Raw genomic sequence first — 144,179 nt, forward strand, 5'->3', positions numbered from 1 at the left:
TGGCAAAGAGCATCATGATGAACCACATGTGTATCATACAGTGTGTATATATGTGTGCACATATTATAGGCATTATTAACTGGGAGTCAGCTCTCAGTCAACCTTTAACTGAGTGCAGAAAGACCCCAGACCAGCAGTGACTCGACTGATCCTCTACCAACATGTACATGTAGTCTATGCCATTTCAAAAAAAGTTCCTATTTGTAAGAGTAGGCCTGTGAGCGTGGTGGGTAAAAGGACTGTTGACTGAAAATTGGACCTGTTAGTTAAAGACTGAAATAAAGGAATTTTGAGTATGAGTGGCAGTATAGAGGTGACATGGTTTGGTATGTTCTTGATGGTGTGGCTATTGAAGAGAGGAGACATACACACTGGTAGGTATGGAAGGCAGTTAGAGGATTACTAATTTTAAGCAAAGTTACATCAGACTGGACATGGATTGAACTGACCACCATAATAGTAAAAGGACAGGACTCCTCTTAATGTTATTGTAGTATGTATGTGTGCTCCAACTGCTTTTATGTATATACTCCTCCAAGAATACAATCAAAGTATAGGTGCTAATAGAGCAGTCACCCTGAAGAGAATTCAAGAGATCAGCTACAAACAAATCACCCTGTAGAGAGTTCAGCTACAAATAATTCACCCTGTAGAGAGATCAGCTAGAAGAAGTTACCTTGTAGGGAGTTCAACTATGGAAAGAGATAGTTCAGCTAGAAGAAATCACCTTGTAGAGTTCAGCTACAAAGAAACCACCATGTAGAGAGTTCAGCTACAAACAAATCGCCTTGTAGAGAGATCAGCTAGAAGAAGTTACCTTGTAGAGAGTTCAGCTACAAAGAAACCATCATGTAGAGAATTCAGCCGCAAACAAATCACCTGTAGATAGTTCAGCTACAAATAAAAATCTCCCTGTAGAGAGATCAGCTACAAGAAGTTTCCTTGTAGAGAGTTCAGCTACAAACAGATCACCCTGTAGAAAAATCAGCTAGAAGAAATCACCTTGTAGAGAGTTCAGCTTCAAAGAAACCATTATGTGAGAGTTCAGCTACAAACAAATCACCCTGTAGAGATCAGCTAGAAGAAGTTACCTTGTAAAGAGTTCAGCTACAAAGAAACCATCATGTGAGAGTTCAGCTACAAACAAATCACCCTGTAGAGAGATCAGCTAAAAGAAGTTACCTTGTAGAGAGTTCAGCTACAAAGTAACCATCATGTAGAGAGTTCAGCTGCAAACAAATCACCTGTAGAGAGTTCAGCTACAAACAAATCTCCCTGTAAAGAGATCAGCTAGAAGAAGTCACCTTGTAGAGAGTTCGGTTACAAAGAAACCACCATGTAGAAAGATCAGCTAGAAGAAGCCACCTTGTAGACAGTTCAGTTACAACGAAACCACCATGTAGAAAGATCAGCTAGAAGAAGCCACCTTGTAGAGAGTTCAGTTACAAAGAAACCACCATGTAGAGAATTCAGCTACAAACTAGTGACACTGTAGATACATCAGCTAGAAGAAGTTACATTGTAGAGAGTTCAGCTACAAAGAAACCATTCTGTAAAGAGCTCAGCTGCAAACAAATCACCAATACAGAATTCAGCTACAAACAAATCACCCTGTAGAGAGATCAGCTAGAAGAAGTTACCTTGTAGATAGTTCAGCTACAAACAAATCATCCTGTAGAGAGATTAGCTAGAAGAAGTTACCTTGTAGATAGTTCAGCTACAAACAACTCACCTGTACAGAGCTCAGTTAGAAGAGGTTTCCTTGTAGAGAGTTCAATTACAAACAAATCACCCTGTGGAAAGATCAACTATAGAAGAAATCACCTTGTAGAGAGTTCAGCTACAAAGAAACCATCATGTAGAGAGTTCAGCTACAAACAAATCGCCCTGTAGAGAGATCAGTTGCAAACAAATTACCTGTAGAGAGTTCAGCTACAAACAAATCTCCCTGTAGAGAGATCAGCTAGAAGACGTCACCTTGTAGGGAGTTCAGTTACAAAGAAACCACAATGTAGAGAGTTCAGCTACAATCTAGTGACCTTGTAGAGACATCAGCTGGAAGAAGTTACGTTGTAGAGAGTTCAGCTACAAACAATTCACCCTGTTCAGAGATCAGTTAGAAGAAGTTTTCTTGTAGAGAGTTCAGTTACAAACAAATCACCCTGTAGAAAGATCAGCTAGAAGAAGTCACCTTGTAGATAGTTCAGTTACAAAGAAACCACCATGTAGAGAATTCAGCTACAAACTAGTGACCCTGTAGATACATCAGCTAGAAGAAGTTACCTTGTAGAGAGCTCAGCTATGTACAAAGAAACCATTCTGTAAAGAGCTCAGCTGCAAACAAATCACCTATACTGACAGAATTCAGCTACAAACAAATCACCTTGTAGAGAGATCAGCTAGAAGAAGTTACCTTGTAGATAGTTCAGCTACAAACAATCATCCTGTAGAGAGATCAGCTAGAAGAAGTTACCTTGTGGATCGTTCAGCTACAAACAATTCACCCTGTAGAGAGATCAGCTAGAAGAAGTTACCTTGTAGAGTGATCAGTTACAAAGAAATCACCATGGAGAGTTCTGTAATAAATATATGTATTACATATATAAAATGTACATTTACTGATAAAATCAGAAATATTTAAAGTATTCAACATTTGTTTCATCTTTTCTTCTTCCTGTGGTAAAGAAAAAAAGATAGGTTAAAAAAACCTCAAAGCCGGCCATAGGCCGGCTATACAAATACAAAAAGAAGTGAAATCTAATCCAAAACAGCAAAGCTGTAAAAAAAGAGTGCGGCCCCCAAAAAGGCTATGGTGAAAAAAGATGTGAAATCCAAGGTGGTGGCCAAGAAATTGCTGTTATGGTAGGTTAATGGTAAAATTTTACTAACGATAATTCAGGTGAATTTTTGTGCCAAGACCCAGCGGCACAAAAATTCACCTGAATTGTCATTATTAAAATTTTTACCATTAACCTACCATCACAGCCATTTCTTGGCCGCCACCTTGGATTTCACATCTTTTTTCACCATAGCCTTTTTGGGGGCCGCTCACTTTTTTTTAGCAGCTTGGCTGTTTTGGATTAGGTATTATTAACAGGGATGTTTATGTGAAATGTTTGGAAGATCATCATCTGTATTATCCATGTGAAAATAATTGTCAGGAATACAATCCATGTAAAAACAGCCAAGCTGTATAAAAAGGGTGCGGCCTTCAAATAACCTGCCATGGGTTTAAAAATTTGTAAAACCAATGGTGGTTGCAATGATATTAATGTTATTAATGCACAAAGCCATTTTTAAGATTTATTATCATCAACATCATTGCAGCCATTTCATGGCCGCCACCTACTATAATATATTGTACAAGCTACTAAAGGGTCTAGTAGTGTTGGGAAGCAAAGTCACCCTGAATTGAACCAAGTATGTAGTCATGACAGATAGCTAGGTTCCAACTCATACAGCGGAGGGTGATAAGGCAGTCAATAGAGCAAAGAGGAATTGGATTTTAAGCATAGCTAGGGAAGAAAAGGAGAGAGTTATAAATGGAAAGACTGATTACCCTAAGAGTGTATCAGATGGTTGCAGCAGACTCGTGCACCATATAGGTTAGTAAGGAAGAGAGATGGAGAATTGACAGATGTTGTTGCAATGATGACAGCAATGCAATTTTGATGAGAAAGTGATCCAATGCTGTTATTTTCTTTCCGTGAGCCTCCATCGATAGAAGTTAGAGATGGCACTGTCACAACATCACACCAGTGGATTCATTGTTGTGTATAGAGGTCCCATGTTATGGGGCAGCTGCTACAGTTGATGAGAGACATTTGGGGTGATGTGGGGGCAGACTGAAAGGATGCTGAGATGGCACCAGTGCCTACACAACTGTGGTAATTGGTGCAACATGGTAAATTGTTTGCTTGAGTTTTCCAAGAAAGATTTCAATACATCTCTGAAATCACAGTATGGTTTTCAAAAAAAGGTAGGGATTGTTGTGACATGATATTAATTTTGTAACTTGATACCTATTGCAAAAAACACCAGAACATCAAGATTATTATTTGTTGATTTATGAAAGGCTTATGAATTAATGCCAAGAAACTCCTTCTAGCAAGTCATGGAGAGGTCCGGTATTCCTCTTTGAATGTTAAAGATTACTAGATCCTTTCATGAAGGTATGCAAGCTGAAATTAGGGTTGGTAGTGCATTTTTTAAGTTATAGCATGGGTCTGGGTGCACCCTGGTGCTCAAATTGTTCAACATTTATTTCAGAGCTGTAGTGTCTATACTTGTTATATAGTGTTGATGTAATATGTCTCATCCCAGGAGGAAGTTGGTTGGTGATCAGAGAGCCGAATCTAGTCTGAGTTCAATTGCAAGTAATAGCTCAGTCTGTTGACACGGCATAATTCATATACTCTATATATCTATATTTTGTTGGCTCTACCAGTTCAAAAACTTTACCTAGGCTCAAACAAAAACAGATCACAAGCCCCAATACTGATTAGCATTGACACCATGATCAGTTATAGAATTGTGGTTCATTTTGTCTCAGTATAGGGAGTTTTTTGAATTAGTTGTTTCAATATTTTTGCTGTGTAATGACCTACTGTAACACAAAATTCTTTCAACTGTGTCAAGTTAACTATACAGGATTTGTAAGGCAGACTAGTAGATGGAGTGTGAATACTATTTCTCCTACAACTAAAGGGATAGCTTCTGGTGATGGTTTCAATGTTGCTGATTCAACAGACTGATGATGTGGAGACTGATATACGGAGCGGCTTCTGCTCAGTTCCTTACTCAGATGCTCTAATATATATGTCAGTATACAGTGGTATTAGCTTATACTACCACCAACTTTTATTAAAACTAGTGATTAACATTTCCCCTTTTAGGCCACTCCATAACACTGCTTTAAAACATTTTATGGTACGATTTGCCACAGTACATGTGTTTGACAATGGAAAGTTGAATTAAATGCGAATATGTGGCCAAAATTACAATCATAAATTGGCTAATAATTGTCTATTTTGTTGGAGTGTTTTAATGTTTCCTGACTGCTGTAGCTAATAACAACAAAACTTTATCTAAGTGTTTGGGTGCATCCAATTAGAATGACAACCTGAATTAAGTGAGAAACACTACATACATACTTTTAGGTATCAGCAGTAGGTTTGAAATACCTTGCAATTTTACTACAGATATCCTGCCATTTGTGGGTTTGTATACAGCTGTTTATGGGTTTGAATCCATAGATCCATTCAGCTATGTATATACAAATCCATCATTGTGCTTCCAAATTATGCTTTGAAATACAGTAGCTATTATGCTCAAAATGCCAATAGCTGATTGTTTTATTAGAGTGTCTCAGTATTATCCTAACTGCTGTATTAGAGTGAGTTAATGAGAATAACTGTATCATTTGCAAAGTTTGAATACCCAGCCAAGACAGCAGAGTCAATTATTTTTTTCAGAGAACAGTTCAAATTAACACTGTTACTTCATAGGTACATTAGAACACTTTTAACTGGTAAACTACCACGCTGTCATTTGTGTAGTAAAATTTAATATCACTGCTGTTGTAATGAAGTCTTAAGATCAAGACACGTGGTAATATGTTGCGCAGGCCACAAAACCAGCACACTACACCTTACAGGAAGGAAGAAAATGGGAATGGGGGTGTTTTTGACACATTCATAGTTCCGTGCCCCTTTATCCAAATGGAAACATTTTTACACAGAATATTTAAGTTGTCCATCAGGGCAATCCACTCCCCAATTGGTCCCAAGGTATTAGCAACCAAAGTTTCAGTTTTTTTTGCTTTTTCTATATATATTATTATTTCTTTTATTTTTACTTCTTTTTGCATGCAAAATCGCTGTTAACCAGTCCTGCTGTTAACTAGTCCTGCTGTTAACCAGTCATGCTGTTAACCAGTCCTGCTGTTAACCAGTCCTGCTGTTAACCAGTCCTGCTGTTAACACAAACGCATAGTCCAGTTGAGTTGAAATTTGTGTGCCAAATTTAGTGTAAATCCAATTAATGTTCACAGAGTTATGATTAATTGTTCTTGTAATAATAGATTGAGCCTCATCACACCTACAGCCAGGGCAACTGCTTCATGAGTTAAAAATTGGTTTGTGAATAGATAGCGATCGTAAAAGTACCGTTTTGTTCCAGTTTTTGGCAGTTTGAAAGGAATCAAGATAAGACCACAAAGATGTAAATTAATGCAAAAAACAAATATGTGTAACAATTGCATAATTAAATTTCATAAAATAAAAAAATCCAATAGTTTTCACACCAATATTACTGGGCAGACAGCACAGCTGGTGTGCTCAGGAAAAAAGACATAATTAGACAACTAATATTATGACATAATTACCTACCAGCAAACCACACTTAGGGAGTGAGTTGAAAATCAATGTATAGATGGAATACACCATAGAAAGAAGAACCAGAATGAAAGTCACTGAGTTATAAAGCAAAACTTAACTACATATATATATATATGCATATATATGTGTGTGTGTGTGTGTGTGTGTGTGTGTGTGTGTGTGTGTGTGTGTGTGTGTGTGTGTGTGTGTGTGTGTGTGTGTGTGTGTGTGTGTGTGTGTGTAGCTAGCAAGTGTACGATCATGATAGTGTAATAATACAGTCACCCTAGCATTCAGCTACATTGACAAGATATTCTATTTGAGCAGTAAGCATTCGACTACATTACAAGTCACCCTAAAGAGAGCTCAGCTACATAACAAGTAGACCTGTAGATATTTCAGTTACAAACACGACACCATGCACCCTTTAGCTACAGACATTTCACCCTGTAGAGAGTTCAGCTACAAGCAAGTCGCAGTGTCAAGTACAGCTACAAGCAATTCATCCTGTAGAGCAACTAAGTATGTTACAAGTCACATGCACCCAGTAGAGAGTTCAGTAACAAGTCTCAGCAAGTCACCTTGTAAAGCATTCAACTACATAAGATAGCTACCATGTTGTTGAATACTCCACAGGGGATATGTACAATAGCTGAACTCTCTATTAGGTGACTTGTCCATAGCCAAACTCTGTAACAAGGTGATCTGGTCTTTTAGGGAGTATTGATTTATTTTCAAGGAATAAAGTTCCATAGAAATATTCAAATAATATGCCAGCATAGCACTCCAGCCTATTTTGCTATAATCATTATTATTATTATCATTTATCACAGTATACAATTACTGGTACATTACAGCTGTTATTATTATCTAATCAAGCTGTAAAAAAAGGAGTGCGACCAAATTCACCTGAATTGTCGTTATTAAAATTTTACCATTAACCTACCATCACATCCATTTCTTGGCCGCCACCTTGGATTTCACATCTTTTTTCACCATAGCTTTTTCAAGGGCCGCACTCCTTTTTTTACAGCTTGGTTGTTTTTGATTAGATTTAACTTCTTTTTGTATTTGTATACCCCAAATAGGCCAGCTTTGGGGCTTTTTAACCTATAATTTTTTTTTACCACTGGAAAAAGAAAAAGATGAATCAGATTTTATAAATACTTTAACTCATTCTGATTTTATCAGTAAATGTACATATTATATATATAATGCATATATTTATTACATGTCAATTAATCCCCCCCACAGCATAATTTGCAGCTGATCTCTCTACTGGGTGACTTGAAATGTAGCTGAACTCTCTACAGGGTGATTTGCTTGTACGTATATGAAATCTTTACAGGATTCTCTCTACAGGGTTCTCTATACAGGGTTATCTTGACTCTAGCTGAACTCTCTGCAGGGTTATCTGTTTGTGGTTGAATTCTCTACAGGGTGATTTGTTTGCAGCTGAACTCTCTACCAGGTAACTTCTTATAGCTGATCTGTCTACAGGGTGACTTGTTTCTAGCTGGTCTCTCTACAAGGCGATTTGTTTGTAGCTGAATTCTCTACAGGGCGATTTGTTTGCAGCTGAACTCTCTACATGGTGGTTGCTTTGTAGCTGAACTCTCTAAAAGGTGGCTTCTTCTAGCTGAACTCTCTACAGGGTGATCTTTTCATAGCTGAACTCTCTACAGGATGATTTGTTTGCAGCTGAACTCTCTACATGATGATTTCTTTGTAGCTGAACTCTCTACAGGGTGATTTGTTTGTAGCTGAACTCCCTATAAGGTAACTTCTTCTAGCTGATCTTTCTACAGGGCGATTTGTTTGTAGCTGATCTTTCTACAGGGTGTTTGTTTGCAGCTGAACTCTCTACATGGTGACTTCTTCTAGCTGAACTCTCTACAGGGTGATCTTTTCATAGCTGAACTCTCTACAGGATGATTTGTTTGCAGCTGAACTCTCTACAGGGTGATTTGTTTGTAGCTGAACTCCCTATAAGGTAACTTCTTCTAGCTGAACTCCCTATAAGGTAACTTCTTCTAGCTGATCTTTCTACAGGGTGTTTGTTTGTAGCTGAACTCTCTACAATGTGACTTCTTCTAGCTGAACTCTCTGTGTTTCTAGCTGATCTCTCTACAGGGTGACTTGTTTCTAGCTGAACTCTCTACAGGTGATTTGTTTGCAGCTGAACTCTCTACATGGTGGTTTCTTTGTAGCTGAACTCTCTACAAGGTAACTTCTTCTAGCTGATCTTTTTACAGGGCATATTTGTTTGTAGCTGAGTTCTCAACAGGGTGATTTGTTTGTAGCTGAACTCTCTACAATGTGACTTCTTCTAGCTGAACTCTCTGCAGGGTGACTTGTTTCTAGCTGATCTCTCCACAGGGTGATTTGTTTCTAGCTGAACTCTCTACAGGTGATTTGTTTGCAGTTGAACTCTCTACATGGTGGTTTCTTTGTAGCTGAACTCTCTACAAGGTAACTTCTTCTAGCTGATCTTTCTACAGGGTGATTTGTTTGTAGCTGAATTCTCTACAGGGTGATTTATTTGCAGCAGAACTCTCTACAAGGTGACTTCTTCTAGCTGAACTCTCTACAGGTGATTTGTTTGCAGCTGAACTCTCTACATGGTGGTTTCTTTGTAGCTGAACTCTCTACAAGGTAACTTCTTCTAGCTGATCTTTTTACAGGGCATATTTGTTTGTAGCTAAGTTCTCAACAGGGTGATTTGTTTGCAGCTGAACTCTCTACATGGTAGTTTCTTTGTAGCTGAAATCTCTACAATGTGTCTTCTTCTAGCTGAACTCTCTGCAGGGTGACTTGTTTCTAGCTGATCTCTCCACAGGGTGATTTGTTTCTAGCTGAACTCTCTACAGGTGATTTGTTTGCAGTTGAACTCTCTACATGGTGGTTTCTTTGTAGCTGAACTCTCTACAAGGTAACTTCTTCTAGCTGATCTTTCTACAGGGTGATTTGTTTGCAGCTGAATTCTCTACAGGGTGATTTATTTGCAGCAGAACTCTCTACAAGGTGACTTCTTCTAGCTGAACTCTCTACAGAGTGGTTGATTTTTTTGCAGCTGAACTCTCTACATGGTGGTTTCTTTGTAGCTGAACTCTCTACAAGGTAACTTCTTCTAGCTGATCTTTTTACAGGGCATATTTGTTTGTAGCTGAATTCTCAACAGGGTGATTTGTTTGCAGCTGAACTCTCTACATGGTAGTTTCTTTGTAGCTGAACTCTCTACAATGTGTCTTCTTCTAGCTGAACTCTCTGCAGGGTGACTTGTTTCTAGCTGATCTCTCCACAGGGTGATTTGTTTCTAGCTGAACTCTCTACAGGTGATTTGTTTGCAGTTGAACTCTCTACATGGTGGTTTCTTTGTAGCTGAACTCTCTACAAGATAGCTTCTTCTAGCTGATCTTTTTACAGGGCATATTTGTTTGTAGCTGAGTTCTCAACAGGGTGATTTGTTTGCAGCTGAACTCTCTACATGGTAGTTTCTTTGTAGCTGAACTCTCTACAATGTAACTTCTTCTAGCTGAACTCTCTACAGGGTGACTTGTTTCTAGCTGAACTCTCTACAAGCGATTTGTTTGCAGCTGAACTCTCTACATGGTGGTTTCGTTATAGCTGAACTCTCTACAGGTGACTTCTTCTAGCTGATCTCTCTACAGGATGATTTGTTTGTAGCTGAACTCTCTACAGGTGATTTGTTTGTAGCTGAACTCTCTACAAGGTGATGCTTCTAGCTGATCTCTCCACAGGATGACTTGTTTCTAACTGAACTCTCTACAGAGTGATCTGTTCATAGCTGAACTTTCTACTGGGTGATTTGTTTGCAGCTGAACTCTCTACATGGTGGTTTCTTTGTAGCTGAACTCTCTACAAGGTACCTTCTTCTAGCTGATCTATTACAGGACATATTTGTTTGTAGCTGAGTTCTCTACAGGGTGATTTGTTTGTAACTGAACTCTCTACATGGTAGTTTCTTTGTAGCTGAACTCTCTACAATGTGACTTCTTCTAGCTGAACTCTCTACAGGCTGACTTGTTTCTAGCTGATCTCTCTACAGGGTGACTTGTTTCTAGCTTAACTCTCTACAGGTGATTTGTTTGCAGCTGAACTGTCTACATGGTGGTTTCTTTGTAGCTGAACTCTCTACAAGATAGCTTCTTCTAGCTGATCTTTCTACAGGGTGATTTGTTTGTAGCTGAGTTCTCTACAGGGTGATTTATTTGCAGCAGAACTCTCTACAAGGTGACTTCTTCTAGCTGAACTCTCTACAGAGTGATTGATTTTTTTTTGCAGCTGAACTCTACATGGTGGTTGCTTTGTAGCTGAACTCTCTACAATGTGACTTCGTCTACCTGAACTCTCCACAGGGTGACTTGTTTCTAGCTGATCTCTCTACAGGGTGACTTGTTTCTAGCTGAACTCTCTACAAGTGATTTGTTTGCAGCTGAACTCTCTACATAGTAGTTTCTTTATAGCTGAACTCTCTACAAGGTGACTTCTTCTAGCTGATCTTTCTACAGGGTGATTTGTTTGTAGCTGAGTTCTCAACAGGGTGATTTGTTTGCAGCTGAACACTCTACAAGGTGATGTTTATTGCTGATCTCTCTACAGGGTGACTTGTTTCTAGCTGATCTCTCTACAGGGTGACTTGTTTCTAGCTTAACTCTCTACAGGTGATTTGTTTGCAGCTGAACTCTCTACATGGTGGTTTCTTTGTAGCTGAACTCTCTACAAGGTAACTTCTTCTAGCTGATCTTTCTACAGGGTGATTTGTTTGTAGCTGAGTTCTCTACAGGGTGATTTGTTTGCAGCTGAACTCTCTACATGGTAGTTTCTTTGCAGCTGAACTCTCTACGGTTTGACTTCTTCTAGCTGATCTCTCTACAAGGTAACTTCTTCTAGCTGATCTTTCTACAGGGTGATTTAGTTGTAGCTGAATTCTCTACAGGGTGATTTAATTGCAGCTGAACTCTCTATAAGGTGACTTCTTCTAGCTGAAATCTCTACAGAGTGATTGATTTTTTTGCAGCTGAACTCTCTACATGATGGTTTCTTTGTAGCCGAACTCTCTACAAGGTGATTTCTTCTAGCTGATCTTCACTACAGGGTGATTTGTTTGCAGCTGAACTCTCTACATGGTAGTTTCTTTGTAACTGAACTCTCTACAGGGTGATTTGTTTGTAGCTGAACTCTCTACAGGGTGATCTGTTCGTAGCTGAACTCTCTATAGGGTGATTTGTTTGCAGCTGAACTCTCTACATGATGGTTTCTTTGTAGCTGAACTCTCTACAAGGTGACTTCTTCTAGCTGATACAGGGTGACTTGTTTCTAGATGAACTCTCTTCAGGATGACTTGCATGTAGCTGAATTGTGTATCAGATTAACTGTTTGTAGCTGAATTCCGTACAGAATATCTTGCAATGTAATAGTTACAAACGTAGCTGAATGCTCTATTAGGGTGACTATTCTATTAGAGTATCTCGATCTCGCATTTGCTACACGTAGTTGCCTTTCGAATCATAACTCAGTGCTTTGTAATCCGATTCTTCTGTACTACTGCAAGGACTTTCTATGATGATTATTCCAGCTACATACTGATTTTCAGCTCATTGCTCTAAGCGGTATGCCTGGTAGATGTGAAAACTAATAGTTTTTTTATTCATAAAAATTGATCGCGTGATTTTGACACAGGTTGGGTTTTGTGTCATATCTCCATGATCTTTATCTCAATTCCTTTCAAACCACAAACAGGCACTCCTACGATGGTTACTCCATCTACATATCAATTTTCAACTCATTCCTCCAAGAGGTTTACCCTGTAGGCGTGACAGGCCTTCAACCTTATTTTAATTATTAAATTTTTAATTTTTAATAATTGCTTTACAGAATTGGAATTACATACAGTAGAGGCTATAGTGATTACACAGACATACAATTCTGAAGGACTACCAGTGTCCTGCACTGGTAGCCTAGAGCACTAACTACTTAACTACAAAAACTATACATGCATACATTTATATAATAGTTACAAATAATTATAATTGGTTGGTGCAGGAGTCTGGGTACAAGGACACAGGTAATGAAACGTACAGGGGGTATTATCAAAGTTAGCTAAAAATGATTCCATAAAAATGCTTTCAACTTTGGTTTGATTACATCTAGTGATTGAGATAGGTCAATTATTGGTAAATAGTTCCATAATCTTGGTTTACGCGCATAATCGGTCATAACTCCGTGAATGTTCATCGAATTCTTACCAAAGTTGGTACTAAGATCCGCCTTAATCAGCCCTTCAAGTGTGCCACAGTTCAGCCCTATCCTAGTACGCATTCGTGTTTTATGGTAGATTTTGCGAAGTGTGCGAAATGAAGAAGATGAAGAAGAAAAAAACGAAGAAATTAAAACGAACATTTGTTCGCTCGTATCTCGGAAATGGCTGGACCGATTTTCTTCAAATTTGGTATGTAGACTCCCATAACTGGCCGGCACGTATGTAGCAAATTTGGTTCCTATCGGATTAGGGATCACTGAGCTACATAGGTGTGTATATTGCGTTTTCTTTCTTCCTGTTAATATACTCACGGTGTGGCGCGCCGGCTTCTTGGGCCTCACGACACACTATCGTGTGTCTTGATTATTATTAGTAGTAGTAGTAGTAGTAGTAGTATTCTTATGACTTGGTTATATAATTATTATTTGATGCAGGCCTAGCTGGCCAAGTTGCAGGTGTAGTGGTGTACTGCAGGCAGCGGCGGAGCAAGTAGTTGATATGAGGGGGGGCTGGGCTGACCCAGACTTATTTCTATAGTTTGGTAAGGTGAGACCAAAAAAAAAAAAAGGTCACAACCAACTGACAAGAGCTTTCCACCTCACCAACTACCATTTCTAGCTGATAAACTACATAAAAATCCTTACATAGCTCGCTACACACTGAATACTTTATTAGAGTGACTGCTCTATTAGAGCATCTCAATCTTTATCACGGTTTTCAGCCCCACTCCAAGAAAGATAATTTCGGTGTGATATCATTCTGAGGGGGGCTAAGCCCCCTAGCCCCCCCCCCCCCCCCCCCTTTCCGCCGCCTATGACTGCAGGACTTTAACAATACTCATGCACAACTCAACAAGTAGATTGTCTTTAGACAGTCAGTATCTTTAGTAGCACTGGTGTGGAGTTTGGTGTATGGCTACTTGTATGCAGCCACTAGCTAGAAAACCTCTAAATGTGACCGGGCCTGCGAAAATAGGGCATGTGGGCACACAAAATTTGACCACTTTCTCAAACTTTTGTGCATCATAACTTTCTAGTTAGCTAGGCCTAATGTATTTCGCGAACTGGACTCGCGGACTGGACTCACGGACTGGACTCGCGGACTGGACTCACGCACAGAGCTTTTAAACAATATTATTTATTATTATTGATGGACAAAAAATTGCTTGGCAGTACAAGACTGTCAAGCTAGGCCGTAGGCCTTTGAGAGTGCCCATATCTTGTTGTTCTCCATAAATCATCAAGGTTCTTCTTAAACAATGCCACGGTTGGTGCAGAAATAACATCTGCTGGAAGAGAATCAGTTCTACAAATGAACTACTCTGTTGGTGAAAAAATTATGCCTCACTAGCAGCCGAGATCGAAATTTAAAGAGTTTACGGTGGTGACCTCTGGTGGTATCCATATTACTCAAAGTGAAAAATGAGGAATGAGGTAGGGTTGATGTCATAGTAACCATTCAATATCTTGTAGTTCTCAATTAGATCTCGGCATTATCCATATCTTGCAACACTGGAGACACCACTATCGAGCTACAACTGCTGAATCTCATAGGCGGCGGAAAGGGGGGGGCTAGGGGGCTAAAGCCCCCCCTCGGTCTGCTGAGGGGGGGGGGCTTAGCCCCCCCTCAGAATGATATCACACCGAAATTATCTTTCTTGGAGTGGGGCTGAAAACCGTGATAAAGATCGAGATACTCTAATAGAGCAGTCACTCTAATAAAGTAGTCAGTGTGTAGCGAGCTATGTAAGGATTTTTATGTAGTTTATCAGCTAGAAATGGTAGCTGGTGAGGTGGAAAGCTCTTGTCAGTTGGTTGTGACCTTTTTTTTTTTTTTTTTTTTTGGTCTCACCTTACCAAACTATAGAAATAAGTCTGGGTCAGCTCAGCGGAGCCCCCCCTCATATCAACTACTTCCTCCGCCGCTGCTGCTGATACTGCTCTTCCTTACAAGTAAGCAAACTAGCGGTGCACTAATTAATTAGAATACACTTACGATACACGAGCACTAGCAGTGATAAAGAGTGGTAGACGCTATTGTTGTAACTTAGATGTTTTTCCTTTATTGCTTTAGCACTAGTGCTAGGGTTGTAGAGATGACCCAGTAATAATTCTTAGCAGGGTAGCTATAGGTGGCAACGCCCAGCGAGAGATGATGGGGCTCTGCAAATAAACTGACTCATCACTACAGTCCTAACACTAGTGCTAAGTACTGGAGCAACAAAGGAAAAACATCTAAGCTACAACAATAGCCTCTATCACACTTTATCACTGCTAGCACTAGTGTATCGTAAGTGTATTCTAATAAATTAGTTCACGCGCTAGTTTGTTAACTTGTAAGGAAGAGCAGTATCAGCAGTTGTAACTCGATAGTGGTGTCTCCAGTGTTGCAAGAGATGGATAATGCCTGGATTATTGTTTAAAAGTAGTTTCCAGCTCAGTGCGTGAGTCCAGTCCGCGGAATACACTAGGCCAGTTAGCTATGCTATTATACATGCAATTTTCAGCACATATTAAACATTTACTTGGTATTATAATAATGCAAATTACAGAATGCAGATATTCTATCCCAGTACTGAGATATAATCTGTAATGTGATGGGATGTAGTTTGTGCCCACATGCCCTGTTTTCGCAGGCCCGGTCACAAACGTGGATTTTGCAGAGGAACACATAAAATGAGCAGAAACATGAGGACATAACAATATGGAAGTTGTACATATTAAATTTCTACGCTTTTAAGAATTATACTTTTATCAATGAAATGAGCTACCAGCTGGTAACATGCCAACAGACCAAGATAAATCTTACATGATTACAATCAATTCATGATCAGTGATTAGAATTGCAATACTTCAAACTGCTTAGCAAGAAAAATTTATCATAATAGAATGCCAACTGTGGTATGAAATAGTACAATATACTCTAATAGAGCAGTCATCAATTCTTCTGCAGCTAATTTACACAGAAATTAATACTGAAATTTCAAGTTTTCATTATATAGTTACCTGTAGAAAGAAAATGTAATAGTTATTGAAAACATCAGCAAAGTCCAGTGAAAATTTTTTTCATTGGCAAAAATGGATGAAAATAATACTTTCTTATGCATGATGTTTTCAATGGTTAATTCACAACCACTAAAAATGAATTTCAGAATTATTTCATTACATTTTAATAAACGGCTTGAAATAAAATTGATTTTCATTATGTTTTCACTCTGCAGGTAATGAAAACTTTAAATTTCAGTACCCTGTTCATTACATTTTAAAACATTGTGTTCCAGTAGTGCTAGTTTGACAGTCTTTAGCTATTAGCAATACAACAGCAATAAATATCACAGTTACAGGGTACAATACATCTGTATTACTACAACATGATGAATAGCATACAGATACACAAGTTAGTAAGAATAACTTACAATAATAGATTACCATTACAACCCAGTGATGTATATACACTGTAAACAGTGCGTGTTGTAGGTTTCTATAAGTGTGTGCGTTATGTTACAATTCTTGTTCATCAGTAGCTGGAAGACCATCTTGAGTGTTTTCCGAGGGGTCACCGACTGCTTCGAAATCTCGTACACCTTCAGTAAAATCCTGTCTGAAATACGAAATCTTCTGTTGTTATCGTGATTCTGATTCTATACTCGTTCTGGTACCGTAGCTTACACTCAACTGCTCCTGCACAAAAGTAAGAATGAAATCCGATGTTCCACTTTGCTTCGGATTTGTATAATCAAGTTGTGGAAGCCGCACAAAAGCAGGAGCTGTGGGAAAGAAGTCGACAAAACCAGGAGAGAATGAAATCCGATGTTCCACTCCGTTTCGGATTTATATTAAGCGAGTTGTGGAAGCCAAACAAAACTAGGAGTTGTGGGAAAGAAGCCACACAAACCAGGAGAGAATCCATGCAAACTGTTCAAAAGTATATCGATGTTCCGCTCCGTTTCGAATTTGTATTAAGCGAGTTGTGGAAGCCAGACAAAAACAGGAGCTGTGGGAAAGAAGCCATACAAAACCAGGAGAATCCATGCAGACTGCTCCTGCACAAACGTAAGAATGAAATCCGATGTTCCACTCCGCCTCGGATTTGTATTAAGCGAGTTGTGGAAGCCAAACAAAACCAGGAGCTGTGGGAAAGAAGCCATACAAAACCAGGAGAGAATCAAATTAAGAATGAAATCCGATATTCCGCTTCGTTTCGGATTTGTATTAAACGAGTTGTGGAAAACCAGCAGTTGTGGGAAAGGAGCCAACAAACCAGGAGAGAATCCATGCAAACTGTTCAAAAGTAAGAATAAAATCCGATGTTCCGCTCCATTTCGGATTTATATTAAGTGAGTTGTGGAAGCCAAACAAAACCAGGAGCTGTAGGAAAGAATCCAAACAAAACCAGGGGAATCCATGCAAACTGCTCCTGCACAAAAGTGAGAATGAAATCCGATGTTCCGCTCCGCTTCGGATTTACTTAGCAAACTACAAACTTAGCAACACACCAACTACAAAGCAACTTAAGCATACACTGAGATGCTCCTGGTTTTGTGGGGTTCCACACCAGATAGAACTTTGACAGTTGCTCCTGATTTTGAGGCGTTTCGCACAGGATTTCCCCTGAATGATTGGCCTTGTTTCCTGGTTTATATAGGGCTTCAGCTGCAAGTTGCTCCTGGTTTTGCAAGGTTTCATTTAATAGTTATACCTAAGCTTTACTCCTGGTTTTATATGGCTTCGCAATTCCTCTCAATTTCGTGAGGCTTTGTTCTTACATGCCTGCTGAACTTCTGTTTCTTTCTCCCCGGCACTATTTTTGGTGATTCAGAACTTATCACTCTACACCAACCTGTAATTTAAAATCAGATTTTGTAGCTTTCGTTCGATTTTGTGAAATCTTTTGAAATCCGTGAAATCTTGAGAAATTTGTTCAAAATTTTGAAATCCGTACCCCTTTTTCGTTTGGTGACCCCTCGGTGTTTTCACTGTGTTCAGGTAAGTTTTGTAGATCAATAACTTCAGATGAGTTTTGTTGGCCAGTGTCTTCAGCTGAGTTTTGTAGACCATTTTTCATTGTTTAGCCATTGAGCACAAAGTAAGAAAACATGGCTACTATAAATTGTGACTCTATTTTGGAAAACCATACATCTGGGCACATGCAAAATTTGTGGGAATTCTCAATTTAAAATTTCAGTGATTTTTTTAAAATTAATTTTTTTTCATATTCTGATAAAGCAACTATTAAGCCTTCTTGCTGTGAAATTTCACACCCATAGCTTCTGTTATCTAGGAGATATACTGAATTATATCAGACCATGTAGTAGTTTCACAATGCGTGGGTCAACAATTAACTTACAAATTTGGTGATTTGTTCATTCCTAAAACCAAACATTTTCTTGTCTTTACACAATAATACAAGTGATTTAATTGAGAAAAAGCACAAAGAACACATGATTAAACTCTCAAGAATCTCTTTTCATTCATTTTAGATTGTAAGAATGGTGATCTTTGTCAACAAAGTGATTTGTCATCAATTTGTCATATCTGGTCACTATTCAGTTCTATAAACTGATAATGAAAAGTTAGTTTGTAATGTATTAGACAATAAATGGCCATATCTTTGGAATGCTTCAACGTATCGTCACAAAATTTTCACACAAGGTAGATAACCACTCAGTGCTTCATTGTAGCTATAACAATACAAAATTGGACAATGTGAACTTGTTTATTGCCACCTTCACTCAATAAGCAGGTAGCAGTGTATAAGTTCGTAATTTGGAATTGGCTTTTCAAAAGAGGTTGTCTTTCTATACTGGTGGCCATTAAGACAGGTTGTACTGATGGAGTGTACATACTAGAGATGCAACAATATCCTCCACTTAGTGTCGTTTGATAGTGATACAATGGAGACTATGTATTGTTGTATTTAAATACTACACTATTATATTGCAACTCTAGCACATATTTATGACAGGAATGTTGTTAACTGTTTAGACATACTGGAGCCACACCCACTCATCTGGATTCTACAAATGGAGTCATACCAACTTGTGACTGCACTTACTCGTTATACTCCTATTGTGTTCGGATGAATATACATGCCGACATGTGAGACTTGTTACCAATGGAGAAGATTTCATAGAAGTTATATGACAGTCATTGTTGTACAATTCTTACATTATTGTTGTGAAAACTATTTGGTATTCATGTGTCCTCTGTATGTTGTGATTACATTTGTAATTTTGCGTGGGGGTGCTATAAAATGCTAGTAAAATGCATGGTGACAATTGTAAAATTTTCAGGTGGTTTTGTACGCTTCCTTTTAGGCTAGCTACATGTGCTAATTACTCACAGCCTGTGTCAACAACTGGTAACCGCAGTTGTGCTCTGTATCATTCTTTAAGCCGCGCCCTTAGAAAGCAAATTACGTGGGGGTGACTAAATTCAAATCAAACGATGGTATGCAGCACCACCATAGATTATAAACCCAGTGGCGGATCTAGGAATTTATAAAGGGGGTTTCCAGTTCAGAAGGTGGAGGTATACACTGACATGAGATACGCAAAAGTTTGCACTACATTGTCTGGTTTGGTAAGGTGAGATCAAAAAAAAAGTCACAGCTTATTGATAGTACATAAAATAACTTGCTACACACTGCTTTAATAGCTACTGTGACTGCTCTATTAGAGTATCTCGATCGAGGTGCACGCCGCAATAATTAAAACATTTAATTGTTACGCAATCATTTTTCAAAGGAGGTTTCCGTGGAAACCTTGAACCCCCCCCCCCCCTAAATCTGCTACTGAAACCATAGATTATAAACTATGATCTATGGCAGCACACTAGTTTTTTGTGGCTACATGCATTGATTAACTACACACAGCGCCAGTTCATCAATAACCAGTGACCGCAGTTGTGCTCTGCGTCATTCTTTAAATTCTGAGTTAAATTCTTTAGAGAGCAAATTACGTGGGGGCCACTAAATTCAAATTTTGAACTAGCCATTCTCGAAAACATATGTTTCAATCTCAACGAAATTTTTAGAACAGCTTAAAGCCACATTTCCCTACATGCCAAGCGAGTATTGCGGAAAACAACAATATGGGGTTTGTATTTGGCCTCTAGGTCGACTGAGGACGACTGAAACTTCGTTTGGTGCTGAAATTACGACTGTAGGGTAATGATGTATGGTGAAATCAATGATGTGAATTTTGAAGCGATCGAGATAGTACTGAAGCGATAGCAGGGCAATCAATGTTCGGAATGCACAAAGGAGCGCAAGGCATGCACCTGCGGTTGCGTCTAACCGTATGCGAAAAAGACTAAACATCCCCTTTCATGTCGGCAATCTCGATCACCAAAGCAATCGGCATGGATTATTATATTATAATCAAATATAATAACGTTCGTTCCTGTAAAATCAAAATTGACAACGTTCGTTCCTGTAAAATCCTCACGTGTAGTGGTCGCGTAATTTATTGTCTGCGGCGTGTTTCTGCTTTACTGGCCGTGCGACTCACCTGAGTCTTGATTTTCACCATTTTTATTATTATTACTGAGCAGTCAGCCCTGCTGGTGTGCTCAGATTTGCCCAAATACATGCAACACAATTACAATAATGATTGTAGTCCAGTTCTAAAAATGTCAGCATCTGCAACTTCAATAAGATCTACTGGTAAAGAGTTCCAATCATTAATTGTTTTTGAAAAATAACTGTTTTGGTGTGCTGTGGTAGATACATGTGGTAAGATGTAGACCATAATCGGTGTTTGTCAGGGTTGTGGATCAGGCTTCTTGTTCGTGCGCTACTGCATTATAATATTCTTCATTCTCGAAAATTTGAATGTTTTCTCCTTGGTTTGCATCCCGGCCACGACCACATTTGACTTTGATGTACAGCAATAAAAAGATGATAACTGCAATTAATATGACTACTATGGGACTTAGCACTTTTAACAGCATTAGCGAAGTAGCTGATAAATTGTCTCCATTTGAATTCTCTGGCTGTATTGGAAACATAAGTGGGCATCTCGGCGTTTTTTTACAATCGGCTGAGATAGCCATTTTGTCCAATTCCACGTTATCCGTTGCAATAGCCATTACGCATATTCTGTATTTTCCAGGTACAAGGGTGTTTTCACCAATATGATTAGAGCTTGTAAATGTATTCCAATTCCAACCATTACAATGAGTAAACGAAGTATTAAATTCGCCAATTTCAATAGTGTCCGTAATCTCATCATCCGAATCTAACTGATATATTATAACTCCTATTTCATCTTCTGATCCATCATTGGCATACACAATGCTTGTTACCCGGAGTAAACACTGATCAGATAATGTCATTTCGTAGAATACAAACTGTTCTGCCCTTTTAAGCCGGACTACAAGTTGTTTACTAGCTGCGCTTCGCGCTTGGACGCACGGGTTTTGATCTGAAGTGCAATCACTGTATGTAGATTTCACTGAAAATAATCCGTTCTCCATTTCCAAGATATAATTACATATTTTTCCGCAACATATACCCAAATATAAAATCAAGAGGATAACACACTGCTGCTCTGCATGGCTGCACTGCATCCTGAAACAAGCGCTCGTATAGCTTTACAGTGGCTAACTGCATATAGCTAGATTTATCTATAATTATCCAAAGCAGGAAGGGATTTTATACAAATCGAGTGTTTACCACGAGTCCCCCTCAAAAATACTGATGCGGAAAATGGGTTTTGCGCGTCCTTATTATTACGTACATGGCATAACGTTGATTTCATATAGTGTTGACTAGTCTAGCGTAGCTTACTCGCGTGGGGGAGTGGGAATGTTTGGTGACAGCCGCATTACTGAGGTTTTCACCAGTGTTTGAATCTGCATAACGCCATGCGTGAGTGCGTAGCAGTAAGCGTGATTGCACACTCAGCCTTTTTTCCATCATGATAACCTATGCGCTCTCACGCACGGCGTCACGCAGATTCGAACGCTGGTGAAAACCTCTGTAAATACTTGCGCAAATGGAATTCCGGCAATAATAATAATTAATTTTCAAGAGGCGCGCGTAAACGGCACAACAATTTCTGATCACAGTATGATGCATGGTCATGCTTGAAGCTTGAATGGCGGCAAACTCCTCGATATATGACAAAGCTAGCTGTTGCTGTTGCATGGTATGTGCGAATTAATTAGAGGTTGGTTATATAGCAGGAATTACGTCATAGAACGTAAATTATGTAGCCATTTGATAGCAAACTAGCCACGCTTTTGAGAAGCACTCATTATAACTTTCAGTATAGCTATTATAGCAGCATACATGCAACACTGATTAAACTCACAAAAGACTCTTGCTACATGTAAACATTTTCAAGTTATCTTCTAACTTTTATGACACATACAACACATGTGAGAATAGTTGCTATTACAAGAAGTACTATTATTACTAGTCCATAAGCTATTCCAATTATCAATTCATCTGACCAACCATCATCATCATCACTACCATTATCACTAATTGCTGGGTGTGCTGCAGACACTTTTGGGCATTGGCCATGACAATTATAAAATGAGACTTCAACTTTATCAAGCTCTACACCTTTTTTATCCATTTCAGAGATTTTGATTTTCAGCCAATGTACTCGGGGATAAATGGTCCTTGCGTTACCTATTGGACCAGAACTGTTAAATACATTCCACAGATTACCATTTCCACTATCGTCATGCGTAGTAAATCCGCCAACAACTTCATTGTCCAGTAATACAGTTATGTTACCTGGTCCGTCTTCATCTTTGGAATACACAACGTCTGTAATACGGAACTCACACTGTGAGGCGGGTGAGGTGATTTTATACGAAATGTATTGTCCAATATCGGTAAAGTAAACTGTCAATTTTAGCTTCCCAGAGGCTTTGCTTCTGTGCTGGAAACACGGAGTTTGAAAGTATCCTACGTTGCATTCTATCAATGGATTTGAAAACATTCCTTCTTCCGCTTGCAATATTTCTGTATTATTGCAAAACTTATCGATGGAGCGAACGAAAGACAAGTGCAGCAACGAAAGCGCTGCATAGAGCAAGAAATTCTGTGAAATTTGCTGGGTAACTTTAAAAGTAATCATGGTCTGTTACCATACACCCCACCATACATAGTTAAATAGCTAAGTATACTGTAGATTTGGTTGCACGACGAAAGGAAACTGATTCTAATCACACCACCGTCACCAACTTTAAAGCACTGTAGTGATAACAAAACCTTATTCCACTATGCAACTGAAGAATAATAAAAATGTGGCTGAGTCGACATTACGTCGTAGTAATTTGCACAATTTTCTCTACATGGCGCTTACTGTATCAATTGAAAACTATAAGCGCCAGTTTCGAAACAGAAGCTTATAATTTCTGATTGATAGTGATTTGCGGCGTATACAAAGAAAAGTTAGAGAGACCGGGATATACTTACCGGGGATATATGATCGCCGAAGAACGAAGGGCAAACGTATAGAAAAGATTATGACGCGTGCGTTTTGTTCGTGACTAGATCACACCCAACGCAAATTATATAGTGCCCCTGATCATGGAGTAGTATAGCTATAATAGAACTGATCAATGTATGACACTATAAGATAGTTGCAAGCCATTGCATTTTTTGTTGTTTTTTTAAATATACAAAACAATTGCTTACCAAGCCCATGCATGCATGCTTACCTTTACTGGTTAGTTATATATTTTATTATTTGTTTTACACATGCTTTTTAGAGTCAGGTGCACGGAACGAGGTACGTATCTAAACCGTTGAGATCCTGTAGCTATATCTGGCAGTCATCTCCAAATTTTCATCCTTGACCACTTTACCAGCAAGTAAGCATGTTTAATGTTTATAGTATTCTTTGCCAGCTGCCCAGCGTGGCTGTAGCTATCGACCAGCATACATAATTTCTGTGGTTACCAGTTATACGATAGGTATAATATTATTTGCATGTAGGCTACAGCCCTCTACCCTATCTTGCCGGCTAATGATAGAGAATAAAAGTTTCTTTAATACCCTGGCTAGCTAGCTGGTACATCATACAAGGTAAGGAATGACTAAACATCGTGGTACACACAAATCAGTAAAATCATGGGAAAGTTAGGTCCTTGGAGATCCTGTTTCCCAGCCCAATGTATACCCTTTAAATGCCGAACAACTTGAAATGGTTGCACAGGCTATTCATTTACATCTTCTGTAATGATGGTAGGTGAGTTTTACTCTCACCCATGCAAAGGTTGGTCTTAGTGTGATTCCCAATCATATAATACCTAATACATATTTTGACATTGCAACTATTTAAATTATTTTGAAACCATACACCTAAATCTATGACTATATAAAATCTTCATTACAGCACTAATTTCAAATTATTGGCACTGTTACAAACAACTGCTAATGTACTTTTATACTTTATTATCTAAGTAGTTTTAGTCCATGCACTTCAGGTAATGGTTCTCCTTAGTATGCATCTACAGTAGTATTGTAATAATGTAGATGTGTATTAAGACTTAGAGATTATCACTGTCTTGATAGGAAAGTACAAACAGTACATGAACTCAGAACACTGGTCTACTGGAGTAGACTACAGGAGCGGACTCCTGGATAGGTCATTTTGGTTTTTGATTTCATTTTTATCTTGCAGGACACAGAGTTGTGTTAATGAACATTTATCCATCAAAAACAGCTATACTTGCTCCACTAAAGCATCTTAATGAAGACTATGCTGGCACAGTATGACCTGTTTCAAAGTTGAATGTGTATACTGTATAATAATGTTTAACACCTGCATGCAAGATGTAACCAGTATATAATGAAGAGAGGTATTGTAGATCAACTGCTGCAGTGGACTTCTCAGGAGTTTGTACATCTTTCCCTCCCCTGTCGTGTCACTGTTCTGTCAATTGTTGACAATATGATTGCATGCAGACAAAAAGTCTACTGAATGCTGTGAACACTTTATTGACATCATAGAAACCACAAGGTAATTTTATAGAACTTATACAGTTTATTTTGTGGTTGTTTATCAAGCCAGCATGCCGCACATTATAAAGTATGTAAACATATTACTTGTAAAGTTGTGGTTGAACCTGCTGTGATAGACAAATACCACACTGTATAGTTGATATTCATGTACACTGTGTATGCTATGGACATGTAGTTTAAAAATATAGTTTGTGATGACCAACCTTTAGCATGTACACTGACTCATTTCATTGGTTGACTTTCTAGATAGATCACTTCTCACAGAAGTGACCATATCATTACATGTAAAACCAAAATGTATTATATGAATACATGACTACTGAATTGTCCAAAGTACATGTGTGGCTCTTTCACTAGTACCACATGACTTTTACTGTATTCATCATAAAGCATAGACTACATATAATACTACTACTGTATATCCTCAAATCAATTTTGCACTCTGGCTATAGCTATATACAGTGATAATCATTTATATATTTCATAGTATGGAAACCATTGCAATAAAAATTGTGATTAAACAAGCTAGGAGATTATTGCTAGAAGTGCAATTTTAACTTTTCTATATAGTCAATGTGCTGCAAGTAATGATCCCCCTTATACGCATCTGTCATTGTAAATTTCCTTACTAGCTTGCAAAATTTCAAATATTTATGCCTTATACTTTTGCTATGGTGTTGGATGTATAAGGCTATAAATTGTATAATTTGTGGCAAAACATGTCACCATATATGTACTAATAAACAATGTAACAATTCCCTTAGTTCTTGATTACGGATGTTCTAACCATTACAAAGCACATCAAGCCACTGATGTGTTATACCTCTAGTGACATCTTTTCATTGCAAACAAAATTTAAAAAATGAAACATTTTTATTGTACTAGGTTGTTTTTTACTTTACCTTGTGTCAGAAATCTGGGCCTCTGTGATGTCAAGGGTTGACAGTCAAGTGTTTACAGTATTCAGCAGTCAAGTGTTGACAACATTCAGTAGACTTTGTGTCTGTAACCATGTCAGCTATTGATAAACAGTGGAACTTTTACAACTATTGATAAACAGTGTAACTTTTGCAGGTATTCCCCTGCAATAAAATAGTCAAATCACACTTTAATAAACCATATAAACATTATAGTAGAAGAGCTAAGCAAAAATCATTCACTTTTTGATGTATAAAAGTGCCATTCCTGGTAAAACACTTCATACTGATTCATAATATGTGCTAAACATGCACAATTACCAACCAAGAATCTAGCTGATGAATAAAACTAATATAAATATGTGTGGAAATGTTAGACATATTGGTATACAAACTAAAACTTCGCATCTTAAAGGATGACATCAGAAGGTAATCAAGGAAGGTGTATATAGATCAAGAAGGTAATCAAGGAAGAATAAGGTAATCAAGGAAGAATAAGGTAATCAAGGGAGCCATGTCAGTAAGTCCTTAAGTAGCATACTTAAGGAACTGCTCTTTGAAAACCATAGATGCACTTTACTGCTTTGTTGGATTAAGCCTGACTTTTCAACCAAAGCTAGTCTTCTATAATTATAACTAAAGCATTCTGTATCATAACCAACTGAAGGTTTTATTTTTATCATAACCAAAGTCTTCTATGTCATAACCAAAGCCAAATAAGATGTGTGGATTCACTGAAAGAAATCCACACATCGTGAACCTAGCTAAAAACCTTAAAATTTCTCACTGCACAAGGAACTTGCCTCCCTAAAAGTTAGTCAACTGCAGCTACTATACCAGTCGAAGAGACTTCAAAATACATGTTGTATGTCTTGTCTAGAATTTTATAGTCTCTGATTTTATATACACAATGAACACAAGGTAGTTATATGATTGGACATTGAGAAGACTTCTTTCTTGTGCGTAATTAAAGGAGTACTATGACTACACTAACTGTATGTACTGTACAAACAAAGTTTGTGGCTACACAGGTACTGTAACATCCCACTAATAATTTCATAACATCCTTTTAAAAGGTACACTGCAGCTGTATTTGGTGAAATTCGTTGACCATTCATACTGAACATGCTATTTTGTATACCTACAGGGTGTGAAATGCTGAAGAAATAATGAAGAAATTTTTATGCACTAACCAACTTTAGAACCCAAGTGAACTTCTACCCAGCCTCAGATAAACCTTCCACCTGACAGTGAAGAATCTGTTAAGAATCTGATCTTGGCTGATCGTGAAGCCTCTGTAAATTACTCTGGAACAGCAGTCACAACTAGATGATATCCACAAGTAAGAGTACAATCTTCCTCAGCCATCTGAGTAATTACACGATTTCTTTTAAGTGTAGAAATTCTGTTAGCTGGAATATGAAGATGGTATGCAGAGCCCTGGAAGATGCTAAAGAAGTGTAAATAGACTACAAAAGTGTAAAAATACCTTGATACATAGGGACATATACCACTTTAGCATAGGCGTTCAAAGGCGCCATTTGGGTTTGACTCACATATTACCCGGACAGTATCAAGATATTGCCCAATGGGAAAGTGGTTTGCCAATGATTTTGATACTAAAGAAACAATGTGCTTTGACTCGTTATATTGAGCAACATAAAGCTTTATATTGTGGGTCTCATTTTTGTAGTGGTTGCTGAGCTGAGTATATTTGCTAAGATATACTAGTTGTTTGCTAGTAAAGGATAATGAAAGCACAAAATAATTGTTAGGGTGATCGTGGATGCATATTTCTACCCACAGCATATCAGCCTTTGAACTTGACCACGGAACAGCAAAGCTACTACTGCAACGTTGAAATAGGTTAGTAACTTACAGTCCTAAGTACTTAACATGATATAATAACTTACTGTTCCAATAGCGAAGTTAGTTGGCTTAACTTAGTACAAAAATGATAAACATTGCGTGTTGAAGCATATATAGTAACATATTAATGATGTTTTAACGTATGGACAGTGTTTTGATGGCTACTAGCCCACTCTATTAAAGCCACTATCGATCTTCAGATGCTACTGTATAAAACAGACAGGATGAGTTCTCGTTAGTTATTTCACCTTTTAGGTGAGTGCGCCCCAAGTGATATATATATCACTTATACCACAGCTGCTTGGGATTTTGCTGACATACATCCGCAGCCCTCGGGCTTTGGGTGTATATATCCCTCACAGCAGTGGTATAGTTATTAAATGTATGCCAGGTAAAGACAGCAAGGTTTCACTACAATTGAAGAAGCCTCATAGATGTACATATATGGCTGCATCCCTAGTAATAACAAGAAGCAGTCAAAACAACGAAAAACTACATCTTTTAAAAGTATTTATTACTACTGACCTGGGTATATAGCTGCCATTATACTGCACATGTATAATTTATTTTAATTCCAAGAAATGTAATTATTGAAAAGAATCCCCCTCGTCATTGTGCAGCCATAGCTATTCCTATAGCACTTATGTACCACATGAAACTTTTACTGATTGGTGAAACTATCTAGCCAACTGTACTAATAAAACATCACACTTGTATGCTACATGTATATGGTATGCAAAATTAATGATGATGAAAATACTTATATACGTAGATTCCGAAATTGATTGTGGGATCGAATAATGCTCACGTGATTAGGATGCACCACTTGGATTCCGCCATGAAAACCGCACTGACGGAGAGCGTTTTGTTATCCTCGCCATCCTACGAGTTGAAAAACGTTGGGCTAAGGTGAAAACTAGTGCTATGGCTTATTCATTCAATCGTTTCCGCAAGCTTTCGAATACGGACACACACCCATCATGAAGCTACCACTCTGCACGGAATAACCACTCTACAAGCAACACTTAAGCAACACTGCTCAAGTAACACTTATATGTATGCATGCATACATAAGTACCATAAGTTATAGTGTATACTGGAAACATTTTACACATGAGTGAGCAGTTATCAGATGACAAAAAAATTGTAAGAGTACATACATAGTTCGGACTAATTAAAGAAATTTTTATTTTTCCAGTTAGCTACATACTGCACTGTCTTCAGTATTGGTGTAATGAGATAAGGAAACTAACAGCTACAGCCTTGCAACCATATCTCACCCAACTTCAGTGTTTTGAGTTCTTCATAATAGTATAATATTATTATATCAAGAATAATGACACTAGTGGGTTGTACACCTGCCACTTGGTGGTTATGTGGTTTAGAAATTGTGTTTGTTGAAGTGTGAATACATGTGAGCATGCATTGCATGGTGATGAGGGAAAAGAAGTCTTACTCTGCTAAAAATTACTGAACCAGTTCAATCAGAATGGATATTATGACTGTTCCATTTGGTCATGATCACATAGAAAAGAACAATTTTAACACATATTTCTGACTCATTGTCAGCTAATCATGTAATTATGCTTGTTATCACACTACTTGGGCTGCTTCTCCTTTGACCCAAAACAGGTCGTCACCATACTACTGGGTACATCGCTGCCACCCAAAAATTGTATACATGTATATATAGCTATACTAGTGTTAACCCTAATTCCAAGGAATTATGATATCCCCCACATTACTGAGGCTTGCTATTTTAGCATTGAGCAGCTGCACACTCAAGCATCACATGAAATTTGACAAAAATATTTGTATCCAAACTGTAAGCATCATATACATAACAGTATATGCATGCTGCACAATATTTTAATGATCTCTCAGCTAAAGTACAGTAGCACATAATACATACAAAGTATCATAAGTCACATTGTACTGAAAACATTGTATACACACAATGATACAGCAGAGCAGTTATCAGTATCAGTACCATAAATGGAAAAAATGTGGAAGTAAGTCTGGCAAGTTAAAAAGTAATTTAATTGTCATAGATTATTTTCCAGTTGGCTACATACTGCATTGTATTCAGTTATTGGTAGGCTAATGGTAGCATTTGAAAAGAAATAAGAAAACTAGCTGTCTCAGCCTAGCCCTTGCAGCTGTTTACTCAGGTTTCTCACTAAACTTTACCAAAATTAATATTTTTGTGTTCTCCTTAGTATGAAGGATAATGAAATCAATATACTTGCTGGACACTTAGTGGGAAGTAAATATTATTAGTTAAAATTTTATGCTTGCAAATACGTGTGTGTGTGCTTGTGTGTGTGCTTGTGTGTGCGTGCATGCATGCGTGCATGCATAAAATGCTAGCTCTTCTACTGGGTGTATGTGTAACCCACAGAAATACACCCTTCCAAGTAATTGTACATGGATTCCAAGAAATGTGATTAACTTATGTAGAACAAAATCTTCCACATTACTAAGGAATTTTTGTTCATCATTATGTATAGCTAGCCACAGCTATACCTGGTTATCACTTACATATGTACCACATAAAATTTTTACTGATTATTGTATCTGCACTCATAATAACTACATGTATGGTGTGCAGGTTGACATATCATTGTCACAACATGTACTAGCAGTGTGTTAAATGATATCAAAATGTCTCTGCTTAAATAACACACATACAGTATTATGTACAATAAGCTACAGTGTCCTGAAAACATTATTATTATGGTGAAGTGGTTATCAGTACCAAGGATGACAAAAATTTGGCTAGAGTAAGTAAACTGTATTTTGTGAATTAGCTATATTATGGCATGTTGTTTAGTAGTGCATCACTGGACTTATATCTTCCAAATTACTTGACAATCTGATTTGCAAATTAGCTTTCTTTTTCTACATTATATGTAAGGAATTGCAATCTGGCAGTATGTAGCTATATGGAAGTGAAACTCACTTCACTGAAGGCCAGTTTAAGATTAAAATATTGCATATAGGCACCATGAAAGTCAGTCTGGTAGTTAACCATACATATTCTGCTCTGTAATACTAGCTTCTTATAATCAGTCTATCAGGACATTAGGACCCTAACACTATAGCTAATCTAGTAGTAGCTACATATCCCTTCCATGCCCTCAGGCAGACATCACAACAGGTGGCATGGATCATGAGAATGATAAACAACGTCAAGAAAATTCAGCCTTGTTTATCCACTTTGTAACAGAAAAACCCCTTCCATAGTGTCTGTACTTGATATGGGTATCACACATAGTTAAGTACACTTCCAAGAAATGTGATAAGTAACTGTAACTACACACACACAATTCTTGGAAATGGATTAACTTTTATGGTTTCACAGGGTATTTTTTGTAGTTTAATGTGCATCAACTACCTGTCAATTGAAATTGTTAGGAATTAAAACTAAAAAGATGACCACTTGATAACTATTGCATTTCTCTAACTTAATAAAATCTTATGGTACAAAAGTGGAAAAGAGCATCATGATGAACCACATGTGTATCATACAGTGTGTATATATGTGTACACATATTATAGGCCTTATTAACTGGGAGTCAGCTCTCAGTCAACCTTTAACTGAGTGCAGAAAGACCCCAGACCAGCAGTGACTCGACTGATCCTCTACCAAAATGTACATGTAGTCTATGCCATTTCAAAAAAAGTTTCCTATTTGTAAGAGTAGGCCTGTGAGCGTGGTGGGTAAAAGGACTGTTGACTGAAAATTGTATCTGTTAGTTAAAGACTGAAATAAAGGAATTTTGAGTATGAGTGGCAGTAGAGGTGACATGGTTTGGTATGTCCTTGATAGTGTGGCTATACTGAAGAATCGAATGGAGACATACATGCTGGTGAGGTTAGGAGATTACTAATTTTCAGCAAACTGATTAAGCTACATTGGATTGGACGTGGAAGTGACCACCATAATAGTGACATTTCTTAATGCTATTGTAGTGTGTATGTATGCTCTACTCCTCCAGGAATACAATCAAAGTATAGGTGTAACCTCCAAGATACTATTGATACTAGTTCCCTGTAATAATTTTTGGAGCTGCTTAAAACCTTCATCCTTGGGTTGGTCCTGATAAAGAATCATGGAGGGTTATAGTGGGGAGACATGGGTTGAATAACAGGAATGATGCAGGGGATACAGTGTTGCAGTTTTGTGCAATAAATCAGCTGATAGGAAAAAAATCCGAGTACTGTATGCATTAATTTTTTAGGATTTAGTGATGGTACGGATGAATCGGCTGATGTACTATGTACAAAAATGTTCATATTATGAGAGGGGCAAATTGTTGAGCAGATCATCAGTTAGTCAGAGCTAAACTGAGGCTCAGGCTTCCACATGCACATTCTGGTATCTGGTTGGGCTTGAAGGAATTTTTTTTGTTAACAATTTTTTACTGCCTATTATTAACAGGGATGCTTTAGTGAAGTGTTTGGAGGATCTATATTACCTATGTAATAAAGATGATTGGCAGGAAATACAATAATAGTACAAGCTGCTAAAGTGTCTATTAATTATGTTGGGAAGTAAAGTCACCCTGAATTGAAACCAAGAATGCGGTCATGACAGAAAGCTAGGTTCCAACTCAGCTGGGGCAAAAAGGGTTTTTAGGCAGGCAGAGTGGAGGGTGATAAGGCAGTTAATAGAGCAAAGAGGAATTTTATCTTAAGCATAGCTAGGCTGTTTACTCTCTTTGTTCATTTTATGAATTAATGCCTAGATATGCCTTCTAGCAAGTCATGGAGAGGTTTGGTATTCCTTTTTGAATGTTTAAGATTGTTAGATCCTTTACTTGATTGTTCAATCTTATTTTAGTGCTGTAGTGTCTGTCTACGTATCCTGTACTTGTAGGGATTGAAGTGAGTGTTGATGTAATGCCTCATCCCAGGAGGAAGTTGGTTGGTGAAAGGACAGCCAAATCTAGTTTGTAAGGAAATAGAACCTCAGTTTGCTGACACAGCATAACATGTGACAGGGCCTGTGAAAATAGGGCATGTGTGCACAAAATACACCCCGTCACATAACATCTCATATCTCAGTAATGGGAAAGAATATTTCCATTCTGTGACTATTATTTAATAATTGTACAGCCAACTAAATGGTTAAATAAGTGCTGAAATTTCATAGCTACAGTGTCATGGAATACAAAGTTATGACATAACAAAGTTTTTAAAAGTATGCAATTTTTATGTGCCCGCATGCCCTATTTTCGCAGGCCCGGTCACATACTATTCCATCTATGTTTTGTGTTGGAACAGACAGTACCTGGTAGAAAGCAAATAAAATTCAAACTGGAGGTGTTGACCAATGAAGACGTGGTGTTTTGTCACAGTGGGCAGAAACACTGGGTAAAGTCAAAAAACTACTATAGAGATACACCTGGCTGTGACGAGATAACTATACAGGATTTGTAAGGCGGACTAGTAGATGGAGTGTGAATAATATTTCTCCTAAAGCAAAGGGATGGCTGGTTTCAACACTGCTGATTAAACAGACTGATGATGTGGAAACTGAAATACTGAACAGCTTCTGCTCAGTTTCTTCCTCAGATGTTCTATTTTATACATCAGAATACAGCTTATACTACCACCAAAACTGTGTGATTAACACTTCCCCGTTTAAGCTACTCCACAACTCTGCTTTAAAAACATTGTATGGTAAGATTTGCTACAGTATGTATGTGTTTGAATCCCATAGCAATGGAAACTTGGGAAACTTGAAATATACGTGAATAATACAGTATTTAAAATTATAATCATGGGTTGACTGAGTTGTTGGAATGTTTTAATATTTCCCGACTGCTAGTAGCTAATAAGAACAAAACTTTTGTCATGTGTTTGGGTACATCCAATTAAAATAACAACCTGAATTAAGTGTGAATCACTACATAGTATGTATCAACAGTAGGTTTGAAATACCTTGCAATTTTACTACAGATATCCTGCCATTTGTGGGTTTGTATTCAGCTGTTTATGGGTTTAAATCCATAATAGAGCCCTTTAAGCTATGCACATACAAATCCATCATTGTGCTTTACTGCATTGTATATATTATGGAAATATGTAGACTTAAATTGAGCCAAAGTATGCTTTAAAAGACAGTAGCTATTATGCTCAAAATGCCAATGGTTGATTGTTTTATTAGAGTGTTTCAGTACTACCCTGACTACTGTATTAGAGTGAGTTAATGAGAATACTTATCTCATTTGCAAAGTTTGAATACCCAGTCAAGGCAATTTAGAAAACAGTCCAATTTGTCTTTGTTACTTCACAGGTGCAGTAGAACAATTTTAAGTGGTAAACTGTCACTGCTGTGGTTTGCAGTGTATTAAATATCACTGATGTTGTAATAAGTCTTGAGGTCAAGACAAAAGGGAATAATATTATGTTGTGCTGGCAAAGAAGCCAGCATACCAAACCTTACAGGAAGAAAGAAAATGTGATTTTTACGCATTCATAGTTCCGTGATCCAAATGGAAAAATCTTTATTCTGAATTAAGTTGTTGGTCCATCAAGGCAATCCACTCCACAGTTGATCCCAAGATATTAGCAACTAACGTTTCAGTGTTTTGTTGCTTTTTTCTATTTCTTTTACATATTTTTTACTTCTTTTTGCACACTTTGCAAAATCACTGTTAACACAAACATGTAGTCCAATAGGGTTGAAATTTGGGTACCAAATTTAGTGCAAATCCAAAGAACATTCACGGAGTTGTGACAAATTATTCATCTGTCACACCTACAGCCAGGGCAACCGTTCATGTAATGAGTTGAAAATTGGTTTGTGGATAGAAAAACCATTGTAAAGACTACCTTTTTAATTGAGTTTTTGGTGGTTTGAAAAGAATCAAGATAAAACCACAGAGATATAGCGCAAACTAACTATTGCATGATCAAGTTTCACAAAATATAAAATCCAATAGTTGTCACACCTATTTATTTACTGGGCAGACAGCACATCTGGTGTGTTCAGGAAAAAGATAGAATTAGACAATTAATATTATGACATAATTACCTACTAGGAAAGCCACACTTAGGAGTGAGTTGAAAATCAATGTGTAGATGGAATAATCATCATAGACAGTACTTTTAGAAGAACCAGTTTAAAAGCCACTGAGTTATAAAGCAAAAATTAACTATATAGCTAGAAAGTGCTCGATCATGATAGTGTAACAGTACAGTCACCCTATATAGCATTCAGCTACATTGGCAAGATATTTCTATTTGAGCAGCAAGCACTCATGAACTACATAACAAGTCACCCTATAGAGAGTTCAGCTACATAACAGGTAAATCTGTAGACAGTTCAGTTACAAACAAGTCAGCCTGTCATTATATTCACTCTTTAGCAACAGATAATTCACGTTATAAAGACTTCAACTACTTGCATTGTCAAGAGTTCAGCTACAAACAATTCTCAGTGAGTCACCCTGTAAAGCATTCAACAACATAAGATACCATGTTGTTGAATGCTCTACTGGGTAGCTTGATACGTACAGTAGATGAACTCTCTATATGTTATAGTGACGTGTTACATAATTGTATAGCCAAACTCTTAACCAGGTGATTTGCTTTGTTAGGAGGTATTGATTTGTTTTCAAGGAATTAAGTTCCATAGAAATGTTCACCTAATGCATCAACATAGCACTCCAGCCTATTATGCTATATTATTACAGTATTTGATACGGGCCTAGCAAAGTTACAGGTGTACTGCAGGACTCTAACAGTACTCACAACTCAACAAGTAGATTGTCTATAGATAGTCAACATATTTATATAGTAGCACTGATATGGAGTTTATTGTATTCAACCTCCAAATTTGGATTTTGCAGAGGAACAGCAGAAACATGAGGATGTAACAATATGGGAGTTGTACATATTAAATTTCAATGCTTTTTAAGAATTATACGTTTATAAATGAAATGAGCCATCAACTGGTAACATGCTAACAGACCAAGATAGATCTTGCAAAATTCAGTGTGCAGAATCAAAAATCAGAGGTATGCTTAACAAGAAAAGTTTATCATAATAGAATACTAACTGTTGTATGAAGTAGTACAATATTCTCTAATAGAGCAGTCATCAATTTTTCTACAGCTAATTTTTTATACACAGAAATCAATACTGAAATTCAAAAGTTTCATTATATAGCTACCTGCAGAAAGAAAATGCAATGAAAATGTAAGATATCACTCAATATATATAGTAATATTGTGTCTATAGTGAAATTTTTTTTATTGGAAAAAATGGATGAAATGTTTCTCTTCTTAGATCAACTGTGGCCTGCACCTTGCATAATAAGTACAATATAGCAGGGTGGACTGGTTAACCTTACCTGCTGATCAGGGATAGATAATGATAAATCAAAAAAAAATGGTTCTTCAAATGTGACCCAGTCTGGGAAAACCGGTCTTATCGTCTATTTAAAAGTATCAAGAAATTCCGGTTTTAAGTATTTAGTGTGTTGTAGCTCGCCAATGGTTGAAGCTATGTGTACCAAATTTTCACACATTTTACACCAATTCCTTACCTACCAGAGCATCCACTGCATACCTCTCAACTGTCACATCTCCGGCGTGATTCTCACGATTTGAGGTGCAATCTCATGCTCACACACCCAAGGTATTGAATCTCACGCCTACAAGCAATGTAGCTTAACTTCCACAAAAACGTTCAGTATTAGAACCAAAAAAGTCCTGTAAAACTTTGGATCCGGCCTGATATGTGTGTGGGATTAATAATCTATGGATTAGAGCACTGGATTACAGGGCTGGGGACAACAGAGTGAGTTGTAAATAAAAGAGTAAAAGAATGTTTGACTGCCTGGCACCTACAAGTGTCATTTGAGTTGTACTGGGCAATCATAAAATGATCACGTGATGCCATAGATACACTGCAAGATGAAAATAGAGAACAAGCGACTAAGTGTGGCTGAACACTAAAAAAAATAGTGACATTCCAGTGCCTTCAAAGGATAAAAGTGCACTACCAAAATTCAATGGATACATCAGTGTGCTCAACTAATAAATAAATAATATCCATTTGGTTCCACATGGGGTACTTTGAGATAATAAGTCACTCTCTAGAGTTCCTATGGATACATATACATGAAATTGACTAGGAGACAACATCCTGACTGCCTGGCAGACTCCTGTAAGCATTCGAGCGTTAATCAGATGGCTGCAGGTTCGAGGCTGCCCAGGTACTCCGGTCCAGTTGTGGATTTTTTTTCTCCTTTCTTCACCTTTTCAAACATACTTTCTGTAACAACTTTAAACAGGCTGTAGGACCAGGTGTCCTACAGACCTTCAGCACTTGTGCTGTAAAGCCTTAATAAAATAAAAAATTCTAGTGTGTGGCATAGCAAATGGTGGCAGAATGTATTGTGTACAGATACAATTAATAGCAGCTAAGCCTACATAAACAGGTGGATAGATAGAAGGCATAGGTACACAACACATTATCAGCCTAAGAGCACATTTTATGTATGTTGTGCTTGTTCTCTCCATCAGGTTGATGGCAGTTTGTTGATCTCACTCCTGGCAAAGGCTACAGGTTGAGAGCTCTGCCACTGTGCAAGTAGCCAACAACTAAGTTTCCTGCCATTTTAGATAGTTTTTAAACCGAGGTTGACTGTATCAGGCGAGCTGCAAAAGGGTGTGAGGCCTGGAAGGTAGGCAAGGTGGTGTCCAAAATTGAAATGGAAGGCGTAGGGATGAATCATGCCAAGTTTTGGGCCATTGAGGTCTCAAAATTGGCTAAAATGAAAGGAAATTCACAGCAGAGGTACTTATTCAACACTACAGAGTTGTACAGCCACATACAGTTATCCCCAGGCTGGCCAGAGCTCCACCAAAGCCCCACATTACACGTACAGATTGCCACTGGGCTTGGGAAAAGCAGCCAGCAAAACCAGACCACTAAAGTCTAGCTGATTTTGATTGTGGAATTAGATAGTTAGCTTTGTGTCCTGGGTGAAAATACGAATCTGCTGACATGGGCAATAAGACCGGTTTTCTCAGACCGGGTCACAAATTGTGAAGGCTTAAAGATTATCAACAGTATTGAGTATGTGTTATATGTCTAAAAGTCCACCTTTAGGCATTGTCAACATATAATGGTACTAGCATATGTTCCATCGATCTCTCTTTCTGGTGGAGTGGCACCTTTATTAGCTGCCAGATGGTACATTCTGGTCAATGAGTAAATAACCCATTCACTGATGAACTCTATGCACATTTAGATATACATTCATGCAATATTTATTTATTAATACTTAACAGTACAAGTAACTGAAGGTCTGCAGGACTCCTAGTCTTACAAGTTGTTACAGAAAGTATGTTTGAAAAGGTGGAGAAAGGAGAAAAAATCCATGACTGGACCTGGGCTACTATAAATATGTTTTGGCAAAATCATTGAATATTGTTGAGACTGACAAAAAAGTGGTTTTCAGTAGGAATACCCAGCAAAATACAAGTATGTATAATAACAAGTACAGTCACTAAGCCATTTTTACAGAGTGCACTTTAATGGGGATGTAATACCATAAGAAACACTGAAATGTGAATATAAAAATCTAACTGCTACTTCTACAGTATGTACAAACAACTATCAATATCATATCATTGTACTGTATATACCACTTTAACACCTCAGATCAAAGGAAACCACAGAGTTATATATATCACATATTTCCCTGACCTGTACAGGGCGATATCTAGATATAGCCCTGACCACAACTGCCTTTGATGCTAAGGCAGCTACAAAGCATTAGTTCCCTTTGATTGTTTATATAGAGATGCTTAAAGTTTTGTATTGTGGGTTTCTGCTTAAAGTTTTGTATTGTGGGTTTGAGTTAAACATGTTGGTTTAGTTAGGTGTGAAGCAAAAAGAATTGACTGAGTCAGCATTGCATAGTTCAGTTACTAAGCATCACTAAATAATCATTTTTGTAATGTAGGGATTGTTTTTCTATAGCCAAGTACATTTTAACTGCATGAAAAGATGCCTCAAACATTCACAACCTATATGCCCAAGTGTTTATTTTAGCACCTTAGGCTACTTTATTCATCCACAATGTGGTTATTTGGTTTAAAATGGTATCACTACAACCAGTGAAACCCACAATCATTCATTTTTGTGCCCACAATTTAAACACACAATCAATGTTTGCAAGCCTCTGTATAAAAGTAATGTGATGAATACAGGTTTGTCTTCCTTCACCTATTAGGTGAGCATACCAGAGAGGTATATATTACTTATACCATGGCCACTCGGGATTTTCCTGATATTTATGCCCGTGCCCTCGGGCTTGGGCATATATATCAGGCAAATCCCTCGTGGCCATGGTATAACTATTAAATATTATTTCAGTATAGAATACCAACTATATATGTTACACCTCTGACCTAGTGCATTACGGTACATATTACGGGTTGGGTATACACTTATTATTTTGAGGGTATTAGATTATTACATTACATACATGTAGTGAATTCACCAAACACAAGTTCACTCCATGCATTAAGTCATACCTGATTTCAGTTCAGTCAGCTCAGAAGCACTACAGTTCTCAATCTCATTTGAGTGAAGTGCATACAGTACAATAATACTGTATAGTAGAAATCATGAAGGTTTGCACTTTTGAACAAAATATATTAACCAGAAACCCTCACAATGCCTTCACAGCATCCTGTGCAGTGTGACTGGAGTACTTTCAGATAATTGCTATAAGTTTTTTATTTAGTAAATGGCTTGTCTATGGAGCCTGCATTTACTAACAGATATACTTTGGGATCAACTTATTTTGATGAAATTTTACTGTTATAAGAACGTTGTCTTTTTTCAGAAGTAAAATTCAGGGCTGTACTGAACTAAGTGGGATCAGATGAACCTCCTATGGGTTTGCAAATTTTAAAACATCATTTGGAAGTCTGGCAGATGAAGGCACACCCATTTGCAGAAAAGAGAAGGACCATAGTGCCCAGAAGGCCTTTCTTAACACCATTAAGGTAGAAAGAGCCATAAGTATGGCTCAATTCTTTTTGCTCTTACGCTGTCAGTGAAAAGAACTTGGAGGACAAAGTGAAGTCTGTGATATGTCATTGCAGTTACATGTACAGCCAGATGTTGGCAAAAAGGCACATCTTAGGACAAAGCAACGTTGAACAGTGAAAAATCAAGCCCGTACCCTTATCCACTGTCGCGCTATGCTTGGCTGAAGGCACCAGTTTAGTACATGTTCATATATAGGTAGGCCTGAGTCAAATATGCTCAAAATTTTACCCAAATCCTTTCAGGAATTTCCCAAAATTTCCACCTATTATGCTGTTTCAGTGTTCCCATGATGCTTACATTATGCTCCTAGGTTAGAACATTTCTAACTATTATCTTGTAACAGACTAACAGTTCAATCAGTGAATGCTGTATTTCACTACAGTATGACTGTTCTATTAGAGAATATCAATCCTAGGAGCTATGTATTTACACTGCAGCTGAGTGCTCTATTGCAATTTGCAGTATCTACTGACTGCTCTATTAGGGAGTATCCTATTTTCATGGAATTAAATTCCATAGTTTGAAATATCCATCTATTATGCTAGCACCATGCTGGCATAGCACTCCAGCCTATTATGCTTTTTATTATGCTGACATACTTGATGCAGGCCTCTATATAGGCCTCGTATTTATCACATCCAATACATCCACTATGACATTATTTTTGTTGCATTCATAGTAGTAGTTGTCAAGCTAAGAATATACAACTATTAGCATAAGTCGCCAATTATCGGCACCTGTAAAATGTACAGACTACAGAGTATATAGAAGCTACCTGGTAACACTGTGGGCTGTTGTGCTCTCTAAAACATTTTTTTTTACAATTATTATAGTTTTCATTCAGTAATTCTTGTTCCTACAAGCTATGCTGGCTAACCATGAAATTGCATTAAAATAATTTTGTATTGGAAACCAGTATGCTTTTGCATCAAACCTGAAAATCTCTGGGATGGCAGGCCTCATCTTGGTAAAATTTCTGTGAAATGGAGTTATTGAAAGACTGTATACAGTGGCAGATCTAGCAATTTTCAGACGGGGTTTCAGATTCCACTCAACTTCAGCCTAGCTGTAAGTCGAAGACCAAAAAAAAAAAAAAAGGCACAATCTGCTGTACAACGTTATAATTGTGATTTCAAAGGCTAAAAACTATGAAGTTTTTTGCCAGTAGAGAATCCTTCTATAACACATGTGGCGATTTTATCACTGACACGACAACTCGTCAATAAATTTGGGGCGCGCGCTATTTTCAGAGGGGGTTTCAGCTGAAACCATTGCAACCCCGGCCCCCTGTATCCACGACTGCTATATATTTCACAAAGAATCAACAAGGTGCCAGAGAGGTAATTATTCACAGTCTGTCGATAATTTATCAATCACTGAAGTACAGGGTACCAATAAGAGGTACCTCATGCCAATAATTGACACACGATACACTTTGTGACTTCACTTTTAACACAATGCTCACTCATGTGCATGCATTGCCTAGGTTACAGGCAAGTATAATTGTTGTGCTTTGTATTACCTCAAAATGTGGTCCCAATATAAGACATCGCATAAAGCATGGCACTATGAGATTTAGAGACCACGTTTTCAGCTAATCAAATTCCTGTATAAAACTGCAGTAGCAGATGTCTAAATTTACAAGTAGAAAGAAAAATTAAGACTATTAGGGATTAAGTAGTTGGAAACGAGATAATAGCAGGTTGCCTATACATGCAGATATATTAATGGACATTTAATTCCTGTACTTCAGTCTGTAACCAAACATGTCCATAGAGCTTGGTACTTTCAAGTACAAATTGTCGAAAAAGATCCAAGAGAACAGTCAACTTCTCTAATATAGCAGTCACCTACAAACAGTAATATTTTAGTATTTAGTATTGTCCAAGCTTTCAGTAATGGTGAGGCTGGTTTTCTGAAGCCACTGCAGCATTGACAATGATTTAATTTATAACAGTTAATATAACCACACTTGTATGTTTACAATGCTTGCAAAAGAACAGTTTAATAGCTTAAATAATTGTTTTTCAGTGCAAACCACATTCTTGTAGTGGGCATTAAACACAAATTTTAAGCAAGCGATTTCTAGTACAACTCTAGTTAACTACTGTGTCACAGTAGGAAACAGTGCACAATCCAACTTTCAACCTGGCATGCATTTCAATTTGTTCCATTCCAAGCTGGCTTTTAGCACTACTCTGCATACAACACAAGTATAGTAATAAGAGCTCATAGCTATTGTAGTGACTGTGTTGTATTAAAGAACTGTTTGGTGATGAAAATCCAAGCATCTAGAGCAGTCAGTAATTCCTTTGCTAATCGATTGGTACAGCGCTGATCTCAATGTGAGTATGCATACTCTGTGTGTGCATGCATTTCTGTGTTAGTGAATATAATGGGCAAATGTTCAGGTGGTACTTTCGGTGCACACACCTTCACCTGGGAGATCTGGTACAGCCTCCTGGGACTACTAGTCCTGTCCCAGGATGATGTTTCTGCACTGACTCATAACATATTACACTTGAGTAATACAACAGTGTCTCAGTGTTGATTTATTGGGTAAGTGCAACTGTGCCAGTGACAGCTAAAGGTTTTGTCTTTGTTTGTGTGGAGAGTAGGGGTAGACAGTATACAGTAGTTAGATGACTGCTTAATTTAATTAGAGTATCTCAAGAATTAATACTCTGTCTGTATTCATGCTGGTCAAGAATATGTCCTAATAATATATGCACCATTGTATCACTGAGTACTGTGTAAGCGGATAGGAGGACCAACTGATGCAACATTGTATGGTATGGCCGGACCATTTTATGTGATGGCAGGACCATCTATGGTGTGAAAATTTATTTGTCTGTCTCGCTGTACACTTGTATATAATTATGTTGGATCAGGATGTAGCACATTTACACATGTGATTGTATGTAGTGTGTGTATGCTGATGGGTAGAAAATGTGGCAGGAGGAAAGTTTGACGAATTTAATGAATGTGCAGAGTTTCGCCAAACTAAATCCACCAAATTGTTTATCCAGTACAAATCTGTAGTATACATAGCTACTAAAAAAATTCTAACTTTTAATTCTACACAGCAAATTCACCAAAGTTTCCTCCCCCATTCCCTCCTTCTCCTTCCCTTTGTGGAGACATATACCTTTTTTTTGAATTCCTAAACTTTGTCGGGCCAAAACTGATCAAGTGAATGCTTAAGAAGCTTAAGTATATTATCACCACTTCAATGAAACCAGCAAACTAACTGCGAAGGTGTCACCCAGCACCTTCAAGCATACTAAGCACCTCTAGAAATCGTATCGTGTAGCTGGTATTTAAGTCAGTAATAGCTTTTGTAACAGCGTTTAAGACTTCATAACTTTGTGTAAAGATCTGAGACACTAACTGAGAGGTGATAATTTGTTGCTACTTAACAGTAAAACAACTAATAAAAGAATCTGTGCTACCCAACCACCTACAACTTAGCCCCTCTCCTTGCCAACTTCTAGATCTGCTGGCAACATATTATAAAGGATCAGAGAGTTTCAGACAGATTTGTACTTCCTGAGATTGCAATAGCAGTTTTAAGGGGTATTTATGTTGTTTAACAAATCACCACCAATCCCGAATCAAAAGATTCGCCTCCAATATTGTAGATTAAAATGGTACCAATCCATGAGGAATCTGAATAAGAATAACAGTACAACATCTAAAAACCATTAAAGAATTATTATATAGATAAGTACCTGGCACTGGCATTGATATAGAGGTGTGGTCATGTCACGTGTATAGTTGTTGAAAATGAAACATAATGTACAAATTTTATCAATAAATTTGTTACCTCTGCAATTGATTCCATTCAGCTTGCAATAGGAATAGGAGCTATATTGGAATGAAATTGGTTATGCTTTAATACAGGTAATTTATTGTATTGACTCAGTTAAATGCCGCACCTGTAATAGTTGCTGCACTTCAGTGGTACCACAATCAATTTTATAATTAAGAGCTTTATTGTCATTTTTAAGCATCTGAGTATAATGGGTGATTTGAATAGTTGCCACACTGATTTTTGGAACAAAGGTAATAAGTGCTGCAGCATTTAACCAATTAAGCCATTGCAGTAGTTGCTTAAAGTACACTTAATTTGCCTATGCCATGCCAAAATCTGCCAACCTCAGTAACCACTAGATATCCAGTAATCATAATTAATAAACATTTCCGTACAGTCATGGATGTATGTAGGGGAAGTTCTACAAAATTTGCTGACTGGTTTTCCAACTCTAAAGTAGAAAAGCAGTTACTTTTCTCACCAGGGGGAGGAGTCATTGTATACATGCAGTCTGTTTAGCTGACTATGGAATTAAATCATCCTAACAAACAGTTCTACAGTTGAATGTTGTCATTCTGGGTGTATAAAGAATGATTCAATGCCTTGTGGAGCAGTTGGAGAAGTTATAAAGATAGTATTTTAGAGGCGCTTAGCATGCAGTCATCTGTTTTTGGAGTGAAGATAAGTAATTTGGTCACTAAACGTTGCTTAATATACTATCGTTTTATCATTTTAGACTTAAACTTCATTGACAGTGTTCATTATTTTTAGATTCTAAAATGCTGACTGGTTTCTGTAAACCGGTGAACCACCCCCCCCCCCCTAGAACCATAGCTGGATGTATGCCAAGAATTCGCTTCAATATTTGCAAACAATTAATGTAGACAAAATATGTGACTGGGCCTGCGAAAATAGGGCATGTGGGCACATGATTTTTGCATACTTTTTCAAAGTTTCATCTCTCATAACATTTTGTACCATTATGCTATGGCATTACAATTTTCAGCTCTTAGTAGGCATTTAATTGGCATCATGACACAAGTTGCAGAATGGAAATATACTCTTCCAATACCTAGATATGACCTGGAGAGTGACGGGGTGTAGTTTGTGCCCACATGCCGTTTTCGCAGGCCCGGTCACATATCATGTGAACACATGACGTTATAGCACCTAATTCTACTGCAAACAAACCAAATTTAATAGGGGATCACTGGAGATCAATTCACAATATAACTGTGAAGAGCTATAACAGAGAATGTTGTATTATACATTTGATAACATACACAACTGAGATGAATAACGAGATACTATTAAACTATTTTATAAAACAATAACACATCATTGTATGTGGTTGATTGGTCTTAATTGTCTTTTTCATTGTGAATTTTTGAATGTCATCGTAGATTACTAGATTGTGCAAATGCTTTGCTACAATATTGACACTGGTATGGCCTCTCTTCTCTTGTATGAGTTCTTAGATGTTTCCGCAAATTAGCAGATAGCGTAAAACCTTTACTACAATATTGACATTGGTATGGCTTCTCGCCTGTGTGAATTCTTAAATGCTTCTTTAGCTCACCAGATCGTGTAAATGCTTTTCTACAATATTGACATTGGTATGGCCTGTCTCCTGTATGATTTCTTAAATGTGTTTGTAGACTAGTAGAACTTGTAAATGCTTTACTACAATTGGTAAGGCTTCTCTCCTGTATGAGTTTTTAAATGTGTTCGTAGATGATCAGATCTAGTAAAAGATGTACAACAATATTGACATTGGTATGGCTTCTCTCCTGTGTGAATCCTTAAATGTTTCCTTAGATTACCAGACCGTGTAAATGTTTTACTACAATATTGACATTGGTATGGCTTCTCTCCTGTGTGGATTCTTAAATGTTGCTTTAGATTACCAGACTGTGTAAATGCTTTACCACAATATTGACATTGGTATGGCTTCTCGCCTGTGTGAATTCTTAAATGTTGTTTTAGATTACCAGACTGTGTAAATGTTGTACTACAATATTGGCATTGGTATGGCTTCTCTCCTGTGTGAATTCTTGAATGCTTCTTTAGCTCACCAGATCGTGTAAATGCTTTACTACAATATTGACATTGGTATGGCCTGTCTCCTGTATGATTTCTTAAATGTGTTTGCAGACTAGTAGAACTTGTAAATGCTTTACTACAATAATGACATTGGTAAGGCTTCTCTCCTGTATGAGTTCTTAAATGTGTTCGTAGATGATCAGATCTAGTAAAAGATGTACAACAATATTGACATTGGTATGGCTTCTCTCCTGTGTGAATCCTTAAATGTTTCCTTAGATTACCAGACCGTGTAAATGTTTTACTACAATATTGACATTGGTATGGCTTCTCTCCTGTGTGAATCCTTAAATGTTTCCTTAGATTACCAGACTGTGTAAATGCTTTACCACAATATTGACATTGGTATGGCTTCTCTCCTATGTGAATTCTTAAATGTTGTTTTAGATTACCAGACTGTGTAAATGCTGTACTACAATATTGGCATTGGTATGGCTTCTCTCCTGTGTGAATTCTTAAATGTCTCTTTAGACTACCAGATTGTGTAAATGCTTTACTACAATATTGACATTTGTGAGGCTTATGCCTCCCTTTATGAGCTCTTGAATGTGTTTGTAGACATCTATAGATTGTGTAATTATTTTACTATAATGATAGTGTTGACATGAACACTGTATAATAGTAGGGATCATGAAAGTTTATACCTTGTAATAAAAAAATTATTGACCAGAAACTAATCTCACAACACCTTCACACTGCCTTGGCAGTATTGGCTAGGCACAATAAAACCCAAAATTGCTTACAGTGCCACCAAAATGCTTTCAGTACGTTGTGTAGCAGCGGCAACAGCAGAAGGCAACAATATGGCACCAGCAGTCATCAATATAGAGAAGTGGCTACAAAATTTATAATAGTTATATGGGCACAATGTGGAGTCTATGAAATTTATAAACCTGAAGGCCCGGGCTGTAGCGCACGAGCGAAGCGAGGGTGCTACTAAGGGCCTGAGGGTTTATAAATTTCATAGACTCCACATTGTGCCCGTATAACTGCTTTAGACTCTATTTCACATTACACTCAGATTACTTACCTCATCCACAGCTGTTTCTACTGTAAGCTCGGCAAAAGTGGCTGGTTTTCTTGCAATAATACTACTGCCATGGCAACTACGCATCCTCACATGACAAAATAACAGCGCTCATTAAATCACTGCATTGGATAAACCTAGATTTTGAGCATATGTTATATTGTACCTGAAGGCGTGGAGTATATTAGAAAACAAGGTGGAGTATATGAGATTTTTTACCCACCAAAACAGCCTAAATAGAGTCTAAATAATATTAATTTTGTGCAGTGGAATTTTCTGCTGCTAAACAACTGATGCTTCAGACAAACTTATGTAACTCAATAGTGACTAAGGCTCCAGGCCTGATTTTTCATTGTTAGATATCGCTTCAGTGCCTTTTGGTATATTGTTGTACATAGAATGCAGACACCATGGACTTCCAGTTTCCTCCTTTATGTATCTTCACTAAATGACACAAGGTGTCGATTCGCAGTGTGACTTATCAGCTGTAGTCTTTGTACCACACTTACAATAGTCAGAGTAAGCAGATTGGTAGTAGGCTAGCTTGTATAGTGCGTAGGCAGCGCTAGAAACAGTGTATTAAAAATGATCTGTACAATGTCTGGTTAAAGTACTGAATGACTTACCAAGCAGAGATGGGGAAGTTACATGGCAAAAGTAATATATTACATATGTGACTGGGCCTGCGATAGTAGGGCATGTGGGCACATGATTTTTGCCTACTTTTTCACACGTTCATCACTCATAACTTTTTGTACCATTATGCTATGGCATTACAATTTTCAGCTCTTAGTAAGCATTTAATTGGCATCATGATACAAGTTACAGAATGCAAATATACTATTCCAGTACTGAGATATGACCTGTAGAGTGATGGGGTGTAGTTTGTGCCCACATGCCCTGTTTTCGCAAGCCCAGTCACATATTACTAGTTACTTTTTTACAGATGTAATATATTAGTTACATATTACTTAAAATACAAACTTGACAATATTACATATTAAGTTACTTATTAATATTACATACTAAGTTACTTATTAATATTACATACTAAGTTACTTATTAATTTTACATATTAAGTTACTTATTAATATTACATATTAAGTTACTTATTAATATTACATATTAAGTTACTTATTAATATTACGTATTAAGTTACTTATTAATATTACATATTAACATAATTATTAAGTCAATACTACATAATAGTTACCAATTAACTCTTATTGCTTATTTACATTACTATGAAGAACTTGCACCATTACTAAAATTATTAATATGTATTGCAGTTTAAAATCACAAATATTGAATTCGAAGTACATACGTAAGCAACAGCCAACAGTAGTGTTAAAAAGCTAAATGACATTGGTTCTTGTTAGACAGTCCTGACTAAATAAGCTTCCAGCTTAAAGGAGCTTGACAAAATGTTTGTTGTATCTCATTAATAGGATTCTCTCGAATTTCCCATCTGTTAGTCTATTGTGCCTTGAGCTCAAAACAAGACTGCCTAGGCTGAAGAGCCTTTCAACAGGAGCACTTGATGGTATAGTTACGTTGTATCTCAAAAACAGCTGTTTAATTTTCGGATATTTACTCAAGCAATCAAGACTTTTTGCATTCTTGAAGTACTCGACAGCCTCATTCTCTACATCATCTTCTGTTTGTTCATCATCATCAGTATCAAACTCGTAAAAATCCCTTTTCTTCTCATTGTGTTGTGTTGTATTCAAACTTGTACGATCTTCTTCAATTACAGTGACACTTTCTAGGGCACGCAATTCATCTATCATCATTTGTTTGTATGCATCCTTCTTTTCTTGCAAATCAACCCACTTCACCTTAAACTTAGGTGATGCAAGTGCAGCAATTATGGCTTCTTTGGAATCAAAGACGTGACTAAACCTCCTCTTAATCGAGCTCTCAATGGCATATGCAAGCCTTGTTGCTGCTGGTGATAAATTTGGTATTTCAGCTTTTGTTTTTTTGACAATTGTTTGAAGTGTTGGAAGCAAAGTGCCGTAATAACAATGGTCCTCTCCTTGAAGGATGTGTAATCCTCTTGAAAGTGGCTCAAGAACAACACAATGCTCCTTCAAAAATACCAGCTCCTTCTCTGTAAAACTTCGAAGACTAATGCTAGTGCATAGCTCATTCAGGGTTGAAGATGGGTTTTCAATCACTCTAGAAACAGCATCGTACTGTGAGTTCCACATGTTGGTGACGGAACCAATGATTTTTTCTTCAGTTTATCACTCATCTTGTCTGCAGCCATGCAGTGTTGATCTCCTCGTCTTGTTCCACAGTGCTGTGCACTTTCCAAAGGAACTTCTATAGAGACTTTTTGACAAGGTACATGATAGCAAGTGCTTTTCAACATCGGTACTAGCTACCAAATTCAAAGTGTGGGATGCACATCGCTGGTGTGGAGGAAGCTCGTATTCAACCTGTGTCAGATCATCATCTTATTGATCCAGTATCATTACGTCATGCAAGTCTGTAAAGGTTACATCGTCATCTAGCAATACACCATCATCATCTGTAATTGAATGTTCACCAGTATCGTCAAGGTCAGTTTCCTGCACAGAAAAAGTGTTAAAGGCTTTCACAAAATTCGACCCATTATCGGTCACTGTAGCACTGATCTTACCATGCAATCCAAAGCTTCTGTGGACTTCTTCGATCTTTGCTGCCAGGATATCGTAAGTGTGACGCCCAGTAATACGAATACAAGCGATGGCTGCCTTCTGCCTTTTTAAAGATTTTTCATTGATCCAATGGACAGTCATACCTAGATAACTTCTATGGTGTGCAGTCCAGACATCAGCCGTAGTGGAAACTTTCTCTACTGTGCCCAAAGTTTCCTTGATCAGTCTCATCATTGCATCATATGCCTGTTTTATGTATGAAGATAGCGTCTTCCTGTCAGGTAACTGTACAGGGCAAGGTGAGAGCTCGTTGATCAACTTTTTGAAAGCAGGGGACTCTACTGTTGTCAGAGGTAGCATATCACCAATGATATATTCCATTACTAGCTTCCTAACTTCTTCTGATGATACACCTCTTTTGTCCAGTGTTGCTTGTCTTTTAGCCTCATTATCTCCATCGTCCTCTGCAGATCTCTTACGCTTCACAGTCTCTGGTAAGATGGCAACCAGATTCATGGTTTTATGAACAGAATCCAAGTGTTTCTTAAAATTTGAAGTTGTATTCCTGGCACAGGAGAGCGGTTTGGCACTGGCTGAACAAAGAGTACAACGAGCTCTTAGGTTTTTATCATCTTCCTCTACTACTTCGAAGTAGTGGCTATACTTCCAATGATACAATGTAGCTTCCTTTACTCCTTTGCTTGTTCTAGTGCCTGTATTACTGCTACTGCTGTCGCTAGCCCGACTTGCAACGATAACCACTTCTTCAACTTCCGACATCAGCACGACTAACCATGTGTATTCACACACATAGTGCGTATTAAATAGTATAGCCAATACAGTCACGTGTTATATAGGATATGCGTGGTCTGTCTAGATTTCTGACATAAGCGGAGTCCGTAAACTGGCGCAAACGAGCATTCAGTGCTGATGGTTGTTAGCTACTACTCTTTAAACATGTAAGTTACTGCAGCTAGCAATGAAAAGTAACGAAGCGTTACTTGCACGAGTAGCTAACGCATCGCTACAAATTAACTTGTAACGAAGTGTTACGTATGTCACGAAGCGTTGCTTGTAATTTACAAGTATCGGAGTGTTACTTGTAACGGAGCGTTACTTGTAACAGAGTGTTACTTGTAACGGAGCGTTACTTGTAACGGAGTGCTTGGTTGCCTAAGTAACTGAAGTTATATTACTCTACCAGCCGAAGTAGCGCGTTATAATACTCTAAATTCCAAATTGTAATATATATTACGTAACGCGTTATATTATGTAACGCGTTACCCCATCTCTGTTACCAAGTATAATTTGTTCTGCACCACAATTTGAGACCAAATTTTTGATAATAGTTAATTGATCTACACACACACTAGTGAAGCTCACTTTTCACCATGAATAGATAGGATAGCTACACCAATACACTACACATTTGCACCTCAAACATGCCACTAATTTACTTAGGCTGCTTTTATGAGTGTATTTATAGAGACGTGTGCCAGCCACGTACTGGAACGCTCTGACCCCTTGAAATGCAGGTTGCCCAGATTGTGTGAATTTCTTTCATCTGGTGCAGTGGGCACAAGCGACCTCAAGAGTTCAATATTAAGGCTGGAAAAGCCATATGATTTACTTGACCATTTTCTGTCCATATACTGATTGCCCTCCCACCACCACCCATAATGATGTGCTTTGTGTTGCAGATACTGTCGTGAAAAAAGGTGCTCAAAATTATGACTATATCAGTAGCTAGCTTGCTACGGACTAAAGACACTGCATTCAAGGTGAAAATTTCAAACTCTTAGCTTTTGATCTCCTCAAGCTATGCTGGATTGAAATCTTTAAATATGCATATTTTACAATCTATTCATCAACAGTTTTCCTATATTAGGTCACATTTTCTAGTTTGTCTCATACTCCAGATTAACACACGGAGTTGGCACTGAAAGTACATGTAGGCTAACAATGTTATAACATAATGTACACTAGGAGGTGCCGTGAACTATTAAATTTAAACTTCATGCATCCCACAAGTCTTAGGAAAACAGATTTTGATACATTTTGCACTTTCATAGCTGACAAGTACAAGTTGGCTGCATGGTGTTCAAACCTCAAAGCTTGTTTAGTGCATCTGGATTCAGTGGAATGGAATCGTGGAATGGAATCGTGGACTGGAATGGTGGGATAGAATGATAATTAGATAGTTTTGCCTAGTGCTCACCTTTTTATACAGGCCACCTACTAACAAAGACCACCTCCTTATAAAGACCATTTAATTTTAATGTCTACATTGCTGCTATTGTGTTGTTTTAGAGTGTATCCTCATATGACGATCTTGTTGATTAATTGTGCACCACATGCCTAGAAAAGTGAGAGTGATACATATCTGATTTAGGATACAACAATACTCCCTACAAAAACAACTTGGCTATTGCTGGTATTAACATTCATTTCTTAGCCTCACCAGATATTAGTCCCTTTAGATGCTTTTAGTTTCATGGACACCAGCGTTGAAACCGGATCACTACTGCTGACCCAAATGACCCACTGACCCGGATAGTAATCCGGGTCAGACCCAGATTTGACCCGGATGTGACCCGGGTTAATTAAAGCCAAGGCGTGCGCTAAGAGCTATGTTTTGGGTAGTGTCGACCGAGCGAGACTACGTTTTGAGCATTTGATTAACGTGTTACGTAAACCAGTAGTTACAGTAGATTTCAGTTGGGGAGTCCAGAAAACACGGAATATGGAATAACGGAACAGCGGAATAAGTGGAAATTGCATTCTTAACATTTTACTATTATTTATACTCTCTACAGCATTTATACAATACCCACCTCATAGCAATTCCACCGAGAATGCAATCGCAATGGCAGACAACACTAAGGCGATCCTCAGGGTGAGCTTAGAATGAGCACAAAACTAACCACTCCAGGATAATCTAACTAAGCTAAACTATTTCTAATACACTTTACTACACAATAAATGCTACAACACTATAAGTTCTTTCTGCTATACTTGCTTATACCAACTGTCGCACACGACTAACTGCCCGAATTAAGTAGTGACAAAACACTCCATCTCCAAGAAATCTACTCTGAAACAATTTACTTTAGCTAACCTTCCTCAACTTTGTTAATTATCCATCGCCAAACAACTGTGATATAAATTCAAAGGGTTAAGTGCTGTTTAACTCCCATCACTTTACTCTAATAAATTCAGGCAGTTGCTCATGTGTGATGGCTAGTATAAGCAAGTGTAGCAGAAAGAACTTATAGTGTTGTAGCAATTGTGTAGTACAGCATATTAGAAAGTAGTTTAGCTTAGGTAGATTATTCTAGAGTGGTTAGTTTTGTGCTCGTTCTATTTAAAGATCGCCCTGAGGATCGCCTTAGTGTTGTTTTCCATCACGATTGCATTCTCGGTGGAATTGCTATGAGGTGAGTATTGTATAAATGCTGTAAAGGTATAAATAATAGTAAAATGTTAAGAATACAATTTCCGCTTATTTCGCTGTTCCGATATTCATGTTTTCTGGACTACCTTTCGGTTGCATTCGAATTTTCCACTATGCATGGATAGTCACACATCAAAGGGGTTCAAAAGAGATACGGAATACGGAAAATTCGAATGCAATCAAAACCCACTGTATGTGATAACTAAGCCATCAATCAAGTTTATAATTTTAATCAGTCAGTGGGTTTGGTTCCACGTAGCTACTGTGAGTTAACAGACAGCAATTGGGTGTGGCTTCGTGCATACCTAGTATTACACTTTCCTGATATATTAAAGTGGGTGTGGCTCACAAGTACTTATCCTGCTGCTAGACTAGACTATACAGCTTGTACAACAACAATCGATTAGTGGGAATGGCTCCACATAAGCTTGCAGACTACAACAGACACGGTATAGTGCTACATACTGCACCTACTAATAAATGGGCGTGGCTGAGCGATGATGATAAACGTCTTATTGATTATTAAGACAATATATAATATACAAACAGGGGCCTAGACTCAGGGTTACCGTACACTGATAGCCAAAGAGTGATCAGTGCAGGAGCCCTGGCAAGACTTACATTACTTAACTTACAGTACAAAATTAACTACACAGTAACAAAGTTCAGGTCCTGAGGTCCAATGGATCCCACTCCAGGGAAGCTCTAGAATTGAAAATTCTGTAAGAGCAGGAGATGGTAATACGAGCAGCCTGCTCAAACAGTGACCGGACAGTTTTCTTCGACACACAACAAGCAGTAGCCACTTGAGCAAGTGTTTCTGGCATAAAGTAACCCAGACATCTTATCTCCATAGAAATGAGATCAACAACTAATCCAGCGCGTTGAAGATCATAAAATAAAAAGCCATATCTATCTTCCTTCCGAGCTCTTGCAGCCAATAAGTGTTACTGGGTATTAGTGGGAACGGTCAGCTCAAACAGGTAGATGGAATCCTTAGAAACCAAGACCCACTAAGGGAGGTAGAAAGTTCGGTGGGGATAGTGCACCTGGAAGGTCAGCATAAAGGTTTTAAAATTCTGGTAAATGCTTTTGAAGCCTGTGAACGAAAACTTGCAAGACTGAATCATGCCTCCAGGTATACCTACCCTGAATGAAAGCAACAGAATATCCGGTCAAGATATGATTCGTGGTAGATTGGGTTGTTTGTAACATGTTAAGTGGACGTGGCTCACGTAAGAGCTACGCATCTAGCATTAATAAGTTTCCACGCTGCCAAACTAGCAATTTAGTTTCTCACGTGATCCAATCCGGGTCAGACCAGGATAATCTATAAACCAGTAAACCGGGTCAGACCTGGATGACCCGGACAAAATGTGACCCAGTTGAACAGGATGACCCAGATGACCCGACCCGATTTCAACGCTGGTGGACACATTATTTTTGTACAGCCAAGCTGTTTTTGCATGGTGGTATCATATGTGACCGGATTTGCGAAAAGGGGTCTTCCCCACAAATCCATTTTACCAACTTTGACAATTCATAACATTCGATCTGAACTTTACATTTGGTTAGACGTGAGCACTAACATGGCTAAATAGCTGGTGAAAAATTCAGGTTAATATGGTAGGTACTTGAACACTAATTAATGGTCTCCCATGTCTTCAGAATTGGATGTGTGTGGAAGACCCCTTTTCACAAATCCGGTCACATATATCTCTGTATGTGGTGCATAATTTTTTATAACCATCATTAATAATGAGAACATAATACATGCCTGAAAAACCTGCGTCACATGCGACCACAGAGACTGGCTCCAAAAATGAAAACCAGTGTGGGCATGGCGAGTAAATACAAAAATATAATACAGGCTGTACTTATACATAATCAAAAAGACCATCCTATGGGGATACAGTCTGAAACAACAATATAGCAGCAATGTAGACATTAAAATAAACAGGTCTTTATACATTGGTGGTCTTTGTTAGCATAGATACTAGACTTATAATAGGGATTGGCAACACACTATAAAATCATTATTTTCAGAAATCAATGCACATTTTGCTGTTTTGCTGCATTACCAACCAACACATTGGTGTAATAAAGAGAAAACGACAAGTGACATGTTTCTAACTTATAAAATTATCTGGAGGAGTTTATCAAAACCTCGAACAAATTACTCTACATGAATCAAGACACATGGTAGTGCGTCGTGCGGCCCAAGAAGCCGGCGTGCCACCCGTGAGTATATTAACAGGAAGAAAGAAAACGCAATTTTCACAACTATGTAGCTCTGTGATCCCTTATCCGATTGGAACCAAATTTGCTAGAGAGATGCCGGCCAGCAAGGGGAGTCTACACACCAAATATGAAGACAATCGCTCCAGCCATTTCCGAGATACGAGTGAACAAAATTTCATTTTAATTTCTTCGTTTTTTTCTTCTTATTCTTCTTTTACTTCTTCATTTCGCACACTTTGCAAAATCCGCCATAAAACACGAATGCGTGCTCGGATCGGGATGAAATTTGGCACACTTAAAGGGCTCATTAAGGCGGATCTCTGTACCAACTTTGGTAGGAATCCGATGAACATTCACGGAGTTATGACCGATTATTTGCGTAAAATAAGGTCGAAGGTCTGTCACGCCTACAGGGTAAACTCCTTTGAGGAATCAGTTGAAAATTGCTATGTAGATGGAGCAACCATCGTAGGAGTGCCTTTTTGTGGTTTAAAAGGAATCGGGATAAAGATCACGGATATGACAGAAAATCCGACCTGTGTCAAAATTACGCAATCGATTTTTATAAATAAAAATACTATTAGTTTTCGTGTCTATCAGGCAAACCGCTTAGAGCAATGAGCTGAAAATCAGTGTGTAGCTGGAATAATCATCATAGAAAGTCCTTGCAGTAGTACAGAAGAATCGGATTACAAACCACTGAGTTATGATTCGAAAGGAAACCACGTGTAGCAAATGCGAGATCGAGATACTCTAATAGAACAGTCACCCTAATAGAGCATTCAGCTACGTTTATAACTTACTCCATTACAGAATTATAGTACATTGCAGGATATTCCGTACGGAATTCAACTACAAACAGTTAATCTGATAGACAATTCAGCTACATGCAAGTCACCCTGTAGAGAGTTCATCTAGAAACAAGTCACCCTGTATCAGCTAGAAGAAGTCACCTTGTAGAGAGTTCAGCTACAAAGAAACCATCATGTAGAGAGTTCAGCTGCAAACAAATCACCCTGTAGAGAACTAAGCTACAAACAAACATGCCCTGTACAAAGATCAGTTAGAAGAAGTTACCTTGTATAGAGTTCAGCTACAAAGAAATCACCATGTAGAGAGTTAAGCTGCAAACAAATCTTATTCACCCAGTAGAAAGTTCAGCTATGAACAGATCACCCTGTTGAGAGTTCAGTTAGAAACAAGTCATCCTGTAGAGAGATCAGCTAGAAATATCACCTTGTAGAAAGTTAAGCTACAAACAAATCACCTGTAGAGAGTTCAGCTACAAACAAATCACCCTGCAGAGAGATCAGCTAGAAGAAGTCACCTTGTAGAGAGTTCAACTATAAAGAAACCACAATGTAGAGAGTTCAGCTGCAAACAAATCCCCTGTAGAGAGTTCAGCTAGAAACAAGTCACCCTGTAGAGAGATCAGCTAGAAACAAGTCACCCAGTAGAGAGTTCAGCTAGAAGAAGTCACATTGTAGAGAGTTCAGCTACAAAGAAGCTACCATGTAGAGCGTTCAGCTGCAAACAAATCAGCCTGTAGAGAATTCAGCTACGAACAAATCGCCCTGTAGAAAGATCAGCTAGAAGAAGTTACCTTGTAGGGAGTTCAGCTACGAACAGATCATCCTGTAGAGAGTTCAGCTACAAACAAATCACCCTGAAGAGAGTTCAGTTACAAAGAAACCACCATGTAGAGAGTTCAGCTGCAAAAAAATCTATCACTCTGTAGAGAGTTCAGCTAGAAGAAGTCACCTTGTAGAGAGTTCAGCTGCAAATAAATCACCCTGTAGAGAAGTCAGCTACAAACAAATCATCCTGTAGAAAGATCAGCTAGAAGAAGTCACCTTGTAGAGAGTTCAGCTACAAAGAAACCACCATGCAGAGAGTTCAGCTGCAAACAAATCACCTGTAGAGAGTTCAGCTAGAAACAAGTCACCCTGTAGAGAGATCAGCTAGAAACAAGTCACCCTGTATAGAGTTCAGCTAGAAGAAGTCACATTGTAGAGAGTTCAGCTACAAAGAAACTCCCATGTAGAGAGTTCAGTTGCAAACAAATCACCCTGTAGAGAACTCAGCTACAAACAAATATGCCCTGTAAAAAGACCAGCTAAAAGAAGTTACCTTGTAGAGAGTTCAGCTACAACGAAACCACCATGTAGAGAGTTCAGCTACAAACAAATCACCTGTAGAGAATTCAGCTAGAAACAAGTCACCCTGTAGAGAGATCAGCTAGAAACAAGTCACCTTGTAGAGAGTTCAGCTAAAAGAAGTCACATTGTAGAGAGTTCAGCTACAAAGAAACTATACCATGTAGAGAGTTCAGCTGCAAACAAATCACCCTGTAGAAAGTTCAGCTATGAACAGATCACCCTGTAGAGAGATCAGCTAGAAACAAGTCACCCTGTAGAGAGATCAGCTAGAAACAAGTCACCTTGTAGAGAGTTCAGCTAAAAGAAGTCACATTGTAGAGAGTTCAGCTACAAAGAAACTATACCATGTAGAGAGTTCAGCTGCAAACAAATCACCCTGTAGAAAGTTCAGCTATGAACAGATCACCCTGTAGAGAGATCAGCTAGAAACAAGTCACCCTGTAGAGAGTTCAGCTAGAAGAAATTACCTTGTAGAGAGTTCAGCTACAAAGAAACCACCATGTAGAGAGTTCAGCTGCAAACAAATCACTCAGTTGAAAGTTCAGCTATGAACAGATCACCTGTTGAGAATTCAGTTAGAAACAAGTCATCCTGTAGAGAGATCACTTAGAAGTATCACCTTGTAGAGAGTTCAGCTACAAACAAATCACCTGTAGAGAGTTCAACTACAAACAAATCACCCTGTACAGAGATCAGCTAGAAGAAGTCACCTTGTAGAGAGTTCAACTATAAAGAAACAACCATGTAGAGAATTCAGCTGCAAACAAACACCCTGTAGAGAACTCAGCTACAAACAAATCGCCCTGTAAAATGATCAGCTAGAAGAAGTTACCTTGTAGGGATTTCAGCTACAAACAAATCACCCTGTAGACAGTTCAGCTACAAAGAAATCATCATGTAGAGAGTTCAGCTGCAAACAAATCATCCTGTAGAGAGTTCAGCTATGAAAAGATCATGCTGTAGAGAGTTCAGCTAGAAGAAGGCACCTTTTAGAGAGTTCAGCTACAAAGCAACCACCATATAGAGAGTTCAGCTGCAAAGACATCACCCTGTAGAGAATTCAGCTACAAACAAATCGCCCTGTAGAGAGACCAGCTAGAAACAAGTCACCCTGTAGACAGATCAGCTAGAAGAAGTTACCTTGTAGAGAGTTCAGCTGCAAACAAATCACTATTAGAGAATTCAACTACAAACAGATAACCCTGCAGAGAGTTCAGTTAGAGTCAAGTCACCCTGTAGAGAGAATCCTGTAAAGAGTTCATCTACGTACAAGCAGATCACCCTATAGAGAGTTCAGCTACATTTCAAGTCACCCAGTAGAGAGGTCAGCTGCAAATTATCCTGTGGGGATTAATTGACATGTAATAAATATATGCTCTCTTTTTATATTATGAACTCTTGATATATGCATTATATATATAATTTGTACATTTACTGATAAAATCAGAATGAGTTAAAGTATTTATAAAATCTGCTTCATCTTTTTCTTTTTCATGTGGTAAAGAAAAATATATAGGTTAAAAAGCCCCAAAGCTGGCCATAGGCCGGCTTTGTGGTATACAAATACAAAAAGAAAGTGAAATCTAATCAAAAACAGCCAAGCTGTAAAAAAAGGAGTGTGGCCCTTGAAAAGGCTATGGTGAGAAAAGATGTGAAATCCAAGGTGGCGGCCAAGAAATGGCTGTGATGGTAGGTTAATGGTAAAAATTTTAATAACAACACTTCAGGTGAATTTGGTGCCGCTTGGTCAATTGGCACAAAATTCACCTGAATTGTTGTTATTAAAATTTTTACCATTAACCTACCATCACAGCCATTTCTTGGCTGCCACCTTGGATTTAACATGTTTTTTCACCATAGCCTTTTCAAGGGCCACACTCCTTTTTTTACAGCTTGGCTGTTTTTGATTAGATATAATTATGTATGCAAATAATATGGCTTTTACCAGCTCCTTCAGTTAGTAATGTAATACTTGGATGTGCTATTGCATATTGCATACAAAGGTGACACACATGTATCTAACCTGTTACATTAAAGCATACTATTCGTGCCATAGTCTAATACAAAGCTAGAAATCTGGTTCACTACAAATATATTAATTTATCACCTATAGTTCTAAACAATACGATGATGTAATTTATTGTATTTCATTGTATTTCGGCAATAAGTGTGTAACAGTGACCAGAAGTCTTTCCTGCTTCCCACACAAAATATCTGGCAGGTGAGACTACTCTGGTGTAATGATTTATTTGTGATGCGATTGTGTCATAGTTGTCTTACTTTTGTTCTGTGATTGATTGTAATGCTGTGGTAGTCAAGAATGGGAAAGTTATCTTTGTTCATGATGACTCTACAGAGCAAGCTGGAAACTCAGCAAACAAGACGTGATGGAGCTGTTAACATCTGAGTGAGTAGTTGCAAAACCAACCTGCTAGCAGACTAGGCTGAATCAGAAGTGTAGCTGCATGCAAAGCTAACCTCCTAGTGGGATAATTATATACTTGGAATGCTTACATCACATAGTTTCATAAGACATGTAGTGAAAGCCTAGTAAGGTGTAACTTTAAGTTGTAACTAAGAGATCCAAGTTTTTTTTGTTTTTTTTTGTATCTTAGAGTTGTGTGGCACATAAATCACAGTTGTATAAACTGCGCTATGTTTGGTCCATGGTGATCCTGTGTGACAGTCAAACGACACTGTCACATGGAAACGGGATATCGAGACCAAAGATGATGCTTCATTAACTTCAAATTTAGTTTACAGTCTGGTGTACATAACAGGTCTTACTGCTACTAGAGTCCAGGGGCTGTAAAGGGAGGGGCACACCCAGTCCACCATCTCATTTGAAGTCTTTGTCTATATACAAGGTGGGAAAAAATCGTTCTGTCCCAAATCTGCCATTAGAAAGACAGCAAGAGAAATTAAGTTTATTGATCTCAGCTGTGCTTAACTCTCAGCTATTTAGTTCTTCTCACAATGCGAGAGATAAAGACACAAGGCAAGACCATAGATTATATATTCCCTATCTATAGCAAGACCTTCACAGTGTACGGAGGTTTCACTTCCGTATTGCATCACACATGCTAGCTAAATAGACAAGGTTCCATATAGCGACATATCATACCATTACAGCCTCACACTCCTGGCACCATTCTCTCCTTTGATGCAGTGTTATAACCAATGCTAGCTAAATAGACAAGGTTCCATATAGGGCATATCATACCATTACAGCCTCACACTCCTGGTACCGTTCTCTCCTTTGATGCAGTGTTATAACCAATGCTAGCTAAATAGACAAGGTTCCATATAGGGACTATTACAGCCTCACACTCCTGGTACCGTTCTCTCCTTTGATGCAGTGTTATAACCAATGATGAATTATTATGTTACAAAAGGTTAACAAAAGTGTAAGGAAAATTAGGAATTTTATAAACAAGCTGCTAAGAAACTTACAAACTAGCTAGATAGGGAGTGCTAGGGAAGCATCACCATTCTAATTAATCCCTACTTTAGCCATCCTGATATATTATATCCCATCCAAAAACAGCTTATAGCTATAAAAAAGTGCGTGTCCAAGTAAAGCAGAGTTAACTGCGACAAAAAGTAATGATATCATAATGCGACCATGTACGAGGTGTGCAAGTTGTAAAATTCATATTAGCTAATCAGATAATACAATGTTATTGTTAAAGTGTTAATGAGAACTATGTGCTGCTAGTTTATAAGTGTGTGAGCATCTTCATAAATGCCACACAAATTTAATTCTCAATAAATAATGTGTATAGATTCTCTGATAGCAATAAATAGTTTGAGTTTGGCCGCCTTTCCTGTATACGGCAATGCTACGAACAAAGGAAAGGTGGCCAAAGTCAAACTATTTATTACTATAATTCTATTGTATAAGTTATTGTGCATGTCGTTAACTATAGGGAATCAATGAATCAGGTTCAGACCTATAAATGTGAAAAGACAACATTTGACTGTAAACTGCATCATGTGTACATACGTACATACACTAGAATGTAACCTGTCTTTAACCATGGTCACACCTATCACTTAGCCATAGTCCCTGTATGTATACATCTCTCTAAATGAGCTAACTGTTCTATACCATTCCACCCTTCACCTATATAAAAAAGCACGAACCTTTTATCTGCAAGTGACTGGACTCTGTGGATATGACAAGTAGTCACTGTATAATGCATCATTTTCAAGAGGTATAGTTATAAATTTTCAAAGAGGTCTCCAAATCCAGTACTGAGTTACAGATGTAGGAGCTGGGGTGAAGCTCCAAGACTTTGAACATTTAATTGATTCAAAATTCATGATCAACACATTTCCATATTACATGTGTAAATTTGAAATTGTGTAATTATCCCTCAGGCTCTAGTGGTCTATATAGACTATACACAATGTACTGACAACAAAGAATAACCATAATTTGAAAATATTATCTTAATTTCTAACTACAATAATAAGGATGCATGCATCTTCAGTTGTACGCCACGCCCTTAGAGGGACAAATTACGTCACGGTTGGGGGCGACCAAATTTGTTAAAAACGAACGATGGTATGCAGCACCATAAATTATATCTGTGGACTATAATCTATGGCAGCACACTTCTTTGTGGCTTTATGCACTGATTAACTACATAGAGCACCAGTTCATCAATACCCAGTGGCCGCAGTTGTGCTCTGCGTCATTCTTTAAATTCCGAGTAAAATTCTTAGAGAGCAAATTAGCTACGTGGGGGCGACTAAATTCAAATTTCAAACTAGCCATTCTCGAAAACATATGTTTCAATCTGAAAGAAGCTTTTAGAACAGTTTAAAGACACATTGCCCTACATGCCAAGCGAGTATTGCGAAAACAACAATCTGGGTTTTGTATTTGGCCTCTAGGTCTAGGTCGACTGAGGATGACTGAAACTTTGTTTAGTGCTGAAACTACGACTGTAGGATAATCATGTATGGTGAAATCGATGATGTGAATCTTGAGGCAATTGAGTGAATACTGAAGTGATAGCAGGGCAATCAATGTTTGGAATGCACAAAGGAACGCAAGGCATACACCTGCGGTTGCGTCTAACCGCATGCGATAAAAAATAAAATTAAAAAATTAAAAATTAAACTTCTCCTTTGATGTCGGCAATCTCGATCACGAAACAATTGGCATGGATTTGCTTCACTGCTTGTGTGGTAGTTACTAGTGATACGATGAGTTCAACTCTAGAGTTTCAGAGGGATAGCGTAAGTGGCTGGTGAGTTACAGGACGGCCGAATTTGACAACGTTCGTTCCTGTAAAATCCTCAAGTAGTGGTCGCGTCATTTATTGTCTGCGGCGCGCGTTTCTGCTTTACTGGCCGCGCGACTTACTACCGTGAGTCTTGATGTACAAATTTAGGAATTAAATTTGCACTTTGGGTGACTGTCCTCTTGGTTTAAATGCAATAATAATAATAATAATAATCCCTACTAGCTTGTTACACTTACATTACCTTTTGAGTGACTTAATCTTAGCACCTTTTCTCATTTTCCTTAAACTTAAGGAATCACTTTGTTCATGTGCCCTGATATGATGCTGAAAGTTGATCAGAGTGGTGAACACTTCTGCACAGTTTCCATACTTGAACACTTGTGGATTAGCATCATAACATGATGGACTATGCTTCAAGCGACTATCAAAGTTTCTCTTATCCAAAAACTCTGTTTGATGATGAGCACAAGTGTAGCAAGGAGCTAAAAGTGTAAAGCAATTATAATATTTACTTGTAATACACACACGCACACACAAAACTGCACTGTAAATTTGACCACATCAAAACAACATTTAAAACTTTTAACCATTAAATCTGCATGGTAAACATTAGGAGATTGAAGCAAAGTTACACAGTGGAGTTTGAATCATATGACACTCTTGCCATTCTGGGATCGAGCTCTGAACTTTTTAATCCTTAAACCTACATAGTCCAAACTCTGGGTATGAACTTAACAAATCAAAGTGCCTGAAACAAAAAAAGTGCCATAACTTTGAAGCATATAGTACTTCCTATCAAACAGAACAGTAGTACGTACTATTTAAGTAGGGATTACCTAAAAGTGACATTCGCCGCCAACATTGCCGCCTTTAAAAATCATTCTACAGAAATATTACAAGACAAAAATCGAATAATATTAGTCCATCTAACATGAAATACAGCATAAAACACTTACTGGTGACCAGATTAAGATTTTTTTTTTAAATTGCCAAAACTCGAAATTTAGTCTACCTCACCGCTTGCCTGACCACATTCGCAAGCCTAGAGGCCAAACGAAGCAGCGCAAGGCCACCATTTTACGCCACAATAACAAACTCACCAGTGGGATGTGCCTTTTGGGGTTTCGACAAGTGGAGGCCCTCTGTGCCTTGTCTTTTCTTTTATTTTCAATCAGGTTGCTTGTCTTCTTCTTCATCCATGAAACCGTTAATTTTCTGTATCAACACTTCCTTTCAGCAACATAATAAGACGCCACCGAACTATTTCAGAGCTGGATTTCAGAAGTGCTTCAGTCCCAGCGCTACTATAAGAGATACAACATAGCCTAAATAATTTATTTCGAGGGGAAATTTTTTCAAGGTTGAGCAATGTTGCCAATTTTTACGGATTTGCAAGTACTCCCAACATGTACTGGACTATATGGAGGTCTAAATATTTCAAGGATAAAATTTTCGCTGATAACCCCCAAAACCGCAAACTCAGTTAAAATTTTCCCCCTCAAAATATTTAGGCTATATGGTATATTGGATAGATATCTGCAAGTTTGCGATTGGTATCCCATTCGTGATAGGGTAATGACCACCCCCATTAATTAAAGATCTAGGAGAAGTAATAGCGATACAGTATGAAGACCACACCTCTTAGCAATCTAGCTACTTACTTAATAGTAAACAAGATGACCACACCCCTTATTGGTCTAGCTAGCTGCACCCCCCTTGGCTGACTCAAGATATACTCTAATACAACAGTCATGTATGATATTCTAATAGAAGTCACAAGTTATATTGTAGCTAGCTGTGCTACAACAAACAACTAAACAAACTAGTTTTTTTTAATTGTTAATATAAAAATGAAGTAGGGATCAATGCAGTGAAACAAGAGATGAATGATGATATTACAGAATAGCTCAGTGGGAAAGTCCCTACTTTGGCATGCATATTAGCAATAGCAAGTAATTTGCTCAGTGCCGAAGTGGGGACGTCCCACTGAGCTATGCTGTAATATCATCATTCATCTCTTTTTTCACTACTTTTTATTCTATAGATCCCTATTTCATTCTTAAATTTATTATTTTTAAATACTAGTGGCTATACAATACTTGTAATGAAACAGAGACTAGTATTCTAAAACTATACTAATCTGAAAATTAATTAGGGATCCAAGTGATAACAGTAGATGAATGATGGTATTACAGCACAGCTACTTTGGATTTGAACAAAATGATATGTTAGTTTGTTTAGTGCTTGTTGCTATGCATCCAAGTGTGAATGTTCTATTAGGGTGAATGATGCATTAGAATATCTCGAGTCAGCCTCCCGCGTACCAAAGGGTGCAGTCACTATTCCTTATTTTCACTATGCTATCATTATAAACACAATATGGGAGTGTGGTCATCACTACACAGATAAGAATGTGTTCTCCACGCTTGACTGTAGTTATTAATGGGCATGGTCTCGAACCTATAAGTTTCTTCCAAGTGTCCAGTACATTTTAAAAGAAAATAGGCTTGGCTTTAACCTATACAGTAGCGTAAGCTCTTTAAATAATTTTGTGGCATCTAAATACAGAAAGTGTCGATACGGAAAATTAATACTTCAATATGGTTTTGTTGCATGAAGATGCTGATTGAAGATAAAAAGAAGGACAAGGCACGGACAAGGCACAGACAGTACACACTCACCAGAACCCCAAAAGGCACATGCCACTAGTGAGTTTGTTGTATGGAGGCCATGCACTGCTTCATTTAGCATCTAGTCTTGCAATGCAGGCAGGCAAGCGGGAAGGCAAGCGGGAAGGCAGGCAGGTTTGCTGGCTGGCTTGTAGTCAGTCAGGCAGTCAGTAGAAAATTCCATTAAATAAAAAAAGTTAAACTTTGTATTTTTTTGGAAGCATTCAGGGTTAGATTTTCTATACAGTAGTAATATCCATTGCAAAATTAAATACTCATCATATCATACAGTACAAAAGTACTGCATGTTAGGGTTTGGGTTTTTCTGGCCAAAACTATTCACCCAAAAACCAAACTCACAATACCTTCCTGGAGCCTTTGCAGTATTGGTTAAGCCCAAAAATGCCTTTAATACTACTGTGGCATTTTTTAAACTTAATATGTTTAAGTACAATAAATGGCTTGCCCCACAAATTTCAGAACATTGACCATATAAAACACCTGGCCTATTTATCATTGATTTAATAGACCAGGTATCGCATCCATTTTAATAGCAAGAGCAGGTATTGCAAAAGAATGTAATATATCTGCTCAAGTTACCAAGACTCTAACAAAAGGAACAATTGACTGCTTCTAATAATCGGTGTTCTCCCAGATTTAAATCCCCGTATCATACAGTACAATAGTACTTATCGTACTGCATAGTAGGGACTGTAATAACACAAGAACAACTACAACAAAAGATCACACTCTCAACTCAAGCACATGAACGAGAGAAGGAGGTCACGTGTTGATCACCAGATACAAGATTACGCATATATCAATAACATATTTAACCCTATAACACACCTCCCCCTTCAAACTAAAGTATGAGCAGTACTTACAAATTGGGTGCGTGTGCAACAATGTTTAAAAGTTTCCTGATACTCCATAATAATCTGGGTCTAACAACTTGTCCACTTCTAGTCACCGTACGATGAGTTTGGAGTGAATTTCCAATGTCTTGAGAATGTGAAACTAGCTCAGCATTATGAGTGGTCTGATTGTCTTGGGTCGGGACTAGATTCTCATAGTGTGTAAATAAAGGAGGTGACCAGTTCTCACAAGAGAAGGAATTGTCAGCTTCACCAGTTAACATTGGTCTCACTCGGTTCACATGTACTATGCACTTGGTGGATCCCATCTGTAATTCTAATGTGAGAGGTCCTTTGATACTGATGATGTTCCATGGACCAGTCCAGCGGGGATCCAGCTTTCCTCTTGTTGGAACACTTTTTGTCCTACAACAAATGTCACTTTGTTCTGTCCAGTGTAGTTGCTCTGCTGTGTCTCTGCAGATTTGGTTGCATTGGCCTCTACCATTTCCCACATCTCCATGAGCTTCCGTTGGAGTTGATAGCTGTAATCATCTGGATCAGAGAATACTGAGGTGGGTGGTAAGGGTAACTGAAGCAGGGGAGAATTTCATCCAAATAACACTTCATAAGGTGACAGTCTTGTTGTTGAATGCCGAGAGATTTGGTATGCAAAGAGAAGAAGCTGCACATGGTCTTCCCAGTTGAGTTGCCTCTCCATCAGTGTCCTCAATAAGTTAAGCAAAGAGCGATTCATCCTCTCAACTAGTCCATCTTTCATTGGATGGTCGGGTGTTGTATGGGATTTCTCTACCCCAAATGCCTTGCATAACTCAGACAAGGTATGAATCTCAAAGTTTCTCCCCTGGTCCGACTGTAATCTTTGAGGAGGTCCAACCATGGTGAAAACTTGATCTCGAAGTGCTGCTACAATGGTAGCTGTTTTTTTGATTAGGTAGTGCGATTGCAAAGAGCTACTTGGAGAAATAATCTTGTGCCACAAGCAAATACTGATTTCCTCTACTTGACATGGGGACTTTGAGGATGTCCACCGCTACCAATTCCCAGGTCACAATCAGTTGTAGGGGAGCTGGTGGTCTTGCCAGGGCCTTCACCTATGACAAGTTATACAGTTGGTGCAATAGTGCATGGCCTGCATCTTTGGCAATTCCAACCCAGTAAGTGAAGTCCAATAGTCTGGCTAGGGTCTTGTCAGTTCCTTGATGACCAGCAGCATAATGAGCTATGTGAAGAAATTTCTTGTGGAGAGTGGTAGGAGCCACAATGAGCAACTTTTCTTCTGCAGCTGAGTGATGTTTCACCTTGCAGTAGAGGACTGAATCTTGGAGGAACAATTGTTGCCACAATTGAAGGTATTGATGATGAGGGAACTTTCTCCAGTTGCCAGTAACTTGTGGTGGTTGGTTGGCCCCCAGTTGGCGGACTGATTGGGACAAAACCGGATCTGATCTCTGGGCCTGGGTGATGGCAACATGGTCTAAAGAGATTTCTATGGTCACTACTTGTAGTGGATGCCTTGACAGTGCATCTGCATGTGGGTTGTCTGCCCCAGGTCGGTGTACTATGGAAAATTGAAAGGCACACAACTCTAGTAACAATAGTTCCAACCGCTAAGAGCGTGACTTGCTTGCCTTTTTAGTGGTTTTCAGCCATTCAAGAGGTTTGTGATCAGTCTCCAGTAAAAAATGTGCTCCAATTAGATAATGTTGAAATTTGTGGATAGCCCAAACAATGGCCAAGTGTTCTTTCTCGGTTGTTGAGTAGTTCCCTTCAGCCTTATTGAGGTGCAGCTGGCAAATTCAACGACAGTGCCTCATTGGGTGGATAAGATTGCTCCTAGGCCGATCTCAGAAGCATCTGTGGCTAGCACAAACTGGTCATTTCTTTTCAGGTAGTCTAGCAATGGCTGTGTCAGTAAGGCTTGCTTCAAGGCTACAAATGTGGCCTGTTACTCAGATTCCAAAAACAAACTGAGTAGTCTTGCTTGTCAAGGAGGTCAATGGGTGAGCTACAACAGCAAAGTGGGGAATGAACCTCCTGAAAAAATTTACCAGGCCAAGAAAAGATCTCACATCCTTGCTGCAAGAAGGTGTTGGCCAATCTCATACAGCCTTTGTCTTCTCTGGAGAAGGTGTCACACTTGCAGAAGAGTACTCAAAACCAGCTTTAGCATTGCCAAAGAAATATTTTGATCCACATAGTGTGAAACCTGATTTCTGCAACACTTGGCGAAGATCACTGATGTGTTATTCATGTCATCTGAAAACACTATGAGGTCATCAACATAATTCTTACATGTAGTAGAGTATGATCCAAGGCTCTCTGACATGTCTGTGTGGCCCCAGTCAGCCCATACGGCATAACAGTGAACTCCCAGAGACCATAGCCAGGTCCAGGACAAAAGGCTGTCTTCTCAATTGATTGTTCATCCATTCGGAATTGCCAGTGGGCATTCCTCAGGTCCAATTTAGAGAACACTTTCTTCCCAGCCAGTCGTTATTGAGGGCCCTCTGGTTGTGGCACTGGATAGGAGTCCTTCTTAGTCACCTGGTTGAGTTTTACAAAATCCACACATATTCTTACCTCCCCAGAGCTCTTAGGCACATATACAGCAGGGGTACACCGTGGGCTTGTACTCAGGCGAATAATTCCTTCCTTGGCCATGTCTTCTAGCTGGGCGTGTACCCATTCCGCATAGTGAATACCCATTCCGCATAGTGAAAGGGTATCTGTCAAGGTGGAACTTTGATTGGCATTGCCTCTCCAGTTTCTATGACGTACCTTGTCACATTTGTTTGTCCCAGCTGTTTTGAGAATAGCTCCTCAAATTCTTGTATGACTGATTCCAGTTCAGGGTGAACATCTGTGGGCATCACAAACTGAATACAATTCTTATCGGCGCACCTTACAGGAATGGCCTGGGGACAATCGTCACCAATGGTAACTGCACCACATGATTTCATCTCTGTCAGTTCTAATGGCAATGCTTGGTCCGGAGAATCTGCTCTGTGGAATGTATTGGATTTGAAGTCGAGCACAAATCCATGTTCTCTCAGAAAGTCACATCCCAGTATGGTTGGTACAGACAGGTGATCAACAACATTGAAGGAATTCTCAGTAGAAAATGGTCCCAGAGTCACAGTTACATTAGTTATGCCACAGGGTGTAATGTTCCCTTCCATCAGCATTCACTAATTTGGTGTGGGAAATTGGCTTAATGTTTGGTGGTGACAAGTGATCTTTGCTGAGGACTGAACATGATGCTCCTGAATCTAACAATATTGTGAATGGGTTGCTGTTCAAGTTTCCATGTGCAAAAGCAGTGTAATTGTTGTGTGCAAGTGCAGGAACATGTGCAACAGGTCAAACATTATTTAAATCTAGGGAGTGCCCCCTGCTCAATGGTTCAGGACACCCCCTGCCATTTCCCTGACTCCAACAATTCTGATAGCTATGTCCCCTTTTTCCACAATTATAGCAGATCAGCTAACTCCTTGAACAACAGTTATTGGCTATATAGCCCACTTTCCCACACTTGAAACAACGTTTGGTGCGGGGGCTTGCCTTGTTGACACTTAATGCTGCCAACTGTTCTGTCATCACTTTCAGGGTTTCTTCCATTTAGTCTAGTCAGCTTGACTCTTCAACTTCTTTCACATGGCTTACAGGGTGAGTTGTGTTTGTGTCTGCCCTCTGATATATCAGGATGACTTCTCTAGCCTTAGCAATTGTCTGTGCATATGTTTCATTGGGTAAAAACTTCAACTGAGGAGCGACCTTCTCAGGTAGAGCACTCATTGAATGGAATCTCAGCTCTGAGTTGTGAATCTCTGCAGGCAGTCCAGGGGATGATTGATCTAACAGTGTTCCTATATCTCGAGCGAGTTCAACTAGTCTTTCATTCCTTCTCAAAGACGTCTGTGTGTTAGCTGCTCGTGGGCTGCAAGATGGTCCTCATCAGTGTCAGGATTAAGTCTGCTGATTATGGCCTTCTTGAGAGCGTCATATGATGCATTTTCAGTTTCTCCCAAAAACTCGTAAATGGCCCAAGCACATCCCCTGAGTAACATAGGCAGTATCACTAGTTTCTTGGCCATTCCCACTCATTGGCTGCAGCGCACACATCGAACACACTTACAACTCAAGCACATGGACGAGAGAGGGAGGTCATGTGTCGATCACCAGATACAAGAATATGCATACATCAATAACATAATTAATCCTATTACAGGACCACAAAGGAGTACGCGTGGCCCACAAAATAGCATCACTCAAAAACCAACCTCAATTTTCCCAGACAACGATGAGGCAGCATTGGTTAGGTAAAACTAAGCACACACAAGCTTTCAGATCAACCCAAAATGCCTTCAAAAAGTTGCTACAGAATTTGAAAAAAAATTTATGGAATTTTCTACTGAATGACTGAGTAAGTAAGTAACTGACCAATGCCTTCAGACAAGCGTAACTCAATAACTGCTAAAGCTACGGGCTTGATTCTTATTCACTGTTCGACATCGCTTCGGCCAGAAAAGTGCCTTTTGGCATACTGCAGTACATACAATGCATTCTTCATGGACTTAACAGTGTCCTCCTTTGTGTTCCATTCATTTTTGCTGACAGCAAATAGTGTTGATTTGGTGGTAGCAGGTGATGGCTTCCCTTCGTAACAGATTCGTCCATATATTTTATAGTGGCTATTTTGATTGCAGAGGTGCTTTTCAAACACTTCTTGACTCATACTGCTGTGTAACGGGTTGAACATATGTAGCTGACAACGAAGCGTAATGGATAACTCATCACTTTTCAGACAATAATTGATATATAGCTGAGGCGGCAGTGCCATTCCAGATGCAGTATGTGTGGGTTCACCAGTCATAATAATTATTTACAAAAAAGTTAACAAACAAGTTAACCAAAAAAATTGGAATTTTCAACTAGAGTAGGGACCATAGCACATTGATAAAAAGTACTGAAACAAGCTGGAGTAGTCCATGATATTAAATCACAGTAACAAAATAAGAAGTATTATATCCCAACTGTGCATTTCCACTATGGTATCTTGAGCACAGTAAGGATATTATTGTTTTACTGAGATTTAATATCGTGCTCTACTCCAGCTTGTTTCAGTACTTTTTATCAATGTGCTATGGTTCCTACTCTAGTTGAAAATTCCAAACTTTTCTGTGTACTTGTTTATCATATAAGACACCACCTCTATCACATCTCCATTAAAATCCATGGGTCAAAATCTTGTATGTGTTTAAAGTAAGGCATTAAGTAGGACACAAATGGCTGAAATAATATCCATGTAGCAGAACCACTAACACATGTACAAACTAGCATGTTTTCTTGACACTTAACAACTACACAATACAGCCTGTGCAATACTATTGAGCCAATAATAACCCATAAAATTTAAACAAACATTATGCAATGCTACTCCATCCTTGGCAGAACTGGTGATTTTGTATAGCGTCTTGTCTTAAGTAGAATGATAACGTAAAGCTACCATTCATGGTATACTGGTAGATTACTAAAATGTTTACTTGTCAGAATTCCATGTGTGTTGTGACAGGTAGCTAGCTACGTATAGTTGGTTCAGTATACATAACATCTTGGTGTGTTATTAGCCATTGTGGGTTTATGCTATTAGTACTAAGGATGCCAATGTACGATGATGACAACTGAAAGTCCTGAGACTTTACATGTAGTATGAAAATAGCTATGTACTTATTTTATAGGAATGCGTAGTATGTAGCATATACCTTATGTACTGTATGCTTTACAAGTAAGGGTGTCTAATGCTTATAGGCCTATTATACAGATTACAAGTATAACAAAATGTGATACTCTGCATGGTTCACTCTGGTGAATCTGTTAGCTATAGTAAGGTGTCTAACAAGTTAAGGTGGCGCTGAACAAATTAAGTTTAAGTGCAGCTGTAAGAAAGTTACTTGGACAGCGTGTCTGTGGTCAAATTCAGAACCCATAGACCATTACAGCAAAGCATTTCAGTGGACTAACAGGACAAGCTCCATTAGTCTACCAAGTAACTGTTGATATAACTAATGGTATTTGAGGGACGGTATTATGCTTTAGCTTGTCACAACTCTTGTTTATTCACTGAATAATGTGTCACCAGATGCCATTGCATTATTACTATTATATGAAACATGCCCTAACTAGTCACACGGTCTTCTTTCTTCAAAATTATACACCACAGACCATCAAAATTTGGTAGAGGCTATATGGGTAACCATCACTCTACAATAGTACGCTTCAAATTTTTGTGAATCATCCTTGATGGGATTGTTAGCCAATGTTGAAGTCCAACAAGGATGCATTTTCACTACTTTTCATGCTGTTATCAGTAAAAAGGAAAGCGTAGAATTGTTCTACAACGTGAGAAATAGTTGGAATCAAAGCAGCTTAGCACTAGGCAAAACAGCTTAGCACGAATCCCTATTTAGCATTATGAAGTGCTAAAATATTGTGACAGAGAGTCAAACTTAGTGCTGAGCGATAATATCGATAGTTCGATACTCGCGATCAAAAAATCATTATCGCGATATGATAATTACAGCTTACTATCACCATATTGCTGTAAAATTACTAGAAACATTGTTACCAAGTTATTTAACTGTTTTGTAAAACTTCAGGCTTGCTTATTCGCGAAATGTTTGGTTGCAAGGCTGCAACAAGCTGTGTATATTTATCGGCCACCCACACAATTAGTCAATCGCTTTGCGAAGGGTCTAGAATTCCACTAAAAATGCTGCTTGAGAAGCTGGCAGAGCTGTTTTATAACTAGTTGGCTTGCTTTATCATGGAAAAGTTTGGCTGCAAGGCTATAACAAAAATTGCAGTCGCCCACACAATTAATTACCTAATTGATGCACTTAGAAGAAAACTAAGCACATAGTAATCTATGATGGTGTTAATAGTAATCTATGATGGTGTTAATAGTAATCTATGATGGTGTTAATTATGCATAACATGCACTGAATACTTAAAACTTGACTGAAGATGATTCAAAGTGTAATTATCGTGATACTATCGTATCGTGAATAATACTTCAATATCTATCGTGATAGTGAATTTTCTACTATCGCTCAGCACTAGTCAAAATAAGGATTTATGGTTTACATTACTACCCCATTGACCCGTTCTTGTTTTGTGACTTTTCAGTGATCCCATTCCCCTTTTGAAATTTTCATTCTAGTTTTAAAAAAAGATTGGATTGTTCACTGTATGTATGTATGGACAGTACATACATACATGTATACTACACTCACATATATAGTCATCATCATCTGATATAACTGGTTCCTCACAATGAGTAGTTTCCTTCTTAGCTAATCTCTTTGATTTCCTACACTCCAATATATCAGACACATGTATACATATTGTACTGTAAATACAAACCTTTTGTTCAAAACAACCTTATCAGTTTTACTCCTCTTTGGTGTATTAGTGATAGCTTCATCTTTATCACATGAAGGTCTACTCCTTTTGGATGAACGTGTCTTTGCCGACTTAAATAATAGTGTCACATGCGATATATTGGCAACTGTGCCATACAAAATTTTTCTAAACTAACAAATTTTTATATAGATATGAGAAAAGTATGTACAGTGGGACCTCCAATACCAGTGTGCCAGTTCAATCACAAGCACTCAGTTAAAGTGAATAAATGAAACTCATTCATTAATAATCTCATTCAATATGTGACCTAATTTTAGAAAACCATTGATATATGCACATTTATCAAAATTCGTTTTATTGGTTCTTTGTTGTCTACAGGGACAGAGGAATGGATTGGCTAAGTTTCAGCTTCATAAGATAAGCAGTGTGGGAAATACAGCAGTAGACACCCGGACGAGCAAATAAATCAATATGCACAGAAGACATCGAGAAAATAATCTACAGGCGCTTACATAAACCATCATAACTTACTGATACAATGGCGTACTTTCACTCATTGTATTCGCCATGAATTAGTGAATCCACCAGCGTATAGTTTTTGCCAAAGGTATTCTTCTGTGATCCGGAAGAAAGGCAAATTCATTGAAGAAAAATCGTCATAAATTATTTCGTCACCACAACGTAAACAAACATCCGTAACTCAGAAACCCACCTGTGTATGAAGATGAAACAAGGATTTCTGAACTCCCTATGAATAGGGGAACACGATGATACCTAGGATATATCCACTGGAGTGTCACTTCATTGACCAGCAAGACGATAAAAACTTGCATAAATTATTTTCTGAAGCTTGCATTTTTTACCCATTGTTTTTGAATGTGTTTTATTACAAAAGTACTATTGTGCGTAGATCAACGGTTTTCTAAAATTAGGTCACATATAAAGCTTCAATTATACTCCAACAGAACATGAAAGTTTAACAAAACACTCTAATAGAACAATCAGTTTGGCTATTCAGATAATCAAGGCCGGGTTTGGGTTAATCAAGATAAGGATACTTGAACTCTTGCATACTGAAATATCTGTATAAACATAATATGTACAGTACCAATATACGTAAGACAAATAAAGCAAAGATTTAATGTTATTTATGAACAGCAGTGCAAATTGAAAATAATTATCTGTAGTCATAATAAGATTGCTATAACATGTATACATTACGCAATTTGCTTATACTGCATTTATACTTGGTACGAACCAACCACTATAATGAAGTGTGCTAGCCTGGAAAATGGCGTAAAGTGGGACTCTGTTAACAGGTGGTTAGGAAGAAAGACAGTGGCGAATTAGCACAGATCTAGGTATGGTTAATGGCTTATACCAGTTAATAATATCCCTTATTACAATGTGGTAAATACCCGTAAGTAAGTAATCATGTGCTCTTCCTGCTATGAAGTGTTAAATTGTTCCATTTGATATAGTGTTTCTTTTATCCATTCAAATAGTATTTTGATATAGCATCTAGTGGACACATTGAATATAAAAAACCAAACAGAGTCATGCTGGCATGGCAGTTTTATGATGGCTGGCCCAGTTTTGTTCGGCTCAGTTCGGTGGGTTTTTATACTGTTGTGAAAACTGAGACGAGTCGTGCCAAACTGAGCCAGCGCATGATATGAGGCAAGTGTAAACGCAGTATTAAATTAATATTTATAAAATTCTTTAACCACAACAGTTTGAGATATCAGTCACCTAAAGTAAATTTCATTCATTGTACCGATATTATATGAAAACATGAAAATTTGAATTGCACAACATTAAAGCAAAACTTCCATACCGACAATCGGCTAAAGGAGTTATGTACAGAGAAAAGAAATAGAATAGTACCATATAGCAGGTTTTTAATGCAAAGACTTCATTATATAGTGGCTTGGCACAATAACATCATTTCATATACTCTCGTGTCATCTAGCTTCAGCAACTCAATGTATAATTCTGCCATCACAAAGAATAATATAGGTGTACCACCACAGGTGACCTTTCTGACAAGTGTACCCCACTGTCTGCTGTGGATACACAGAGATTTAATTATTATCTTGATATACCTCAATAATTACAAAATCATTTATATCCTTACTATAATACATCACTGATCACAATAACTTTTTTATCATGATTATCGCACAGCCTCCAAAAAATTGAGCTGGTTTCTGCTCATGTATCTTACGTATTTACACTTGCATTGTCATAAGCTCAAACTATTATATAACATTAGACTCTATTTAGGCTGTTTTGGGTGGGTAATAAATCTCAGATATATTCCACCTTGTTTTCTAATATACTCCACGCCTTCAGGCACAATATAACATATGCTCAAAATCTAGGTTTACCCAATTAGTACGTATTTTCACGTGCAGTGATGTAACAAGGGCGCTTATTTTGTCACGTGAGCATGCATAGTTGCTATGGCACTAGTATTATCACAAGAAAACCAGCAGCTTTTGCCGAGCCAAAAACAGCCGTGGACAAGGTAATTAATCTGAGCGTAATGTAAAATATAGTTATACAGGCACAATGTGGAGTCTATGAAATATATAAACCTGAAGGTCTGAAACTGTAGCACATGAGCAAAGCGAGGGCGCTACTAAGGGCCTGAGGGTTTATAAATTTCAATTTCATAGACTCCGCATTGTGCCCGTATAGCTATTATATAATTCAAGGTTGTGATACATGCAGTTACTATCCAGGAATGGCAGCTAATAACACAGCATCCACATGCAAAAAGGATTGTTAATAAAGTACATATCATAAAACGTTTTTATATTGGCTGTTTCTGTTTGCAAAAGTACTATAACAGAGCAGTTACTTACTCTAATACAGCAGTCAGAGAACACCAATACACTCTAACACACCAGTGAGTTCTTGACGAAGACCAGCCTGATTGAAGATCAGAGGAGGTTGGTCATACGTCATCATGCATCTCGTGATTTCAAAGAAGTGTTGAACTAATTGAACATTCATACCTCTAAATATTCAAAAAGATGGATTATATATCCATACCACAACATCCCAGCATCCTTACAAACCTTCTCAGTACAATGCGGTGCTTTCCTAGTTCCTAAACAAGCCTTAACACCTAAACAATGCTTGGTTGCATAATTTTACAGCATAGGCTTATAATGCGTGACCAATCTCCTCAGATTGAAGGTAAAAGGAAGAACAAGGTGCAGAGGGTACACACACTTGTCGGAACCCCCAAAAGGCATACGCCACTGGGGAGTTTGTTATTGTGACACAAAATGGTGAATATGGGCGGCTTTGTTTGGCTTGCAACTGTGGTCAGACAGGCAGGCAGGCAAGCAATTCAAGTTTTGGAAATATATTTTAAAATGTCAATATCTGGCTGCCTGAGACTGTTTTCTTGTTTTAATGCTGCATTTCATGTTAGATGGACTAATATTATTTTATAAAATTGACTTTTGTTTTGTAAGACGTCTTTTATAAAGGGTGCCGCCAGTCATTTTACCCTTAAGTACTACTGTACCGTTTGATTATGAGAACGCAGGGTGGAGGACGTAATGCCATAAAGCATATGATCTAACATACTTTAATTGATTTCCAATGACAATTACATTAACATACTAAGCTCGTTGAACTATTGCAGGCTCTAAAGTCCACTGCTAAGAATACAGCAAACAATGACACAATAACACAGGTACTAGAAAATATAATGTGCTACAGTAGACTCGACCTCAATATGTATTGCATACCACTATTGGGAACAACCCTATATTACTACAGACAGAGTAATGGTAAAATCATTATTATGTCCATCTCCCAATAATAAAGAACCACAAAAGAGTCTGCAAGACTAGTACAACATAATATCAACAAACTCAACTTAACAGTATATTATCACATACCTGTGGATTGTGTGATGTCACCCTCAAGCTGTCAGGAACACTCTCACCATCACAACCTACACATCATGTAACAACATAACAACTCTATCAACACTATATTGGTGGAGGGGGTAAGACATGACGTCACAATTATTGAGTGACGTATCCGTACTGTACATCTTGCCATAGGGTTTAGCTCTAGTAAACCATGAGGTTTAGTGCTGTGTCTATTTTCAGAAGTGGTACTTCACTACAGTTGAAATCGTTTTATCTACTAATCCCCGGTAATCCCTAGCGATATTACAGTGAATTTTGCAATAAATACTGGTCTTAATTTCAGGTACCTCTGTTAATACTCGTTGTATTCTTACTACTTAGTAGTAAATACAATCAACTTTGGCATCTACAATGATGCAAGTAGCTGGTACGGTTAGTTTTTCATTATGTAATTATCATTGGAATTCAATTAAATTATGCAAAATTATATGCATTGTGGCATCATGTCCTACCCCTCCTGATATTGGTGTACATCTAAAAACTGTAGCCTTATCTTATTTTATTCAGCGGGTGTGTCATTTAGGAATATACTATATGACCTTAGTAAAACCAGTTTCAGCTCTACAATGCTTGCCCAACACTCTGTGTCACTTGCCAAGTAAGTTTAGCAATAGATTGGTTACAAGAAACTTTACAGCCAATGAAAGTGCACTGACAAGAGATGAAAAGCTGTTGATTGTAGAGCTGTAGCTAGGACCTCTTCTTGTTTCTCTCAACTAGTGCTAAACTGGTGGCAAAAAATGTTTGTAGAGGTGGCGGACTTGTGAAACTATACGGTTTCTCCGTTTTTACTAAGGTCCTGTAGAGGTTTATGGCTTCGTGAAACAATAGTGTAATCTTCACCTCTTGTATGTGGTCATTCAGCACCAATAAACAATATGCATACTAAATTATTCAAAAGAAAAATGATTAATTAGCACCGAGTCTCAACAGTGACTGATTCTCACGAATCCCATACAAAAGTATGGGCAGCGAATGCACCTAAGCACTGCTCTAAAAGACATTACAAGATCTTCTGTTTGCATGGTCAACCTGTCACTAGTCTCGCGTGCCAGACGCTTTGTGTGGGGGGCAATAAAATGAACCATCTGATCACTGTTGCACACTTTCCATGAACTCACTGTTAGATTACATCACTGTACTATTTTGCACCAAGGATGATGTAATAATCACCTCTGAGAGCAGACTAAGACAAAAAATCGTGCTGGTAATGTCCTGGTGACGTATTCAAATCATTACTGAACGTCTTCTTCGATAATTCTACCGTTTCACAAATCCGTAGTGAACCAAAATCGTTTCTTTAGGCTAACACTTTTAAGAGCTATATACTAGGTAAACAAAGATCTACGTTGTTAAACTTTGGGAAAAGCAATCTGTAATCTAGATTCAGTTCTTTATTACACTAAGAATTTGAATAATTGGTGTTTGTTTTGTCACAGAGTCCATGAAGCGATCTAATTGGCTCTGCCAACATTCCGGCAGTAGTCACAGAATGTGTGTGTGCAACAGTGACCAGACAGTTTATTTACTGCCCCCACACAAACCATCTAGACTAAACTTGTCACATCTGTGAACCGATAAGGGGTAGTCACTTCAATACTGTCTGTTGAAACACTTACAAGATTCAATCAAGCGATCAAGGGGCTTTTGTACAGTGAATCCAGCAATTAAGACATCAGAAAAAATTGACGATCAAGCACCTTTGAAAGATAGAATTTACTAGTACTTTACGGTAGACGATCAAGAATTAAGGCTCTTTTATAGATGAAATCAAGTGATCAAGGCTAAATTTCGTGATCACAATTCTTGGTCCCGGTCGCAAGTGTATCAACTGGCGGTATGGAAGTGACTATCCTTTGACTGAAACATCCTGGCCTATCAGTATTAACAGTAATATGTGACGGGATTGTGAAAAGGGGTCTTCCACACATCCAATTCTTTGAACGTGGAAGACCATAACTTAGTGTTCAAAACTGATACAAGCCTGAAATTTACACCATCCATTTCTCTATGTTTATGCACACTACTGACCAAATTTCAAGGTAATACCCTATCCCCAACTAAAGTTATGAATAGTCAAAGTTGGTAAATTGGATGTGTGTGGAAGACCCTAACTGGTAAAGTACAACAACCCCTTTTCGCCAATCCGGTCACATAATCGATTGTGGTTTTTTATATTCTGCACTGAATTCTGCACTCTCTAGTATAACACTGTGACAAAACAATACAAAAATTCTTCGTTTCGTGGTTTCGCTGGTCAGACCACTACATTTTCTCACTAGCTAGCCGGGTTGGCTATGCGTAACCGTGCATAGATAGTAGAAGGCACCTCTACTATCCATGAACCGTGTTAGATAATAGCGTAGCATATACCTTAGTCTCGCCCCCAGACCACAAGGTCTGGGGGTGAGACTAATAATATCTACGGACGCCTAGTATCTATGGTTGAATGCACTCACTTCTTAGACTTCGTAGACTGTACTTCATCTTTAAAATTCTTCAGATGCGCAGTAGAAACATAGGGTAGAAATCACTCAAACCAACTCCCTGACACGTGCTATAACCATAGATTATATAGTCGTTACCCGGGATATGAAACGTAACCGCGCACTCCAATAGCAACAATACATTCCAAATTCCGCATCCGTGTTGTTAATTATTTCTATGCGCTCCTCGTTCTTGCTTGATGGTGAAGCAAAACTACCGACTCTACTCCATTGTTTGTTCGTTTAAAAGTGAGTTTAAGTAACTAAAAGACCATGCTGCTAAAAAGAAGCGGTAAATTCGGCCGTGTTTTGACGTTTCTATGTAATTTATGAGAAATTGGGGCGAAGCGGATCATGCCTATTTTTGTGTACCAAATTCATTGCAATAACGCTTCTATTTAGACAGTCCGATGCTTTTCTACAGTTAAGAACTCACCCAAGATTAATAATAACTGGTTATATTATTGATTTCATCCTGGTACGTCTGGTTGTGGACTGCTGTTTGTAAGAGTTGTTAATAGCAACAAGAAATTTTTGTGGACCTGCCAAGCTGAACTGCTGGTACTAATTCAATAATTTTTATATTGAAAGTTATCTACTATTGTTATAGTTTGAGATGAGCCATATAATAAAGTGTTGTGTTACTGGTGATTGTTTCTATGACTCACAGAATTCACTCATTATGTGTGATGTATTTTACACTTCTATGTGTGTTGTATTTATTACACTAATTTGTTATACAGATAAATTTAGTAGAAAACAACCTGCCATTCCAATAAAGGAAGGTTGTGTAGCTACCACTGAAGCAATGGAGGTAGCTGCCTGCTTTGGCCGGTAACTACTGAAGGTGATTTAGTACTACAAAAGATGTGAAACATCAATTCAGCTGCTTTTAATAGAGCAGCCAGGTTGCCTTTGTCTTCTAAACTTTAAATTGACCAGTTGCATTTTTGAGAGCTATTCAACAGTTTTAGTGGATCTCATCATATATATCTGACTTCGGCAAGTGATGAAATTTTTTGATTAGACTTCCCTAGACGGCACATTAGATGACACATACCTGACATCATAATACAATAGCACTATATGTTGTCAGTGGTGATGCTGTACTTTTTAGTGGTCAGGCTAATGGTAGTCTCCACTGCTATCTACAGAGTGCCATCATGTACAACCTGGCCACGTGATAATACATATGTTGTTCAAATCTGCATGTACATCATATACCAACGTTTACTGTGAAACACAACTTGTAAATCAGTTGTCAGTTGACCACATGCACATCTAGCAGTAAAATGGAAGCACTCATGTTGTATATGTAATTGTAGCACAATAATTGTGATATAATTGTAGCACAATAATTGTGATATAACACACTGTATGTAGAAAAATGTAATAAAATATGACTGTCCTTCAAATTATTTTTACATCGGCCACTTGGAGTTCAGTCATTCATTCAAGAAACTTTGCATGTATATCTACCACTAGTGAATCTCAGAGGTATTCCATTTATGAGGTTGCATCCATGACCATGTGGCATCGATCGTTTGATCATGTCATTAATCGCATCTCTGGTACAATACATTTTCCACCAGTACCTTGTGAAAAGGCTTAATTGCAGAGGTTGGTTGGAAATGAATGCAATCCGGTACACTCTAGATGAAGCAAGCAACAAATGATGTCACCATATGCTTCACCATAGATAATAAACACCCCACTCTACGGTTTCACGCAGCTACACCAATTCTTTAGCAGATGTTACATTCATGCCTGCATGTTGTTCAGGCAAATCTGGTTGCATTGTCTTAGTTAACGGTGATTACACAGTGACACAGACTATACTTTATCAGGGATATGAAACAGTACCATCTTGATTATCGCACACTCCATTTGTATAAACTACCGTAACTACCTCTTCCACTTTTCAGGTGTTCATTCACAAGATATGGGTGTAGCATCGCATGTCGAGTCGCATGTAGCATAAGGCATCATCTTACTGTTCCTTAGATCTGTTCTTGTAATGTCACAGATTCGAATGTCGTCTATGTCTTGTACAACACAAAACCCATCAACCCCAGGAGCAGTCACTGAAGTGCGAAGACCAGTTAGTCCGGAATGCGTGCCGGCATAGATAGTGCCATATGCTTTCATACAGCAACTACAGTAGCCAGATCATGCTCCTCTCATGCTGTTATACATCTGCTCGGGAAGGTGCTTATAAGTGCCATGAATTCCGGTGACTGAGTCACCAGAATATGTACACAGTTCTCCTAGTTTTCTGTAAGGTCTAGCGGCTATTAACGTTTGACCACTGGTAGCTGTGCTATAAATTGGATTTTAAAAAAACGAGGATAAAGAATGTAGCTTGGTAATAACTACCTTATTTTTATCTTAGCTCACCTTCAAATAGTTCTTTTAGCGAGTCATTTAGGAGTTTGCCATCACCTGTGCATTGTAGTTAAGCGCCTCAACAACACGGAGTGTCAAAAGCGAAGCACTCCGTTTCATATCCCGGGTAACGACTATATAATCTATGCTATAACCAAGGCTCGAACGAAATTAAATTATTTATTAACTAAATTGGCGGCGTGCGCGTTGTACTAAGATTCACGCTATTCAGCTATTCCTAGTTATTTCATCAAAACGTTGCCGGTTGAGTATAAGCATAGTATAAGTTAGCAAACTGCCGCCGTCAAAAGCCCCAGGGGTGGGGCAAATGTAGATGTCAAATCCCTAGTAGATGTATGGGAACCCCTGGGGTGGGGGGTGGGGCTTGACATTTATTTATTTATTTATTGCTTTATGGTGTAAACACACCAAAGGTCTGTTGGTAACATGTACCAACAGCCGCGAAAGTGCATTACATTACTTATTTACCTACTTACTTACTTACTTATATACACACATACATACAGATTCTACAAGTAGTTCAGGTTTGAGGTGGGTGGACGTGACTGGTGGCATCTTGAGCAAGGACAGAGATAGTGCAATGAGCAATTGTTGTTATCTTCAAAGTTAGTTATAAAATGATCCCAGAGAAAAGTTTTTAGTTTTGATTTTAGCAGAGGAAACGTTAGATCCAAGTTAAGGATAGGCATGGCATTCCAGAGAGTTGGTAATCTATGGAAATAAGAATGTCTAGATACGTTATTTAAATGATGAGGGATGATCAATTTGTTGCTGGTGCCGGATCTAGTATTAGCTGAGCTGAAGTTGATATGATCATGAATATTGAACTGTTTAGATTGTACCTTGATTGATTTGATTGCAAATAATATATCTTGTAACTCGAACAGGTACATCAGAGGAAGGATCCTTAGTTTTACTAGACAGGTTTTGTAACTACTGGTGTAATCATTTAATAGATACTTAGTGGCACGGTGCTGGATTTGCTCGAGAGTTAAAATGTCTTTCATCAGGTGTGGACGCCATAGTTGGGTGCAATAGAGCAGCTGAGATTGAACCATTGAAATATATAATGTGACCAATGTAGAAGTAGAATGGGTAGAAGCAATAGTACGACGTATTAGTCCCAATACCTTGTATGCACGAGCAGAGATTGATTTGTAGTGTTTGTCCCAACTTAGATTCTCAGATAATATGAGCCCTAAGTCCTTGTGTGAGTCATTATGTGGTATAGTAATATCCGAAATGGTGTAAGTGGTTTCAAACTTGCATTTAAATGATAAATGTACGAATTTTTTTAGATTAAAATTCAGATCTGTCTCTCTGGACCAAGTAAATAAAGCGATGATATCTTCTTGCAGAGCGATGTAGTCAGATGTAGTACAGATGTGCATGAAACACTTGGTATCATTGGCAAATTTTAGGAGTTGGCTTTGGTGTATATATGATGTCATGTCATTTATATAAATTAGAAATAGCACGGGGCCAAGTATGCTGCCCTGGGGCACACCTGAGAGAACTGGCAGTAAATCGGAGTAACAGTTGTTGATGCAAACACGTTGATATCGATCAGTCAGATATTCCCTGAACCAAGCCCAGAGTGTACCAGTTATTCCAGCAGACCAAAGTTTGTTGAGCAAGATGGCATGAGATACGGTATCGAAGGCTTTACTGACATCGAAGTACACCACATCAGTTTGTGAGGGGCTGTTAATTATGTAGTCTAGGAAAATTAGCATTTGTTGTAAGGTTGAACAGTTTTTAGTGAAACCAAACTGAGAACAACTAATATATTTACTAATGTGAGTGATAATTTTGTTGTAGATTAGTCTTTCAAGAACTTTAGATGTGTTGGATAGGAGCGAGATGGGACGATAATTTCTTACAGAACAATGGTCGCCAGCTTTGAAGATAGGTATTGATAGGTACATTACTTAACCATTTATATCAAGACCATTACTAGCTGTTACAAAAACAATTCAGTGTGGCAAACCAATATATCAACTTTTTAATTATTTAGTTTTATTGTTGCTTTATGGCAAGAAGCCAAATGTCTGCAGGCAACCAGTACCTACAGCCCAGTACATAGCTACGTGTACAGTAATTAAAGTAAATTAACTAGCTAATTAAATTATAGTGACTGAAAGTTAGTTGGTGGTGGAAGTTTGCTGCATGGGCATAGATACTGATAAGTAGCTACAGTGGTTTGCTTATTGAATGTGGAAGATCTGGTGTGTCCCTGAGTAAATGTAATGTAGTTACTGATATCAAAATTCTGTGCGGGTGACTCGAGTGACTTAATTGCATCCCACCACCTTTAATTTCATTATTACTGTTATCAATCATGTGCACACTTATTTTGATGCTAAGAAGGCTAGCTATCATTTCACTGCACAGCAAATGTCACTTGCACCTCAGAAACGGTGGTTAAACGTAACTACTAGTACTTCATCTAACACTTCATAGAGTAACAAACAGCTTGATTTTGGAGTACTTTCTGTGATAATGAATAATGAAAAATAACCTCCCACCCACATGGAAATTCAAATGAGAAACAAGTAATCAAGTTTGCCTGGCCTAATTAAGAGTCTGAGTTCAAGTAGCAAGGATTTATAACTGATTTCATAGTTGTTTAGGATACACGACTTTGAATACACTCAAAGCACAAGATCAAGGGGTCCAAAACCAAGCAAAAATGCCTATGAGATTTCAAAATCTTTATCCAAGATTTCAAGTGAAGATTTCAAAAGATTTCACGGCTCGATTATTGTGTAATAGCTATCATTGTGTATCCAGAAATTTTAAAATTTTAAAAGATTTCAGATTTTGATTCCAGTGAAGATTTCACGGTCTACCTATAAGATTTCCAGCTTGTTTCAGACCCCTTGCACAAGATATCCTTAATTAGATATGGTCGCCATAACTGCAAGCAGCTATGTGCAGCAATGCCGTGGCTAAAAAAAGCACGTTTTTTTGTCTTTTAAAACCATTTGACCTCTCTACCTTAAGCTCCAAATGTTCAATCAAAACAAATGCTTTAGAGTGTTAACAAGTCACCCTCTAGAGAGCTCATCTATGTAACAAGTGAGAGTTCAGCTATATACATAACAAGTCAAAGTTAATCTACAAACAAGTCACCATGTAGCTAGAGAGTCCCACTACACTACAGTCACCCTGTAAGAGCTCAGCTACTTTGTAGAGAGTCCATGGCCAGTTACAAACAAGTCATCTTCTAAAAGAGTCCACCTCACAATGAGTCAACCTAGAGACAGTTCAGTTACAAACAAGTCACATGCAAGCAAGTTACCCTGTAGAGAGTTCAGTAATATAATAAGTCTGACCATGACAAGTTTTAATTATATAACAATACTTTTTCAATTATTCCATTGTGTTCATACTTACTGAGCTCCAGTCTGATGTATGTCATTCTGGATAGCATCCTTCAGTCTCGTAGCATGTTTGTGCATGTGACAGTTCTTTAGCTGAATTACACTTACATAATGTAGTCCTTGTCCAACATCAACTGCAAAGAATTATTTGTGATTGTGTGAATACAAATTTTACTACAATAGCATTAATTGTGTAGCTAGCTAGAACACAAAGTGTCATCTCCTCCACATTCGGCATACAATCAACTATAAATTATTATATAATTGCACCATCATATTCATGATTCTATGACACACAGCTACAGATCTATCCTAAAAGGTTATGGTGTTAGCGTGCTGGTAATTGTAATAATAATTGCACAGGTGAATATATATATATAGTTGTGGCTGTGTATTCTTGTCTTATGTAGTACTAGCCATAGTCTATAAATACTAGCACAATAAGTAAAGGTAAAGACTTGTAGTGTTGGGGTTCTTATGAACAACCACAAAGGAATAATGCAATAATCATTAAGGCATGTGTGGTAATTATTACATCATTGTGATCACTTATCCTAATGAAACAATCAACCAGGTATATTATTATTATTATTATTTCATTTATATATAACTGCTCTACTGGAGTGTCACAACATTTTAAGTTACAGAATGTATACTAGCTATATGTCAGGACAGCCTCTTCAGAAAATAATTTTGGAAACAACTGATGAAGGAAAAGAAGTTGCCAGAAAGATTAAGGAAGGTGAAACTGAATCACAGATTTATCAATGAAACTACTGTATCTTGGTCAATTGTACATAGTGCCTATATATATATATAAATAAAAATTTGGTTTTATTTCTCGGAGTTATCGTAATTCGCTTTATTTTCATGCAGAAAAATTAAAATTTTTCATGCAAAAATATTTTCAAATGAATAACTGCTCTATTAGAATCCTTTACAAAGTTTTCCATATAAGAAATTTTGTACAATTTTTGCTTACAAAACTATTAAAACAGAATTACAGTTTAAAGAGTGACCCACAAGATTAACTTTTCTTTACAAATTGCTAATGGCAACTTATCACACATTCACGGCAGCTTTTCTTTATGAATCACAAACCAGCTGTTCTATAATGTACATGCAGTATATAGCTGGATTATAATTAGCTAAGCTATCAATTCCAAAATTATGTAATTAACAGCTACCCTTAATTGTGACAATCACCCCATGACATTATAAACTTTTGCCATGCATGTGTTTGGGTCCTGTCACAATGGACTTAAGTGTAAAATAAATATAGGTGCTCATAGTAGGGCTGAAACCCATAGAAATATTACTATCCAGATATCTGACATCCAGATTTATATAGCTGAATTGTTGTATATATACATATAGTCATTTATGGGTTTGTATAATTATTATATGCTCAGGCTATGTATTATTTATACACAAACCCATCAATGTGCTTTAAATAGATTGATCAAAATGTTTAGGCTATGTATTGAAATAGCCTATTGTGTTTTTATCAAGCTTATTATACTGAAAATGGTTTCAAAGTCATAATCTGGATTATGCTTAATAGCTGACTGTTTAATTAGAATGTTTTGGTATTTCTTGAATGCTGTATTAGAGTGAGTGACTGCTGTATTAGAATACTCTCAATCACATTTTTGACATGTAATACACCATTATCATTACCATTAGTTTCTGCAAAATTAATATAATCATTCCTATTATACTGGCATACTGCTCAATGCTTTTGATAGCCCCTTGTGTTTGAAACCATGTACACAACAACAGTTACCACATATCTAAACAAATTAATGTTGATCAAAAGAACAGTTGATAGCAAAGCATCATCAGAGGTGGGTTTTTTTTCAGAAAACAGTCCAAATTAGAGTTATCAGTTCACTGACAGAACAATTCTGAATGATAAATTATCATTGTGTATATGAACAATATAAAATACAGCAATAGAAAATGTAATACAAAACATTGCTTCATATGAATCGAGGGGGTTGTGTTAGGAAAACAGGAGTTTCACACAATATACTACTTACATGAAGTCTGTACAGGCACCTTTTTTCTTCCAGGATAGGGTACCTGTACAGCAGGATCTGTCACAAAGCATGTGTCGAGCCAGTGGTGCAGTGATGGTATCATTTGTTCACAATGATTGCAGCATTCTTTTTGGCATGGTTATATATCATGTTTGTGACAAAATTCTATCAAACATTTCACAGAAAATGGACACTTTGGACTACATGCTTGTACCACAATGGGTTTAGTATTGTGTGGGCATCTTTCATCAAGAAGTGTTGTATTTCCCACCTTGCAGTGTAATGTTCTTGTCTGAATACCATCACAAGTTTTACTACACTATAACAATAATACTTCACTATTATTCCATTGTGTCCATACTTACTGAGCTCCAGTCTGATGTGTGCCATTCTGGATGGCATCCTTCATGTTTGTGTATGTGATGGTTCTTTTGCCGGATCACACTTAATGTAGCGATGCTCTTCAGCAGTCTTTCCATTATATATGCAATGGACATTTCTGTACTTCACACCTGCTTTCCCACATCTTGGAGTTATACACTATTATATAAAATGATATTATATGTACTGCAGCTAAGGAACCAGTTTTCAACAACCTGCAAAAGGGTCCCTGGCAGGTTCTTTCTTGTATTGGTTTAGAATCTGGAATATTCTCAAGACAAACTATGCTGTCTACAATTGTCCCATTTTCAGTACAGTTTACATGCCTGGTCTGAACATCTTCACCACAGCTCACAGAGCACCACAGGCATCATTCATCATTAATTGACAAGCACATTATGTTGAACAATCAGTTATATCATGGACAGCTCTAGGAGGGCTATGAGGCAGCAACTGGTCACCCAAAATCGAGATAGGTAATAAAACAGTTACAGTCACCCTAATACAACAGTCAAGAATTTGTTAGCATAAAAGTATATAAAAAAAAAAAAAATATGACAAGCTGCTGAAATCACTTTCAAATTCAACTTCAGAAGGTTTAACTTTATAGAATGCTCCTGCTATGGTATGCATTCCTTTCTATTAATGTTAGCTATAAATATGCAGTTATGTTGCTAATTTGTAAGTTTAAAATTGTGACCCAGACATCACAATTTCTGGAGCCATGGTAATACATGATACTTGTAGTGCCCAGTTACATACATTGGTCCAATTAGATTTGATCCACTTATGAATACACATGTTTCCAGCACATGATCTCTCTGTATGAGGTTTTTGCCAGTAAACTGCAATTGGCTCCGTGTATCTTGTTTCCATTGGCATCCCTGCATGTGACATTTCTTCTTTGAATTCCTTCCCCACAATCAACAGAACACTAAATGCAATTGAAATAAGCAACATGAAGTAGTATTTATTGTGTTACATACTCTGCTCCAGTCTCCTGTGTTCCAGTGGTTGTGACAAGGGTGGTTATTGCATTCATCTTGTGATTCCGGCTTTGTTTCATTGTCACACTCACCTGGAGTCTGGGTTGGTTCTACTTCATCTCGGTACACTTGTGCACATGAAACATTCCTTGTCATGTTCCCTCCTCCACAACTCTTTGAACATTATATTGTGTCCAATCAGAGTGCAACCATCTAAATTGAATATTATACAATTTCTATAATGTGTATATATAACACGTCCATATGTGACCCAGTCTGAGAAATGCTGGTTTTAAGTATTTAGAGCATTGTAGCATGGCTTGCCAACAGATGAAGCTACGTGTACCACATTTTCACACCAATTCTTTACCTTCCAGAACATCCACTGTACAAGTAGCCAACAGTTAAGTTTCCCACCATATTAGATAGTTTTTAAACCATGGTTGACTGCATCGGGCAAGCTCCAAAAGGGGTGGGAAGCGAGGCCAGAGGAGGGTAAGGGGCTATTTTAATAAAGTAAAGAGGAAGGCGTAGGAATGAATTAGGCCAAGTTATATGGGCCATTCAGGTTTCAACACTGGCTGAAATGAAAGGACATTTACAGCACAGGTCTTTAATTATCCAACACCACGGAGCTATACAGCCACATACAGCCACCCCCAGGCTACCCCCACCCTGCTCATACAGATTGTCACTGTACTTGGAATAAGCAGCCAGCAAAGCAAACTATTCAAGTCTAGTTGATTTTGATAATGAAATTTGATACAGTATATAGTTTATTCATATAATTTTAGTTCTGTGTTTTTGGTGAAAAATCAAATCTGCAATCGTGGGAAATAAGACCGGTTTTCCCAGACCCAGTCACTGGCTTAAAATAATAACCACAAGGGCTGCTTATATAATTGAAGTGATGATAACCATGGAACTATAAAAAACCACACTAGAGGTGGAGGAAACCTTGAAAGTTGGGGCGCTCAATGCACATTCTGCTAACTTGCTTAAGTAGCTAGGGACATGTTCCACCTATGAATTTTTGTGCTCAGATTTAAAGTGATTTTAAGCATAAATTTAAAGTGAGTTGAATCATAAACATAATTCCTGACAGTTGCATTAAAATATGTGACTTCCAATTAGAGTATATCTCAATCATTGTGAGCAAAATATTTAGGGAGAAGCACAACCCTCCTGAACCCCCACATCTGCACACATCTATTAACTACTAAGATAGATTTCATCTGTGACAGCAATTGATCTGTAACATCATTAATAATACCGATTATACTCACTGAGTAGGACATGCTGGCTGATCACAAAAACGAATTGTAGAAGAAAGTCTTTCACTATTCATCAAACATTCTAAATCTGGAACTCTTGTGTTGCAACCATGTACACTATAATATATCTCTTGTATTTGAATTCCTCGAAAGATTGGGTAAAAAAAGAGTGAATAAAATTATAACTGCTTGTATGCGTACCTTTTCCACAAGTCTGGGAACAAGGGATGAAATTCTTTCCTTGCACCCATTCATACAAAATTGGAATTCTGAGCTCATATGACAGACATGTGGTAATTGCACTGTATTTTGATAGTTAGGACAGTGAATCTAAAGAATATTCACCAATGTTTTATTACAATTAATCATTCTGCATACCTCAATGGTGACTGGTGATTGAAGTGGGCCTTCAGCAGTTAACTCATTGTTAGCAATTGTAAACAATGTCCCTGATATAGAAATGTCTGAGTGGCTAATGTTAAACTGGTGAGACTTTGCAGAATTGCTGATGGCTACAGAGAATGGTATTATATTTTTATTATTCAGTTGAACAACCATGCCACTTTTAAAGTCACAAGATGATGTACCCAAAACAATGCTTATAGTTCTAGAGCACAGTGTGATAACCTGTGTATACTCAATAACTATACTTCATATAAATATAACACATCTCATACTATTGGCAGAAAAATTTTTCTAAATTACACGGCAGCTGTATACACAAATCACAGCATGTTCCACACTTGTTAGTTGTTTCTCTGATCCAAGAACACCATCGCAGCCAATGGACTACAAATATAGCAGATTAGAGCTAAAATGGATATCATTTCCACATATGTAACTTACCACACATTCTCCATCAACATATACACCACTGGAGAGACAAGATGTTCCATCCACAACTAAGCCATTCTCTATGAGCTTCTGGCCTGGTGAGTTGCACAGCAGTTTACAGGGATCAGTTTTATTAATGAATGGTATTAACTGCTCTCCAAATGTCTTGCATTGCTCGCTCCTGAAGTCAGCATTACCACCTGGACACCTCTAAAAGATTAATGGAAGACCAACTAACCTCTATCTACACAACTTAATATTCAGTACATCTTAAAGGATGCAGATGTGTGTGTTATGTTGTGTGTGTGTTATGTTGTGTGTGCGCGCGCGTGTGTGTGTGTGTGTATGTGTGTGTATGTGTGTGTGTGCTATGTATGTCAATGTCTCTGCGTGGTGAACCCTGGGCAACAGTAGTGCTGCTTACTACTGGCTAAAGGAGTTTGTGTTTGTGTGTGAAGTCCAGGACACCGTTTGATGGCATCACTCTATGCATGTCAGGCTTCTTCCCCTGAGGATTTGCGCACTTCAGAGAGATCAAACCCTTGTGAACTCAGAGCGAAAAGATTATCAACTTGGCAACTTGGCACTTGGAATGTACATTCAATGGTAGACACTTATGGGCCAGTAGAGGTGGCTAATAAAACTAGGAGACGAGAGAGCCAAAAAGTAGATCAAATAATACTTACTTTCAAATAGTATAACATCAAGATTGGTGCTTTGCAGATGATTTGGCTCCAATATTTTATCAACAAGGAGCCATTCAATGTTTGCTGTGTCGCCATAGCAAAGGAGGACTAACTGTTCACAAGTGCAAGGCTGACAAGGTGATGTCTTGAGCTTCTTCATACAGCTGTATAAAGACCAAGTGACCTTCATGGTAGTGGAAAGGAGGAGTGTGTGTGTGTGTGTGTGTGTGTGTGTGTGTGTGTGTGTGTGTGTGTGTGTGTGTGTGTGTGTGTGTGTGTGTGTGTGTGTGTGTGTGTGTGTGTGTGTGTGTGTGTGTGTGGCAGCATAGCCAAGTGGTTAGGGCATCGGCCTGATAATTGAAAGGTTCCAGGTTCGATTCCCATGCACCGGCCACTTTAGCGTTGTTGTTTCCTTGAGCAAGAAACTTTACTCACATTGCTCCAGTCTACCCAGCTGTTAAAATGGGGACCTGGTGGCCTGGTGTCAACTGGGGAAGCAGCCCAGGTGCCCACACCTTCACCTGTGAGACATGGTACATCCTACTGAGGGTTACTAATCCTGCTCCAGGAGGGCATGCCTGCACTGACTCATAGCGCCTGAGTTGCACACAGGTGCCCCAGTGCTGGCCACTGGGCAGCATGACTGCATTGCGGCAGCTGAAGGCTTTGCTTTTGCTTTGTGTGTGTGTGGTGCATGTAGGTCACTCAAGGAGCTGATGTGTAGCACAGTATAACCATATTATTGAGGCTCCTATAAGGTCTACAAAAATATGGTTAGGTGATCACAAAGTACTTGGTCTTTGCAAAGAGGTGACTTCTGGTAGTGATCAATTTTAACCTTTTAATTTCCCAATTTCAGCTTCAATATTATTTTCATTTTCAATATCCGCTGTTTCCAACTAGTCTATATATGTAGGACATGGGAGTCATGTCTATCTGCATCATAAAAGAAACCCACAACATGACTGTGTACAAGTCAAATTGCTTTTAATCCACACAATTTTCTTCAATAATTTATGTGTAGAAAATTTCAGACATGTTGCTACAATCATGTAAATGCTAATTTTGTTACTATTGAGTGCAGACCTTAAGGATATATATATACAACATATATTTTTTTACCTTCACATTGCAAGCCTGAAACTCTTTCTTTGTCTTTGTTTCATCACATCCATCATTTCTAAGAGTACAAGTGTGACATTAATATAAATTATATAGAAAATACTTGTTTTAACACACCCATGTATGTAGGTATGTTTCTGGTACATAACCATGATGCCTGAGGACCTGCAGTGCCATGTTTGGCAAATTCATTCAACTTTGTGTTGTGACTGCTGTGGTGGTTCAATGTTGTTGAATGGTTACTTCAACACCACAAAACAAATTTAGTGGTCAAACTGAGGAATTTTAAGTTAGTGCCAATTGTAAACAATTTACTACCCAACACTGAAAAAACACTTGTAATTAGTAACATTGCTGCATTACTGTTAAGCGTACTGACAAGGGATGGTCCTGTACATGATTCCTACACAACAAGTTCTAGAACAGGGACTCCATGATTCACCACCAAATACCTAATAATACACACTAACACTGAGCATTTTTATAAATAAGTTTATGCTTGTAAAGCATGCCTTCATGCCGGTGTACCAACACAAAGGTACTGTGTTTAATTTGTGGCCAAAACTATCCCATTCTAATGGAATATGATGTGGGTGATTTGGTTACTACTGATTCCTAATATCGTAGCTATCGAGTACTGTGCTTGTTGTGATGTAGGTTTAAAATAACAAGTTAAAGCAACCAGCCAACCATTTACTATTATAAAACACATAGCAATATGGGTGACGGCCATGTTAGCTGAACTGAGATGGACAGCATTGCAACATCATCGTTTTATGTCTAGTCTAATCCAAAATAGTTCATTGAACTTACATTATCGAAACAATGATACCACAGCAATTATTTTATTATTCCCACTGTATCATACAAACATACATTTTATCCCTTGACCATTACACAAGGAAATAACATACCTAACAACGGCACCATTTGATGTAATACTGTGAATAACTATAATAATAGATGGACAATAAAAGTGAGAGGCCTACTTAGTATCAAGCTACAGTAGTAAGCTTTGTGCCATGGTGCCTGAGAAGCCACTACCGGTTCAAAGGTAACTAAATTCCACTTAAACCCTTTCAGAGTTCAATTAAATTATTAAATTATTTATGTTTAATTTGCAACCGCTTGTAACAAACAAAATTGTGTATAATGAACTTGCCTGCCTTACCCAAGACCAACTGACATGGCACACCTTGCTAATGTTTAGTGTTGTCTAAGGGAGTGTTGTTTCTATATAGACATGCGAGGGACTATGGGATAGACCATACTTTCAGCCAATTAGATTTACATATCCATCATTTGCAGTCTAGCTAGCCTCAATATAGCATAATTGTATTACTAAAATTATATTTATACATACGTAATTTGGGCCAAGAGCACATCTGCCAGTTCACCTACTCAATACAATAATCAAATTCAAATACCACATTGAGCATTTGAAATATAATATGGTGTAGATTATCCAAATGTTGTACAAGAATGGATATTTGTACAACTGAAAAATACATAAGATCAAACACTGGTCAGTTCAATCACACAAGTGTCCAGAATAGCATATATCATTCAGCTAAATAGATAATACCCATACATTTAATACACTTATTCCAATAGTACACAACATTGTAGTACTCTAATTGAACAGACACTGTTCACATTCTGATATGTTGGGAACAGTTATTCCCTAATATAACTGTGACAGCTTTCAGTTTATTCAAACAGGAAACCTTTGTTTACAATTAACTATAATGATTACATAATTATACATGATGTAACATGTTACATGCATTAATTAGGTCACAGAACATATTGTAGTGTATCAACCATTCTTAAACCTTATAGCCTTCACCACAGCCTATCACAATGACTAGTTCATATTCATTGCAGTTGACCACAATCATTGCAACTATTGCTACATGAATGCTGACAGACAATTCCATGTGTATGGGTAGGTGACACATAGACATACGTACGTACAGTATTAAACAAGTTATTGTGTGTGCTCAGGCAATGCAATATCATATAGCACGCTATTTTTAAGGATAAAAATTTTCACAGATTGCCACCATCCACCAATGAGGACAATTTTTGCTTCTTCAATGTGTAATTTTGATCAGGCTACAAATTTTGAGGGGGAGATTTTCATGGACAGCTACCAATCTGTAAAAATCACAATATTTTCCCACTCTGAAAAAACCCACAATACAATATTACACTTTATTAGTTAGTTAGTTATTGCTCCATATGAAAAGTAACTAAATATATTACTTTTGTTGTAGCTAACATTCCGGCTGCTGTAACAGTAAAAGTCCTCCTCATACATCCAACTGGGCTGCTTTCTTTATGGTTCATCCATACCTAATAATAGTTGAAACCAAACTATGGTAATAGTCATTAACTCTAATGCGCCACTAAGTTATGTAATAATGTGGGTTAGGTAATATTATATTATTATTATGTAATAATATTTCTCATTTACCATTATTATTATATTACTTACATTATGGCTTCTTAAAAGTTGTATTACAGTGGAACCTTTCTTATCCGGGCAGTCTGGTACATACTACTGTCTGTATATCTCAGAATTTCTGTAACTACGTATTACATACTAAGATGCTAAAGTAGCTGACTTAAGCAAGTAATGATTGTTATTGCTATCAGTTAGTGCTATGCAGTTTAGTGGACTGAGGGTAAGTCAGTATAGAGCATTCATGGTCACTCCCCTGGGCTAGACAAATTTATTATCACCTAGCAACCAAGTGGTAGTTATTATTAGTAGAATAAACAAGCCACCTAACAGGTAAACAGCAATCTTTAGACTCTGTGCTTTCATCCGTAGATGGGTACAGAGAATATAATATCTATATTTTTCATCTATCCCAAACTTCATTACTGTCAATGGACTACAAGCCACGTGACTAATTTTGGTTGTCCAGACAGAAGATTCTCCACAGAATCTTGGAGATGTATCATGGAACAACAAGCCAGTGACTTTCACCTACCAAAGTCACCTCATTAATAAGACCACCTGATTATAGTGACCTTGTCAAGTAGGTCCCAAACACAGCTAAGGTGTACTTCATGACCTCATTAATAAGACCACCTCATCATAGCACATCCTCTCATCCATGTACAAATGTCAACTATCAACTAACAATTGCAATATCATATGTTTTAATATGAATCATTCACAATTATAATAACAATGTAAAAGTGCGTCAATACAAAAAGCTAAATAGCCCAAGACTGATTAGTTATACTCATTTCTGTCTTGGACACTCTTGGACTAGAATGACTTGAAAGTAAAGGATTAGGACAATCTTACTAGTTGTTGATTACTTTACAGTACATTTAGTGTTTCACCCTTAATGGGTTTAGCTATTAATAGTAATTAGAAATCGCATCATTACACATTGTATAAGTGTAACTACATAATTTTTAATCCCAACATAGCTATAAATAACAGAAAAGTGCAAGCGGGAGTTATTATAGTCACCAATACCAGGGAAATACCTACGTACATTGAACCACAAATGTTCCCCCATAATCAGTAAGCACTTTTATATCAACACAGATGTGAATATAATTTATATCAAAGAGTGTCATGTGACAGCTTTGTATATAATGTATAGTAGCTACTGAGAAGAGAAGAAGCAGCCATATTGTAGTGGATGTACATATGTTAATTGTAACAAAGGAAGTCACTAGAGAATTATAGCTACAGTGCATTTGCCCTCATAATGAGATTATCCATACTGTTACTGTGTAAGTTGTAACACCATAATAGTTATATAACTAACAATTGTATGCTTCTATGAATTGCTCTTGCAGTCCTTCTCTGCTGTGTTGGCACTGGGTATTGTGAAATGTGGGAGCAAATAGCACAAAGGCTGGTTTGGAATTGATTATTTGTTAGATACAGATGATTGCAGAAAAACTTATTGGATATTTGCACAAATTTTGAGACATAATAGTTGTAAAGCCACAGAGTAATAAGGTGAAAGCCAACTACGTGTAGCAATTAGTGCGCAATCGGGATAGTCTAATAGTACAGTCACCCTATCAGAGTACTCAGCTACATTGATAAGATACTCTATTTGAGTACTCAACTACATAACAAGTCACCCCGTACAGAATTAAGCTACAAACAAGTCACCATGTAGAGTGTTCAGCTACGCTACAGTCACCCTGTAAAGAGTTCAGCTACAAAATTCACCTTGGAGAGGGTTCAGCTACAAACAAGGCACCCTGCTGTGAGTTCAGGCTGTTCAGCTACGTAATTACGTATATTGCAAGTCACCCAGTGGAGTGTTCAATAATGTAACAAGTTACTCTGTAAAGAGTTCAGCCACATAACAAGTCACTCTGTAGACTGCAGAGAGTTAAGCTGTTTACAAGTCACCCTGTAGAAAGTTCAGCTGCAAATATGTTACCCAGTGGAGAGTTCAACTATGTTACCTTTATCCTCTTGTAGTAAGAAAAAGGGAAAATAAAGTAATTACAATGATATCTGTACTAAAGCAGCCAAGCTGTAAAAAAGGGTGTGGTCCCCAAAGCCAGGGTGAAAAAGTTGTGCAATCAAAGGTACAGGTGTAGCAGCCAAGAAATGGCTGTGATACATAGTAGGTTATTGACAATTCAGATGACAACTCAGATGACAATTCAGATGAATTTGATGCTAAATCCCAATTGTCAGTATTGCCATTAACATATGATCACAACTATTTCTTGGCCACCACCTTGGATTTCATAATAATCTTTTTTTCAATCTGGTTTTTTTGAGACTGTACCCCTTCTTACAGCTTGGCTGTTTGGTAGTTTTATACATGTCAATAGTGTTACTGTAACAAAATACAGCCGCAGAAAAATATTGGGATTCATCAGAATCATGTAGGCAAACAACAGTTACATATAATGTACACTGTGTAGGCACCTTTATTCTTCCAGGATAGGGTATCGTACCTGTACAGCAAAGTCTGTCACAAAGCATATGTCGAACAAGTGGTGGCAATAACGGTATCATTTAGTGTTCACAGTGATTACTGTCAGCATTCCTTTTGGCATGGTGATTCATGTTTGTGACAAAATTCTATCAAGCATTTCACAGTAAATGGACACTTTGGACTACATGCTTGTACCACAATAGGTTTAGTATTGAATGGGCATCTTTCATCAGAAAGTGTTGTATTTCCCACCTTGCAGTGTAATGCTCTTGTTTGTATACCATCACAAGTTTTACTACACTATGACAATATTTATTTCATTAGCTTCATAATTACTGAGTTCCAGTCTGATGTTTACCATTCTGGATAACATCCTTCAGTCTCATAGGATGTTTGTGTATGTGATGGTTCTGTTACTGGATTACACTCACGTAATGTAGTCCTTGTCCAACATCAACTGTAAAGAATTAATTGTGATTCTGTGAATACAAATTTTATTTGTGTATATAATATCAGTGCATACCAAATGTGTGCATTTGACAGATTTGCATCTACGTACATAGTACTGAGTGCAAAGATATAATTATCTTATACTGGATAGCAGTGAGTTTGTTTTAGTATGAGAATATTTATATTGATGTTATGTATAAGGCATCACTCAATATTATAGCATTGTATTCTATCATGAATTGTTCTGGAAGTTCAGTCTTCCCTTGTGTTGGTACTGTGATAAGATTTTCTATTTATTGCATTTCTATTTTCAGTTATAAGTGGCATTAATGCAAATCATGTGTCTTGCTAAATATTGCTCTTGGTCTAACGGGAGTAGTTGAATATCTGAAGCACCTTATAATGATCCTATTTAACTTGGAGGTGGATGTGAATGAATGTGACAAGTTATATTACATGTATGATCATCAACTTTTGTACAAGTAACAAGGTAGACTGATAGTAGGAGTTACACTGGCATACTTAATAATATGTGATATTTGTTGTATATATTAATGATGTTATAGGTGAGAGTAACTCTGATCTGCTGAAGGTCGTTCCTGCAACATTTATTTATAATTATTTGGTATGGCTATGTAGTTCTTTAATTAACCACCAATTAATTGGTTCATATTCAATAGTTTCTGGAACATTAGCTTTTGATTATCACTCATGATCGCTGTTCATAACTGGAAGATAAGTCTGGTGTTGAGTGCAGTAAATATACTACCAGCACATCAACACTAAAAGGTTCTTTATCAAAATAAAACTTGGAAAATCAGGATAGTATAATTATTCACATTCCAAGGGCTCCACTGACAGGTTGCATAAACCTTACCAAGGAAGCATATGGGAAAGCCTTAAAATTCTCAGTTAGGTTTTAATAATGTCTTATGGTTGAACTACTGCACAATGTGTTACAAGTATACCCAGAACAATATTTTACAAACCAAATTTTCTTACCGCAACAATTTTTCTAATATAGTGTTGTCATTCATCCATTTGTTTATTGCTTTTATCACCCTCGCAATAATTGTATTGCTAATACTGCCCTTAATATTATTGTAATGAGATTTTATGAAATAATAAAATTTATATCAACTAGCCATAGCTACATATGTAGTCAAGATAAGCAGGTGTAACTAACTATTAATTTTGCTGTGAATACACATTTTCAGTTTGTCTGTTATTATTATTAGAGGAGCTGGCGGCCATAGCCTCATTGGCAAATCTCAACCTTCTCAATAGATCTCTGCCAGAGGTATTTGGGGTTTCTATTGTGTTAGGCATTGTTGTCTGGTCTTCAACTGTGGCTTCATTGGTTTCCATATCTAGAGCTGACATCTGCGTAAAAGGCATAAAACTTTGGGATGCAATCATATTTATTTATTTTATTTATGTGTATACAGAACCCACAATAATATTTGAATGCTGAAAAATGTTGAATGAATAATTCTGTATTAGTGACAGAGAAAAAAATATTTTACAAAACAGTTTATTAGGTGACGACATGTTCTTATTTTCACATTTGGAGACGAAGGACAATACGGCACACACACACAGAGACACGTGTGCTGAAATGGGTGTATGTGTTGATGCTGAGAGTGTTTAAGGTATGAACTAGGCTTGAGTCTATTATGCTCCAGAATTTACCTATTATAATTTCCCCAATTTTCTGCCTATTATGCTTGTTTTCATGCTTTTCAGGAATGCATTATGCTTTATTTTGTGTGCTTTTTCTTTGTGTAGAGAAGTTCTTCATAATTTATGATAGAATGTAAATGGAAAAGTGTCACTTCAACTGCAACATACAAATAATAACATAGTTTGAAATTGGGATGTGTTCCAGAATCAGTGGACATATTAGAGCAAGGGGTCTGGGGGGCATATCTATAGTCCCTCAGAAGCTATAGCTTTTATTGTCTATATAGTATCTTTGCAACTTTATATGCAAATAATTATGTATAAAAATATTTATTTATGCATGGGTTCTGATTGATCTTCTGATTGTTGTAGTAATTGGTATTCAAAGGACAGCAACTACTATGTATGCAGCACCATGTCAAGAACATAACCTCCTGGGGATAAACACTTAAAATTAATGGTTCTCATTCAATCTGTTGTGTGTGATGACTGTTCTATTGGAGTGTTTGACTGTTCTATTAGAGAATCTCGATTTTTTGAAATATTTCCTGGTTTGATATTAACCCCAGTCTCACTGCAGACCTGCACAGACTTCACTATTTTCAATGTCCAGGCATTCACTAGCTATACTGACTCAACACTAACTTTATTATCATCGGAGCTTCTATTGTTTTGTCCTCCATTGAACTTCTAATAATCATAATCATCATATCACATTTTATAATAATCATAATAATCACTTCTAATAATCATAATCATCATATCACATTTTATTCGTTCCCAACTCGAATATGCTGCAACAGTGTGGGCACCCTGGCAGTCTACCTTAATATCCCGGTTAGAGCAGATACAACGAAGAGCAGCCCGGTTTGTGACCAATACATACACACGTGACCCTACTGTTAGCGTAACTAACCTTATGGACCAGCTGGACTGGGAATCACTTGAAAGCAGACGATTAAAATTAAGATTATCCATGATGTACAAAATTATCCACAATGAAATTGATATCCCATTTGATTTGTATACTAACTTTGCAACATATTCCAGTACAAGAAATTATCATCCTTTTAACCTCCTATCATTGCAAGCATCAAAGACCTCATATCAGTCCTCATTTTTTCCAGCAACAATTTCACTTTGGAATGATTTACCTAACCTAGCTAAAGACTCTAATTCACTTGAAGTATTTAAATCTATAATTAAATTATAATTTACTTATTGTATTGAATTATTATTATTATTATTTTTTTGTGATTTGTCTGTACATTTTTCTTCATTTCTGAAGTTGTACAGTATAGGTAAATAATAATAATAATATACATTATATAATGCCAAATTCAATGACAGAAGCTCAGCTAAACTGCTTTGCAATGCCTTGGGACTAGTTGGCACATGACTGCGCGTGTCCTATAAAACTCAAACCCACAATGAAAAGCACTCATTCGAGTGTAAACTTGTAGTACAGTAGTAAGACTGTAGTATATTTTTCTAGTTGTCAGGAATCATTTCACCATCCAAAACTTTGACTTTGTGACTGTTATATATAGCAGAAATTATACTTATGGTGGCGGAAATTTGCCCATTATGCTCTGAATTGTGCTCCATTATGCTTTATGCTTTTCATCCCATATTATGCAAAAAATTATGCTGGCATAATCGACGCAAGCCTAGTATGAACTATTAACTGTACAAGTAAAATATACAGTACTTACATGATGTGTTATTCTTAGGACAGATGGGAACTGGTTGTTACTTGAAAATAGACTATAGCTAGCAGAATGGACAGGTTTAAAATTATTTATTCATTCAACATTTTTCAGCATTTAAATAATATTATTGTGGGTTCTGTATACACATAAATAAAATAAATATCATGATTGTATCACAAAGTTTTATGCCTTTATGCAAATGTCAGCTCTGGTATGGAAACCGATGAAGCCACAGTTGATGACCAGACAACAATGCCCAACATCCCAAATACCTTTGGGAGAGGTCTATTGAGAAGGTTGAGATTTGCCAATGAGGCTGAGGCCACCAACTCCTCTTAGTCCTCTAAAATATAATAATAGTCTAGATCTATGAATGTTGAGAATATAAATCACAAATTTGAAGTATTAATACTTTAATTTGTGTTGGGGATCTGTACCATTATAGAATGGCCAATCAACCCTAATTTTTATGAACTAGAACTTTAATTTGTTAATTTTTTTATGGTACCTTCATAGTGATAGCTATACCTATGGTTTTAATACTGGTAATTGTGTTTGTTGATATATATATAATTATATATATTCATTGCCATAATTATAAGCATATTATTAGTATTAGAATGTTTGTTTTCCTTACAGCTGACCCAAGTTGGTCAGATATGTGATTGCATGTTGACCAAGGATCCATATACATGTACTTAATTTCATTTTGTTCATCATAATCATGATGGTGTTTAATATAACACGGTGATACTATTACACTATAACTAGTGTAATATAATACTCTGTACTAGTTTTCAATCACAGTGAGTAAAATTGATCAATATTTCACTTGTATTATGCATAGTTTTGAGTGTGTTAGTACAGGTTCTTATCATAATAAACACCCTGCATACAAATGACAACTTATCACAAATTCATGGCAGCTTTCTTATTATGAATTACAAACCAGCTGTTCATATTATATAATGTACAATATATATAATTGGATTAGCTTAGCTACGTACACTGCTGCCAAATATATATTCAATTCTAAAAATTGTAATTAACAGCTACCCCTGTGTTATGACAATCACCCCTGAAAACATTACAAGTTTTTTACCACGTGTTTCGGGTCTGTCACAATGGAAGTGTGAATTAAATATAGGTGTTGGTAGAGGGCTGAAACATATATATAGCAATTTTACTATCCAGATATCTGACATCCAGATTGGATTGTATAGAGCGACTGCTGTATTAGAATATTCTCAATCATTTGACAATTATGAATAATCAGTCTAATCCATTTTTTGTTACAAAATGCATCATTACCATTATTTTTGGCATATACATAAATTTCAGCATACTGCTCGATACTTTTGATAGCCTGTTGTGCTTGAAGCCATGCCATTATAAATGGCACAACAATAGTTATGAGTAAGACACATATCTAAACAAATTAATGTTGGTCAAAAGAACAGTTGATAGCAAGAGGTGTTCTTTTTTCAGAGAACGCTAGTACAAATTAAAGTTGTCAATTCACAATTCTGAATGATAAACTATCATTGCATATATGAGCAATATAAAATACAGCTATAGAAAATGTAATACAAAAAAAATTGCTTCATATGATTCAAGGGGGTTGTGATAACAGCAGTTTCATGCAATATACTAATTACATGAAGTCTGTACAAGCGCCTTTATTCTTCCAGGATAGGGTACCTGTACAGCAGGGTCTGTCACAAAGTACGTGTCGAGCCAGTGGTGACAATGATGGTATCATTTGTTCACACTGATTGCAGCATTCCTTTTGGCATGGTGATATATTATGTTTGTGACAAAATTCCATCAAGCATTCTGCAGTAAATGGACACTTTGGACTACATGCTTGTACCACACTGGGTTTAGTATTGTGTGGGCATCTTTCATCAGGAAGTGTTGCATTTCCAACCTTGCAGTGTAATGTTCTCGTCTGTATACCATCACAAGTTTTGCTACACTATAAGAATAAAACTTCACTATTATTCCATTGTGTCCATACTTACTGAGTTCCAGTCTGATGTGTGCCATTCTGGATGGCATCCTTCAGTCTTGTAGCATGTTTGTGTATGTGATGGTTCTTTTGCCGGATTACACTTAATGTAGCCATGCTCTTTAGCAGTCTTTCCATTATATATACAATGGACATTTCTGTACCTCACACCTACTTCCCCACATCTTGGAGTTACACACTATTATATAAAAAGATATAATATGTACTGCAGCTAAGGAACAGTGCTTACTTCTTTTGGCCAGTTTTCAGCAACCCACATTCCATTGCAAAAAAGTCCCTGGCAAGTTCTTTCTTCTACTGGTTTAGAATCTGGAATATTCTCAAGGCAAACAATGTCATCTACGATTGTTCCATTTTCAGTACAGTTTACATGCCTGGTCTGAACACCTTCACCACAATTCACAGAGCACTATGGAGAAATTAGATTATTCACCATTAAATGGCAAGCACATGTCATCATGTTGAACAATCAGCTATATCAGGGGTAGCTCCAGGTGGGGTATGAAACTGGTTACCCAAAATCGTAACAGTCAAGAATTTATTAGTGTATCACTTTCAAATTCAACTTTAGAAGGCCTAACTTTATGGAATGCTTCTGCTATAATGGTATGCCCTAATTTTAGCAATATGCAGCTATGTTGCTAAATTATAAGTTTAAAATTTCTGTAGCCATGGTAATACATGATACTTGTGGTGCCCAGTAACATACATTGGTCCAATTAGATTTGATCCACTTATGAATACACATGTTTCCAGCACATGATCTCTCTGTATGAGGTTTTGCCAGCAAACTACAATTGTCTCTGTGTATCTTGTCTTCCATAGCATCCCTACATGTGACATTTCTTCTTTGAATTCCTTCCCCACAATCAACAGAACACTAAATGCAATTGAAATGAGCAACATGAAGTAGTATTTGTTGTGTTACATACTCTGTTCCAGTCTCCTGTGTTCCAGTGGTTGTGACAAGGGTGATTATTGCATTCATCTTGTGATTCTGGCTTTGTTTCATTGTCACACTTTCCTGGAGTCTGGATTGGTTCTACTTTATCTCGGTACACTTGTGCACATGAAACATTCCTTGTCATGTTCCCTCCTCCACAACTCTTTGAACATTGTGTCCAATCGGAGTGCATCTATCTAAATTGAATATTATACAATTTCTATAATGTGTATAACACGTCCATATGTGACCAAGTCTGGGAAAACCAGTCTAATCACCTATTTAAATGTATTGAGAAATACTGGTTTTCAGTATTTAGAGCATTGTAGCACAGCTTGCCAACAGATGAAGTTAAGTGTACTAAATTTTCACATGTTTTACACCAATTCCTTACCTTCCAGAGCATCCACTGTATAAGTAGCCAAAAGTTAAGTTTACCACCATATTAGATAGTTTTTAAACCTGTATCAGGCAAGCTCCAAAAGGGGTGGGAAGTGGGACCGGAGGAGGGTAATGGGCTGTTTTTAAAAAATTAAAGAGGAAGGTGTAGGGATGAATAGGCCAAGTTATATGGGCCATTCAGGTTTCAAAACTGGCTAAAATGAAAGGAAATCTACAGCACAGGTCTTTAATTATTCAACACCACAGAGCTATACAGCCACATACAGCCATTAGGGCCCCAGACTGCTCATGCGGATTGCCACTGTGCTTGGAATAAGCAGCCAGCATTAGCAAACTATTCAAGTCTATTTGACAGTTTATTCATTTAATTTTAACTCTATGTTCTTGGTGAAAAATTAAATCTGCTGTCATGGGCAATAAAATCGGTTTTCCCAGACCCAGTTACATATGCCATCTGGCTTAAAATAATAACCACAAGGGCTGCTTATATAATTGAAGTGATGATAACCATGGAACTATGAATTAATTGACCACACTAGAGGTGGAGGAAACCTTGAAAGTTGGGGGGCTCAATGCACATTCTACTAACATGCTTAAGTAGCTAGGGACGTGTCCCACCTATGAAACTTTTGTACTCAAATTTAAAGTGATTTTAAGCATAAACATAACACCTGATAGTTGTATTAGAATATGTGATCATGACTTCCAATTAGAGTATATCTCAATCATTGAGAGTAAAATATTTATTTAGGGGAAACACAGCCCACACCACTGCACACATCTATAACTACTAAGATAGACTTCATCTGTGACAGCAATTGATCTGTAACATCATTAATAATACCAATTACACTAACTCAGAAGGACATGCTGGCTGATCACAAAATCGAATTGTAGGAGAAAGTCTTTCACTATTCATCAAACATTCTAAATCTGGAACTCTTGTGTTGCTACCATGTACACTACAATATATCTCTTGTATTTGAATTCCTGGAAAGATAGAGTAAAAGAAGAGTGAATAAAATTATAATTGCTTGTATGCGTACCTTTTCCACAAGTCTGGGAACAAGGAGAGAAATTCTTTCCTCGCACCCATTCATAGAAAATTGGAATTCTGAACTCATATGGATCATGGACAGTCATGTGATAATTGCACTGTATTTTGTAGTTAGGACAATGAATCTAAAGAATGTTCACCAATGTTTTATTACAATTAATCATTCTGCATACCTCAATGGTGACAGGGGATTGAAGTGGGCCTTCAGCAGTTAACTTATTATTAACAATTGTAAACAATGTCCCTGATATAGAAACGTCTGAATGACTACTGTTAAACTGGTGAGACTTTGCAGAATTGCTAATAGCTACAAAGAATGGTATTATGTATATCATTATTCAGTTGAACAACCATGTCACCTTTAAAGTCACAAGATGATGTACCCAAAGCAATGCTTATATTTCTAGATTCAGATGGCAGCACAGTGTGATAACCTGTGTATACTCAATAACTACACTTCATATAAATATAAGACATCTCATACCATTGGCAGAAAAATCCTCAAATTTACATGGTAGCTTTATACACAATTCACAGCATGTTCCACACTTGTTAGTTGTTTTCTCTGATCCAAGAGCACCATCACAGCCAATAGGCTATGAACATTATTAGACAAGTGTAAGATGGGATGTTGGTTATATTTCCACGTAACTTACCACACATTCTCCATCAACACATATACTATTGGAGAGACAAGATGTTCCATCCACAACTAAGCCATTCTCTACAGGCTTCTGATCTGGTAAGTTGCACAGCAGTTTGCAGGGATCAGTTTTATTAATGAATGGTATTAACTGCTCTCCAAATGTCTTACATTGCTCGCTCCTGAAGTCAGCATTACCACCTGCACACTTCTAAAATATTAATGGAAGACCAACCAACCTATCAGCACTACTTAATACTCGGTACATAAATACATCTTAAAGGATGCGCATGGTTTGTTTGTTTGTGCGTGTGTGTATGTGTGTGTGTGCGTGTGTGTGCGTGCGTGCGTGCGTGTGTGCGCACACATACATGCATGTGTGTGTGGTGTGTGTAGGTCACTCAAGGAGCTGATGTGTAGAACAGTATAATTATATTATTGAGGCTCCTACAGTGTATGAGGTCTACAAAATATGGTTACAATCACAAAGTACACCATGTAGGTGGTCTTTGCAAAGAGGTGACTTCTGGTAGTGACCAATTTAAGTGTCCAATATTTTTTTTCAATTTCAGCGTCAATTTTCAGTTTCAATACCACTGTCTCCAACCAGTCTATGTATACATAGGTCATGGGAGTCATGTCTGCTGCAAAGAAACCCACAGCATGTATACAAGTCAAATTGCTTTCAATTCACACAATTTCTTAAGAATTTGTGGGTAGAAAGTTTCAGACATGTTGCTACAATCATAAAAGCTAATTTAGTTACTATTGAGTGTAGGTCTTATGGAACATTATACAACTTATATAAATTCTTACCTTCACACTACAAACCTGGAACTCTTTCCTTGTTTCATTGCATCCATCATTTCTAAGAGTACAAGTGTGGCATTAATATAAATACACTCATGTGTAAGTCTGTTTCTGACATGTACTGAGGACCTGCAGTGTCATGTTTATAAATCAGATGGCAAATTCATTTAACTTTGTGTTGTGACTGCTGTGGTGTTTCAGTCTTGTTGAATTGTTTACTTTAACACCATGAAACAAATTAGCAGTCAAACTGTGGAATTTTAAGTTAGAGTCAATTACACACATTTGTAAACAATAACACTAACAAGAGCAACAGCTGGCTGCACACAGGTATCACTAAAACACTTCTAATTGGTAACATTGCTGTTAAGCTTACTGGCAAGGGATGGTCCTTTGCATGATTCCTATACCACAAGTTCTAGAACAGGGACTCCATGATTCATCACCAAATACCTAATAACACAAATAAAGCTATTTAACATTCAATAACCAATCATGAAAGTATCAGGGGTTCCCACAGCTGGAAATATCCTTACCATATCAGCAACGGAAACCAGAATACTGAAGATTAACAGCTGTTTGAAACAATCCATCTTTTCACAAATAGATGTGAATACAATGAAAATGGCAGAACATATGGTGGATTGGCTGAGCGTTCATCAATTTATACTGTTGGCTATATAGATAGAAAGTCTTATAAGTGCTGGTTCATGCGCATGTCAGAACAATTTTTTTCTCACAAGAACTAATTCATATAATTATGTCAAGTTATAGTAACATTTTACAAATACGTTTAGCTAGTGTTTGTAAAGCATGCCTTCATGTGTACCGACACAAAGGTACTGTATTTGTGGTGACTATCCCATTCAATGGAATATTATGTGGGTGATTTGGTTATTATTCCTAATGATTAAATATATAGAGTAGATATAATAATGATATTGTAGTTAGTTATTTAGCAAGTTAGCGTATCTGGCAAACACAGAGCAATATTGTGTGTCAGCCATGATAGATGAATTGGGATGGACAACATTACAACATCATCGTTCTATGTCTAGTCTAATCTTTTCCTATAAAACAGTTCATGAAGACTTACATTATTTAAGCAATGATACCATAGTAATTATTATATTATTTCCAGGAGCTGGACTAATCATGCAACTGTACATTTTATCTCTTGACAATTAGACAAGGAAATAACATACGTATCTAACAACAGTACCAATTGATGTAATACTGTCAATAAATATAAGATGAACAATAAAAGTGAGAGGTCTACATGCTCATTTATGTAGTATCAAGCTAGTAGACTTTGTGCTGTTGTGCATGACGAAGCCATTACAGGTTCAAAAGTAACTAAATTTCACATAGACCCTTTCAGAGTTCAATTAAATTATTAATGTTTAATTTGCAGCTGTTTGTAACCAACAAAAATGTGTATAACAAACTTACCTGCCTCACCCGAGACCATTTTACATGGCACACCTTGTTAATGTTACAATGTTTAGTGTTGTCTAAGGGAGTGTTGTTTCTGTACAGACATGTGTGGGACTATGGGATTTACAGACTTTGTTGTTTAGCCAATTAAATTTGAGTACTGAAATCTAACTAACCTCTGTAATTATATTATTGAAAATTGTATTTACACATAAGTTGGGACATGGACTTATCAAATTCAAATACCACATTGAACATTTGAGATAGTTACAGTGTAGGCTATCCAACTATTGCACAGAAAAGGGTGTTTGTATGACATAAAATCAAACACTGTTTCTGTACAGGTCAGTTAAATCACACAAGTGTCCAGAAAAGCATACGTAATTCAGTCAAGTAAATATATGATGACCATTCACTTGTTCCAATAGTACACAACATTGTAATACTCTAATTGAACACACACTGTTGACATTTTGATAGTTGATGTTTGTGGTGTTTGAGTAATTGACTCTCCTCTGTAATTCCCTTGTAGAACAGCTATTCAAACAGGGAATGTTTGTTTAACTCTAGTGGTTACATAATTTTATACAATGTATACTATTAATAATTTGGTGCTGCAGCATATCTATTGTATGTATTGGCATTCTTGGCCATAATCACCATCACCAAAAGCCATCATAAGGACAATCCAGTTCAGTTCCAGTTCATTGCAGTTGACCATCATCATTGCATCTATTGCTATGCATGAGCACTGACAGATAACTCTATGTGTATGCAGGTAGGTAAACAGATACAATGACATACAGTGTTGGGCAAGCTATATACACAGTTAATGTAAATACCATCTGCATATATCATGTCATTTTCAACAGAGAAGTTATTACAAATTGCCACTGGAGGAAAATTTTAATGTTTTGATCAAGCAGCAAATTTTGAGAGGAAATTTTTCATGGTCTGCAAAAAAAAATCCACTTGGAAAAAATGCAATACAGTATCAAAAGTACTGACAGTATATTTTACACAAGGAATAAAATGAAAATATTGGAATTTTAAGTAAGATTAGGGATCAAAAGAAACGAGTAGTGAAACAAGAGAGGTTGTCTATACCTGCAGATATACTAGTGGACATTGAATCCCCATATTTCAGTCATGGATATAGACTGAAGTATAGGGATTAAATATCCATTAGTATGTCTCCAGGTATAGACTAGGGGCGGATATAGGATTTTTTGAAAGAAGGGCTAAGCTGGACAGGGACATAGACAACTAGCCAGGCATCAGAAGATACCAAGCTTTCTCACAAGGCCCAGTGGTAAGGTTCATGTAGTATCCATGGTCAAATTAGCTATTTGGAATAATGACTACATTAGTATGCAAAGCATGCCAGCCTGGGGGCATGCCCCACAGGAAATTTTTGAAAATTAGGCCATCTAAAGGTGAATCTGAGAGTGTTTTTAGCAGTTTTTCAGTGGAAAATAATGGAATTTCAATTTATCAAAACACTTTTACTTTTCCATTAAATCAAGACTGATTGCAATAGCATTGAGTAGCTATCGTGCATGCATAATATCATAATCTTCTCATTTGTAGCTACCAAGCATTTAGATATAGCTAGCTATATACCAAAATGCATCAGCTCCTCTTCAACAGCCTCAACTGTCTATCTTACTGATAAAAATAGTGTTGTTGGATCCCATTGGAAGGTTAGAGTAGATTATTTCACACATCATGATCTTTAGAAGATGATGGTCTAGTGAGTCTGCCTTAAATCTGTTGATGTTGAAGCTGGGGTAAGTATTTTCACAATTCTTCCAACGTAAGTCCATTTGGAATTCATCACTGAACATTACACAAGTTTGATTGTGATGATTTTGCAGTCTGCATGAAGGATGCTGTTTCTAAATACCACCCATTGCCAACTTTTGGTGGTCATCAGGCTATTATTCAAGACACAAAAAAATGTATTAATGACATATGGGAACACAAATATAAGGCAACATAGCGCAGCAGTGAATAGAGTGCTACTGCTGAATAGCACCAAAAGTTGTCAGCCACCTAATATTATCTCATTAAGCATTAGAAAACCAGAAAAATTCTGCTGTTTAAGCCTGGCAATTTAATTAATATATTTCCAATACAATTTGTATGGGTTGAAGTAATACTACTGCATTGCATACAGGTAAAAACATTTCAAGCTACGAAAAGCATCTAATCTGAACTGTGGTCACCTAAACATCAAAATTATACCTGACTTTAGCTGATTTGATATTGACATAGGCTGGCAAATTTTATTTACCTGAATTTTTAAAGTAACAATTTTCAATTAACAACATAATAAAGCCTCGAAGGACTATACCACAGGAGTTTCATATCGAGAACATAGTCATAATCCGCTGATACACCACATAACCAGGGGAATTCCCTGCATTTAACTGCCCATAACCAGGGAAATTCCCTCCATTTAACCAAACACTCATACACAGTAGTTAGCTTTCTTACTCTCTACGTCTATCTCTCTCTCACACACACACACACACACACACACACACACACACACACACGCACACACACACACACACACACACACACACACACACATACACACACACACACACACACACACACACACACACACACACACACACACACATGCACACATGCACACACACATGCATACAGTGCATAACATCACAGTCCAGCACATACTGCAAAACAGCAACACATGTTACAGTTGTCAGCATACAAGTAAATATATTAATTAATTAATTAAATCCATGGCTAATTGTATATGCCATCACTACTGAAGGCACCAGACATGACAATAATGCCAGCAAAAATTAGAAACAGACACACAGATAATGATTATGCCAAGGCATGCACTATATTAGAGTGTTTTGTAAGCCTTTCACCACGTCCCTTGCTGCATGTACACCCAAAGTTGACAATGCACGATCAAACAAAGCCAGACAATAGGGGAAGCCATTGTGGAATAATGTGTGGAAGAAACATGTATAGCTAAACAGAGGCAGAAACATGTATAGCTACTGTAAGTAGTAGTAGTAGTAGAAGTGTTGAACGTCACAATTATTAGTAGCTATGTATGCTCCTTAGCCTATATAGTGACACTTTATTAGTCTTAACACCAATAAAGTGTACTGAAAAGCAGAATGCAGTGAAGGGCACTAGTAGCTATTAGCTAGTCCACTGGAAATCCTTAGCAAAGTGCAACTATATTTGCATTTATGAGGTTCTGAATTTGCTGTTGTGATAGACAACTTATTTCTAGATCTGCCGGGTTATGAAGACTGATCTATAGCTAACTACAAATACCAGCACCATAACCCACAGCATGGGATCATATCAGAAGGTACGTAACTGATACAGATTTACATTCATAGACTTTACATTCAATGCACAATTGAAACGTTTTCTTGAAGAACTCTTGACGAAAAGGAAGCTATACTCTCCTGGAACAGAGTTGAACAATAGGTATAGTTACATAGACATTATTTGTGTTGGTAGTGATGCATAGTTCCTGAAAAATAAGCCTGCTTTTGATACACATAAAAGATCTAGGGTTTTATTGGCCAAGTACTAACTTAGAAAGGAGGGGGGAGGCTACAGCCTCCTTAGCCCTCCCCCTACATCCGTCCCTGTAGACAACCTCTCTTGTTTCACTATAATACTTTTTAGCTATTCCCTTGTTTTGCTGCCTTTTTATTGATCCCTAATCCAACTTAAAATACCCTACATTTCCTTTTACTTCTTTTTTATAACATACGTATGACTGATACCACATCAAAAGAAACAATGGTGACAGGCATGCCATAAAGTTTATCTGAATGCGTGTCCCAACAATTAATATAACTGAAATGTGTAGTGACCATTATGCTTCATTTTCAGCTGTTTACACAGTGCTACAAAACAGTAAGAAACACCGAACATCATTTTTAATCCCAACAGCTATAAATAACAGAAAAGTACAAGTGGGAGTTATTATAGTCACCAATACCAGGGAAATATCTATGTACATTGAACCACAAATGTTCCCCCATAATTAGTCAGCACTTTTATATCAACACAGATGTGTATATGATTTATATCAAAGAGTGCCATGTGACAGCTTTGTATGTAGTAGCTACTGAGAAAAGAAGAAGCAGCCATATTGTAGTGGATGTACGTATGTTAATTGAAGTCACTAGAGAATTATAGCTGCAGTGCATTTGCTCTCATAATGAGATTATTCATACTGCTACTGTGTACGTTGTAACACCATAATAGTTATATAACTAACAATTGTATACTTCTATGAATTGCTCTTGCAGTCCTTCTCTGCTGTGTTGGCACTGGGTATTGTGAAATGTGGGAGCAAATAGCACAAAAGCTGGTTTGGAATTGACTATTTGTTAGATATAGATGATTGCAGGAAAAACCTATTGGGTAGTTGCACAAATTTTGAGCATCATTCATAATATTTGTAAAGCCACTGAGTTATAAAGTGAAGCCAACTACATGTAGCAAGTGCACAATTGAGAGATAGTCTAATAGTACAGTCACCCTATCAGAGCACTCAGCTACATTGATAAGATACTCTATTTGAGTACACAACTACAAAACAAGCCAACCTGTAGAGAACAAGCCCTGTAGAAGGATCAGCTAGGAGAAGTTACCTTGTAGAGAGTTCGGTTACAAAAAAACCACCATGTAGAGAGTTCAGCTACAAACTAGTGACCCTGTAGAAACATCAGCTAGAAGAAGTTACTTTGTAGAGAGTTCAGCTACAAAGAAACCATCATGTAGAGAGTTCAGCTGCAAACAAATCACCTGTAGAGAGTTCAGCTACAAACAAATCACAGAGATCAGCTAGAAGAAGTTACCTTGTAGAGTTCAGCTACAAACAATTCATCCTGTACAAAGATCAGCTAGAAGAAATTACCTTGTGGAGAGTTCAGCTACAAACAAATCATCCTGTAGAGAGATCAGCTAGAAGAAGTCACCTTGTAGAGAGTTCAGCTATAAAGAAATCATCATGTAGAGAGTTTAGCTGCAAACAAATTGCCTGCACAGAATTCAGCTACAAACAAATCACCCTGTAGAGAGATCAGCTAGAAGAAGTCACCTTGTAGAGTGTTCAGTTACAAAGAAACCACCATGAAGAGAGTTCTGTAATAAATATACGTATTATATATATATTATATATATATATATATATATACATTTGTACATTTACTGATAAAATCAGAAATATTTAAAGTATTTAAAATCTGCTTCATCTTTTCTTCTTCCTGTGGTAAAGAAAAAAAGATAAGTTTAAAAAGCTCCAAAGCCGGCCATAGGCTGGCTTTGTGGGTATACAAATACAAAAAGAAGTGAAATCTAATCCAAAACAGCCAAGCTGTAAAAAAAGTTTGTGGCCCTCAAAAAGGCTATGGTCAAGCAGCACCAAAATTCACCTGAATCGTCCTTATTAAAATTTTTACCATTAGCCTACCATCACAGCCATTTCTTGGCTGCCACCTTGGATTTCACATCTTTTTTCACCATAGCCTTTTTGAGGGCCACACACTTTTTTTACAGCTTGGCTGTTTTGGATTAGATATTTATATATACTGATGTTATGTGTAAGAGCATAACTCATATTGTAGCATTGTATTCTATCATAAATTGTTCTTGCAGTTCTTCCCTATCTGTTGTATTGGTATTGTGATAATATTTTATATTTCATTTCTATTATCAATTATAAGTGGCATTAATGCAAATCATAGCACACCATGTATCGCTAAATATTGTTCTTAATTGGTCTAATGGGAGTAACTGAATATCTGAAGCACCTTATAATGATCATGTTTAACTTGGAGATGGATGTGAATGAATGCGAGCTGGTTTCAAGTTCTAAAATGTTTACATAATCATCAACTTTTGCATAAGTAGCAAATGTAGACTAATAGTGTACATATTTAATAATATGTGATATTTGTTGTATATATTAATGATATAGGTGAGAGTAACTCTGATCTGCTGAAGGTTGTTCCTACAGTATTTATTTATAATTATTTGGTATGGCTATGTAGTTCTTTAATTAACCACCAATTAATTAGTTCATATTCAATAGTTTCTGGGACATTAGCTTTTGATTATCACTCATGATCACTGTTCACAACTGGAAGATAAGTTGGTGTTGAGTGCAGTAAATGTACTAGAAGTACATCATTCTTTATCAAATTAAAACTTGGAAGATCAGGATAGCATAATTATTCACATTTCAAGGGCTCCACTGAGTCCACTGACAGGTGGCATAAACCTTACCAAGTAAGCAATGGGATATCCTCAGTTAGGCTTTATAATAATGTCTTATGGTTGAACTACTGCACAATGTGTTATACTGTTAGTAGTATACCCAGAACAATATTTACAAACCAAATGCTCTTACCACAACAGCATAATGATGTCTTTCATCCATTTTTTGTTTGTTTTTATCACCCTCGCAACCCTTAATATTATTGTAATGAGATTTCATGAAATGATAAAATTTATATCCACTAGCCATAGCTATGTATGTGTAGTCAAGATATTGCAGGTGTAACTAACTATTAATTGTTCTGTGAATGCACGTGTTTCAGTTTGTCTGTTATATTATTGTGTACTTTTGTCCATGTCTTTTGTTTTGTATCTGTGTGTTTAGTTTTGTACTTGTTAGCTAGCTATAGTGTATTTGTTTATTTTGTACTGCTCTGGCAAGGAAGAACGGCAGTTGCCGATTGCCAGAGTGTAAATCATAAAATCATAAATCAATCAATCATTATTATTATTAGAGGAGCTGGCAGCGTCAACCTCATTGGCAAATCTCAACCTTCTCAACATCTCCTGAAGGTATTTGGGGTCTCTATTTTGTTGGACATTGTTGTCTGTTCATCAACTGTTGCTTCATCGGTTTCCATATCTAGAGCTGACATTTGCATAAAAGGCATAAAACTTTGTGATGCAATCATATTTATTTGTTTTATTTATGTGTATACAGAACCCACAATAATATTTGAATGCTGAAAATGTTGAATAATTCTGTATTAGTGACAGAGAAACATTTTTTTACAAATAGTTTAGGTTTTGTTATGTACTGGTCGTTCTGATTTGGGAGGTGTGATGTGTGTGTGTGTGTGTTTGTGTGTGTGTGTGTGTGTGTGTGTGTGTGTGTGTGTGTGTGTGTGTGTGTGTGTGTGTGTGTGTGTGTGTGTGTGTGTGTGTGTGTGTGTGGTAAAAGAAAAGATGTCGTACTCTGCTAAAAACTATTCTTTATGACTGTTACATTTGTAATGAGTCTAGTCACATATATAGAACAGTTTTAATCAGCCACAATACGTATTTCTGATTCATCATCTTTCATTAGGTGATGACATGTTCTTATTTTCAGATTTGGAGACGAAGGACAATACGACAGAGAGAAAGAGAGATAGAGAGAGAGAGAGAGAGAGAGAGAGAGAGACATGTGCTGAAATGGGTGTATGTGTTGATGCTGAAAGTGTTTAAGGTATGAACTAATGTACAAGTAAAATATTATTATTATTATTATTATTATTAGTACTTTACAGTGACCAGCACTGAAGGTCTGACAGCAACATGTGCTGCAGCCTTTGGATTACCTAACCTAACAAGAACTGGAGACTTTAAATGATATACAGTACTTACATGGTGTGTTATTCTTAGGACAGATGGGAACTGGTTGTTACTTTGAAAAATACACTATAGCTAGTAGAATGGACAGGTTTAAAATTATTTATTCATTCAACATTTTTCAGCATTCAAATAATATTATTGTGGGTTCTGTATACACATAAATAAAGTAAATACGTATATACATTATTATGATTGCATCAAAGTATTAAATGTCAGCTCTGGCATGGAAACCGATGAAGCCACAGTTGATGACCAGACAACAACAATGCCCAACACCTCAAATACCTTTGGGAGAGGTCTTACTATTGAGAAGGTTGAGATTTGCCAATGAGGCTGAGGCCACCAGCTCCTCTTAGTCCTCTAAAATATAATAATAGTCTAGATCTATGAATGTTGAGAATATAAATCACAAATTTGAAGTATTAATACTTTAATTTGTGTTGGGGATCTGTACCATTATAGCATGGCCAACCAACCCTACTTTTTATGAACTAGAACTTTAATTTGTTAATTTTTTTATGGTACCTTCATAGTGATAGCTATACCTATGGTTTTAATACTGGTAATTGTGTTTGTTGATATATATATAATTATATATATATATATTCATTGCCATAATTATAAGCATATTATTAGTATTAGAGTGTTTGTTTTCCTTACAGCTGACCCAAGTTGGTCAGATACCGTATGCAAGGAAATTTTGACATCAAAAAAATTTGACAAATTCAGACTTCAGCTGATTTGACGAATAAAATGAAGAAATTGCAGGCAAAACCTGTACTTTTAAGGGCATTTATAAACATTTGACGAATTTAAATTTGACGAATTGAACCGATTCATCAAATTCGTCAAATTTTTTGACGTCAAAATTTCCTTGCGTACGGTATGTGATTGCATGTTGACCAAGGATCCATATACATGTACTTAATTTCATTTTGTTCATCATAATCATGATGGTGTTTAATATAACACGGTGATACTATTACACTATAACTAGTGTAATATAATACTCTGTACTAGTTTTCAATCACAGTGAGTAAAATTGATCAATATTTCACTTGTATTATGCATAGTTTTGAGTGTGTTAGTACAGGTTCGTATCATAATAAACACCCTGCATACAAATGACAACTTATCACAAATTCATGGCAGCTTTTCTTATTATGAATTACAAACCAACTGTTCATATTCTATAATGTACAATATATATAATTGGATTAGCTTAGCTACGTACACTGCTGCCAAATATATATTCAATTCTAAAATTGTAATTAACAGCTACCCCCTGTGTTATGACAATCACCCCTGAAAACATTACAAGATTTTTGCCATGTGTTTCGGGTCTGTCGCAATGAAAGTGTGAATTATATATAGGTGTTGGTAGAGGGCTAAAACCCATAGCAATTTTACTATCCAGATATCTGACATCCACATTGAATTGTATAGAACAACTGCTGTATTAGACAATTATGAATAATCAGTCTAATCCATTTTTTTGTTATGAAATGCATCATTACCATTATTTTTCTTTTGGCATGTACATAAATTTCCTATTATGCTGGCATACTGCTAATGCTTTTGATAGCCTGTTGTGCTTGAATCCATGCCATTATCAGGGGCGGATCTAGGATTTCAGAAGGGGGGGGGGGGGGTGCTAACATAATGGTTGGTTGGCTAAGAAAAGTGACAATTGGTTAATACAACTAGCAATAGTGTGCAAAGCACACTCAACATGTGGAACATGCTCTATCTAGGGGGTCTGGGGGCATGCGCCCACACAAAAATTTTGCAAATTTAGCCTATTCAGTATTAAAATTTGGCAATATTTTTGACTGAAAAATGATGCCACTTTGTTAAAGTGATTCACAATGCTTGTAAAGCATTGTGAGTTACCTAAGTGTAATAATGATGAAATGACACCAATATTCCAGAACAGTTGTAATAGCTACTAGCTATCATATAAGGGCACAACCAGTGACTTAAAATATTCTTTAATAATGAAAAGGAAGGAGAAGGATGCAGCTACACATGATCAATACTGGCTATTAATTTTGTGTTTGAGGCAATACCTTAATTTAGCGGTACATTTAATTTAACAATTTTAGAGTTTGGTTTTTTGCTAATTGATTACATCAATTCCGAATTAATAATAATTATATTGCAAATCCATCAATATGCAAGATCGCTAAATTTAGTGTATTGCTTGGCTCAATAGTGTGCTTTACAGTCTCATGGCTCAAACTATAATGTCCAAACAGTAACAATGAAGAGGGGGCTTTAGATGGCAAGTATACACTCACCATACAGTGTGTAGAGTACGCATAATTATGTACAATTTTCCAGATAGGGGGGTCTGGGGTGATGCTCCCTCTGGAAATTTTTGTAATATATAAAGCTATCACAAGATTGAGTCTGGAAGCTATTTTTAACCAAATACTATATTGTACTGAAAGATTGTGGGGGTACAAGATGGATGAGTTCAGTTGTAAGCAGTTTTAGAAAAACAGAACTATACTTTTAAATGCTATTGGGTTATAAGGCAATACATAATAGTGGATTGTCAAAGACATACACAGGTTGGATCTTAAGGTCACTGTAGAGATTTAAAATGCACACAAAAATAACTTCAACTTTGTAGTATATATAGCCACAAACTGTTCTGTTACTACTTCAATTTGACCTTTTACAACTATATGGCCCGATCACCATATTAAGTTTTTACAACCAGAGTCCAAAGTCACTTACATAACATGACAGCGTAAATACTGTGGTATCATTTGAGCTTATAAAGTTGAGCTTCAAGGGATTTGGGAGTGCAAACCCTGTATAAAATTAAATTTTATTAGCTTTAATTGATGCTAGATTCAGATAAATGCAGCAAGGAACTTTGGTACTGATAAAGCAAAAACAAACATTTCTCAGATACTACAGCCTTGTTAACTGTATATATGATAAGATATTAACAGTTTTACTTAAGCATGTCGACCCAAGCATCAATGTAGCAACAACTGAAAATACCCACTATAATATTAAGCAGAAGTTGTTCTCAGAAAGTGATTAGTATATGGCAGGATGTTTGGAGCAATGGTAAGATAGTAGTACACAGGTCAAGAAAACACACTGGCAACTTCTTTAAAAAACAAAAAAACATTATTGTGGATGTTCTATTAGAGTAGTTGACTATTCTATTAGAGTATTTCGATTTTAGCAGCTTTTAGGTAAGTCTCACACCAAAAGTATACTTTGAACCCCTCTTAGTAATCCTAAGTAAAGATTAGCCATTCTCCCTTCTCTTTCCATCTTTTCATTGCCCATGCATACGTATAAGATGCAATTGCATCTATACTGCAATTTCTAGAAGCTTCCTAGCTTGCACATGGTAAACGTTTGGAGGGGGGTGTTTCTGCACCCAAAGCACCCTCCCTAAATCCGCCCTTGATTATAAATGGCACAGCAATAGTTATGAGTAAGACACATATCTAAACAAATTAATGTTGGTCAAAAGAACAGTTGATAGCAAGAGGTGTTCTTTTTTCAGAGAACGCTAGTACAAATTAAAGTTGTCAATTCACAATTCTGAATGATAAACTATCATTGCATATATGAGCAATATAAAATACAGCTATAGAAAATGTAATACAAAAAAAATTGCTTCATATGATTCAAGGGGGTTGTGATAACAGCAGTTTCATGCAATATACTAATTACATGAAGTCTGTACAAGCGCCTTTATTCTTCCAGGATAGGGTACCTGTACAGCAGGGTCTGTCACAAAGTACGTCTCGAGCCAGTGGTGACAATGATGGTATCATTTGTTCACACTGATTGCAGCATTCCTTTTGGCATGGTGATATATTATGTTTGTGACAAAATTCCATCAAGCATTCTGCAGTAAATGGACACTTTGGACTACATGCTTGTACCACACCAGGTTTAGTATTGTGTGGGCATCTTTCATCAGGAAGTGTTGCATTTCCCACCTTGCAGTGTAATGTTCTCGTCTGTATACCATCACAAGTTTTGCTACACTATAAGAATAAAACTTCACTATTATTCCATTGTGTCCATACTTACTGAGCTCCAGTCTGATGTGTGCCATTCTGGATGGCATCCTTCGGTCTTGTAGCATGTTTGTGTATGTGATGGTTCTTTTGCCGGATTACACTTAATGTAGCCATGCTCTTTAGCAGTCTTTCCATTATATATACAATGGACATTTCTGTACCTCACACCTACTTCTCCACATCTTGGAGTTACACACTATTATATAAAAAGATATAATATGTACTGCAGCTAAGGAACAGTGCTTACTTCTTTTGGCCAGTTTTCAGCAACCCACATTCCATTGCAAAAAGGTCCCTGGCAAGTTCTTTCTTCTATTGATTTAGAATCTGGAATATTCTCAAGGCAAACAATGTCATCTACGATTGTTCCATTTTCAGTACAGTTTACATGCCTGGTCTGAACACCTTCACCACAATTCACAGAGCACTATGGAGAAATTAGATTATTCACCATTAAATGGCAAGCACATGTCATCATGTTGATCAATCAGCTATATCAGGGGCAGCTCCAGGTGGGGTATGAAACTGGTTACCCAAAATCGTAACAGTCAAGAATTTATTAGTGTATCACTTTCAAATTCAACTTTAGAAGGCCTAACTTTATGGAATGCTTCTACTATAATGGTATGCCCTAATTTTAGCAATATGCAGCTATGTTGCTAAATTATAAGTTTAAAATTTCTGTAGCCATGGTAATATATGATACTTGTGGTGCCCAGTAACATACATTGGTCCAATTAGATTTGATCCACTTATGAATACACATGTTTCCAGCACATGATCTCTCTGTATGAGGTTTTGCCAGCAAACTACAATTGTCTCTGTGTATCTTGTCTTCCATAGCATCCCTACATGTGACATTTCTTCTTTGAATTCCTTCCCCACAATCAACAGAACACTAAATGCAATTGAAATGAGCAACATGAAGTAGTATTTGTTGTGTTACATACTCTGTTCCAGTCTCCTGTGTTCCAGTGGTTGTGACAAGGGTGATTATTGCATTCATCTTGTGATTCTGGCTTTGTTTCATTGTCACAATTTCCTGGAGTCTGGATTGGTTCTACTTCATCTCGGTACACTTGTACACATGAAACATTCCTTGTCATGTTCCCTCCTCCACAACTCTTTGAACATTGTGTCCAATCGGAGTGCATCCATCTAAATTGAATATTATACAATTTCTATAATGTGTATAACGCGTCCATATGTGACCCAGTCTGGGAAAACCAGTCTAATCACTTATTTAAATGTATTGAGAAATGCTAGTTTTCAGTATTTAGAGCATTGTAGCACAGCTTGCCAACAGATGAAGTTACGTGTACCAAATTTTCACATGTTTTACACCAATTCCTTACCTTCCAGAGCATCCACTGTACAAGTAGCCAAAAGGTAAGTTTCCCACCATATTAGATAGTTTTTAAACCAGGGTTGACTGTATCAGGCAAGCTCCACAAGGGGTGGGAAGTAGGACCGGAGGAGGGTAATGGGCTGTTTTAAAAAAATCAAAGAGGAAGGTGTAGGGATGAATAGGCCAAGTTATATGGGCCATTCAGGTTCCAAAACTGGCTAAAACGAAAGGAAATTTACAGCACAGGTCTTTAATTATTCAACACCACAAATCTATACAGCCACATACAGCCATCCCCAGGCTGCCATTAGGGCCCCAGACTGCTCATGCAGATTGTCACTGTGAATGGAATAAGCAGCCAGCATTAGCAAACTATTCAAGTCTATTTGATAGTTTATTCATTTAATTTTAGCTCTATGTTCTTGGTGAAAAATTAAATCTGCTGTCATGGGCAATAAAATCGGTTTTCCCAGACCCAGTCACCTATGCCATCTGGCTTAAAATAATAACCACAAGGGCTGCTTATATAATTGAAGTGATGATAACCATGGAACTATGAATTAATTGACCACACTAGAGGTGGAGGAAACCTTGAAAGTTGGGGGGCTCAATGCACATTCTGCTAACATGCTTAAGTAGCTAGGGACATCTCCCACCTATGAAACTTTTGTACCCAAATTTAAAGTGATTTTAAGCATAAACTTAACACCTGATAGTTGTATTAGAATATGTGATCATGACTCAATCATTGATAGTAAAATATTTATTTAGGGGGAAACACAGCCCACACCACTGCACACATCTATAACTACTAAGATAGACTTCATCTGTGACAGCAATTGATCTGTAACATCATTAATAATACCAATTACACTAACTCAGAAGGACATGCTGGCTGATCACAAAATCGAATTGTAGGAGAAAGTCTTTCATTATTCATCAAACATTCTAAATCTGGAACTCTTGTGTTGCTACCATGTACACTACAATATATTTCTTGTATTTGAATTCCTGGAAAGATAGAGTAAAAGAAGAGTGAATAAAACTATAATTGCTTGTATGCGTACCTTTTCCACAAGTCTGGGAACAAGGAGAGAAATTCTTTCCTTGCACCCATTCATAGAAAATTGGAATTCTGAACTCATATGGATCATGGACAGTCATGTGGTAATTGCACTGTATTTTGTAGTTAGGACAATGAATCTAAAGAATGTTCACCAATGTTTTATTACAATTAATCATTCTGCATACCTCAATGGTGACAGGGGATTGAAGTGGGCCTTCAGCAGTTAACTTATTGTTAGCAATTGTAAACAATGTCCCTGATATAGAAACATCTGAATGACTACTGTTAAACTGGTGAGACTTTGCAGAATTGCTGATAGCTACAAAAAATGGTATTATGTATATCGTTATTCAGTTGAACAACCATGTCACCTTTAAAGTCACAAGATGATGTACCCAAAGCAATGCTTATATTTCTAGATTCAGATGGTAGTACAGTGTGATAACCTGTGTATACTCAATAACTACACTTCATATAAATATAAGACATCTCATACCATTGGCAGAAAAATCCTCAAATTTACATGGTAGCTTTATACACAATTCACAGCATGTTCCACACTTGTTAGTTGTTTTCTCTGATCCAAGAGCACCATCACAGCCAATAGGCTATGAACATTATTAGACAAGTGTAACATGGGGTGTTGGTTATATTTCCACGTAACTTACCACACATTCTCCATCAACACATATACTATTGGAGAGACAAGATGTTCCATCCACAACTAAGCCATTCTCTACAGGCTTCTGATCTGGTAAGTTGCACAGCAGTTTGCAGGGATCAGTTTTATTAATGAATGGTATTAACTGCTCTCCAAATGTCTTACATTGCTCGCTCCTGAAGTCAGCATTGCCACCTGCACACCTCTAAAATATTAATGGAAGACCAACCAACCTATCAACACTACTTAATACTCAGTACGTATATACATCTTAAAGGATGCACATAGTTTGTTTGTAGGTGTGTGTGTGTGCGTGTGTGTGTGCGCGCGCGCGTACATGCATGTGTGTGTGGTGTGTGTAGGTCACTCAAGGAGCTGATGTGTAGCACTGTATAATTATATTATTGAGGCTCCTATGAGGTCTACAAAATATGGTTACAATCACAAAGTACACCATATAGGTGGTCTTTGCAAAGAGGTGACTTCTGGTAGTGACCAATTTAAGTGTCCAATATTTTTTCTATTTCAGCGTCAATTTTCAGTTTCAATACCACTGTCTCCAACCAGTCTATGTATACATAGGTCATGGGAGTCATGTCTGCTGCAAAGAAACCCACAGCATGTGTACAAGTCAAATTGCTTTCAATTCACACAATTAGAATTTGTGAGTAGAAAGTTTCAGAAATGTTGCTACAATCATAAAAGCTAATTTAGTTACTATTGAGTTTAGGCCTTATGGAACATTATACAACTTATATCAATTCTTACATTCACATTACAAACCTGGAACTCTTTTCTTGTTTCATTGCATCCATCATTTCTAAGAGTACAAGTGTGGCATTAATATAAATACACTCATGTGTAAGTCTGTTTCTGACATGTACTGAGGACCTGCAGTGTCATGTTTATAAATCAGATGGCAAATTCATTTAACTTTGTGTTGTGACTGCTGTGGTGTTTCAGTCTTGTTGAATGGTTTACTTTAACACCATGAAACAAATTAGCAGTCAAACTGTGGAATTTTAAGTTAGTGCTAATTACACACATTTGTAAACAATAACACTAACAAGAGCAGCAGCTGGCTGCACACAGGTATCACTAAAACACTTCTAATTGGTAACATTGATGTTAAGCTTACTGGCAAGGGATGATCCTTTGCATGATTCCTATACCACAAGTTCTAGAACAGGGACTCCATGATTCATCACCAAATACCTAATAACACAAAAGCTATTTAAAATTCAATAACCAATTATGAAAGTATCAGGGGTTTCCACAGCTGGAAATATCCTTACCATATCAGCAATGGAAACCAAAATACTGAAGATTAACAGCTGTTTGAAACAATCCATCTTTTCACAGATAGATGTGAATACAATGAAGATGGCAGAACATATGGTGGATTGGCTGAGCGTTCATCAATTTATACTGTTGGCTATATAGATATAAAGTCTTATAAGTGCTGGTTCATGCGCATGTCAGAATAATTTTTATCTCACAAGAACTTCATATAATTATGTCAAGTTATGGTAACATTTTACGAATACATTTTATTTGCTAGTGTTTGTAAAGCATGCCTTCATGTGTACCGACACAAAGGTACTGTATTTGTGGTGACTATCCTATTCATTGGAATATGTGGCCGGATTTGCGAAAAGGTACCTTTTTCACACACAAAATTTGGCCCATTTTTTGAATTTTAAGGCTTCATAACTTTTTGATCATGGCATATAATTGCTTGAAATTTTCAATGAATGTAGCTACAGCATCTGGCTACATTGTGATACTAAGAGCAAGTTAATCAGTATAAGGAGTCAAGTGTTACATCATTTTGTTTGCTGGTATGTCAAATGTGTGGAAAAGGTACCTTTTCGCAAATCCGGTCACATATTATGTGGGTGATTTGGTTATTAGTCCTAATGATTAAATATATAGAGTAGATATAATAATGATATTGTAGTTATTTAGCAAGTTAGCGTATCTGGCAAACACAGAGCAATACGTGTGTCAGCCATGATAGATGAATTGGGATGGACAACATTGCAACATCATCGTTCTATGTCTAGTCTAATCTTTTCCTATAAAACAGTCCATGAAGACTTACATTATTTAAGCAATGATACCATAGCAATTATTTTATTATTTCCAGGAGCTGGACTAATCATGCAACTGTACATTTTATCTCTTGACAATTAGACAAGGAAATAACATACGTATCTAACAACAGTACCAATTGATGTAATACTGTCAATAAATATAAGATGAACAATAAAAGTGAGAGGTCTACATGCTCATTTATGTAGTATCAAGCTAGTAGACTTTGTGCTGAGGAGCATGACGAAGCCATTACAGGTTCAAAAGTAACTAAATTTCACATAGACCCTTCCAGAGTTCAATTAAATTATTAATGTTTAATTTGCAGCTGTTTGTAACCAACAAAATTGTGTATAACAAACTTGCCTGCCTCACCCGAGACCATTTTACATGGCACACCTTGCTAATGTTACAATGTTTAGTGTTGTCTAAGGGAGTGTTGTTTCTGTACAGACATGTGTGGGACTATGGGATTTACAGACCTTGTTTTTTAGCCAATTAAATTTGAGTACTGAAATCTAACTAACCTCTGTCATTATATTATTGAAAATTGTATTTACACGTAAGTTGGGACATGGACTTATCAAATTCAAATACAACATTGAGCATTTGAGATAGTTACAGTGTAGACTATCCAACTATTGTACAGAGAAGGGTGTTTGTATGACATAAAATCAAACACTGTTTCTGTACAGGTCAGTTAAATCACACAAGTGTCCAGAAAAGCATACGTAATTCAGTCAAGTAAATATATGATGACCATTCACTTGTTCCAATAGTACACAACATTGTAATACTCTAATTGAACACACACTGTTGACATTTTGATAGTTGATGTTTGTGGTGTTTGAGTAATTGACTCTCCTCTGTAATTCCCTTGTAGAACAGCTATTCAAACAGGGAATGTTTGTTTAACTCTAGTGGTTACATAATTTTATACAATGTATACTATTAATAATTTGGTGCTGCAGCATATCTATTGTATGTATTGGCATTCTTGGCCATAATCACCATCACCAAAAGCCATCATAAGGACAATCCAGTTCAGTTCCAGTTCATTGCAGTTGACCATCATCATTGCATCTATTGCTATGCATGAGTGCTGACAGACAACCGTATGTGTATGCAGGTAGGTAAGCAGATACAATGACATACAGTGTTGGGCAAGCTATATACACAGTTAATGTAAATACCATCTGCATGTATCATGTCATTTTCAACAGAGAAGTTATTACAAATTGCCACTGGAGGAAAATTTTAATGTTTTGATCAAGCAGCAAATTTTGAGAGGAAATTTTTCATGGTCTGCAAAAATTGCAAAAAAACAATCCACTTGGAAAAAATGCAATACAGTATCAAAAGTACTGACAGTATATTTTACACAAGGAATAAAATGAAAATATTGGAATTTTAAGTAGGATTAGGGATCAAAAGAAACGAGTAGTGAAACAAGAGAGGTTGTCTATACCTGCAGATATACTAGTGGACATTGAATCCCCATATTTCAGTCATGGATATAGACTGAAGTATAGGGATTAAATATCCATTAGTATATCTGCAGGTATAGACTAGGGGCGGATCTAGGATTTTTTGAAAGAAGGGCTAAGCTGGACAGGGACATAAAAAACTAGCCAGGCATCAGAAGATACCAAGCTTTCTCACAAGGCCCAGTGGTAAGGTTCATGTAGTATCCATGGTCAAATTAGCTATTTGGAATAATGACTACATTAGTGTGTGAAGCATGCCAGCCTAGGGGGGCCTGGGGGCATGCCCCACAGGAAATTTTTGAAAATTAGGCCCTCTAAAGGTGAATCTGAGAGTGTTTTTAGCAGATTTTCAGTGGAAAATAATGGAATTTCAGTTTATAAAAATGCTTTTACTTTTCCATTAAATCAAGACTGATTGCAATATGCATTGAGTAGCTATCATGCATGCATGATAATCTTTCATTTGTAGCTACCAAACAGCTCCTCTTCAACAGCCTCAACTGTCTATCTTACTGATAAAAATAATGTTGTTGGATCCCATTGGAAGGTTAGAGTAGATTATTTCATACATCATGATCTTTAGAAGATGATGGTCTAGTGAATCTGCCTTGAATCTGTTGATGTTGAGGCTGGGGTAAGTATTTCCACAATTCTTCCAATGCAAGACCATTTGGAATTCATCAACATTACACAAATTTGATTGTGATGATTTTGCAGTCTGCATGAAGGATGCTGTTTCTAAATACCACCCATTGCCAACTTTTGGTGGTCATCAGGCTATTATTCAAGACACAAAAAAATGTATTAAAGACATAATATTGGGAACACAAATCTAAGGCAACATATTGCAGCAGTGAATAGAGTGCTACTGCTGAATAGCATCAAAAGTTGTCAGCCACCTAATATTATATCATTTTGCATTAGAAAACCACACAAATTCTGCTGTTTAAGCCTGGCAATTTAATTAATATATTTCCAATACAATTTGTATGGATTGAATTAATACTATTGCATTGCATACAGGTAAAAACGTTTCAAGCTACGAATAGCATCTAATCTGAACTGTGGTCACCTAAACATCAAAATTATGCCTGACTTTAGTTGATTTGATATCGACATAGGCTGGCAAACTTTAGTTACCTGAATTTTTAAAGCAACAATTTTCAATTAACAACATAATAAAGCCTCGAAGGACTATACCACAGGAGCTTCATATTGAGAACATAGTCATTATCCGCTGATACACCACATAACCAGGGGAATTCCCTGCATTTAACTGCCCATAACCAGGGGAATTCCCTCCATTTAACCAAACACTCATACACAGTAGTTAGCTTTCTTACTCTCTATGTCTATCTCTCTCTCTCTCTCTCTCTCTCTCTCTCTCACACACACACACACACACACACACACACACACACACACACACACACACACACACACACACACACACACACGCACGCACACGCACACGCACACATGCACACACACATGCATACAGTGCATAACATCACAGTCCAGCACCTACTGCAAAAAATCAACACATGTACAGTTGTCAGCATACAAGTAAATATATTAATTAATTAATTAAATCCATGGTTAATAATTGTATATGCCATCACTACTGAAGGCACCAGACATGACAATAATACCAGCAAAAATTAGAAACAGACACACAGATAATGATTATGCCAAGGCATGCACTATATTAGAGTGTTTTGTAAGCCTTTAACCATGTCCTTTGCTGCATGTACACCCAAAGTTGACAATGCACGATCAAACAAAGCCAGACAATAGGGGAAGCCATTGTGGGATAATGTGTGGAAGAAACATGTATAGCTAAACAGAGGTAGAAACATGTATAGCTACTGTAAGTAGTAGTAGTAGTAGTGCTGAACGTCACAATTATTAGTAGCTATGCATGCTCCTTAGCCTATATAGTGACACTTTATTAGTCTTAACACCAATAAAGTGTACTGAAAGCAGAATGCAGTGAAGGACATTAGTAGCTATTAGCTAGTCCACTGGAAATCCTTAGCAAAGTGTAACTATATTTGCGTTTATGAGGTTCTGAATTTGCTGTTGTGATAGACAACTTATTTCTAGATCTGCCGGGTTATGAAGACTGATCTATAGCTAACTACAAATACCAGCACCATAACCCACAGCATGGGATCATATCAGATGGTACGTAACTGATACAGACTTTACATTCATAGACTTTACATTCAATGTACAATTGAAACCTTTTCTTGAAGAACTCTTGAGCAAAAGGAAGCTATACTCTCTTGGAACAGAGTTGAACAATAGGTATAGTTACATAGACATTATTTGTGTTGGTAGTGATGTATAGTTCCTGAAAAGTAAGCCTGCTTTTGATACACATAAAAGATCTAGGGTTTTATTGGCCAGGTACTAACTTAGAAATGAGGGGGGGAGGCTACAGCTCCCTTAGCCCTCCCCTTAAATCCACCCTGTAGACAACCTCTCTTGTTTCACTATAATACTTTTTAGCTATTCCCTTGTTTCACTGCCTTTTTATTGATCCCTAATCCAACTTAAAATACCTAACATTTCCTTCTATTACTTTTTTATAACATACGTATGACTGATACCACATCAAAAGAAACAATGGTGACAGGCATGCCATAAAGTTTATCTGAATGTGTGTCCCAACAATTAATGTTACTGAAATGTGTAATGACCATTATGCTTCATTTTCAGCTGTTTACACAGTGCTACAAAACAGTAAGAAACACCGAACATCATTTTTAATCCCAACAGCTATAAATAACAGAAAAGTACAAGTGGGAGTTATTATAGTCACCAATACCAGGGAAATATCTATGTACATTGAACCACAAATGTTCCCCCATAATTAGTCAGCACTTTTATATCAACACAGATGTGTATATGATTTATATCAAAGAGTGCCATGTGACAGCTTTGTATGTAGTAGCTACTGAGAAAAGAAGAAGCAGCCATATTGTAGTGGATGTACGTATGTTAATTGAAGTCACTAGAGAATTATAGCTGCAGTGCATTTGCTCTCATAATGAGATTATTCATACTGCTACTGTGTAAGTTGTAACACCATAATAGTTATATAACTAACAGTTGTATGCTTCTATGAATTGCTCTTGCAGTCCTTCTCTGCTGTGTTGGCACTGGGTATTGTGAAATGTGGGAGCTAATAGTGCAAAAGCTGGCTTGGAAATGACTATTTGTTAGATATAGATGATTGCAGGAAAAATCTATTGGATATTTGCACAAATTTTGAGCATCATTCATAATATTTGTAAAGCCACTGAGTTATAAAGTGAAGCCAACTACATGTAGCAAGTGCACAATTGAGAGATAGTCTAATAGTATAGTCACCCTATCAGAGCACTCAGCTACATTGATAAGATACTCTATTTGAGTACACAACTACAAAACAAGTCAACCTGTAGAGAACAAGCCCTGTAGAAGGATCAGCTAGAAGAAGTTACCTTGTAGAGAGTTCAGCTACAAAGAAACCATCATGTAGAGAGTTCAGCTACAAACAAATCACCCTGTAGAAAGAGCTAGAAGAAGTCACCTTGTAGAGAGTTCGGTTACAAAGAAACCACCATGTAGAGAGTTCAGCTACAAACTAGTGACCCTGTAGAAACATCAGCTAGAAGAATTTACCTTGTAGAGAGTTCAGCTACAAAGAAACCATTATATAGAGAATACAACTACAAACAAGTAACCCTGTAGAGACATCAGCTAGAAGAAGTTACTTTGTAGAGAGTTCAGCTACAAAGAAACCATCATGTAGAGAGTTCAACTACAAACAAATCACAGAGATCAGCTAGAAGACGTTACCTTGTAGAGTTCAGCTACAAACAATTCACCCTGTACAAAGATCAGCTAGAAGAAGTCACCTTGTGGAGAGTTCAGCTACAAAGAAACCATCATGTAGAGAGTTTAGCTGCAAATAAATCGCCTGCACAGAATTCAGCTACAAACAAATCACCCTGTAGACAGATCAGCTAGAAGAAGTTACCTTGTAGATAGTTCAGCTACAAACAACTCACCCTGTCGAGAGATCAGCTAGAAGAAGTCACCTTGTAGAGTGTTCAGTTACAAAGAAACCACCATGAAGAGAGTTCTGTAATAAATATATGTATTATATATATGTATATATATATTTGTACATTTACTGATAAAATCAGAAATATTTAAAGTATTTAACATCTGCTTCATCTTTTCTTCTTCCTGTGGTAAAGAAAAAAGATAGGTTAAAAAAGCCCCAAAGCCGGCCATAGGCTGGCTTTGGGGGTATACAAATACAAAAAGAAGTGAAATCTAACCCAAAACAGCCAAGCTGTAAAAAAAGTGTGCGGCCCTCAAATAGGCTATGGTCAAGTGGCACCAAAATTCACCTGAATCGTCGTTATTAAAATTTTTACTATTGACCTACCATCACAGCCATTTCTTGGCCACCACCTTGGATTTCACATCTTTTTTCACCATAGCCTTTTTGAGGGCCACACACTTTTTTTACAGCTTGGCTGTTTTGGATTAGATATTTATATATACTGATGTTATGTGTAAGAGCATAACTCATATTGTAGCATTGTATTCTATCATAAATTGTTCTTGCAGTTCTTCCCTATCTGTTGTATTGGTCAGGTATTGTGATAATATTTTATATTTCATTTCTATTATCAATTATAAGTGGCATTAATGCAAATCATAGCACACCATGTATCGCTAAATATTGTTCTTATTTGGTCTAATGGGAGTAACTGAATATCTGAAGCACCTTATAATGATCATGCTTAACTTGGAGGTGGATGTGAATGAATGCGAGCTGGTTTCAAGTTCTAAAATGTTTACATAATCATCAACTTTGCACAAGTAGCAAATGTAGACTAATAGTGTACATATTTAATAATATGTGATATTTGTTGTATATATTAATGATATAGGTGAGAGTAACTCTGATCTGCTGAAGGTTGTTCCTACAATATTTATTTATTATTTGGTATGGCTATGTAGTTCTTTAATTAACCACCAATTAATTAGTTCATATTCAATAGTTTCTGGGACATTAGCTTTTGATTATCACTCATGATCACTGTTCACAACTGGAAGATAAGTTGATGTTGAGTGCAGTAAATTTACTAGAAGCACATCATTCTTTATCTAATCACATAGTGATTTAATTTGCCATACATTAGTCTCAATAGTAGGAGTGCAATTAATCCCAAATCGCATGGCCTTGTTTCTGTAATTGCACTGTAAAGTAGCCAATAAAGTAGCAGAATAACAGAAGCCTTTTAAGTGCAACAAGAAAGAGATTTGATGAATAGCCAATCAAAGAAGCTGACAATAGAAGCCTTTTAAGTGCAACATATGTAGACATTTTGAGTAGCAGTTCAGAATTGCTGACACACGAAGCCTTTTAAGTGCAAAAACAAATGATGTAATACAAAGAAGGATGATGCAATCACCTGGTAGAAGTTAATGGCCACATAGAACTGGATACATGTGTACTACAAACCATGAAGGGTGTTCACTATGTGATTAGTAGGCAATCACACGCATTTTCATGCAATTATGGAATAATTGTACTCGTAACAGCCAAAATTGCACTCGGCTTCGCCTCGTGCAATTTTGACTGTTACTCGTACAATTATTCCCTAATTGCACTCAAATGTGTGTGATTACCTATACAAAGTAAAACTTGGAAGATCAGGATAGCATAATTATTCACATTTCAAGGGCTCCACTGAGTCCACTGACAGGTGGCATAAACCTTACCAAGTAAGCAATGGGATATCCTCAGTTAGGATTTATAATAATGTCTTATGGTTGAACTACTGCACAATGTGTTATACTGTTAGTAGTATGCCCAGAACAATATTTACAAACCAAATGCTCTTACCACAACAGCATAATGATGTCTTTCATCCATTTGTTGTTTGTTTTTATCACCCTCGCAACCCTTAATATTATTGTAATGAGATTTCATGAAATGATAAAATTTATATCCACTAGCCATAGCTATGTATGTGTAGTCAAGATAAGCAGGTGTAACTAACTATTAATTTTTCTGTGAATGCACGTTTCAGTTTGTCTGTTATATTATTATGTATTTTGTCCATGTCTTTTGTTTTGTATCTGTGTGTTTAGTTTTGTACTTGTTAGCTAGCTATAGTGTATTTGTTTATTTTGTACTGCTCTGGCAAGGAAGAACGGCAGTTGCCGATTTCCAGAGAGTAAATCATAAAATCATAAATCAATCAATCATTATTATTATTAGAGGAGCTGGCAGCGTCAACCTCATTGGCAAATCTTAACCTTCTCAACATCTCCTGAAGGTATTTGGGGTCTCTATTTTGTTGGACATTGTTGTCTGGTCATCAACTGTGGCTTCATCGGTTTCCATATCTAGAACTGACATTTGCATAAAAGGCATAAAACTTTGTGATGCAATCATATTTATTTGTTTTATTTATGTGTATACAGAACCCACGATAATATTTGAATGCTGAAAATGTTGAATAATTCTGTATTAGTGACAGAGAAACATTATTTTTACAAATAGTTTAGGTTTTGTTATGTACTGGTCGTTCTGATTTGGGAGGTGTGATGTGTGTGTGTGTGTGTGTGTGTGTGTGTGTGTGTGTGTGTGTGTGTGTGTGTGTGTGTGTGTGTGTGTGTGTGTGTGTGTGTGTGGTGAAAGAAAAGATGTCGTACTCTGCTAAAAACTATTCTTTATGACTGTTACATTTGTAATGAGTCTAGTCACATAGAACAGTTTTAATCAGCCACAATACGTATTTCTGATTCATCATCTTTCATTAGGTGATGACATTTTCTTATTTTCAGATTTGGAGATGAAGGGCAATACGACAGAGAGAGAGAAAGAGAGAGAGAAAGACACGTGTGCTGAAATGGGTGTATGTGTTGATGCTGAAAGTGTTTAAGGTATGAACTAATGTATAAGTAAAATATTATTATTATTATTATTATTATTAGTACTTTACAGTGACCAGTACTGAAGGTCTGACAGCAACATGTGCTGCAGCCTTTGGATTACCTAACCTAACAAGAACTGGAGACTTTAAATGATATACAGTACTTACATGGTGTGTTATTCTTAGGACAGATGGGAACTGGTTGTTACTTTGAAAAATACACTATAGCTAGCAGAATGGACAGGTTTAAAATTATTTATTCATTCAACATTTTTCAGCATTCAAATAATATTATTGTGGGTTCTGTATACACATAAATAAAGTAAATACGTATATATATTATTATGATTGCATCAAAGTATTAAATGTCAGCTCTGGCATGGAAACCGATGAAGCCACAGTTGATGACCAGACAACAATGCCCAACACCTCAAATACCTTTGGGAGAGGTCTTACTATTGAGAAGGTTGAGATTTGCCAATGAGGCTGAGGCCACCAGCTCCTCTTAGTCCTCTAAAATATAATAATAGTCTAGATCTATGAATGTTGAGAATATAAATCACAAATTTGAAGTATTAATACTTTAATTTGTGTTGGGGATCTGTACCATTATAGCATGGCCAACCAACCCTAATTTTTATGAACTAGAACTTTAATTTGTTAATTTTTTATGGTACCTTTAGGTGATAGCTATACCTATGGTTTTAATACTGGTAATTGTGCTTGTTGATATTATATTTTTATATATATATATATATTCATTGCCATAATTATAAGCATATTATTAGTATTAGAGGGTTTGTTTTCCTTACAGCTGACCCAAGTTGGTCAGATACCGTACGCGAGGAAATTTTGACGTCAAAAAATTTAACGAATTCAGACTTCAGCAGATTTGACGAATAAAATGTTGCCGAAAATGAAGAAATTGCAGGCAAAACCTGTACTTTTAAGGGCGTTTATAAACATTTGACGAATTGAACCGATTCGTCAAATTCGTCAAATTTTTTTGACGTCAAAATTTCCTTGCGTACGGTATGTTGACCAAGGATCCATATACATGTACTTAATTTCATTTTGTTCATCATAATCATGATGGTGTTTAATATAACACGGTGATACTATTACACTATTTATTATTATTATTTAATTTCGCTGTGAAAACTTCACAAACAGAAGAATACAGCGAGGGGTCCGTAACGCAGTACTTAGATTTGAGATTTGAGAAATCTTAAGAAAGATTCAAGATTTTGACTGAGATTTGAAAAGATTTTACAAGATTTTAAGATTTCAGTTAAGATTTGAAATACTATGTTGTAGTGCTGTGGAGCCGTATTCTGTGCCTGGTATGAGTCGAGGTACGAGTCTACTGAAGGGGCTACTCTTTAGCTATTGCAATACTGCATACTACCAGCAATAGAGCTTAGTATATGTGGCTAATTAGCCTAGTTAAATTGGCGGCTTTGCCCGCTGACACGTAGCAAGTTAGCCTACAGCTAATGGAACTGTTCCCAATGCATCTATACAGTTACCTCACATAGTAAGTAATCATGACTAAGAGCTAGCTCTCCTTGTAGTGATCTCAGTAGTGATGAAAAAATGCCTAGATCTTTAGTTGTACATACTTCATTTGTACTGAGCAACCAAGATAGTGACATAGCAAACTACTTCAGTGCTAGTCACTGTAGCTAAAGCATTCAATCAAATCAAATAGCCCTGCATGCGCACATAAGCTCAGTAAATCTCACACTAGAGTTGGCAAAGCTTAATTATACTATTATTAACTACTACTTTGCCCTAGATTTTCATGCCGCACATGTATAGCTGTATTATAGTACTGTATGCATCAAATAATAGCTATGTCTAAAATCATCATGTTTGCCATGTCCATGCAAGTTGTGTACATTTTAGCTATATCATTATTTAGACATCTCTTGCAACTGCTGACAGTTGGACTGCATAATTGTCTCGATAATTGTGTACAGGAACTTCAGCATATCAATGGTGTAGCTGACTTCAGCAAATGTGGAATAATATGATATCAAAGATACCACACAATTAGATTTTACACATAGATTCCACACTTATATATAATATAACTTGTAGTGCAACTGTCTTTGAGACTGTCTACCTGAGTTAGCAAAGTGATATGGACATTGACCCACTGAGATATAAATTATTAGCTAGCATGCTTGTTAAAGTTTGTGCGTGTATTGTAAATTGTATGTATATACATGTGTACATAAACTCAGCTAAGCGAAGGTATCAGATGCGTTCATGCATTTCAAGGTATCAGGTATCAGATGTGTTCATGCGTTCAGCGCAAGTATATCAACTTCCAAACTGGTAGTGGATAGTTCCTGAGGTTGCTGCTTCATCTCCTGTTATCTTTCACTAACCAGTAATAGATGAGATAGTAATTTAATCTGCTCGAATCTGTTCAGCTAAGAGTGTGATATCATTTGGACACATTACTTGCTGGCATGGTAGAGTTAAGCTTACACATTACATAGTGCATGTTGCTACATAGCTAATTATAATTGGACTAAGCTTTCATACCTGAGCTTAATGTTGTGGGATGCTGGCACAAGATACCAGTGCAGGAATATTCAAAAGCATGCAAATTCTTTGTAACCAAAACCTTAAGATTTCAGAGACTCCAGCCAGCCGTGTTGTGACTTGATCCACAGCCACATACAATCAAGACGTGTGCCTATGGTTATGGAGCCATAGCAAGGATTATTAGTCTTCTCTGTATTCTTCTTGCCAACATGTCTCTGACTCCCTATACTGACAAAGGCTTTCAGTACACTGTTAAAACTTAGGTGCTACCATGACACCTATGATTTTCTAAAAATCAAGGGGGTATTGTTGCAACACCCTTGAAAATAATTACCACCATAAGAGGTTTATAGTCACACTTGTTGGGTGTTACCATTTTGTAAACACCCTTAATTGTTCATTGGAAACCCTAAACAGAGGTCTAACACCTCATGATAGGGTGTAATGTACATGTAATCGCATACAGTTACTAACACTGTTAGAAATGTGGCAGAAATACGTGACTGCAATTTATTTATGGGCCAAGTGATTTATCGGCCCCCATGACAACAGCACCTGCCCTGAATTATCATGCAAGATGAACACCTGCAGTTTCAAGTGAAATATAATAGTAGCTATTAACAGTATCAGATTTTACAAAACTGATACAAATTGCACATCAGACAAAATCAAATACCAGAGTATTGCCATACTACCATACTAGTTCATGGTTTTAAGCTCAAACTACTTGACGCTGGCTTTAATGGTGCAGGTGGTGTGAAAAGTTTAATGGAAATTTCTGGCCTTGGTAAGGTTGACTGTCTTGGGTTGACAGGAATTGGTGAATGGCCTATTTTAGTTGCCCAACATAATATTCTGTGTTGATAATTGCTTTTGCTGCATATATACCAGGCACTTAGGAGCCAGCACAGCTCTGTAACCTCATGCATGTCTGGATTTCAATTGCAGTCTTTATTTCCCACTCCTCTACAGCCCACCTTCCACTCCTTTGTGAGCAGCTGTGATTCTACCTCCACTACAAAAGAAGTGTCATGTGTATGCGATATGCTCCAAACATGTTGTACATAGTGTGAACTCCTGTGGTGTATGTGATGTGTAGGAGATGATAGTTCAAATTTGCCTCATTAAATAGCAAATGTGAACTATTATCTCCTACATATTACTTACCCCACCTAAGTACATTTCATGCATATCACATTTAGTCGCTGACTGCACTTGTGGACTGTGCTGTAAACAGCCCCTGAACACCAATCAAGACATTATCTAATTCATCACATATGCACAAATATGCATTTTACTGTAGTGAGCTAGCTAGCTCACTCATTAAAGTTATCTGATTTTCTTTCTTATTTGGCAGGAATATTCAAGTATCTGAAAGGTAATAAATAGATGCATCTCTGGTGTAATTTCATATGTGTGCTTTGGCAATTTTAAATCTAAACCAATAAATATGTGACCGGATTTGACAAAACAAGGCTTTTACACACATCCAATTTTCTGACTTTAACCAGCTGTAACTTGACTACTCAGCAAGCTATTGGCCTAACATTTGCACAAAGTCCTTCCATAGCATAGTAAATTACCAGTTCAAAATTGGAAACTAATAGCATACTCCTACATAATGAATGAGTTATGGTACTTCAAAGTCATAAAGTGGATGTGCGTGTAAGCCTTATTTTGTCAAATTCGGTCATTAATATGGATTGGTTTTCCAAACAATAGCTGCATAAATGCTTTTACATTGTGCTAAAGGAAATTTGTTTACTATGCATGAAGTGCTGCACTTCTGTATAATTATGATAATCAATACAACTATATTTCATTGATGAGGTGTAATGGGAACACCCTTTGCACCTGCAAGGGTGTTTCTGTGAATGAAATCCCACAATTAAAAGTTTCTTTGGTAGTTACATTATAAGTACAAATTGCAACTTACATATAAAGTGTAGACAAGCAAGTAAGTGTACTTGTAATCATGTTGAATTACTGTATTTCACAGGTCATAATATGTGTTTCCTAAATATATCATCAATGAAAATGAAGGTATAGGAGGAGATCCACCCCCACGAAAGTGTTGGAAATTAACAGTGTACCGCACCACACACCCTGGACTTACACCTCTTGTAGCACTTTTACACTCTGGTGTTATATTTCTTGCAGCACCTTAGCACTCTTTTTTCACACCCTCTAAGTGTCACCACAGCACCCTTTTCTAACACCTGAAGGGAGTTGTTTTTAAACATGCAACTGGACACCCCTAAAGGTGCTTTTGGTACACCTGAATTTTAACAGTGTAGCCTTCACAGCTGAGGTCCCATATGAGTGGGATAACAAATTAAACTACACAGCAAATATCACTACTCGCATCACTAAAAGCAGGGATCCCACATGTGTAGCTACACTTTTCATTTGTCGCATGAATGTTGGCTAGTCTATATCAAGGTCTATACTATATCTAGAATATAGAGATTGAGATGTGTTGATTATAATTACTGCATGATGATTTTCAAGAATGTGAATATTGACGAGACATGCTAGCTACTCCTGATTTAGCTAAAGAGCTCACTAAAGAGATGTAGCTGTTAGCTATTGGAGTTTTATCTTGGCTATTATGTCAGGAGCAATATGAATCCGTACATGCACCATGCTCACTCTTTTCACAGGTGTGAATTCAGTATGTAGACTCACCTAACAAAGATCCGAGTCAGGGTCACTAACTAGCTTGTCCCAACGAGTTCGTCAAGTAGCTAAAGGCGTTGCGAAGAAGAAACAACCTCGGGAACAACTGGCTATATCTCTGGCAATATACGTAGACTGCAAGAACCCAATAATCGCACAGTACGCGTGGACGAACAGGCCTAGGTGCAAGAATACGTGTTAACAAGCAAGAGCTAGAGTAAAATATCCAAACGTTTACTGAAATTTACTAACAAGAAGATTAAGATTTGATTGTGGTAGTCTCAGATTCAAAGATTTCAGCGAGATTTTAAAGATTGTAAAAGATTGTCACGAAGGTTAGGAAGATTTTAAAGATTCCATGGATTTTAATGGATTTGGCAGATTTCACAGAGATTCGGAGATTTGAGAAGATTCTTGTAGATTGCATGGGGATTCTAAGAGATTTGAATCTCAGATAAATTAGATTTAAAGCGTGGCGGACCCCTCGGAATACAGCTACACAGATATAATATAATAAATAATGTTAGCTATTGATTGCAAAATACGTAGCCGCAGAGATTTGAATATTTCAGTGTTTTCTGCTTCAAAGATGTAGCGAGGTAGTACGTTCCATTGCCTTGATGTTGATGGTATAAAGGAGTATTTGTAGGTGTCAGTGTTACAAAATGGTTCGATGAGTCTGAACAAGCATTTAAGTGGTCTACCATTCAACAGCGTCACAACTACTTTACTATTTGTTGCATTCATGATAGTCTCTACCACAGGAATTCCTTACCATTTAGTGAACATTTTCAGTTGTCCCAAGCTCCCACAAGGTGTCATGCACCCTCTATCTCTCCGGCCTGTGACATCGTCTATCAATTCGTTTCGTTTAACTTACTCTTTCTTTGTGAACAGCCCATTTCTGTGGAATACCATACCCCATACCATCCTGCGAATTAAACAGCCACCCTTGTTCCGTTTAGCCCTCCGTCGTTTTCTTTTTTGAATTTTCTGTATAGCTACTTAATGTTCTTGTTTTGTTAGTATTTATTTTTGTTCTTGTAGTAGTTTTGTTTTACAGGTGTATTTGCTTATGTCATTGTTTTTGTAATTTCTGGTGTGTATGTGCTTTTTGTGGGAAGTACGCCTACAGGCTTGTCCTTTTGTACAACCCGGTCTTTTGACAAAATTGATAATAATAATAATAATAATAATATGGCATGATCTGGTCTGTAGCTGGTACTGTGATGTCTGTAGATGAAACTCAGGTATGTATTCAGGTGGTTAATAGACATTTTGTTTAAGAATGTTGTATAGCATAGTTAAGGAGAGCTGTTCTCTTCGAGACTCTAGTGATTCCCACTTAAGTTCCTTAACCATCTGTGTTACACTAGCATGATAGGAGTATATACCTTTGACATATCGTGCAGCACGCCTCTGAACTTTTTCTAAAGCGATCTTGTCAGTTGTTAAATGAGGGTTCCAGACTGTAGTTGCATATTCAAGTTTAGGGCGTACTAGGCTAAGGTAGGCTCTCTCTCTCTAAGGTGAATAGATGATGTCCTCAAGTTACGCTTTAGCAGACCAAGCAACTACAGTCTGGAACCCTAACTATAGTACTGAAAACTAGTACTGAGTACTAGTTTTCAGTACTAGTCTGAAAACTAGTACTAGTCTAATATAATACTAGTCTAATATAATACTCAGTATTTATTATTATTAGCACTTTACAGTGACCAGCACTGAAGGTCTGACAGCAACATGTGCTGCAGCCTTAGGATTACCTAACCTAATTTCAGGGACTTAGACCTAATGACTTGACTTACAGACTGACTGAAAAGGTGTAACAGAAAAGGGGCCAAAGTAAGGAAAAAAAAAACATTGATCAATAATACTCAGTACTAGTCTGAAAACTAGTACTGAGTATTATATTACACTATAACTAGTGTAATATAATACTCAGTACTAGTTTTCAATCACAAGTGAGTAAAATTGATCAATATTTCACTTGTATTATGCATAGTTTTGAGTGTGTTAGTACAGGTTCGTATCATAATAAACACCCTGCATACAAATGACAACTTATCACAAATTCATGGCAGCTTTTCTTATTATGAATTACAAACCAGCTGTTCATATTCTATAATGTACAATATAATTGGATTAGCTTAGCTACGTACACTGCTGCCAAATATATATTCAATTCTAAAATTGTAATTAACAGCTACCCCTGTGTTATGACAATCACCCCTGAAAACATTACAAGATTTTTGCCATGTGTTTCGGGTCTGTCGCAATGAAAGTGTGAATTATATATAGATGTTGGTAGAGGGCTGAAACCCATAGCAATTTTCTATCCAGATATCTGACATCCACATTGAATTGTATAGAACGACTGCTGTATTAGAACATTTGACAATTATGAATAATCAGTCTAATCCATTTTTTTGTTATGAAATGCATCATTACCATTATTTTTCTTTTGGCATGTACATAAATTTCCTATTATGCTGGCATACTGCTCAATGCTTTTGATAGCCTGTTGTGCTTGAATCCATGCCATTATCAGGGGCGGATCTAGGATTTCAGAAGGGGGGGGGGGGTGCTAACATAATGGTTGGTTGGCTAAGAAAAGTGACAATTGGTTAATACAACTAGCTATAGTGTGAGAAGCACACTCAACATGTGGAACACGTTCTATCTAGGGGGTCTGGGGCATGCCCCCACAGAAAATTTTTGCAAATTTAGCCTATTCAGTATTAAAATTTGGCAATATGTTTGACTGAAAAATGATGCCACTTTGTTTAAGTGATTCATAATGCTTGTAAAGCATTGTGAGTTACCTAAGTGTAATAATGATGAAATGACACCAATATTCCAGAACAGTTGTAATAGCTACTAGCTATCATATAAGGGTACAACCAGTGACTTAAAATGTACTCTTTAATAAATTAAAGAAAAGGAAAGAGAAGGATGCAGCTACACATGATCAATACTGGTTATTAATTTTGTGTTTGAAGCAACACCTTAATTTAGCGGTACATTTAATTTAACAATTTTAGAGTTTGGTTTTTTGCTAATTGATTACATCAGTTCCGAATTAATAAAAATTATATTGCAAATCCATCAATATGCAAGATCGCTAAATTTAGTGTATTGCTTGGCTCAATAGTGTGCTTTACAGTCTCATGGCTCAAACTATAATGTCCAAACAGTAACAATGAAGAGGGGGCTTGAGGTGGCAAGTATACACTCACCATACAGTGTGTAGAGTATGCATAATTATGTACAATTTTCCAGATAGGGGGGTCTGGGGTGATGCTCCCTCTGGAAATTTTTGGAATATATAAAGCTATCACAAGATTGAGTCTGGAAGCTATTTTTAACCAAATACTATATTGTACTGAAAGATTGTGGGGGTACAAGATGGATGAGTTCAGTTGTAAGCAGTTTTAGAAAAACAGAACTATACTTTTAAATGCTATTGGGTTATAAGGCAATACATAATAGTGGATTGTCAAAGACATACACAGCATTGGATCTTAAGGTCACTGTAGAGATTTAAAATGCACACAAAAATAACTTCAACTTTGTAGTATATATAGCCACAAACTGTTCTGTTACTATTTCAATTTGACCTTTTACAACTATATGGCCCGATCACCATATTAAGTTTTTACAACCAGAGTCCAAAGTCACTTACATAACATGACAGCGTAAATACTGTGGTATCATTTGAGCTTATAAAGTTGAGCTTCAAGGGATTTGGGAGTGCAAACCCTGTATAACATTAAATTTTATTAGCTTTAATTGATGCTAGATTCAGATAAATGCAGCAAGGAACTTTGGTACTGATAAAGCAAAAACAAACATTTCTCAGATACTACAGCCTTGTTAACTGTATATATGATAAGATATTAACAGTTTTACTTAAGCATGTCGACCCAAGCATCAATGTAGCAACAACTGAAAATACCCACTATAATATTAAGCAGAAGTTGTTCTCAGAAAGTGATTAGTATATGGCAGGATGTTTGGAGCAATGGTAAGATAGTAGTGCACAGGTCAAGAAAACACACTGGCAACTTCTTAAAAAAACAAAAAAAGCATTATGATGGATGTTCTATTAGAGTAGTTGACTATTCTATTAGAGTATTTCGATTTTTAGCAGCTTTTAGGTAAGTCTCACACCAAAAGTATACTTTGAACCCCTCTTAGTAATCCTAAGTAAAGATTAGCCATTCTTTCCATCTTTTCATTGCCCATGCATACGTATAAGATGCAATTGCATCTATACTGCAACTTCTAGAAGCTTCCTAGCTTGCACATGGTAAACGTTTGGAGGGGGGTGTTTCTGCACCCAAAGCACCCTCCCTAAATCCGCCCTTGATTATAAATGGCACAACAATAGTTATGAGTAAGACACATATCTAAACAAATTAATGTTGGTCAAAAGAACAGTTGATAGCAAGAGGTGTTCTTTTTTCAGAGAACGCTAGTACAAATTAAAGTTGTCAATTCACAATTCTGAATGATAAACTATCATTGCGTATATGAGCAATATAAAATACAGCTATAGAAAATGTAATACAAAACAAAATTGCTTCATATGATTCAAGGGGGTTGTGATAACAGCAGTTTCATGCAATATACTAATTACATGAAGTCTGTACAAGCGCCTTTATTCTTCCAGGATAGGGTACCTGTACAGCAGGGTCTGTCACAAAGTACGTGTCGAGCCAGTGGTGAC

The 144,179-nt window shown here is 37.2% G+C and overlaps 3 protein-coding genes and 2 long non-coding RNA genes across 17 annotated transcripts in view; 2 read left to right on the forward strand and 3 right to left on the reverse strand.

The window, feature by feature from the left end:
• The first annotated feature begins 22,984 nt into the window (after positions 1 to 22,984).
• Positions 22,985 to 33,877, forward strand: LOC136253674 (uncharacterized). Of its 13 annotated transcripts, none has more exons than XR_010700168.1 (7): positions 22,985 to 23,154; positions 23,394 to 23,495; positions 23,620 to 24,646; positions 26,713 to 26,907; positions 26,966 to 27,431; positions 28,207 to 28,580; positions 28,633 to 33,187. It is a non-coding gene; the product is annotated as an uncharacterized lncRNA (long non-coding RNA). The 13 variants fall into 13 exon arrangements; XR_010700170.1 differs by having other exon boundaries at positions 22,988 to 23,154; positions 24,199 to 24,646; XR_010700172.1 differs by lacking the exon at positions 23,620 to 24,646 and having other exon boundaries at positions 22,992 to 23,154.
• Positions 33,878 to 44,880: 11,003 nt separating this feature from the next.
• On the reverse strand, positions 44,881 to 79,841 carry LOC136253878 (zinc finger protein ZFP2-like). Its single transcript, XM_066046539.1, has 6 exons — positions 79,610 to 79,841; positions 77,115 to 77,170; positions 73,192 to 73,301; positions 73,062 to 73,138; positions 62,464 to 62,704; positions 44,881 to 46,000 (listed from the first exon to the last, which is right to left on the reverse strand). The coding sequence occupies exons 1-6, from the start codon at positions 79,635 to 79,637 to the stop codon at positions 45,019 to 45,021; spliced, it is 1,494 nt and encodes a 497-aa protein (XP_065902611.1). The 5' UTR covers positions 79,638 to 79,841; the 3' UTR covers positions 44,881 to 45,018.
• A 2,585-nt stretch (positions 79,842 to 82,426) lies between these two features.
• LOC136253965 (uncharacterized) lies at positions 82,427 to 82,958 on the forward strand. Its single transcript, XR_010700212.1, has 3 exons — positions 82,427 to 82,488; positions 82,549 to 82,647; positions 82,696 to 82,958. It is a non-coding gene; the product is annotated as an uncharacterized lncRNA (long non-coding RNA).
• A 24,386-nt stretch (positions 82,959 to 107,344) lies between these two features.
• On the reverse strand, positions 107,345 to 125,027 carry LOC136258787 (papilin-like). Its single transcript, XM_066052458.1, has 17 exons — positions 124,971 to 125,027; positions 124,814 to 124,890; positions 124,459 to 124,566; positions 123,683 to 123,851; positions 123,511 to 123,622; positions 123,386 to 123,460; positions 123,200 to 123,333; positions 123,016 to 123,151; positions 122,827 to 122,959; positions 121,551 to 121,758; positions 121,328 to 121,498; positions 120,848 to 121,027; positions 120,611 to 120,796; positions 120,316 to 120,564; positions 107,805 to 107,881; positions 107,435 to 107,486; positions 107,345 to 107,356 (listed from the first exon to the last, which is right to left on the reverse strand). The coding sequence occupies exons 1-17, from the start codon at positions 125,025 to 125,027 to the stop codon at positions 107,345 to 107,347; spliced, it is 2,136 nt and encodes a 711-aa protein (XP_065908530.1).
• A 19,015-nt stretch (positions 125,028 to 144,042) lies between these two features.
• The window catches only part of LOC136259592 (A disintegrin and metalloproteinase with thrombospondin motifs 9-like), a 3,157-nt gene continuing 3,020 nt past the window's right edge, over positions 144,043 to 144,179 (reverse strand). Inside the window, exon 8 of the mRNA XM_066053429.1 lies at positions 144,043 to 144,179. This exon is cut by the window's right edge and continues 230 nt beyond it. Within this exon, the coding sequence (XP_065909501.1) occupies positions 144,086 to 144,179 (94 nt within the window). The 3' untranslated portion in view covers positions 144,043 to 144,085.

Source organism: Dysidea avara, chromosome 1 (assembly GCF_963678975.1).
Source record: "Dysidea avara chromosome 1, odDysAvar1.4, whole genome shotgun sequence".
Classification (NCBI taxonomy): domain Eukaryota; kingdom Metazoa; phylum Porifera; class Demospongiae; order Dictyoceratida; family Dysideidae; genus Dysidea; species Dysidea avara.

Coding starts and splice junctions, on each gene's coding strand:
- LOC136258787 (XM_066052458.1), bottom strand. CDS start 125,027: ATGGATTGTTTCAAACAGCTGTTAATCTTCAGTATTTTGGTTTCCATT. Junction 120,797..120,847: donor CTGAAAACTGGCCAAAAGAA/GTAAGCACTGTT, acceptor TTTATATAATAG/TGTGTAACTCCAAGATGTGG. Junction 107,487..107,804: donor CAAAGGACCATCCCTTGCCA/GTAAGCTTAACA, acceptor TTGTACTCTTAG/AAATGATGGATGCAATGAAA.
- LOC136253878 (XM_066046539.1), bottom strand. CDS start 79,637: ATGAAGTACAGTCTACGAAGTCTAAGAA. Junction 73,302..77,114: donor TGACATCACACAATCCACAG/GTATGTGATAAT, acceptor CTATTATTTAAG/TCGGCAAAGACACGTTCATC. Junction 46,001..62,463: donor AAGATTAAGTCACTCAAAAG/GTAATGTAAGTG, acceptor CACAATCTATAG/ATGTCTACAAACACATTCAA.